Source organism: Bufo gargarizans, chromosome 4 (genome assembly GCF_014858855.1).
Source record: "Bufo gargarizans isolate SCDJY-AF-19 chromosome 4, ASM1485885v1, whole genome shotgun sequence".
Classification (NCBI taxonomy): Eukaryota; Metazoa; Chordata; class Amphibia; order Anura; family Bufonidae; genus Bufo; species Bufo gargarizans.
This window is the reverse complement of record NC_058083.1, coordinates 192,799,846-192,944,024: the sequence shown is the minus strand read 5'-3', so window position 1 is coordinate 192,944,024 and position 144,179 is coordinate 192,799,846. Positions and strand designations below refer to the sequence as shown.

The 144,179-nt window shown below is 43.5% G+C and overlaps 1 protein-coding gene across 1 annotated transcript; it reads left to right on the top strand.

The window, feature by feature from the left end:
* Nucleotides 1–92,392: 92,392 nt before the first annotated feature.
* On the top strand, nt 92,393–94,512 carry HES1 (hes family bHLH transcription factor 1). The gene is made up of 4 exons (XM_044290873.1): nt 92,393–92,656; nt 92,740–92,835; nt 93,492–93,579; nt 93,738–94,512. Exons 1-4 carry the CDS (start codon nt 92,549–92,551, stop codon nt 94,241–94,243), a joined length of 798 nt encoding a protein of 265 aa, XP_044146808.1. The 5' UTR covers nt 92,393–92,548; the 3' UTR covers nt 94,244–94,512.
* The last annotated feature ends 49,667 nt before the right edge of the window (nt 94,513–144,179 follow it).

Below are 144,179 nucleotides of genomic sequence, written 5' to 3'. Positions count from 1 at the left end.
CACCGCTGAACGGCAAATAAGACTTTTTGTTTTCCACTAATACACGCCAAAAAAGGCTGCAATTTTCTCACTTCACCACGCAATGGCTAATAAGCCCTTATTGTTTGCACTAATACACCCCAATAAGTCTTTAGAACATATAACTGCACCGCTGAATGGCAAATAAGCCCTTATTTTTTTCCACTTATACACACCAAAAAAGGCTTTAGAACATATAACTGCACCGCACAAGGGCTAATAAGACGTATAAATATTTCCTAGTAATACACGCTGTTAATGGCTATATCACACAGCACTTGCACCCCAATAACAAACAAGGTTCGCTGGCATTACAGAGGTATCATCTATTGCAAACCTGAAAGCAGCAGTATAATGGCAATTTGGATCCCCAGTCAGTGCAGCAAGGTGTAATAGGATTGTTCCTATTACCCAGACTGTACACTCCCCTATTGGACCCTGTTCTCCTTTTATAGTGTGAAATAATTCCTTCCTATCCTTTCCCTACATTTCTAATGATCTTTGGCAGAACTTCTATTCAGCAAAATAAAAGTTTTCAAGTCTTTCCTCACACTGAGTGATAGAAAACAGAGGGTGGTTATTAACGGTACACACTCAGATTGGGTCACTGTCACTAGTGGGGTATCTCAGGGGTCAGTATTGGGCCCTATTCTCTTCAATGTATTTATTAATGATCTTGTAGAAGGCTTGCATAGTAAAGTATCAATTTTCGCAGATGAAACTAAACTGCGTAAAGTAATTAACACTGAAGAGGACAGTATACTGCTACAGAGGGATCTTGATAGATTGGATGCTTGGGCAGATAAGTGCCAGATGAGGTTTAACACTGACAAATGTAAAGTTATGCACATGGGAAGGAATAATGCAAGTCACCCATACATACTAAATGGTAAAACACTCGGTAACACTGACATGGAAAAGGATCTAGGAAATTTAATAAACAGCAAACTAAGCTGCAAAAAACAGTGTCAGGCAGCTGCTGTCAAGGCCAATAAGATAATGGGTTGCATCAAAATGGGCATAGATGTCCGTGATAAGAACATAGTCCTACCACTTTACAAATCGCCAGACCACACATGGAGTACTGTGTACAGTTCTGGGCTCCTGTGAACAAGGCAGACATAGCAGAGCTGGAGATGGTCCAGTAAAGTAATAACTGGAATGGGGCAACTACAGTACCCTGAAAGACTATCAAAATTAGGTTATTTACTTTAGAAAAAAGACGACTGAGGGGAGATCTAATTACTATGTATAAATATATCAGGGGTCAGTACAGAGATCTATCCCATCATCTATTTATCCCCAGGACTGTGATGAGGGGACATCCTCTGCGCCTGGAGGAAAGAAGGTTTGTACACAAACATAGAAGAGGATTCTTTACGGTAAGAGCAGTGAGACTATGGAACTCTCTGCCTGAGGAGGTGGTGATGGTGAGTACAATAAAGGAATTCAAGAGGGGCCTGGATGTATTTCTGGAGTGTAATAATATTACAGGTTATAGCTACTAGAGAAGGGTCGTTGATCCAGGGAGTTATTCTGATTGCTTGATTGGAGTCGGGAAGGAATTTTTTATTCCCCTAAAGTGGGGAAAATTGGTTTCTTCTTGTTTGTTTTTTTTGCCTTCCTCTGGATCAACTTGTAGGATGACTGGCTGAACTGGATGGACAAATGTCTTTTTTCGACCTTATGTACTATGTTATGTTGTTATGTACTATGTTACTTTCCCTAACGCCCGCTATCGTCTCTCCCTGCACTAAGTACACTGGAAAATGGCTGAATCCAAGATGGCTGAGGCTATTTATAGGGCTGTGACATCACAGGGCTGGCTGCTGATTGGCTGCATGCATGGCATTGTTGGTGATCCCTTGTTCCCAGAGTTCTTTGCTCCATGTCCTAACATGTGCAGCAGCCATTTTAGGAAAAAATTTGATTCGTTACCATGAAGCGTCAGGAAATTCGGATTCAATGCAATTCGAATTTCTCCTGAAATTCGGATCGAATTCCACTTTGTCAACTTTAATTCGCTCATCTCTACTCACTACGCCGGAGACCAGCTGCGCTCATAGTAGGAATAGCAATTGGGGAAGTTTTTATTCCTGTTCTCAAGATAACCCGCTAGAGACAGTAATATTTCTGTGTACTAAATTCTTAAAGAACCTCTACTTTGAAACAGTGTCCTCCATGTTGCCCAGAGACCTTCTTTTCTGATACTTGCTTTCAATTTACCAAACAATGTTAGGACTCTACAGCAACTTTTGGCTGTGATCATAGATTTCTTGGACTGTTGCAAAACCTTAAAAGGGGTATTTCCATCACATACAATGGGGGCATATCGACAGGATTTTCCGGGGTCTGTCCACCACCAAGCGCTGCTCCCATAGAAGTGAATGGGAGCGCACCACGCACGAGTGGCCCCTGCTCCCATTCATTTCTATTAGGTAGATGTAAATAGCCGAGCCAGTGCCTGGCTATTTTCGGCGGCCACTAAGAAAAGAATGGAAGGTGGCTGCACACACTCCATTCATTTCCCCGTTCAGTTCTCATTGTAGGTGCACCTATCAGAACAATGGGGCCATATTCCCCATTGTCTGAGATGGCAAAACCCCTTTAATATTTTTCTGTATTTTTTGTGTTTTTCCACCAAAAACACAAATTGTGCCCTGTTTAACTTTTTAAATTGAAACTGACTCTGGTTTCAAGCTTTAGGATGTTCGCCAGGGAAATACCATACCAACAATGTGCTATTATATGCCAGTCATTTATTCAAATATACTGTTGACAATGTAATACATATAGCAGCTGTGGGTCCACAAGAGTGAGAGCAGCACTTTGTTAGCAGCTCTTCATTTTGGCATCCCAAGCAGGTGATCACCTATGCCCCAAAACAATACATAAAAAGATCTTTTTTCATGGACAGTAGTGACCCTCTCCATCTAGTGATTGAGTGGGCATTTGCTGGCATTACCTATGCATTCAGACCAAGAAGTAGAGACCAGCGTGGGAAACCCCTATTCACACACTGAAGAAAAAAACTGTGCAGTAAAGAAAGTGTCTTAACAGTATGATCTTGCTGCCACAATTGCTGATAGTATTGTAGAGTAATTGGCATTGTACATTGTATGCAATGAAATAAACAAATCAAACATGATTTTTAATACTTTGTTAATTTTTAGGTTGAAAAACCACTAGAGATGAGCAAATCAGTTCTGGACAATTCAAATTAATTATACATTTCCAAAAAGATTATAATTTCAGCTAATCCGAACCTTGTATGATTTGTCCTGCATGAATCGCTCAAAATGGCAGTCTCCATTTTAGAGATCAGAAGACAGAGAAGAAGGCATCTGCCACCAAAAAGGGATAATTTTTGGACCATTTTTTAATTTACAAAACTATCCAACAGTGGAGCACGTTATTAAACAGGCTAACTGTTACCACCAGTTCCCATCCGTAGAAAAGCTTGAAAGGGGTTGGATGCAATGCTAGGGGACTCATTCATGCTCCTCCCACTTCATTCATGAAGGAGGAGCAGGAGCGTGAATGAGTGAGCATCGCAAGGTTATGCTGCCGCCCTGCCGCTTTCATAGTAAGTTCTACTACTACAGAGGATTGCCCTAGTTTAAAGCAGAGACACTGCTTGAAGATTATAGACTTTACATATGAAAACTGCTTTATTACACTCTGCTTTCTTCTACAGTACTCACTATGAAAGCAGCGGTCCAGCCGGCGCGTGATGCTACTCATTAATGAAGCTGGCAGGAGCGTCACTGACTGAGTGAGTGACGTCACGTGCTGGCCGGACTTCTGCTTTTATAGTGAGTACTGTTATAGAAGAAACTAGAGCCATTAAAAGATTTTACATATAATGTCTACTGTGTGCCCTGTGGTGTAATGGTGGTCACTATTCGCACAGGGACAATATACTGTGGCACATATGATACTGTGACCAGCATAAGATCATCTTATGCTGGTCACAGTATATTGTCCCTGTGTGAATAGTGACCCCCATTACATAAGATGCTATATGTGTGTCATCCACACATCACCCTCATAACAGTGCGTCATCCACAGGTCCCCCCATAACAGTGTGTCATCCACAGACCACCATTAGTTCAAAACCCACCAAAAGCACACCTTTTAAATATTTTTTTTCTTATTTTCCTCCTCAAAAATCTAGGTGCGTCTTATAAAGCGAAAAATACGGTATATGGACAGTTTAGGTTTTGATTGTGGGAGGAAAGGGATGCAAATGAGCTCTTAACAAGCTCTGCCTCTAATACCACTAGATGTAAGGCAGCTATCCTATAAGTCAATGTTCTGCTCTTAAAATAAGCCTTGAGACATGACCTAAATAAGCCAACACCTCATCTGCAGACAGCTGTTTCAGGGTGATTGCCCCTCATCAGTGCAGAGCAGAGAGTACTGGCTTAACTGGGTGAGAGGCCTGTGTCCACGTCAGGGGGGAACTACTCTCCTTAGGGAGAGAGCACCTTAATCAGTGTGAGGAGAATTATAGGCCATACATGCTCCTCTGGAATTCTGGGAGGGAAGGGATGCAAATGAGCTCTTAACAAGCTCTGCCTCTGGTTCTGATTGTGACACACTTTCCCATACAGTTGGCAATATACAGTACATCTAGTATACAAAAAACATATAGATGTATACTGTAAGGCAGGCATGCTCAACCTGCGGCCCTCCAGCTGTTGCAAAACTACAACTCCCAGCATGCCTTAACAGCCTACAGCTATCAGCCTTCAGCAGGGCATGGTGGGAGTTGTAGTTTCACAACAGCTGGAGGGCTGCAGGTTGAGCATCCCTGCTGTAAGGAAACCATAGGCTTCTTTCTGGTGAAGGAATACCAAGTATTTCCTCTTGACATACAGTCGGGTCTATAAATATTGGGACATCGACACAATTCTAACATTTTTGGCTCTATACACCACCACAATGTATTTGAAATGAAACAAACTAGATGTGCTTTAACTGCAGACTGTCAGCATTAATTTGAGGGCATTTACATCAAAATCAGGTGAACTGTGTAGGAATTACAACAGTTTGCATATGTGCCTCCCACTTGATAAGGGACCAAAAGTAACAGGACATAATAATAATCATAAATCAAACTTTCACTTTTTAATACTTGGTTGCCAATACTTTGCAGTCAATTACAGCCTGAAGTCTGGAATGAATAGACATCACCAGACACTGGGTTTCATCCCTGGTAATGCTCTGCCAGACCTCTACTGCAACTGTCTTCATTTCCCTTCAGTTTTGTCTTCAGCAAGTGAAATGCATGCTCAATCGGATTCAGGTCAGGTGATTGACTTGGCCATTGCATAACATTCCACTTCTTTCCCTTAAAAAACTCTTTGGTTGCTTTTGCAGTATGCTTTGGGTCATTGTCCATCTGCACTGTGAAGCGCTGTCCAATGTGTTCTGAAGCATTTGGCTGAATATGAGTAGATAATACTGCCGAAATACTTCAGAATTCATCCTGCTGCTTTTGTCAGCAGTCACATCATCAATAAATACAAGAGAACCAGTTCCATTGGCAGCCATACATGGCCACGCCATGACACTACCAGCACCATGCTTCACTGATGAGGTTGTATGCTTAGGATCATGAGCAGTTCCTTTCCTTCTCCATACTCTTCTCTTCCCATCACTCTGGTACAAGTTGATCTTGGTCTCATCTGTCCATAGGATATTTTTCCAGAACTGTGAAGGCTTTTTTAGATGTCGTTTGGCAAACTCTAATCTGGCCTTCCTGTTTTTGAGGCTCACCAATGGTTTACATCTTGTGGTGAACCCTCTGTATTCACTCTGGTGAAGTCTTCTCTTGATTGTTGACTTTGACACACATACACCTACCTCCTGGAGAGTGTTCTTGATCTGGCCAATTGTTGTGAAGGGTGTTTTCTTCACCAGGGAAAGAATTCTTCTGTCATCCATCACAGTTCTTTTCCATGGTCTTCCGGGTCTTTTGGTGTTGCTGAGCTCACCAGTGCGTTCCTTCTTTTTAAGAATATTCCAAACAGTTGTTTTGCTAAGCCTAATGTTTTTGCTATCTCTCTGATGGGTTTGTTTTGTTTTTTTTTCAGCCTAATGATGGCTTGCTTTACTGACAGCTCTTTGGATCTCATCTTGAGAGTTGGCAGCAACACATTCCAAATGCAAATAGCACACTTGAAATGAACTCTGGTCCTTTTATCTGCTCATTGTAATTGGGATAATGAGGTAATAACACACACTTGGCCATGGAACAGCTGAGAAGCGAATTGTCCCATTACTTTTGGTCCCTTAACAAGTGGGAGGCACATATGCAAACTGTTGTAATTCCTACACCGTTCACCTGATTTGGATGTAAATACCCTAAAATTAAGGCCTCATGCACACGACCGTTGTGTGAATCCGCATCCGTTCCGTCATTTTTCACAGTTTAACGGAGGTCCCATTCATTTCTATGGAGCTGTGAAAAAAAACAGATAGTCCTCAGTTTTTTCTCTGCGTCCGTGATTCCAGTCCATCAAAAAAATATAACCTGTCCTATTCTTGTCAGTGGAAAAAGGAGGACGGACACATTCAAGTCAATGGGTCCGTCAAAAAAAATGGATGCACAACTGGTATGTCATCCGTGTACACGTTTTTTTCTACAAGACCTTGGTGCAATAAAATGACACTTTTTATTATCCTTCCTTTTTTTTTTCCCGTCAGTCAAAAAAAAAGGAAGACACAAGGAAACACAACTGAAGCAAAATCGGACACGGACCACTGAAGCCATATCACTGACAGTGAAAAAATACTGTTGTGTGCATGAGGCCTTAAGCTGATAGTCTGCAGTTAAAGCACATCTAGTTCGTTTCATTTCAAATCCATTGTGGTGGTGTATAGAGCCATAAATGTTAGAATTGTGTCGATGTCCCAATATGTATGGACCTGACTGTATAGGAGGGAAGGGATGCAAATGACATATACACACACACACACACATGGACAAAATTTCACACATTTATGACCAGATCCTACGAGCGTGTCACAACCGTGAAGCAAGAATCCCAATGCCCCATCCGGGGCCCTGTCAAGAACTTCAGCGATTGAATGGCGGGGAGAGGAAATGGTGATGAGCGTGCAGCATTCCTCCCCAGGGCCTAGACGAAAAAGGTATCTTTCATCTACAGAGGAGCCGGGAGAATGTGCAGCTCAGTGTGGTCCGTCGGGTGACCACGGAGCGGTAAGTAATAGCAATTGCTTCACTCCTGCTCCATGGTCACATGACACAAACTAATCCTCGATGCAAAAAATTTGCATCGAGGATTTTTTGTGTCGAATTACTTTATTCAATCGAGTAATCGGTTCAGCCCTACTCTCAACAGTGGTTTCCTTCCTGGTCAATTTCCATTAAGTCTACTTTGGCTAAGACGGCAACGGATGGCGCGATCTGAAACTGATGTACCTTGGCCTTGAAGTTGACCTCTAATCTCTTTGGTTACCATTCGTATTAACCGTCTCTTCAATTTGTCATCAATTTTCCTCTTGCAGCCACATCCAGGAAAGTTGGCTGTAATCCCGTAGACCTTAAACTTCCAAATAATATGTGCAACTGTAGTAACAGGAACATCAAGCTGTTTGGAGATTGTTTTATAGCCTTTACCTTTAACATGTTTGTCTATCATTTTCTTTCTAACCTCCTGAGACAACTCTCTCCTTAGCTTTCTTTGGTCCATGTTCAGTGTGGGACACAACTTTATACCAAACAGCACAGTGAATTACTTTTCACCCTTTAAATACTGATTACAAGTTTGAAGACACCTGTGATGCTAATTATAGGACACACTTTAGTTTAACATGTCCCTATAGCCAAATTATTTTCAATCTTTTCTAGGAGTACCATCATTGTTGTGCAGACCAGTTTCATTAGTTTGTTTTATAAATTATTCTGTTAAACGACAATTCAAAAAGCAATGTCTAATTTTCATTAGCTGATTTCCAGTAAATTTTTATTTATTATTACTTTTGTCAGTTTTTCAAGTTATTTCACTGACCATTGTGGGTTTTTCTTTCTTTAACAGAAGGGTACCAACAATTTTGTCCATGTGTATCGGGCAGGTTTACATTCATAAGCATAGACTGCTACACTTTTCCGAACACTACAAAAGAAATATACTCTTTTTTATAATAGAAGACATTGTCATATATCCAACATATGGGTTTGCACCGCTTGGATAAAAAAAATGTGTAACAAATGCTACGTGCAGTTTACATATCTACATATGAGATATATGCTTGCACAGTAAAGTTTTTGAACTATCTGAAGAAAAGAAAGGCAAAATAAATTTTCCCCTTCGGAAACAAAAAGATCTTTCAAATAATGCCAGCTGTGTGCAACTAAAAAGGTAAATGTCTGATAAAGGGCACAAATGTGGCATGAACCTAGCTTTATGGTTAACAATTATTGTCACTTTTCCTTCCACTTTTATCACTGAAAATCATGGAGGTGGAGGTGCTCTAAAAAAAACTCTAATCTTGTCTCAATAAAATGGACAACGTGCGGCTAACATGGCTGGGGTATAATCTTTTCTGTTTGCTGGCAGAGAAGCAACAAGGTTCAGGGGTTATCCCAACTGAGTCAAATTCCCACGGGAAAGTAGGTGAGTTTTGCTCTTTTTTTGTCAGGTGAGGCACGGATGTTTGCAGGTGTAATGGAGGGCACGCAAGGAGATAAAGCCTTTTTTTGGAGTTTGACTTTAATAATTTACATTGCAATGCTGTCTATTAAATTCCTAGGTCTCAGACGACCTGCGTTTATCTCTCGCTGCTTCACCCAGCACTTGTGCAGCTGATTTATGTGGTGTGAAAATATTATCTACGCAGATATTGCTCAGTGCAAATGATCAAACTATGGCTCGTCTCCTGACCAATATATGGCGTGTATATAAAATACCAATGAGCTCTTCATTGAAAGGTCAGCCCAATTTCACTCTTGGAAAGACACAATAATGGTGAATGCAGAAAATGCCTACGTGTTCACCAGAGTTTTGTCTCGGTTTCTATATCTAGATATATTGCTACAATAAACATTTCTATAGATCCTAACAGTTATATTTCCATTTATATAGATAGTATTGGAATGGCTTTATTCTAACTGCTTACTACACATATTGGAGCACATTTCTTATGCTTGCCTTTTTTTTAGGAGTAAAAAAAGACTAGCGTATTTGAAATGCCTGTGTTTAAATTGCCTCAAATTTATGATCTCTTAATAAATCATTGGTTTGCGCATGAAAAAAATTGCACGAATGACCAAAAAAAAGTTGCAACTGTCTTTTTGAATGAGAAAAATTGTGCAAGTTCCCTGTCAAAACAGGAAAAATAAGCCTGGTCAGGAGTGGAGAAGAAATAAGACTGTTTATGCGCCTAATTCAAGAGTGAAAAAAGCACACCAATACAAATTGGAAATAAGGTGCAAAACAAAAAAAAATTCAAAATTAGTCTCAAAATAAGAATTAGATGAACAAGGCGCAAATGTCTCCTTAAACAGTTGGTTAATGAGACCTATAAAATAAGGAGTAAAACAGCTTTTCTACTCCTGAAAACAGGTGCAGACACTATAGTAAATGTGCCCCTTCTCTTTCTTGCTTCATGTTGATGTGATGTGGGTGTGAGGCATTTAACCCCTTCACGACCCTTGACGTACTAGTATGTAATGCTGATTGGGCAGGCACCAGAGCTGTGCACGCCCTATCAGTGCAGGGGCCCGGCTATGACTGCCAGCCATGTCCCTGCTGTATCGGCATTGCTGTAAAATCCGATGCCGATGAATTAATCACTTATATACTGCAACATATATGAGGATCGTAGAGGGAGGGGGATCCCTCTGCCTCTCCCTCAGCCCCCCATGCTGCAGTGACAGGGGCGCAGGTGGCTGCTTTGGCAACCCTAGGCCTTGCAAAGGCCTTCGGGGTCCACCATGCACAGAAGCTGGGTCTCAAAGGCACACTGTCAATGTGAAACTGACAGTTTCAGTGTAGTACAATACAGCATGCATTGTACTACATTGAAACAGGGATCAGACCTTGAAATAATTAAGTCCCTGTACTAGGACAAAGATAAAAAGTGAAAGAAAATGCTTATAAAAATAAAAAAAATATATAAAACATTACAGTAAAAAAATGGTCCCTTTTCCTGCATCAAGCGATTGTTCACAAAAAAATCTAAACGTGTAAAAAAAATCTAAACATATAAAAATAGGCATATTAGAATTAGGCTCTATAAAGATATCACTTGATCTACCCCTTACGTAAAAAAAATAAAAAAAAATAAAAGCTGTGCCAAAACAACCATTTTTTGGTCACCTTGCCGCAAAAAAGTGCAAAACTGAATGATCAAAAAATCTTATGTACCCAAAAATGGTGCCAATAAAAACATCAATTCTTCCCACAAAAAATGAGCCATACCCAAGACGATTGGCATAAAAAAAAAATATGGCTTTTCAAAAAAGCTTTATTTTCTTTTCAAAAATGCTTTATTATATAAAACAAACAAAATAAAAAAATACACATGTTTGCTATTGTCGTATCTGTATCAACATGCTCTTTAAAAATAACACATTATCTGTCCTGTCAGATGAACAGCGTGAATTTTTTTTTTTTAAATAAAAACAATGCTAGAACAGCCATTTTTTGGTTACCATATCTCACAAAAAGCATAATATCAAGTGATCAAAAATGATATAAAACTGTCACCTTATCCAGTAGTTTCCAAAATGGTGTCACTTTTTGAAAGTCTCTATTTTAGAGGTGCCTCAGGGGTTTTTCAAATGCTACATGGCAACTTAAAATTATCCCAGAAAAATCTGCCCCTCACAATCCATATGTTGCTCCTTCCCTTCTGCTCCCTGCCGTTTGCCCATACAGTAGTTTATGACCACATATGGGATGTTTCTGTAAACTGCAGAATTAGAGTAATAAATATTGAGTTTCATTTTGCTGTTAACCCTTGCTGCCTTACAGGACAAAAAACTGATTAAAATGGAAAATCTGCAAAAAGAAGTGACATTTTGAAATTTCTCCTCTTTATTTGTTTGCTTTAGTTCTTGTGGAACACCTAAAGGTTAACACAGTTTGTAAAATCATTTTAAATAACTTGAGGGGTGTACTTTCTAAAATGGAGTCATTTATGAGTAGTTTCTATTATGTAAGCCCCACAAAGTAACTTCAAAACTGAATTTGTACTTTAACCACCTCCGGACCGCCTAACGCAGATGTGCGGTCCGGAGGTGGCGGCCCTGCGCAGAGTCACGCATATATGCGTCATCTCGCGAGGGCCGGGATTTCCTGTGAACGCGCGCACACAGGCGCGCGCGCTCACAGGAACGGAAGGTAAGCGAGTGGATCGCTCGCTGGCAGGCTGGAGATCCGAATTTTTTAACCCCTAACAGGTATATTAGACGCTGTTTTCATAACAGCGTCTAATATACCTCCTACCTGGTCCTCTGGTGGTCCCTTTTGTTAGGATCGACCACCAGAGGACTCAGGTAGGTCAGTACAGTCGCACCAAACACCACACTACACTACACCCCCCCCCCGTCACTTATTAACCCCTTATAAACCCCTGATCACCCATGATCACCCCATATAAACTCCCTGATCACCCCCCTGTCATTGATCACCGCCCTGTCATTGATCACCCCCCTGTCAGGCTCCGTTCAGACGTCCGTATGATTTTTACGGATCCACGGATACATGGATCGGATCCGCAAAACGCATACGGACGTCTAAATGGAGCCTTACAGGGGGGTGATCAATGACAGGTGGGGGATCACCCATATACACTCCCTGATCACCCCCTGTCATTGATCACCCCCCTGTCATTGATCACCCCCCTGTAAGGCTCCATTCAGACGTCCGCATGATTTTTACGGATCCATGGATACATGGATCGGATCCGCAAAACACATGCGGACGTCTGAATGGAGCCTTACAGGGGGTGATCAATGACAGGCGGGTGATCACCCATATACACTCCCTGATCACCCCCCTGTCATTGATCACCCCCCTGTAAGGCTCCATTCAGACGTCCGGATGTGTTTTGTGGATCCGATCCATGTATCCATGGATCCGTAAAAAATCATGCGGATGTCTGAATGGAGCCTTACAGGGGGGGTGATCAGTGACAGGGGGGTGATCACCCTGATCACCCTGATCACCCCCTGTCATTGATAACCCCCCTGTAAGGCTCCATTCAGACGTCCGCATGTGTTTTGTGGATCATATCCATGTATCCATGGATCTGTAAAAAATCATGCGGATGTCTGAATGGAGCCTTACAGGGGGGGTGATCAGTGACAGGGGGGTGATCACCCTGATCACCCCCTGTCATTGATAACCCCCCTGTAAGGCTCCATTCAGACGCCCGCATGTGTTTTGTGGATCCGATCCATGTATCCATGGATCCGAAAAAAATCATGCGGATGTCTGAATGGAGCCTTACAGGGGGGGGTGATCAGTGACAGGGGGGTGATCACCCTGATCACCCTGATCACCCCCTGTCATTGATAACCCCCCTGTAAGGCTCCATTCAGACGTCCGCATGTGTTTTGTGGATCATATCCATGTATCCATGGATCTGTAAAAAATCATGCGGATGTCTGAATGGAGCCTTACAGGGGGGGGTGATCAGTGACAGGGGGGTGATCACCCTGATCACCCCCTGTCATTGATAACCCCCCTGTAAGGCTCCATTCAGACGCCCGCATGTGTTTTGTGGATCCGATCCATGTATCCATGGATCCGAAAAAAATCATGCGGATGTCTGAATGGAGCCTTACAGGGGGGGGTGATCAGTGACAGGGGGGTGATCACCTTGATCACCCCCTGTCATTGATAACCCCCCTGTAAGGCTCCATTCAGACGTCCGCATGTGTTTTGTGGATCCGATCCATGTATCCATGGATCCGTAAAAAATCATGCGGATGTCTGAATGGAGCCTTACAGGGGGGGTGATCAGTGACAGGGGGGTGATCACCCTGATCACCCCCTGTCATTGATAACCCCCCTGTAAGGCTCCATTCAGACGTCCGAATGTGTTTTGTGGATCCGATCCATGTATCCATGGATCCGTAAAAAATCATGCGGATGTCTGAATGGAGCCTTACAGGGGGGGTGATCAGTGACAGGGGGGTGATCACCCTGATCACCCTGATCACCCCATGTCATTGATAACCCCCCTGTAAGGCTCCATTCAGACGTCCGCATGTGTTTTGCGGATCCGATCCATGGATCCGTAAAAATTATACGGACGTCTGAATGGAGCCTTACCAGGGGGGTGATCAATGACAGGGGGGTGATCCGGGAGTCTATATGGGTGATTACCCCCCTGTCATTGATCACCCCCCTGTCATTGATCACCCCCCTGTCATTGATCAACCCCCTGTCATTGATCACCCCCCCCCTGTAAGGCTCCATTCAGACATTTTTTTTGGCACAAGTTAGCGGAAATTTTTTGTTTGTTTTTGTTTTTGTTTTTTCTTACTAAGTCTCATATTCTACTAACTTGTGTCAAAAAATAAAATCTCCCATGAACTCACCATACCCCTCACGGAATCCAAATGCGTAAACATTTTTAGACATTTATATTCCAGACTTCTTCTCACGCTTTAGGGCCCCTAAAAAGCCAGGGCAGTATAAATACCCCACATGTGACCCCATTTCGGAAAGAAGACACCCCAAGGTATTCGCTGAGGGGCATATTGAGTCCATGAAAGATTGAAATTTTTGTCCTAAGTTAGCGGAAAGTGAGACTTTGTGAGAAAAAAAACCAAAAAAATCAATTTCCGCTAACTTATGCAAAAAATAAAAAATTTCTAGGAACTCGCCAGGCCCCTCATTGAATACCTTGGGGTGTCTTCTTTCCAAAGTGGGGTCACATGTGGGGTATTTATACTGCCCTGGCTTTTTAGGGGCCCGAAAGTGTGAGAAGAAGTCTGGGATCCAAATGTCTAAAAATGCCCTCCTAAAAGGAATTTGGGCCCCTTTGCGCATCTAGGCTGCAAAAAAGTGTCACACATCTGGTATCGCCGTACTCAGGAGAAGTTGGGGAATGTGTTTTGGGGTGTCATTTTACATATACCCATGCTGGGTGAGAAAAATATCTTGTCAAATGCCAACTTTGTATAAAAAAATGGGAAAAGTTTTGCCAAGATATTTCTCTCATCCAGCATGGGTATATGTAAAATGACACCCCAAAACACATTCCCCAACTTCTCCTGAGTACGGCGATACCAGATGTGTCACACTTTTTTGCTGCCAAGGTGGGCAAAGGGGCACATATTCCAAAGTGCACCTTTCGGATTTCACAGGCCATTTTTTACAGATTTTGATTGCAAGGTACTTCTTACACATTTGGGCCCCTAAATTGCCAGGGCAGTATAACTACGCCACAAGTGACCCCATTTTGGAAAGAAGACACCCCAAGGTATTCCGTGAGGGGCACAGCGAGTTCCTAGAATTTTTTATTTTTTGTCACAAGTTAGCGGAAAATGATGATTTTTCTTTTTTTTTCTTTTTTCCTTACAAAGTCTCATATTCCACTAACTTGCGACAAAAAATAAAAGATTCTAGGAACTCGCCATGCCCCTCACGGAATACCTTGGGGTGTCTTCTTTCCAAAATGGGGTCACTTGTGGCGTAGTTATACTGCCCTGGCAATTTAGGGGCCCAAATGTGTGAGAAGAACTTTGCAATCAAAATGTGTAAAAAATGACCGGTGAAATCCGAAAGGTGCACTTTGGAATATGTGCCCCTTTGCCCACCTTGGCAGCAAAAAAGTGTCACACATCTGGTATCGCCGTACTCAGGAGAAGTTGGGGAATGTGTTTTGGGGTGTCATTTTACATATACCCATGCTGGGTGAGAAAAATATCTTGGTCAAATGCCAACTTTGTATAAAAAAATGGGAAAAGTTGTCTTTTGCCAAGATATTTCTCTCACCCAGCATGGGTATATGTAAAATGACGTTACATTTTGATTAATAACAAAAAAAGTAAAAATGTCAGCAGCAATAAAATACCACCAAATGAAAGCTCCATTAGTGAGAAGAAAAGGAGGTAAAATTCATTTGGGTGGTAAGTTGCATGACCGAGCGATAAACGGTGAAAGGAGTGTAGTGCCGAAGTGTAAAAAGTGCTCTGGTCATGAAGGGGGTTTCACCTAGCGGGGCTGAAGTGGTTAAAAAGCGGGTTTTGGAAATCTTCTAATTTTTTAAAAAAATTGCATCTAAAATTGTATTCCATCTAACATTAAAAAAAAATAAAACAACATTTACAATATGATATCAACATAAAGTAGACATAAACATAAAGTAGACATATAGTAAATGTAAAGTAATAATTATTTTATGAGGTATCATATTTAATTAAAATGTAGAAAAATTTGAAAATTGCAAATTGTTCCACATTGTAGCAGAGCAAGCTACCCTGCTTCTGTAACTCTGGGAGTTACAGAGACAGCCTAACTTGCTGTGCTACACTATCTGCTGTTAGCTTCCATTCACTGCAATGGGAGTTATGGCAACAGTGAAGTGCCTGCCCACTTGCCAGTTTGGTAAGCCTGGTCACCTGGGGTAGATGCTAGGTTCCATCTTGCCATGGAAATGCAGCAAGCCCCTGATAAGCAAGTGCAGAGGATGAGGGTGGCAGTTGCCCTGATGAGATGTTGTTTCATGGTGTACTCCCTCAGGCCGTCACTCCCTGAGGTTTGGTGCAGTGTAAAGATGGTGTGAAGGCATCAGGCAGATGTAGAAGAGCAACAAACTTTTTTCTGTACTGAGTGCAAAGGAAGAGTTACAGTACATCCAGCTGTCATCTGTATAAGATGCAATGTCTCTATCACCAGATGAAGGGGTATGGAGGCAGACAAGATAGCAGACAATGGCACTCTAGAGTAGTACTTCTCTCTCTCCTGATTTTCCTTTGCTGCGGCTATAAACGCACCTGTGGCTGTAGGTATCCACTTGATAAACACAGGCTTTTGGGTTTGCCTGAGCTGTGCTATGGTGATGGGTCTTAACATGTTTTCCCTCATCTGCAGCAGGATCTGTGAAGCTATAGTTGACTGTATCTGCTGTAGCTGCAAAGAATATCCATGGTCTTGGACCTTCAGTCTCTCTGTGTTTCTCACAGTTGAGCTGATTCTATGGCCTTAACCACTTCAATATCCCTAGCTGAAACACCCTTAATGACCAGGCCACTTTTTACACTTCTGCACTACACTACTTTCACCGTTTATTGCTCGGTCATGCAACTTACCACCCAAATTAATTTTACCTCCTTTTCTTCTCACTAATAGAGCTTTCATTTGGTGGTATTTCATTGCTGCTGACATTTTTACTTTTTTTGTTATTAATCGAAATGTAACGATTTTTTTGCCAAAAAATGACATTTTTCACTTTCAGTTGTAAAATTTTGCAAAAAAAACCAACATCCATATATAAATTTTTCGCTAAATTTATTGTTCTACATGTCTTTGATAAAAAAAAATGTTTGGGTAAAAAAAAAAAAATGGTTTGGGTAAAAGTTATAGCGTTTACAAACTATGGTACAAAAATGTGAATTTCCGCTTTTTGAAGCAGCTCTGACTTTCTGAGCACCTGTCATGTTTCCTGAGGTTCTACAATGCCCAGACAGTACAAACACCCCACAAATGACCCCATTTCGGAAAGTAGACACCCTAAGGAATTCACTGATGGGCATAGTGAGTTCATAGAACTTTTTATTTTTTGTCATAAGTTAGCGGAAAATGATGATTTTTTATTTTTTTTCTTACAAAGTCTCATATTTCACTAACTTGTGACAAAAAATAAAAACTTCCATGAACTCACTATGCCCATCACAAAATACCTTGGGGTGTCTTCTTTCCAAAATGGGGTCACTTGTGGGGTAGTTATACTGCCCTGGCCTTTTAGGGGCCCAGATGCGTGAGAAGTAGTTTGAAATCAAAATCTGTAAAAAATGACCGGTGAAATCCGAAAGGTGCTCTTTGGAATGTGTGCCCCTTTGCCCACCTAGGCTGCAAAAAAGTGTCACACATCTGGTATCACCGTACTCAAGAGAAGTTGGGGAATGTGTTTTGGGGTGTCATTTTACATATACCCATGCTGGGTGAGAGAAATATCCTGGCAAAAGACAACTTTTCCCATTTTTTTATACAAAGTTGGCATTTGACCAAGATATTTATCTCACCCAGCATGGGTATATGTAAAATGACACCCCAAAACACATTGCCCAACTTCTCCTGAGTACGGCGATACCAGATATGTGACACTTTTTTGCAGCCTAGATGCGCAAAGCGGCCCAAATTCCTTTTAGGGGGGCATTTTTAGACATTTGGATCCCAGACTTCTTCTCACGCTTTCGGGCCCCTAAAATGCCAGGGCAGTATAAATACCCCACATGTGACCCCATTTTGGAAAGAAGACACCCCAAGGTATTCAATGAGGGGCATGGCGAGTTCATAGAATTTTTTTTTTTGGCACAAGTTAGCGGAAATTGATTTTTTTTTTGTATTTTCTCACAAAGTCTCCCTTTCCGCTAACTTGGGACAAAAATTTCAATCTTTCATGGACTCAATATGCCCCTCACGGAATACCTTGGGGTGTCTTCTTTCCGAAATGGGGTCACATGTGGGGTATTTATACTGCCCTGGCATTTTAGGGGCCCTAAAGCGTGAGAAAAAGTCTGGAATATAAATGTCTAAAAAATGTATGCATTTGGATTCCGTGAGGGGTATGGTGAGTACATGTGAGATTTTATTTTCTGACACAAGTTAGTGGAATATGAGACTTTGTAAGAAGAATAAAAATAAAATATCTATTTCCGCTAACTTATGCCCAAAAAAAATGTCTAAATGGAGCCTTACAGGGGGGTGATCAATGACAGGGGGGTGATCAATGACAGGGGGGTGATCAGGGAATCTATATGGGTGATCACCCCCCTGTCATTGATCAGCCCCCTGTAAGGCTCCATTCAGACGTCCGTATGTGTTTTGCGGATCCGATCCATGTATCCGTGGATCCGTAAAAATCATACGGACGTCTGAATGGAGCCTTACAGGGGGATGATCAGGGAATCTATATGGGTGATCACCCCCCTGTCATTGATCACCTCCCTGTAAGGCTCCATTCAGACGTCCGTATGTGTTTTGCGGATCCGATCCATGTATCCGTGGATCCGTGAAAATCATACGGACGTCTGAATGGAGCCTTACAGGGGGGTGATCAATGACAGGGAGGTGATCAATGACAGGGGGGTGGTCAGGGAATCTATATGGGTGATCACCCCCCTGTCATTGATCACCCCCCTGTAAGGCTCCATTCAGACGTCCGTATGTGTTTTGCGGATCCGATCCATGTATCCGTGGATCCATAAAAATCATACGGACGTCTGAATGGAGCCTTACAGGGGGGTGATCAATGACAGGGGGGTGATCAATGACAGGGGGTGATCAGGGAGTGTATATGAGGTGATCACCCCCCTGTCATTGATTACCCCCCTGTAAGGCTCCATTCAGATGTCCGTATGTGTTTTGCGGATCCGATCCATGTATCCGTGGATCCGTAAAAATCATACGGACGTCTGAATGGAGTCTTACAGGGGGGTGATCAATGACAGGGGGGTGATCAGGGAATCTATATGGGTGATCACCCGCCTGTCATTGATCATCCCCCTGTAAGGCTCCATTCAGACGTCCGTATGTGTTTTTTGCGGATCCGATCCATGTATCCGTGAATCCGTAAAAATCATACGGACGTCTGAACGGAGCCTGACAGGGGGGTGATCAGGGAGTCTATATGGGGTGATCAGGGGTTCATAAGGGGTTAATAAGTGACAGGGGGGGGGTGTAGTGTAGTGTAGTGGTGTTTTGTGGTACTTTACTGAGCTACCTGTGTCCTCTGGTGGTCGATCCAAACAAAAGGGACCACCAGAGGACCAGGTAGCAGGTATATTAGACGCTGTTATCAAAACGCTGGCAGGCTGGAGATCGCCGCTGGCAGGCTGGAGATCCTGTCTCTTACCTTCCGTTCCTGTGAACGCGTGCGCCTGTGTGCGCGCGTTCACAGGAAGTCACGGCTCTCGCGAGATGACGCGTATATGCGTCACCCTGCGCAGAGCTGCCGCCTCCGGACCGCAGATCTGCGTTAGGCGGTCCGGAGGCAGTTAAATACCCTTGGAGCAGTAGCAGATCTTTATACTTCCTCAATAGCACAGCTAGCTCTCTCCGGAACTCTCTACAGCTTACCCTCCTAGCAGGAAGTCAGACCAGCCCACTCCCACCAAGAGGGGAGGAATGGGATGGTAAGTCCAATTCCTAATGACAACCATAGCTTATCATGGCTGATGTACATAACATTACAATCTAATATATAAAGCCGAGTGTATTTATTTATATATCTATGTGTGTGTGTCCGCTAAAGGAATCCGCACCGTCGCATTTACAATCACAAAATTTTGCATAGCCGCCTCCTGTGACTGGGGGAACGTCTTAGACTATGTTTGGAGTGGAAATTTTTAACCTGCGCTTTCCAATTATTTGCCCAAAAATATGATTAGTAACCTAACCGCCAAACTACAGGAGCCATTGTCTGTTGGCTGTTGTGGCAGTTAGCCTGGATATTTATCAGCTTGCATATAGCAACTAATCACAGCTCAGCTTCTATTTTGCTACAGGTCATTAATATGAGCTCTGATTGGTTGCAATAAGCAATGAAGGACATTCTTAGTATAAGACAGCTTATGCGTGAGTTAATATAATTTTGATTGCGCAGCTTAGCCAATGTTGTTGTAGAGGCTGATGTAACTTACATGACCTTAAGTGTATACTAATTCTGTGCGGTTTTATATATTTAAAGACAATAAATATATTTTTATTGTCTTTTATATATTTAAAGTCAATTAAAGACAATAATGCCCCACTGTGGAGGTCTTTGTTAGGGGGGCGGGTGATGTGTTGTTGAGGTCACTGTTAAAGGAGTGGGATGCTGTGAAGTTCAAAGTAAAAGGGGTGGGCTGCTGTAGAGGTCACATTTTAAGGAGGCGGGGCACTGTGGATGGGTTAGTGTTAAGGGATGGGGGGCTGTGGAGGTCACTGTTAAGGGGGCGGGGTGATGTAGAGGTCACTGTTATGGGGGACACTGTCGATATCTTTTAACGACACACACACAAACATTAAAGAAATAGATGAAATATACCCATACGAAGTCAGGTCCTTCCGCTAGTATCAAATATAAATAACATTACATAGAACAATTGCAGATTCCCCAGGTCTGGGGTACTGCAGAAACAGCAAGATGGGACAATTCCTTTAAGTGATTCTTCTAAACTTTTGTGGATTACAAAATTTGATAACCATTTAGGCTGCTTCTGGTCCCTGTTTCAAGAAAAAATAAGTATGGAAATTTTATTCAGTTTATATATGTCTAAAGGCGATCCAAAAAATGCACAGCAAACTGCGTTTCGGGCAAGATTACAGCCTCATAATCCAGTAACAGATCCTATTACATAGTGATGAGTGAATCAGTGAAACTTCACTTAAGCTGGCCTTACACCTTCATTAACTGTTGGCCAAACTCTTACTCAGCCAACAGCTATTCCTCTCATCTCCTCCATACACATGCATGCTCAGTTTGGCAGTGTATGCACGTGTATTCCAATAGGGAGTGGGGAATACGGTAAGTCTTTGACTGTGGCAGCTTGTCTCCTGTGAGGACAAAGGATCGAGCATGCTGTAACTCAACATAACCAACCATTCATTCCCCGAATATTATCTGTCACCACACATACAAAGAAATGAAAACTGCAGTCTGGCCACATGTGCACTTAGCCGACCAAGTGGCTTATATGTCACTAGTAGATCCCAACAGACTGGGGATTGGGGACTAACCTTTTTTCTCAAGGATAGGACAATGTACTAGAAAGTGATTGGAACTGATTACATATTCCATTTATTTTCCTTTTTTTGAAGGCTACAGGAACGTAACTGTCTGCAAAAATTTAGTTAACCCTTGTATTTTCTTTAAAATGTGTCCCACCTTTTTACACAGACAAACAATGGTATACCATAAATCCAGGACTGACGCAGCATTCTGCAATGCAAACAAATATCAGCAAAGCATACTAATGCATCTGGTAAATCATTATAGGTGTACTTGTGCGTAAGTCACATTGTTAGCCTTCAGGTGCAGCTCGTAACCATTGTTTTTCCTGTACCCTATTGTGCAAGTGGACATTGTGTCCAGACAACATTTACCATCTCACATTGGAATAATGAGTCCAATAGCATACTCCAGTTCTGAAACATTCCCTGCTGTAGACACAAATAAAGAAACGCCATAGAAAGCCTGTTTAGTATTTTTTATAGGCGACTCAAAAATAAAAGAACATTTGAAGAAATGTATCAATGGTTTAGCAATTTAGGATTCCCAGGAAATGGAACAAATTATTCCAGATTAATCAAAATGTCACACATGGTATAATGTATTAAGACTCACTCACTAGTTATGTTAGACACACATATTTTCCTAGTGCCACCACATGTATGACATACAAGTGCTACCATATTCCATAACACTGTGCCATACCTCCCAACTTTTGAAAAGCACAAAGAGGGACAATATGTGCAGTTCGTGTAGCATGCCATGGCAATTTGTGCCCCCTTTACGGTAGTATGTCCAGATATTTGTCCCTTCACAGCAGTTATGCCCATATATGTGCCACTTCACAGTAGTTATGCCCAGATATGTGCCCACTTTGCAGTAGTTATGCCCGGATATGTGCCCGCTTTGCAGTAGTTATGCCTAGATTTGTTCCCCCTTCACAGGAAGGGAAAAAAAACTGTAAATACTCACCTAGTTCCTCCGATGATCATCACAACTCACCCTGCGCTCTCCAGAAGCACGCAGGATGCTATAACACATCACGCTGCTAGTCTGTGTAGGAGGGGTGCACAGGCTGATTCCTGGGCCTCCACTGCTCCTCCTACACAGCCCAGAAGAAGGATGTCTAGCTAACTAGCGCTGGCAATTGAGCTGAATGGTGAAGCGGAAAATGGAAGGCTCCCTACTTCAGCATTACAAGCAACTGTCTATGTGTCCTATGGATGCAGAGACAGCTGAGAGCAGGACATACCTCAGCCGCTCCAGGACTGTGGAACAGCCACCGAAATCCAGGACTGTCCCGCCAAGATCTCAATCAATATCAGTTGCTGTCCCTAATGGGGTTCACAGTCAAAATTTTCTATCCTTTTTATATGACAAAGGGAACTTGCCAACAGTATAAAACCAAGCAGAATGTCTGGTGGGGCTGCCTGTTATGACTACATTGGAACCTGTTTTCTTAGGATCCGTTGTGGCATTCTGGAGTAAAAATAGCCTTCTATAAATATGGGAATGAGGTCTAAAGTGCACCATGGGTTGGCCCGAGCCACTTAGTGCACCTCAACTTCCTATACTCTACTTTGCTAGTCACTCTCCCGCCTATTAATTGACAGGACCAGGCATTGTAATATTCATCTCAGCTGAAATCCTATTCCGTACTGTACATTACATCCTTGCAGTGGGGCCAGGACAGTAGGGTTTACTACGTCTGCACTGAATATATAATAAACAGCGCAGCCACAGGATTTCAGGAGCCAGGTGAGATGAAAGTTAGGATACCTGGCCTTGTCAATCAATAGAAGGTGGGAGAGGCTGGCAAAGCAAAGTGGAGGAGCCAGGGCGTACAGCCTGTGCCCAATCAATAAAGATAATTTGCTTTGACTAATACAGCTAATTGCATATTTTCACTAGGAAAGGCTCCTATCTATGACATATCCAATACATCAACCAACTCAAGAAACGATTTGTATTATCTAGTAATAGTGTTGAGCGCGAATATTTGAATATCAAATTTTATTTTCAAATACTGCTATATATTAATTTTTTTGAATATTCGTCATTTTTTTCCACCTGAAGTCATGATTTCTCCCTGCTTAAGTTGCTTGGGGGCCAATGACTCATTGGCCCACAAGCAAGAAGCAGGGAGGTATTATGTGTTCAGATGGGAAAAAATGACGAATATTCGAAAAACTAATATATAGCACTATATTCTATAATGCTATATATTCGTTTACAGACGTCTGTATTGAGCGCACAATATTCGCATATTACGCGATCATTACCTTGCAGATTTTCACGTAAAAAAAGAAGAATGTAGAATATGATTATACGAATTCGCAAATATATGACGAATATTCTATAAAATATTAGCAAAATATCTTGAATTTGAATATGACCCCTGCCGCTCATCACTATCTTGTAATAGTACTATATGTATGCATTTAATTGATATTTGTAGATTTATAATATATCACGTATGCTTGCATCATAGCAGCCAATCCCTATCATGTTCTATGTATAGATCACAGCTTGTGTTGCCTTATCATAAAATTAGTCCAGACCTTTTGACTTATTAACTCTGTGTAGATATTTCGATCCTTGATTGCACTGGGATCTTGCTATCTCCTACGTTCCCACGTACTTCAGCCTTCAAATTGTTTTATGGCTTTATGGAGTTTCAGATTTGACAGCCGCCAGTAAAGATAGTAGCCTGCCACGATGCTGCGCAAGCCTTAGATTATCCTCTATCAATTGTATACCAGCTGTCTCACCTTGGCAGTAGACGTGTTATAACTGCATTTAAAAATGTGCAATATAAGATTAGAAATTCGCCCCACATTTCTACAGCTCATAAATATTATATGAGAACACATATGTACAACTGTGTACAGTATATGGCACTGATTTATTGCATCTGATGGATGCTGGAGAAGCATGACCTGTTAACTGCTATCCATTGTAACAATGGGTAATTGGGAGAAACATGTACAGGCAAGTTCTAACTGTAGCCTCCCGACAAGAAGACTGCGAAAGTGTGGCTGTGTCATAGCTGCTACCGACACACCATGAAGAAAAACGTTTATATTTGCTTATGTTGCATAAAGATAAGGAATTTGGATCTACATTCAGCTGGGTTTATCAAATATATATATATATATACATATATACACTGACGGAGGGACAGTCCCTCTTTTTGACCCAAGTCCCTGTCCATAAATGTCCCCCTTTTTGATCTGAGGTATAGATTTTCATTACTTCATTTTTTATATTGATCCATAAAGTGTTTTTTCTGGTTCCTGTCTGTATATTAGAGCCCACCTTGTATAGTATTTCATTATTTGATGCAATTAGAATTTTAGACATTTCTATCTTCAGATATTTTTGGCACCATTCCGTAAGAGAAAACTTTTGAAGTTTATAAATATGCAAGAAAAATGGATCTTTCACACAATGAACTATACGTGTCCCTGTTTGAACGTTCAAAAAGTTGGGAGGTATGATCTATATATATATATATATATATATGGGTTTCCTGTTTTTTCCCCCCTTTAAATCCTACCCCCAGCCAGCGGGACCTGTGTATCGAAACATACTTACCGGTACCTGTTCCCGACTCCCAGGATCTGTGCTGCACTTCTGGTCCCCATCTGTCTATACCCACACAGACAGGATCATGTAAGCCACTGCAGCCAATAACTGGCCTTAGCTGTGATGAGTCGCATCATCACTGACACCAGTCATTGGCGGTGTACATAACCCCGTCCACATGGATGCTAGCAAAGACTAGAAGTTCAATGCAGACATCCTAAGATCCAGGGAGCTGGAATCAAGCAGTGGGGGCAGATAAGCATGTTTCTCTTCACAAGCCCTGCTGGCTAGGAGTGGGATTTAAAAAAAATCTTTGGCGACCCCTTTCTAATGTTATATTTCGTAAACAAGAAGTTATCTCCCATCCACTGGATAGGAGATATCTGTTAGATTAGTGGGGGCCATCTGCTGAGACCCCCATCAATCACTATAAATAGAGTGATGATTGAGCATGCACACCACTGCTCCAAGCTGCACTGCTCTCTTTCTGTTTTTTCATGCTTTTTGATATTTTAATTCTATTTCGCTTGTGAGTATTTGCATTTTTTTTATTCTTTATGGATGAATTATTTCAGATGCTGCTCAGCTGGATTCCAGTTCTATAATATTTTTTAATTGTGCCTACATTTCATACTGTATGAAGCTGAAACTGTGTTTCTTGTGATCCTGTTATTGTGAAAGTGCAGTATATTCTGCAGGCATCATGTTAAAGAGCAGGAGGAGCTGAGCAGACTGATATATAGTATTATAGGAATAGATTCAGTATAATTTGACCTTTACATTTAAACCGCTGCTCTTTCTGTGCTTAGGCGACACATGGGTGGTCCTATCAGTGATTGACTAAGTATGGCAAGTTGGCAGTCAATCCATAAGTAGAACCACCCACATGACTCCGAAGTATAGAAAGAGCAGACATTTAAATGAATAAATTACAAATGTTACTGAATCTTTTCCCTAAAACTATAGATCAATCTGCCCGGCTCCTCCTGCTCTCTAACACACTACCTACAGATTGCATTGTATTTTCATGGGGATAGGTTCCTTTTAAAGAGGTGCTCCAAGATAGAAGAAAATCTAGCCAATAGGGGATAAAATAAGAAAAAACATACAGTTATGGTCACCCTTCGATTTTGCAAGTTCTCCCACTTAGAAATCATGGAGGGGTCCAAATCCAATAGAACATCTTTGGAGGGAGATGAAACTCTGTGTTGCTCAGCGACAGCCCTGAAACCTGACAGATCTAGAGAAGATCTGTGTGGAGGAGTGGGACAAATCCATGTTGCAGTGTGTGCAAACCTGGTCAAGAACTACAGGAAACGTTTGACCTCTGTAATTGCAAAGGTGTTCAAATACTTATGTTCAGCAGTGCAAGACAAATACATTTTTTAAAAATCATACAATTTGATGTCCTGGATTTTTTTTTATTCTGTCTCTCAGAGTGGGAATGCACCTACAATGTGAATTTCAGACCCCTCCATGATTTCTAAGTGGGAGAACTTGCAAAATCGCAGGGTGTTCAAATACTTCTGTTCCTCACTGTAATACTATCTATAAAAATCCAACACTATTCTAGTGCTGATACCATCTTGCTCTGTGTTGGTCTTGGTTGCAGCAATGAAGGGCCCACCTACATATGTGACTGCGGCAGTCAATCATTGGCCTTAGCTGTGTATGGGTCAGGACTGCTTTGCCTCTTACTTTTTAAGTAAGCTGACTCTCTTACTTTTTAAGTGAGCTGACTCTCAAGACTCTCTGTTCATTCATATGAATTGATATCCACATAAGATATCGACATACCAAGTCCACTAGAGCAAGAGCTACTGCTTGTTAAGCCTCATAGAGGGCAATGCATTTTTAAGTGGAAAAAAATCAGGCTTTTCACATGGTAAAAATAGGAAACATGGAAAATCCTTCACAGATCTCATGTCTTGTTAGGGAACAGGTCTATGCTGGATGATGACTGTACAACACCAGCATGCGTGCCTGAGAATCTTGCAGAGGTTTGAGACAAAAAAAAAATCACAGTTGCACAGGATAGATACATAGATAGATATATGTAACCACTGCTTGAGAATAGTCCCACTGAGAGGACTGAAATGTTGCATGATACCGGGTGAATAAACGCACATTCACAGAAGTGCCACAAGAGTTTCTTAATTATTATTTTTTAGATAGATAGATATATAGATAGACAGATGGACGGATGGATGGAAGGACAAACAGACAGACAGCGATACAGATAGAAAGATAGATAGATAGACAGATGGATGGAAAGACGAACAGACAGAGACAGAAAGATAGATAGATATGTTTCGCGGTATAACCGGTTGTCAAAACGACGATGTGATGTGTGCAGATTTTTTTTATCTTTACTGCTAACTTTTTTTGTTTTTTGATAGAAACTGGATTCCAAATATAAATTATTAGATAATTGCTTATGAATTATAATAATTACTGTGATCATTTGTATAATCGTTTCACTAATACAATATTATTAAGAGAAATATCTAATGGATAGATGTGCTCAAATAATCCTGTAGTACTACAAGACGTTTTAACCACTGTCATTTTGGGCAGTCAGCAAAATGCAAGCAAGTATATTATTATTACATGAAAATAGTAAAAAAAAAAAAAAAAACATCTTGATAACAAAGTCAAGAAAGGGGTAAAATGAGTGTAAACATGATTGTGCTATTGGTTGAGACATTTTTTTCAAATGTCTTTCAATAAGGGAAATGCCCCAAGTATGTTTCTCTCAGAGTGAAGATCTTTTTTTAGTTACAAGAAAAAATGTCTGTGAGCAGTTTTCATTGTCCTCCAAACATAGCATTATGCATTTGAGCTAAAAAGTTCACTTTTTGTCTCATCTGTCCAGAGAACGCTTTGCCAGGAGCATTGTGGAACATCCATGTGGTCTCAGGGAAACTTTAGACAGGCCATAGTGCGTAGTGCTGTTTCTGGACAACATTGGTTTCCTATGTGGTGCCCTTCAATAAATGCCATTCTTGTTCAGGGTTTTTCTAATAGTGGACACATAAACAGAGGTTTTTGCTGTTTCTAGGGTCTTCTTTAGGTATTTTGCTGTTACTCTTGGGTCCTTTATCACCTTTTTGCTTTTTCAGGACTGTCTGTTGTGCTCTTGGATTGTGATCTTAACAGGGCACCAACTACTAGGGAAAGTAGCAAAAGTCCTGAGTTTTCTCCATTTCTAGATCATTTTTGATATAGTTTTGTAGCCTTTCCCAGCCCCTTATTTCTCTATAACATATCTCCTGAGTAGGGATGAGCGAACTCGAACTGTATAGTTCGGGTTCGTACCGAATTTTGGGGTGTCCGTGACACGGACCCGAACCCGGACATTTTCGTAAAAGTCCGGGTTCGGTGTTCGTCGCTTTCTTGGCGCTTTTGTGACGCTTTCTTGGCGCTTTTTGAAAGGCTGCAAAGCAGCCAATCAACAAGCGTCATACTACTTGCCCCAAGAGGCCGTCACAGCCATGCCTACTATTGGCATGGCTGTGATTGGCCAGAGCACCATGTGACCCAGCCTCTATTTAAGCTGGAGTCACATAGCGCCGCCCGTCACTCTGCTCTGATTAGCGTAGGGAGAGGTTGCGGATGCGACAGTAGGGCGAGATTAGGCAGATTAACTCCTCCAAAGGACTTCACTTGATTAATCGATCGATCTGCAGCTGTGCATCATTGAGCTGCTGAAATTCAAATGCTCACTCACTGTTTTTAGGCTGCCCAGACCGTTTGTCAGTCACTTTTTTCTGGGGTGATCGGCGGCTATTTTGTGTCTTGTGCGGTGCTGCGACCAAGTGCATCCAAGCTGCGACCAAGTGCATTTAACCCTCAATGGTGTGGTTGTTTTTTGGCTAAAGCCTACATCAGGGTGAAGCTGTCACACCAAGTGCATTTAACCAGCAATAGTCTGTTCATTTTTTGGCCATATACTAAATCAGGGGCAAGCTGCGCCTGTCACCAAGTGCATTTAACCCTCAATGGTGTGGTTGTTTTTTGGCTAAAGCCTACATCAGGGTGAAGCTGTCACACCAAGTGCATTTAACCAGCAATAGTCTGTTTATTTTTTGGCCATATACTACATCAGGGGCAAGCTGCGCCCGTCACCAAGTGCATTTAACCCTCAGTAGTGTGGTTGGTCAAGCTGTGACACCAAGTGCATTTAACCAGCAATAGTCTGTTCATTTTTTGGCCATATACTACATCAGGGGCAAGCTGCGCCCGTCACCAAGTGCATTTAACCAGCAATAGTGTGGTTATTTTTTGGCCATATCCCAGTCTAATTCTGTCACTAAATCCATACCGGTCACCCAGCGCCTAAATACTAGGCCTCAAATTTATATCCCGCTAAATCTCTCGTTACCGCTGTCCTGTTGTGGCTGGGAAAGTTATTTAGTGTCCGTCAAAGCACATTTTTTGTTCTGGGTTGAAGTACAATTCCCAATTTAGCAATTTCATAATTTAGTGGTTCCTGCTATATCAGAGCTATTTGAAATCTATCCCTAAAAGGGTATATAATATTCAAGGTGCACATAGGGTCATTCAGAATAACTTCACACACACCCGCTACTGTGCATTTCCAAGTCTAATTCTGTCACTAAACCCATACCTGTCACCCAGCGCCTAAATACTAGGCCTCAAATTTATATCCCGCTAAATCTCTCGTTACCGCTGTCCTGTTGTGGCTGGGAAAGTTATTTAGTGTCCGTCAAAGCACATTTTTTGTTCTGGGTTGAAATACAATTCCCAATTTAGCAATTTCATAATTTAGTGGTTTCTGCTATATCAGAGCTATTTGAAATCTATCCCTAAAAGGGTATATAATATTCAAGGTGCACATTGGGTCATTCAGAATAACTTCACACACACCCGCTACTGTGTATTTCCAAGTCTAATTCTGTCACTAAACCCATACCTGTCACCCAGAGCCTAAATACTAGGCCTCAAATTTATATCCTGCTAAATCTCTCGTTACCGCTGTCCTGTTGTGGCTGGGAAAGTTATTTAGTGTCCGTCAAAGCACATTTTTTGTTCTGGGTTGAAATACAATTCCCAATTTAGCAATTTCATAATTTAGTGGTTTCTGCTATATCAGAGCTATTTGAAATCTATCCCTAAAAGGGTATATAATATTCAAGGTGCACATTGGGTCATTCAGAATAACTTCACACACACCCGCTACTGTGTATTTCCAAGTCTAATTCTGTCACTAAACCCATACCTGTCACCCAGCGCCTAAATACTAGGCCTCAAATTTATATCCTGCTAAATCTCTCGTTACCGCTGTCCTGTTGTGGCTGGGAAAGTTATTTAGTGTCCGTCAAAGCACATTTTTTGTTCTGGGTTGAAATACAATTCCCAATTTAGCAATTTCATAATTTAGTGGTTTCTGCTATATCAGAGCTATTTGAAATCTATCCCTAAAAGGGTATATAATATTCAAGGTGCACATTGGGTCATTCAGAATAACTTCACACACACCCGCTACTGTGTATTTCCAAGTCTAATTCTGTCACTAAACCCATACCTGTCACCCAGCGCCTAAATACTAGGCCTTAAATTTATATCCTGCTAAATCTCTCGTTACCGCTGTCCTGTTGTGGCTGGGAAAGTTATTTAGTGTCCGTCAAAGCACATTTTTTGTTCTGGGTTGAAATACAATTCCCAATTTAGCAATTTCATAATTTAGTGGTTTCTGCTATATCAGAGCTATTTGAAATCTATCCCTAAAAGGGTATATAATATTCAAGGTGCACATTGGGTCATTCAGAATAACTTCACACACACCCGCTACTGTGTATTTCCAAGTCTAATTCTGTCACTAAACCCATACCTGTCACCCAGCGCCTAAATACTAGGCCTCAAATTTATATCCTGCTAAATCTCTCGTTACCGCTGTCCTGTTGTGGCTGGGAAAGTTATTTAGTGTCCGTCAAAGCACATTTTTTGTTCTGGGTTGAAATACAATTCCCAATTTAGCAATTTCATAATTTAGTGGTTTCTGCTATATCAGAGCTATTTGAAATCTATCCCTAAAAGGGTATATAATATTCAAGGTGCACATTGGGTCATTCAGAATAACTTCACACACACCTGCTACTGTGTATTTCCAAGTCTAATTCTGTCACTAAACCCATACCTGTCACCCAGCGCCTAAATACTAGGCCTCAAATTTATATCCTGCTAAATCTCTCGTTACCGCTGTCCTGTTGTGGCTGGGAAAGTTATTTAGTGTCCGTCAAAGCACATTTTTTGTTCTGGGTTGAAATACAATTCCCAATTTAGCAATTTCATAATTTAGTGGTTTCTGCTATATCAGAGCTATTTGAAATCTATCCCTAAAAGGGTATATAATATTCAAGGTGCACATTGGGTCATTCAGAATAACTTCACACACACCCGCTACTGTGTATTTCCAAGTCTAATTCTGTCACTAAACCCATACCTGTCACCCAGCGCCTAAATACTAGGCCTCAAATTTATATCCCGCTAAATCTCTCGTTACCGCTGTCCTGTTGTGGCTGGGAAAGTTATTTAGTGTCCGTCAAAGCACATTTTTTGTTCTGGGTTGAAATACAATTCCCAATTTAGCAATTTCATAATTTAGTGGTTTCTGCTATATCAGAGCTATTTGAAATCTATCCCTAAAAGGGTATATAATATTCAAGGTGCACATTGGGTCATTCAGAATAACTTCACACACACCCGCTACTGTGTATTTCCAAGTCTAATTCTGTCACTAAACCCATACCTGTCACCCAGAGCCTAAATACTAGGCCTCAAATTTATATCCTGCTAAATCTCTCGTTACCGCTGTCCTGTTGTGGCTGGGAAAGTTATTTAGTGTCCGTCAAAGCACTTTTTTTGTTCTGGGTTGAAATACAATTCCCAATTTAGCAATTTCATAATTTTGTGGTTTCTGCTATATCAGAGCTATTTGAAATCTATCCCTAAAAGGGTATATAATATTCAAGGTGCACATTGGGTCATTCAGAATAACTTCACACACACCCGCTACTGTGCATTTCCAAGTCTAATTCTGTCACTAAACCCATACCTGTCACCCAGCGCCTAAATACTAGGCCTCAAATTTATATCCCGCTAAATCTCTCGTTACCGCTGTCCTGTTGTGGCTGGGAAAGTTATTTAGTGTCCGTCAAAGCACATTTTTTGTTCTGGGTTGAAATACAATTCCCAATTTAGCAATTTCATAATTTAGTGGTTTCTGCTATATCAGAGCTATTTGAAATCTATCCCTAAAAGGGTATATAATATTCAAGGTGCACATTGGGTCATTCAGAATAACTTCACACACACCCGCTACTGTGTATTTCCAAGTCTAATTCTGTCACTAAACCCATACCTGTCACCCAGCGCCTAAATACTAGGCCTCAAATTTATATCCTGCTAAATCTCTCGTTACCGCTGTCCTGTTGTGGCTGGGAAAGTTATTTAGTGTCCGTCAAAGCACATTTTTTGTTCTGGGTTGAAATACAATTCCCAATTTAGCAATTTCATAATTTAGTGGTTTCTGCTATATCAGAGCTATTTGAAATCTATCCCTAAAAGGGTATATAATATTCAAGGTGCACATTGGGTCATTCAGAATAACTTCACACACACCCGCTACTGTGCATTTCCAAGTCTAATTCTGTCACTAAACCCATACTTGTCACCCAGCGCCTAAATACTAGGCCTCAAATTTATATCCCGCTAAATCTCTCGTTACCGCTGTCCTGTTGTGGCTGGGAAAGTTATTTAGTGTCCGTCAAAGCACATTTTTTGTTCTGGGTTGAAATACAATTCCCAATTTAGCAATTTAAAAATTTAGTGGTTTCTGCTGTATCAGAGCTATTTGAAATCTATCCCTAAAAGGGTATATAATATTCAAGGTGCACATAGGGTCATTCAGAATAACTTCACACACACGCTACTGTGCATTTCCAAGTCTAATTCTGTTAGTAAATCCATACCGGTCACCCAGCGCCTAAATACTAGGCCTCAAATTTATATCCCGCTGAATTTGAATACAATACATTGGGCCAAATAATATTTTTGTTGTTGTGGTGAACCATAACAATGAGAAAAACATCTAGTAAGGGACGCGGACGTGGACATGGTCGTGGTGGTGTTAGTGGACCCTCTGGTGCTGGGAGAGGACGTGGCCGTTCTGCCACATCCACACGTCCTAGTGTACCAACTACCTCAGGTCCCAGTAGCCGCCAGAATTTACAGCGATATATGGTGGGGCCCAATGCCGTTCTAAGGATGGTAAGGCCTGAGCAGGTACAGGCATTAGTCAATTGGGTGGCCGACAGTGGATCCAGCATGTTCACATTATCTCCCACCCAGTCTTCTGCAGAAAGCGCACAGATGGCACCTGAAAACCAACCCCATCAGTCTGTCACATCACCCCCATGCATACCAGGGAAACTGTCTCAGCCTCAAGTTATGCAGCAGTCTCTTATGCTGTTTGAAGACTCCGCTGGCAGGGTTTCCCAAGGGCATCCACCTAGCCCTTCCCCAGCGGTGAAAGATATAGAATGCACTGACGCACAACCACTTATGTTTCCTGATGATGAGGACATGGGAATACCACCTCAGCATGTCTCTGATGATGACGAAACACAGGTGCCAACTGCTGCGTCTTTCTGCAGTGTGCAGACTGAACAGGAGGTCAGGGATCAAGACTGGGTGGAAGACGATGCAGGGGATGATGAGGTCCTAGACCCCACATGGAATGAAGGTCGTGCCACTGACTTTCACAGTTCGGAGGAAGAGGCAGTGGTGAGACCGAGCCAACAGCGTAGCAAAAGAGGGAGCAGTGGGCAAAAGCAGAACACCCGCCGCCAAGAGACTCTGCCTGCTACTGCCCGCCGCCATCTGGGACCGAGCACCCCAAAGGCAGCTTCAAGGAGTTCCCTGGCATGGCACTTCTTCAAACAATGTGCTGACGACAAGACCCGAGTGGTTTGCACGCTGTGCCATCAGAGCCTTAAGCGAGGCATTAACGTTCTGAACCTGAGCACAACCTGCATGACCAGGCACCTGCATGCAAAGCATGAACTGCAGTGGAGTAAACACCTTAAAACCAAGGAAGTCACTCAGGCTCCCCCTGCTACCTCTTCTGCTGCTGCCGCCTCGGCCTCTTCTGCTGCTGCCGCCTCGGCCTCTTCCTCCGCCTCTGGAGGAACGTTGGCACCTGCCGCCCAGCAAACAGGGGATGTACCACCAACACCACCACCTCCGTCACCAAGCGTCTCAACCATGTCACACGGCAGCGTTCAGCTCTCCATCTCACAAACATTTGAGAGAAAGCGTAAATTCCCACCTAGCCACCCTCGATCCCTGGCCCTGAATGCCAGCATTTCTAAACTACTGGCCTATGAAATGCTGTCATTTAGGCTGGTGGACACAGACAGCTTCAAACAGCTCATGTCGCTTGCTGTCCCACAGTATGTTGTTCCCAGCCGCCACTACTTCTCCAAGAGAGCCGTGCCTTCCCTGCACAACCAAGTATCCGATTAAATCAAGTGTGCACTGCGCAACGCCATCTGTGGCAAGGTCCACCTAACCACAGATACGTGGACCAGTAAGCACGGCCAGGGACGCTATATCTCCCTAACTGCACACTGGGTAAATGTAGTGGCAGCTGGGCCCCAGGCGGAGAGCTGTTTGGCGCACGTCCTTCCGCCGCCAAGGATCGCAGGGCAACATTCTTTGCCTCCTGTTGCCACCTCCTCCTTCTCGGCTTCCTCCTCCTCTTCTTCCACCTGCTCATCCAGTCAGCCACACACCTTCACCACCAACTTCAGCACAGCCCGGGGTAAACGTCAGCAGGCCATTCTGAAACTCATATGTTTGGGGGACGGGCCCCACAAAGCACAGGAGTTGTGGCGGGGTATAGAACAACAGACCGACGAGTGGTTGCTGCCGGTGAGCCTCAAGCCCGGCCTGGTGGTGTGCGATAATGGGCGAAATCTCGTTGCAGCTCTGGGACTAGCCAATTTGACGCACATCCCTTGCTTGGCGCATGTGCTGAATTTGGTGGTGCAGAAGTTCATTCACAACTACCCCGACATGTCAGAGCTGCTGCATAAAGTGCGGGCCGTCTGTTCGCGCTTCCGGCGTTCACATCCTGCTGCTGCTCGCCTGTCTGCGCTACAGCGTAACTTCGGCCTTCCCGCTCACCGCCTCATATGCGACGTGCCCACCAGGTGGAACTCCACCTTGCATATGCTGGACAGACTGTGCGAGCAGCAGCAGGCCATAGTGGAGTTTCAGCTGCAGCACGCACGGGTCAGTCGCACTACAGAACAGCACCACTTCACCACCAATGACTGGGCCTCCATGTGAGACCTGTGTGCCCTGTTGCGCTGTTTCGAGTACTCCACCAACATGGCCAGTGGCGATGACGCCGTTATCAGCGTTACAATACCACTTCTATGTCTCCTTGAGAAAACACTTAGGGCGATGATGCAAGAGGAGGTGGCCCAGGAGGAGGAGGAGGAAGAGGGGTCATTTTTAGCACTTTCAGGCCAGTCTCTTCGAAGTGACTCAGAGGGAGGTTTTTGGCAACAGCAGAGGCCAGGTACAAATGTGGCCAGACAGGGCCCACTACTGGAGGACGAGGAGGACGAGGATGAGGAGGAGGTGGAGGAGGATGAGGATGAAGCATGGTCACAGCGGGGTGGCACCCAACGCAGCTCGGGTCCATCACTGGTGCGTGGCTGGGGGGAAAGGCAGGACGATGACGATACGCCTCCCACAGAGGACAGCTTGTCCTTACCCCTGGGCAGCCTGGCACACATGAGCGACTACATGCTGCAGTGCCTGCGCAACGACAGCAGAGTTGCCCACATTTTAACCTGTGCGGACTACTGGGTTGCCACCCTGCTGGATCCACGCTACAAAGACAATGTGCCCACCTTACTTCCTGCACTGGAGCGTGATAGGAAGATGCGCGAGTACAAGCGCACGTTGGTAGACGCGCTACTGAGAGCATTCCCAAATGTCACAGGGGAACAAGTGGAAGCCCAAGGCCAAGGCAGAGGAGGAGCAAGAGGTCGCCAAGGCAGCTGTGTCAATGCCAGCTCCTTTGAGGGCAGGGTTAGCATGGCAGAGATGTGGAAAACTTTTGTCAACACGCCACAGCTAACTGCACCACCACCTGATACGCAACGTGTTAGCAGGAGGCAACATTTCACTAACATGATGGAACAGTACGTGTGCACACCCCTCCACGTACTGACTGATGGTTCGGCCCCATTCAACTTCTGGGTCTCTAAATTGTCCACGTGGCCAGAGCTAGCCTTTTATGCCTTGGAGGTGCTGGCCTGCCCGGCGGCCAGCGTTTTGTCTGAACGTGTATTCAGCACGGCAGGGGGCGTCATTACAGACAAACGCAGCCGCCTGTCTACAGCCAATGTGGACAAGCTGACGTTCATAAAAATGAACCAGGCATGGATCCCACAGGATCTGTCCGTCCCTTGTCCAGATTAGACATTAACTACCTCCCCTTAACCATATATTATTGGACTCCAGGGCACTTCCTCATTCAATCCTATTTTTATTTTCATTTTACCATTATATTGCGAGGCTACCCAAAGTTGAATGAACCTCTCCTGTGTCTGGGTGCCGGGGCCTAAATATATGCCAATGGACTGTTCCAATGTTGGGTGACGTGAAGCCTGATTCTCTGCTATGACATGCAGAATGATTCTCTGCTGACATGAAGCCAGATTGTCTGTTACGGGACCTCTCTCCTCTGCCTGTGTGCTGGGCCTAAATATATGCCAATGGACTGTTGCAGTGGTGGCTGACGTGAAGCCTCATTCTCTGCTATGACATGCAGACTGATTCTCTGCTGACATGAAGCCAGATTCTCTGTTACGGGACCTCTCTCCTCTGCCTGTGTGTGTGCTGGGCCTAAATATATGCCAATGGACTGTTGCAGTGGTGGCTGACGTGAAGCCTCATTCTCTGCTATGACATGCAGACTGATTCTCTGCTGACATGAAGACAGATTCTCTGTTACGGGACCTCCCTCCTCTGCCTGGGTGCTGGGCCTAAATATATGCCAATGGACTGTTGCAGTGGTGGCTGACGTGAAGCCTCATTCTCTGCTATGACATGCAGACTGATTCTCTGCTGACATGAAGACAGATTCTCTGTTACGGGACCTCCCTCCTCTGCCTGGGTGCTGGGCCTAAATATATGCCAATGGACTGTTGCAGTGGTGGCTGACGTGAAGCCTCATTCTCTGCTATGACATGCAGACTCATTCTCTGCTGACATGAAGACAGATTCTCTGTTACGGGACCTCCCTCCTCTGCCTGGGTGCTGGGCCTAAATATATGCCAATGGACTGTTGCAGTGGTGGCTGACGTGAAGCCTCATTCTCTGCTATGACATGCAGACTGATTCTCTGCTGACATGAAGACAGATTCTCTGTTACGGGACCTCCCTCCTCTGCCTGGGTGCTGGGCCTAAATATATGCCAATGGACTGTTGCAGTGGTGGCTGACGTGAAGCCTCATTCTCTGCTATGACATGCAGACTGATTCTCTGCTGACATGAAGACAGATTCTCTGTTACGGGACCTCCCTCCTCTGCCTGGGTGCTGGGCCTAAATATATGCCAATGGACTGTTGCAGTGGTGGCTGACGTGAAGCCTCATTCTCTGCTATGACATGCAGACTGATTCTCTGCTGACATGAAGACAGATTCTCTGTTACGGGACCTCCCTCCTCTGCCTGGGTGCTGGGCCTAAATATATGCCAATGGACTGTTGCAGTGGTGGCTGACGTGAAGCCTCATTCTCTGCTATGACATGCAGACTAATTCTCTGCTGACATGAAGACAGATTCTCTGTTACGGGACCTCTCTCCTCTGCCTGTGTGTGTGCTGGGCCTAAATATATGCCAATGGACTGTTGCAGTGGTGGCTGACGTGAAGCCTCATTCTCTGCTATGACATGCAGACTGATTCTCTGCTGACATGAAGACAGATTCTCTGTTACGGGACCTCCCTCCTCTGCCTGGGTGATGGGCCTAAATATATGCCAATGGACTGTTGCAGTGGTGGCTGACGTGAAGCCTCATTCTCTGCTATGACATGCAGACTAATTCTCTGCTGACATGAAGACAGATTCTCTGTTACGGGACCTCTCTCCTCTGCCTGTGTGTGTGCTGGGCCTAAATATATGCCAATGGACTGTTGCAGTGGTGGCTGACGTGAAGCCTCATTCTCTGCTATGACATGCAGACTAATTCTCTGCTGACATGAAGACAGATTCTCTGTTACGGGACCTCTCTCCTCTGTCTGTGTGTGTGCTGGGCCTAAATATATGCCAATGGACTGTTGCAGTGGTGGCTGACGTGAAGCCTCATTCTCTGCTATGACATGCAGACTGATTCTCTGCTGACATGAAGACAGATTCTCTGTTACGGGACCTCCCTCCTCTGCCTGGGTGCTGGGCCTAAATATATGCCAATGGACTGTTGCAGTGGTGGCTGACGTGAAGCCTCATTCTCTGCTATGACATGCAGACTGATTCTCTGCTGACATGAAGACAGATTCTCTGTTACGGGACCTCCCTCCTCTGCCTGGGTGCTGGGCCTAAATATATGCCAATGGACTGTTGCAGTGGTGGCTGACGTGAAGCCTCATTCTCTGCTATGACATGCAGACTGATTCTCTGCTGACATGAAGACAGATTCTCTGTTACGGGACCTCCCTCCTCTGCCTGGGTGCTGGGCCTAAATATATGCCAATGGACTGTTGCAGTGGTGGCTGACGTGAAGCCTCATTCTCTGCTATGACATGCAGACTAATTCTCTGCTGACATGAAGACAGATTCTCGGTTACGGGACCTCTCTCCTCTGCCTGTGTGTGTGCTGGGCCTAAATATATGCCAATGGACTGTTGCAGTGGTGGCTGACGTGAAGCCTCATTCTCTGCTATGACATGCAGACTAATTCTCTGCTGACATGAAGACAGATTCTCTGTTACGGGACCTCCCTCCTCTGCCTGGGTGCTGGGCCTAAATATATGCCAATGGACTGTTGCAGTGGTGGCTGACGTGAAGCCTCATTCTCTGCTATGACATGCAGACTAATTCTCTGCTGACATGAAGACAGATTCTCTGTTACGGGACCTCTCTCCTCTGCCTGTGTGTGTGCTGGGCCTAAATATATGCCAATGGACTGTTGCAGTGGTGGCTGACGTGAAGCCTCATTCTCTGCTATGACATGCAGACTGATTCTCTGCTGACATGAAGACAGATTCTCTGTTACGGGACCTCCCTCCTCTGCCTGGGTGCTGGGCCTAAATATATGCCAATGGACTGTTGCAGTGGTGGCTGACGTGAAGCCTCATTCTCTGCTATGACATGCAGACTGATTCTCTGCTGACATGAAGCCAGATTGTCTGTTACAGGACCTCTCTCCTCTGCCTGTGTGTGTGCTGGGCCTAAATATATGCCAATGGACTGTTGCAGTGGTGGCTGACGTGAAGCCTCATTCTCTGCTATGACATGCAGACTGATTCTCTGCTGACATGAAGCCAGATTCTCTGTTACGGGACCTCTCTCCTCTGCCTGTGTGTGTGCTGGGCCTAAATTTATGCCAATGGACTGTTGCAGTGGTGGCTGACGTGAAGCCTCATTCTCTGCTATGACATGCAGACTGATTCTCTGCTGACATGAAGACAGATTCTCTGTTACGGGACCTCCCTCCTCTGCCTGGGTGCTGGGCCTAAATATATGACAATGGACTGTTGCAGTGGTGGCTGACGTGAAGCCTCATTCTCTGCTATGACATGCAGACTGATTCTCTGCTGACATGAAGCCAGATTCTCTGTTACGGGACCTCTCTCCTCTGCCTGTGTGTGTGCTGGGCCTAAATATATGCCAATGGACTGTTGCAGTGGTGGCTGACGTGAAGCCTCATTCTCTGCTATGACATGCAGACTGATTCTCTGCTGACATGAAGACAGATTCTCTGTTACGGGACCTCCCTCCTCTGCCTGGGTGCTGGGCCTAAATATATGCCAATGGACTGTTGCAGTGGTGGCTGACGTGAAGCCTCATTCTCTGCTATGGGACCTCTCTCCAATTGATTTTGGTTAATTTTTATTTATTTAATTTTTATTTTAATTCATTTCCCTATCCACATTTGTTTGCAGGGGATTTACCTACATGTTGCTGCCTTTTGCAGCCCTCTAGCTCTTTCCTGGGCTGTTTTACAGCCTTTTTAGTGCCGAAAAGTTCGGGTCCCCATTGACTTCAATGGGGTTCGGGTTCGGGACGAAGTTCGGATCGGGTTCGGATCCCGAACCCGAACATTTCCGGGATGTTCGGCCGAACTTCTCGAACCCGAACATCCAGGTGTTTGCTCAACTCTACTCCTGAGGTATTCTAAAAGTTGTTTACTTTTTAAATGGCTCAAACTAACCAATCTTTCTTGAGAACAGATTTGTCAGTAACTAGGAATTGTGTGCCTTTATGTAATGGGCAAAGCACGAGCAAAACCCATACTTCTAAGCTATTCTTCTCAACTGAACCACCTTTTGCCATCTAGCTCTTGGAGACATCATTAACAAACAGTTTTATTTATTCTTTTTGCAGTTATTTTATGTGCTTAATAAAATGCATGAATGATTTGATTTTTTCAGATCAGTTAAATTGTGATTGTTTATAATTGTGAAAGATAATAATCAGATTTCATTTGATAGTCTGTAACTGAGCAGAGAACATGAGATCTGTACAGAAAAAGGGATTATTTAAAGAGGTGTCACCTTGAAAATGCAGTGTAATCTACAGGCAGCATGTTGGAGGAAGTCAGAAGATATATATTTTTGCAGGAAAAGATTCTGTAAAACTTGTAATTTATTTATTTAAATTTTTGCTCTTACTGACTTCAGTTGTACACAGGGACCGTCTTAGCAGTGGTTGTGTAAGTATGTATACATAAATAGCTGTCAGTTACTTTTAGTGGTGCACAGGAGCAGTTCATAAAAAGCAAAGGTTTAAATCTATAAATTACAAGTTTATCTGTATATTTTCTCATAAAACTATATAACAGTTTTCTCAGCTCCTTCTGTTCTGTAACATGCTGATTGATGATTGCACATCATGGTGACATGGTTTTCTTTAATGAAAAATTAAAGATATTGCGTCACATTTGACACGCCCTATTAACTAAAATAATACATGCAAAGTATTGCCGACGTTGACACCAGATTAGTAATTTGTATGTCGATACTCAGCTCTGTTCCCCATTGTACATCTGCAAACTGGCCTGTGTAATGCATTGAGAGGACTAATAGAACTTCTCAGGAGTCCCTTTAATGCATTCCATGGTTGGCTTGCAGGTGCACAGTGGGGGAACGGGGGCATTAACTTACAATTTACTGATCTGGTGTATGTATTAATGTAGTAATAGGGCTTGTCTGACTCTTTTTCTCTTATTTTACCAGAAAGGGCAATGTGAAAGAAGCGCTACATGTAGATGTCAATTGCTTAAAAACATAGCTAGATTAAAGTAGGATGAAAGATAATCCCTACCTAATAATAACAGGCAGAATTGGACAGATTTTAACAAACCAGAAGGATCCCATCTAGGAGAAGTAGTGATAATGGCCATGGCTGCCATCATCAACAGTGAGAATTAGGGGTGAGCGAATCGAGCTTCAGATGCAAGATCCAAAGTCGGTTTGTTCAAAAACTTTGTTTTAATGCTGTACTCAGACCCTAAAATGTATGTTCTTCGTCGAAGCAAAATACATTAAGTCCGGAGTCATGCAAGACTTTGGTGAATAACTTCAGGCTTAAATTCTTTAGTATTGTGACTGTTGTAGGGGTTTTCATCTTTTTTTAAAATAAAGGTATTGTTTTATTGGGTAGGTTAGTTTTTCTCTACTTCAATTCTACGACTTTAAAAACATTTTAAAACAGTAATCGGAAGTCGGCTTCAGTACCGAGGTACCAGTCATAGAATCAAAGCCTGATGTTATTCATCAAAATCTCACATGACTTCGGACTTCTGCCTTGCCAAAGTACATACGTTTTAATGCTGTACAAATTTACTTTGGATCTTGGAGTATCAAGGAGTGTTACAATAAAAATTCACCATCAAACAGGAAGACAAAGATATTTCACAGGACAGTGCCCCTGCAACCAGGTACTGGAATGCTTGGCCAAACAGAAAATGTTTTTTAGACAAGTTAAAAGAAGTGTTTCACAGAAAATGAGCTATAGTTTAAATCAGAGTTTTATTTTAAACATATTTTTAGAATTTATAGTGAATTTTTGTTTAATTTTCCATGTCACTATATATATTTAAAAGATACAATCCCCACTAGCTCCTCTACATAACTATTCAGTCCTCTTCCCCCAAAACCACATTCTCTACGATTACAGATGAAAAACTTCCCAACATACTCGACAGATCACATCTCACCACCTGTGCTCTTGACCCAATCCTATCCCACCTCATCCTCATCCTACCATGGTATTTATTCCAGCCCTAATTCTTCAGCCTATCACTAACTACTGGAATCTTCCTCTGCTCTTTTAAACACACAACCATCACAATCATTGACCCGTCCTCCTTGTTTAGCTATATCACTTCTCCCGTTTGCTTCAAAACTCCATGAACATATCTGTCTTGACGTGTCCTCCCAACTCTCATGCTACTCCCCTTTTGACCAGCTACAATATGGCTTCCAACCCAATCATTCAACTGAAATCACCCTAACCATAGTCACTAACAATCTGCTAACTGCCAAAGCCAAACAACATTACTCTGTCCTCTTTCTACATCTGCCCTCTGCCTTTGACACAGTTGACCACTCCTTCTTACAAACTCTCTCATCCCTTGGCCCTCTCCTGGATCACCTCATACCTCTCCTGGACATAGTACTCGTGCATCACCTCCACATCTTTCCCTTTCTCTGTTTGTATCCATCAGGGCACTGTCCTAGGACCCTTAAGACCCCTATACCTATCAATATACACCTTTATCCTGAGACAGCTATGAGAATCTCATGATTTTCTGTACCACTTTTATGCTGATGAAATTTACCTCTCTGGCTCAGATGTCACCTCCCTACTCTCCAGAATCCCATTATGTGTATCTGCTATATTTTCTTTCTTCTCCTTTCACTTTCTAAAACTTATACAGAAAACAGAATATATTATTTTTCCCCCATCTCATTGACACCTATCTATCACAGTCAATGGTTCCACGCTTTCCCTGGTCCCACCAGTCCTCTGCCTCGGGGTAACTTTTAATTTTGCCCTGTCCTTTGAACCATTCATCCAAGCCCTTTCCACAACCTGCCTCCTTCAGCTCAAAAATATCCACACAATCCTCTACCATGAGTCTGAATAAATGCTTCTACATGCCCTCATCATCTTCCACCTAGACCACTGCAACATCCTTCTCTGTGGCCTCCCATCTAACACCCTGGTGCCCCTCCAGTCTATCCTGAACTCTGCTGCTAGGCTAATCCACCTCTCCCCCGTCACTCCTTTTCTTCTGTGTTCTGCCAATTTATTCACTGGTTACTAGTGTTGAGCGCGAATATTCGAATCGTTAATTTTAATCGCGAATATCGCCACTTCGAGAATTTGAGAATATTTACAATATAGTGCTACATATTCGTATTCACGAATAGTCTTGAATATTCTAATTGCGAATTTATGGCGAATATATTACATTGCCGATTTTTCGCAATCAATTAAACAATGACTGGAGATCACAAATTCTAATGAATATTATGCCAAAAATTAGCAAAATATCGCAAATTTGAATACTGCCTATGCCGCTCATCGCTACTGGTTACACACTGCCCAGAGAATCTTACACAAACTATGATATACAAGATTGTCCACAACCTGTCCTCTCCATACATCCGTGACCTGTTCTGCAAGCACCCCACACAGAATCTACGATCATCACAAGACCTTCTTCTGCCCGATCAGCTGCAGGGAACCGGCTGTTCCCATTATCCGTACCCCTGTTCTATGCGCAGGCATCAGTGAAAACACTGATGCCGGCGCATTAACCCTCACTATGCCGTGGTCAGCGCTGACTGCGACATGTGCAGGGTGTGTGGAAGGGGCTCCCTCCCCGTCCCCATCGGGTCCCCATGCTGCTGTGACGGGGACCCAATGGCTGGGACAGCAGCCCGATGCCTTCCTTAGGCATCATACTGCCTTTCCTGTTAGCCTTTGTAAAAAAATAGGAAAAAAAAGCATACATGTTAGGTATTTCCGCGTCCGTATCGACCGGCTCTATAAAAATATCACATGATCCACCCTGTCAGGTGAATGCAGTAAAAAAGACGTATGTACCTTAAAATGGTACCAATCAAACAAAACATCATCTCATCCCTCAAAAAATGAGACCCTACCTAAGACAATCGTCCCAAAAAAAAATAGAAAATAGGGCAGTCAGAAAATGGCAACACAAAAACAGGATATAATTCTGTTCAAAAATGCATTTACTGTGTAAAACTTAACAAAAATAAAAATAATACACATATTGGGTATCGTCGCATCTGTAACAACCTGATCTATAAAAATATTACATTATATGCCCCCTCAGGTGAATGCTGTAAAAACAATAAAAAATTTAAAAAAATATGCCAAAACAGTACAATGTGTCACGAGAATGGCCTGGATAAGTAAAAGTGTTCCAAAGTTATTACTACATAAAGTGACACATGTCAGATTTGCAAAAAATGGCCTGGGCAGGAAGGTGAAAACTGCCCTGGGGTAGAAAGGGTAAATTGGCACAAAATAATAAGTCTTTGTAAATGTGTGCCTTAGGGTCCATTCACAAGTCCGTTTTTTCTTTCCTGATCTGTTCCGTTTTTTGCGGAACAGATCAGGACCAGATCTGGACCCATTCATTTTCAATGGGTCCTGGAAAAAATCGGACAGCACAATGTGTGCTGTCCGTTTCCGTTGTTCCGTTCCGCATGTCCGTTTAAATATAAAACATGTCCTATTCTTTTCCGCAAAATTCGGATCCTGGTACAATACAAAGTCAATGGATCCGCAAAAAACGGAAGACATTCGGGTGTCATTCCGTATGTCTTCCGTTTTTTGCGGAATCCGTTCCTGGAAACACATAGCAAATTTATTTTTATTTATTTTTTTCAAAGAAATCCAAACAACTTTATTTGATTATTGAAATGTATACATGTTTCCGTTTTTTGCGGATCCGCAAAAAACAGATGACATACGGATGACATACGGAAACATTTTCAGGAACAACGGATCCGCAAAAAACGGACCGAAATTCGGATTATAGAAAAATACTGACGTGTGAATGTAGCCTAAGTGTCAGACATGTGTGAGGTCGGGTGATGTGTGAGGTCATAATCAAGTCATCTCAAAACTGTTTAAAGGGATTGAAGTCAGGTCTCTGTGTAGGTCATTTCCCAACATCAAGCTCTTCAAACCATGTCTTTATGGACCTCACTTTTGCACAGGAGCACGGTCATGCTAGAACATCAAAGCCCCTTCCCCAAACTAAGCAAATGTCTAAAATGTCTTTGTATGCTGTATAGAATGAAAAGTATCATTGAATGGAAATAAGAGACCTAGCCTGAACCCTGAGGAACAGCACTGTTACCCTCCTGCACCAAATTTTTTCAATAGGCACTATGCATCCCTGCAGATAATGTTCTCTGAGAATATCTGCCAAAGCTGGATTTGCCCTTCAGACTTCCGGATAGTGAAATGAAATTCCTCAAACCAGAGAACACATTTCCACTGCTCCACGGTGTAGTGGCAGATTACTCCCAATGTTTGGCAATGAACTTGATGATCATGTAAATGTGTTCAGCTGCTTGACCATGGAAGCTGTAATGAGGCTCCCAATGCACAGTTTTTGTGCTTCTGTCAATTGTAGAGGCAGTTTGGTAGTGAGTCATCCACTCGAGGATGAGATTTTTACACTCCACACACTTCAACACACAACATCCACATTCTATGACTTTGCATGGTCTAGAATGTCTTGGTTGAACTGCGAATTCTAGAGTCTTCCACTTTACAATAATAACACTTACAGTTGACAGGGGAAGATATATCAGATCAAAATTTCACACACTGACTTGTAGTCATCCTATGACAGGACCAAGTTTAGTCACTGAACTTGTTAGCACAACCCAGACTGTGTGCTTGATTTTATACACCTACAGTATGTTCAAAGGGTATAGGTAAAAACACCTGAATTCAATAATTATGAATCTGCCTATTTTTCTTCTCATATTGAATGTATATTGAGTATAATTTGTGATGTAGTTGCCTAATAACAGCAACTTATGGCATGTCTATATAGGATATTAAGAGAAAGGAGGTTCTCAACCCCCATTCAGTAAGCCAATTAGTCCAGTGGCACTGCCTTAGAGGAGGATCCCAGATAGATGACTAAAGTTCTTGTTTCTGTAATTCTCATAGGTAAATTTTCAGATACACCATACATTTCTGAAATGGGAAAACATTTTAAAATGTTATTTCTTATTGGTTCAAAATTCCTTAAAGGGGTTCGCCACTTTCCGGTTACTGTTCACCAATGTATTTGTAAGATAATAATATGGTACTTACTAATATAGTCTTTGTTGAAATTCTGCACCATTTTCTATATAAGATATGCTTCCTTGCTTGCAAAGTCTTTTGTGCGGTCCACACAGAGGTCCTGTCCATAAAATGGCTGCTGATGGCGGGTCATGTGACCAGGCAAATCCCTCAGTCTCCTCCATGCAAATACACTGCACCTGCCATCTGTACTTCTGTTGGGCGTTTAGAGCAGGTGCAGTTTGTTTGAATGGAGGAGACATCACATGAAGTTGATTTGCCTGATCACGTGACCCTCCATCAGCGGCCATCTTATGGGCAAGACCTCTGTCTGTACTACACAAAAGATTTGTAAACAAGGGAGTATGTCTAAAATGGTTCTGAATTTCAACAAAGACTATATTAGTAAGTGCAATTTTATCATCTCACAAATACATTGGTTAACAGTAACCTGACAATGGCCAACCCTTTTAAGGGTTTGGATTTACTGATTCAGACAGGCTTTTCCAGGAGAATAATTAAAATAATAAGGGTTAGAATGGGTTAAAAATATTAAATAATTGTTGCTTGCCTCACTGTCACTCGCCACTACTGCGGTCCCAACTGCTCTCCACTTAGTTTTTCCCAGGCTCGACACAGGAAATGGCTTGGCCTGTCCTCTCAGCCAATCGCTGGCCAAAATATTACCTTTACTTTGAGCCCAGGAACAGAACGTTCCTGGACTGGAGCGCAGCGGTGACTAGAAAACTTCAACGGCAAGTATCAGTGAGGTGAATTATTATAATTTGTTATTTTTAATCCATTCTGCCACATTTTTTTTATATTCCCCTGGAAACCCCTTGCCCTGTCCTGTTTTCATTGTAATCTGGCCTTGTCAAGTACACATTTAGAGTCTCATAAAGAATGCTTGTTTTGGCAGGCCCTGTTGGTTAAAATTCTGCAGTATTGCAATGTTGTACTACTATCTCATTGGTCAACTTGGTAACACAATTAGGAGTACACCAGTTTTGCACTGGAGGTAGACGTGACAGATATTCTCAGTTCAGTACATTCTTCACAAGTGTGTATGTGTGACATTTTCTTCTAGACTACAGATAATGTTTGTCTGCTCAGGTCACATACGGCAGTCCTCAGAAGGAATGGAACTGCACCTTTAAAGTACATACGAGCGCTTGCCACGTTTTCTGATAAGCACTGGCCCACTGATATGGAACAATTTGCCTGCCTTGCACAGTATTAGTATCAACTTGCCCATTATTTTGAAATTCTACCTTATCTAGTTTCAGTTTATCTCTCTTCACACCCATGTGACAATGCAAGAACTGATTTATGCCCAATTCTGAAATATGAACTGCTGTTGACAAGACCAATCTTAAAATGAGCCTTATTAGTGTGCATGATGAAGAATGGAGAGGTCAGTGATGCCTCCTTGTTTAATCATCCATTGGAGTAAGTAGGCACGTAGGAGATTTTATATAGGCTGTATTTGGCAAGCTTTACTTCAGAAAGATTGCCAGGGATCAATGATCCCTGGGAGTCCAATTGACTAGCAGATTTTGCTAGACTGTTTTTTTTGACACCATGTCCCATTTGAAGCCCCCCTGATGCACCCCTAGAGTAGAAACTCCAAAAAAGTGACGCCATTTTAGAAACTACGGGATAGGGTGGAAGTTTTGTTGGTACTAGTTTAGGGTACATATGATTTTTGGTTGCTCTATATTACACTTTTTCTGAGGCAAGGTAACAAGAAATAGCTTTTTTGGCACCGTATTTTTTTATTTTTATTTACAACATTCATCTGACAGGTTAGATCATGTGGTATTTTTATAGAGCAGGTTGTCACAGATGCGGCGATACCTAATATGCATTCAATTTTTTTTATTTATGTAAGTTTTACACAATGATTTCATTTTTGAAACAAAAAATCATGTTTTAGTGTCTCCATAGTCTGAGAGCCATAGTTTTTTCAGTTTTTGAGCGATTATCTTAGGTAGGGTCTCATTTTTTGCGGGATGAGATGATGGTTTGATCAGTACTATTTTGGGGTGCATATGACTTTTTTATCGCTTGCTATTACACTTTTTGTGATGTAAGATGACAAAAAATAGTTTTTTTTGCACAGTTTTTATTTTTAATTTTTTACGGTGTTCATCTGAGGGGTTAGGTCATGTGATATTTTTATAGAGCCGGTCGATACAGATGCAGCAATACCTAATATGCATACTTTTTTTTATTTTTGTAAGTTTTACACAATAATATTTTTGAAACAAAAAAAAATCATGTTTTAGTGTCTCCATATCCTGAGAGCCATAGTTTTTTCAGTTTTTGGACGATTATCTTAGCTAGGGTCTCATTTTTTGCGGGATGAGATGGCGGTTTGATTGGCACTATTTTGGGGTGAATATGACTGTTTTATCGCTTGCTATTACACTTTTCTGTGATGTAAGGTGACAAAAAATGGTTTATTTAGCACAGTTTTTATTTTTTACGGTGTTCACCTGAGGGGTTAGGTCATGTGATATTTTTATAGAGCCGGTCGATACGGACGCGGTGATACCTAATATGTATACTTTTTTTATTTATGTAAGTTTTACACAATAACAGCTTTTTTAAAACAAAAAAAATTATGTTTTAGTGTCTCCATATTCTGAGACATAGTTTTTTATTTTTTAGGCGATTGTCTCAATTAGGGGCTCATTTTTTCCGGGATGAGGTGACGGTTAGATTAGTACTATTTTGATGGGCGTACGCCTTTTTGATCGCTTGCTGTTGTACTTTTTGTGATGTAAGGTGACAAAAAAACTGTTTATTTAGCACCGTTTTTTTTTTTTACGGTGTTCATAGAGCTGATATGTTTATAGAGCTAGTCGATATGGACGCCAAGATACCTAATATGTCTATGTCTTTTCCCTATTTTTTTTTTCTTGAAACTTTTAATTTTTTTTGTAAAACTTTAATTTTATTGACTTTTTTTTTCACTTTATTTTTTGTCCCACTATGGGACTTCAACATTACAGGGTCTGATCCTTGTTTCAATACAGCACAATACATCTGTATTGAACTGTTAGTGTCTTACACTGTTGCCAATGTCTTGGGGCTGCCATGGCAACGATTGAGTCCCCGCCACAGCACAGCAGGGACCCGATCATCAGGTGAGGGAGCGCAAACCTCCCATATGCCGCGGTCAGCACTGACCGCGGCATATGAGGGGTTAATCCACCGGCATCGGCGTTATCACCGATTCTGGTGGATGCAGCAGGGATCCGGCGGTCAGTAACCGCCGGATCTCTGCTGCTGACCGGGGGGACCGCACGCGGGGGGAGGAACGACTCCAGGACGAGAGCGCTCGTCTTTGAGCGCTAAGTGCCGGCGTTTGAGGACGAGCCATCTCGTCCTGGGGCGTTAAGGTGTTAACCAATGCAGTCTATGACATTTTTGGTATATTGATGTATACCACATATGCACAATTAAGTCAGTGTTTTGGTCAGTGATTGTGAACCAAAACCAGAAGTGGAGCCTCCACAGACATAAGGTATAAGGGAAAGATCTGCTCCTGTTCTGTGTTTTGGCTCCCAATTACTGATGGAAATCACTGACCGAACACTGACGTGTGAATGAGGCTTAATAGTGATTTATTTATACCAAAGTTAGAAAGCCACCACCAGCATTGTACTGGAAATACTGTCTATAGTCCACATTTTTGCTATATGTAACAATTATCAACTATACAATTATTTCTAGTGTAGTTGAAATGTTACATATCCATCTATAGTAAATATGGCCTGCTATTTTCTTTTACGTTATTGTATTACTTTTAACCAGTATTCTTCTATAGTGTCTTTGGAAGTTGTGTTAATAAATACAATTATCATATGTACTCATTGTCTCTGGATAATTCCAAGTGAAGAGTGCCTGTCTTTAATAATATATCATACAACTTTCTTTCTTTGCTACCATTGCAGCACTTGTGGACAGGGCCCCCATCAGTGCAGTACTGGCAGTGCTGCCGTCAGGGGCTAAGTCTGCAGAGCCCGGCACAGGCACTGTACTACATCATGCCGGGCCCCAGTCATCAGCCGTCATGTTTGGCATGTATAAAATCTGTTCAATACAGGCCCTAGCAATGGCACCACCTCACTAAACTATTGGGCAATAGAAATGTATATACAGGTCCTTCTCAAAAAATTAGCATATTGTGATAAAGTTCATTATTTTCTGTAATGTACTGATAAACATTAGACTTTCATATATTTTAGATTCATTACACACCAACTGAAGTAGTTCAAGCCTTTTATTGTTTTAATATTGATGATTTTGGCATACAGCTCATGAAAACCCAAAATTCCTATCTCAAAAAATTAGCATATCATGAAAAGGTTCTCTAAACGAGCTATTAACCTAATCATCTGAATCAACTAATTAACTCTAAACACCTGCAAAAGATTCCTGAGGCTTTTAAAAACTCCCTGGTTCATTACTCAAAACCGCAATCATGGGTAAGACTGCCGACCTGACTGCTGTCCAGAAGGCCATCATTGACACCCTCAAGCAAGAGGGTAAGACACAGAAAGAAATTTCTGAACGAATAGGCTGTTCCCAGAGTGCTGTATCAAGGCACCTCAGTGGGAAGTCTGTGGGAAGGAAAAAGTGTGGCAGAAAACGCTGCACAACGAGAAGAGGTGACCGGACCCTGAGGAAGATTGTGAAGAAGGACCGATTCCAGACCTTGGGGGACCTGCGGAAGCAGTGGACTGAGTCTGGAGTAGAAACATCCAGAGCCACCGTGTACAGGCGTGTGCAGGAAATGGGCTACAGGTGCCGCATTCCCCAGGTCAAGCCACTTTTGAACCAGAAACAGCGGCAGAAGCGCCTGACCTGGGCTACAGAGAAGCAGCACTGGACTGTTGCATGTCATTCGGAAATCAAGGTGCCAGAGTCTGGAGGAAGACTGGGGAGAGGGAAATGCCAAAATGCCTGAAGTCCAGTGTCAAGTACCCACAGTCAGTGATGGTCTGGGGTGCCATGTCAGCTGCTGGTGTTGGTCCACTGTGTTTTATCAAGGGCAGGGTCAATGCAGCTAGCTATCAGGAGATTTTGGAGCACTTCATGCTTCCATCTGCTGAAAAGCTTTATGGAGATGAAGATTTCATTTTTCAGCACGACCTGGCACCTGCTCACAGTGCCAAAACCACTGGTAAATGGTTTACTGACCATGGTATTACTGTGCTCAATTGGCCTGCCAACTCTCCTGACCTGAACCCCATAGAGAATCTGGGGGATATTGGGAAGAGAAAGTTGAGAGACGCAAGACCCAACACTCTGGATGAGCTTAAGGCCGCTATCGAAGCATCCTGGGCCTCCATAACGCCTCAGCAGTGCCACAGGCTGATTGCCTCCATGCCACGCCGCATTGAAGCAGTCATTACTGCAAAATGATTCCCGACCAAGTATTGAGTGCATAACTGAACATAATTATTTGAAGGTTGACTTTTTTTGTATTAAAAACACTTTTCTTTTATTGGTCGGATGAAATATGCTAATTTTCTGAGATAGGAAATTTGGGTTTTCATGAGCTGTATGCCAAAATCATCAATATTAAAACAATAAAAGGCTTAAACTACTTCAGTTGGTGTATAATGAATCTAAAATATATGAAAGTCTAATGTTTATCAGTACATTACAGAAAATAATGAACTTTATCACAATATGCTAATTTTTTGAGAAGGACCTGTATATGCCTAGTAGTTCCCTTTATTCTGATGATGATGTTGCGCCAGCGCAGGCACATTAGTCATCAGAGGACGCCGAGTCAACGCCACATGGGATATCTAGTGGAGGGTGAGCTACTCACTGCACTTTATTACCTTCATTACTTTATTTCTAATTAGCACTTTTACATTATTTTTACATATACTTATTTACCGGTTTGGTTTCCATCGATCATGAATAATTTCACCATTTTTTAACACTGGGTATTGGAAGATGATTATACTTGGATGTTGAATATATACACATATAATCATGTTTATTGATTGACTCATTTTGTAATCCTGGTCACCTATTTATGGACTTCAGACACTGCTTGACAACGGCTCCAATGAGATGAGATCAAACGTTGCACTGAGTGTATTAAAGAGATCCACATTTCTTCACTAATACCAGAGTGCTGCCTCTTCATACTTTCTGCTTAAAGCCTCATTCACACGTCCGTGTCCATGCTCAAATACGTGAGCAGGTGGTCAGTGATGCATCCATGAAGATGTCCGTGTGTCCGTTTTTTGCTGTCCGTGTTGCATCCGTGTTTCACTGACACTGAACAGTTGAAAAATAATTTTCAAAGAATCTCTTCTTAATGATCCGTGAAACACGGATGCAACACGGATGGCATTCGTGGTTTTCACGGACCCATAGACTATAATGGGTGTGATGGATCCGTGAACACGGACAAAATAGAGCATGCATCTGGGCTAAAAACACGGACCCACAGACCGTGGTAAAACACTGACGTGTGAATAAGGCTTTACGTGGAGGATTTTTGTCCAGAATTCCTTGAGGATTTTAGCACCTAGGAGCTGGGAGTGCTGCTATTGCAATTTCTAAATAGATAGATAGATAGATAGATAGATAGATATCGTTTTTTTTAGATAGATAGATATATTTTTTTTAGATAGATATTAGATAGATAGTTTTTATAGATAGATAGATACAGACAGGCAGCGCTTTTATATAGATGAATAGTGTAGTATACCTTGCTATAATATGTTATTCTATACTGGTCATTTAAAGATGGTAAATATATGCGGCCTTGTATGACAGACTTTAAACATTTGCTGCACTTTTGTCACCTTGACAAATGCCGTTGTCCTTTAGACTCTAACACATTCAGCTGATGTGATGCAAACTAAAAATCATAAAGATAGAGCTTATTTTGTTTGTTTCACAAAAATGGTTTCAACAAAACCCACTTAATCTTAAAATAACAAAGGTGTGAGGACATACCTGCTACTCGCAACAAATATACATTTCATTTAACCCCTTAATTCCCGCCGTTTTCTTTCTGCTGTCTTCTTCTATGGATGCCATCAATTGTAGAAAGAAACATAATACTCGGGCCCCCAGGGTTATAACTTACAGCACAACTGTACAGCACAGGGATGGCATGAGCTGTAACTCTGATCCTTTCCATTTAAAGGGGTTGTCCGGGTTCAGAGCTGAACCCGGACATATCCATATTTTCACCCTGACATCTCCAATAAGATGATATTCTCCAATGCTCTCCTTTGCCCAGCGCTGAATCACGCAGGGCAAAGGCCTTTTCAGGAGATCCGGTGATGTACCGGGCTCTCCATGTGCAGGGCAAGGGCTTTTTTGGGGCTTCCGCCCAGCAGTGTATTCGGTGACGTCACTGGCACTGATGGGCAGGCTTTAGCGCTGCCACAGCTAGGACAGGGCTAAAGCCGGCCCATCAGAGCCGCTGATGTCACCGAATACACTGCTGGGCGGAAGCCCCCAAAAAAGCCTTTGCCCTGCACATAATGGAGCATGACTGATCACAACACATGTGTCAGATGACTTATAACAGATTCTGATAGATGATAACTAGAGATGAGCGAATCACTAAAAATTTGTTTCGGATTCGATTCGACTGAATCATGAGAAAGTGCTCTGATCGCCTGGAAAAGTCTCTCTCGCACTCTCTCCTCTCCTCGATTATCCCAAATAAAATCACACAAAATCCAAATTTGGTATAATCAGAATCAGCAATTTTTTGAAAAATTGGATTTTTAGAATTGATTCACTTATCTCTGATCATAACAGATTCATCTAGGAAGGATCTTGTAGGCCATGATGGAAGCCAGTGTGGATGCCATGTTAGAGGTCTGCGCACTCATAAAAGGAATGAATAACTGATTTTTCTTGGTCCTAGATGGACCTACTATCCTGATGGTAGGCACAGTCATACCTGTGAGTAAGGGGTTATCACGTTTTACCTGACTAGAGCCCTGGGGGTCATTTATCATTTGAGCTTATTTTTGTGTCAGTTTTAAGCCTGGCTTTGCTTTGACTACCTGCAACCAAATTTATGAACTGGTGCAGCTTAATAATATATGCGGTATGAGTGCAATGTGGTTTATACCTTTAAGGCCTCTTTCACACGACCGTATGGCTTTTTCAGTGTTTTACGGGCCGTTTTTTCCGGATCCGTTTTTTGTTTCCGTTGTGTTTATGTTTCGGTTCCGTTTCTCCGTTCCGTTTTTCCGTATGGCATATACAGTATACAGTAATTACATAGAAAAAATTGGGATGGGCATAACATTTTCAATAGATGGTTCTGCAAAAAACGGATACGGAAGACATACGGATGCATTTCCGTATGTGTTCCTTTTTTTTTGCGGACCCATTGACTTGAATAGAGCCACGGAACGTGATTTGTAGGCAATAATAGGACATGTTCTATCTTTTTACGGAACAGAAAAACGGAAATACGGAAACGGAATACATACGGAGTACATTCCTTTTTTTGCGGAATCATTGAAAAGAATGGTTCCCTATACAGAACATATACAGAACGCAAAAAACGGCCCGTAAACGGAAAAAAAAAATGTAGTGTGAAAGAGGTGTTGTAGAAATATTAATAGTTGTAATCAGCTCAACAGAGGCCTAAGTGTAAAATTACACCAGGGAGTTGCCTGGCGTAGGTTGCAACTTTTTTGCTACTTTTGCAAAAAACGTACATAGTAAATGTGACATAATCCAGGTCTCATCTCACTTTTAGCTCTTAAACATAGACCACTTTGAAAAGTTGGAAAGATCACAAAATGTCGCAAATGTACCCAAATGTCGCAGTTGCCATGACTTGAGACTTTTTTAGACCACAAAACTCTGATTTGCTAAATGCCCCTTTGTATCTAATAGTGATTGTGACTCTGTAGGGAGTGTGGAAGTTGTCATGCATGTTGACCATTACCTAGCAACAATCTCAAGACGTTCGCTGTTTGCACAAGTAACATTCACTATCAGTGAGTTCAGCAAGGTACGGGAGTCTGCCGGAGAATTGGTTAAACAGGAAGACTAAGGTTTCTGTTCTCTCATCCCTTGTGGTTTGGAAAAGCAGAATTTGCTTCTTTTTGCGGTGCTGATGGATGAGGACACACGTGGCTATAGATAGAATGTCTTTGTGTTTTCTAAACACACCAAAGTTCCTTTTCCCTGACTTTCTTTTTTCTCACGGTCTCTGAAAAGGTGATACGTGTGGGACTGCCTGTGTACAGGTGCAGATCAGATACTGAGGAAGAAGGAAAACCATTTCTTTCTTTCTTCCCTTTTGTATTGTTAGGACTAAAAAAGAAAAGTTTTTTTCTTTTTCAAAAGAGTTTGGAGTGTTTCTTAGTCAAATGACTCAAGGTTTGCTGGCAGTTGGTGAGAACTAGAGTGTGAGAAAGTTAGTCAAGCAAAGAACGAGGAAAATGATAAATCCGTAAAAACAAAGCTGGATTTTATGGTCTGTATACATCCTGAATGAAACACTTTACTTAAAGGGGTTTTCTCATCTGAGACAATGGGGGCATAACGCTAGGATATGCCCCCATTGTCTTATAGGTGCGGGTCCCACCGCTGGGATCCGCACCTATATCGAGAACGGAGCCCCGAAAGTGAAGGAGAGCACATTGCGCATGCGCAGCCGCCCTCCATTTATTTCTATGGGGCCGCTGGCTCAGCTATTGCCATCTGCCCTATAGAAATGAATGGGAGCATGGGCCGCGCATGCGCGGTGCGCTCCCATTCACTTCTATAGGAGCAGGGGGGAGCAGTGCTTGGTGGTGGACGGACCCAGGAAAAACCTGAGGTCCTCCAGCCACAGATCTCCCCGCTCCATTCTTATTGTAGGTGCGGGTCCCAGACATGGGACCTGCACCTATCAGACAATGGGGGCATATCCTAGCGATATGCCCCCATTGTCTAAGATGGGAATACCCCTTTAAGGAGATGGCTATAAACATAATAAGCAAACATGTAGAATCTCGCACTGACAATGCAGTGAGTATATTAGAAAATACAGGGTGGTAAGTGTGGCTGCATTAGGCATTATTTGCCACATGTTTGGCCATGCAGGTTTCAGTTAAAAATAATAGATGTTAGAACAAAAAAAATGTCCAGCTGCTACAACTCAGTTCTGGTTTTAACCTCAAGAGCCTCAAGGCACATATTTTCTATCATGTTAAAGGTGTTGTTCATCCATTCGCCCAGACCCTCCATCAAGGCCAGGCCTACAGAGGGGAGTATACTTAGCTGCTTCCTGTGGTTGCGTTTCATGGTTGTGTCATGTTCTGGTGTAGTGGACCATGACACTTTTGCCGTGGATGCTTGTTTCAGGTGGCAACATGTTGTTTTACATGTTTTGACACTTCCCCTTTAAGTATTGTGTTCCTTCCCATCCTGGTGTGTTCGGGGTTAAGTGGTGTGAGCTTGGTGGAGCTGGGTGTGGTCTCTTGTCTCTTTATATATCGTTGCTGTGAGACTGAGATCATTTGGATGCCTGTCTTTGTTGGAGTAGGAGCTTGCTCCTATCTCTATGTTATCTTAGGACCATCCTAGTTGTCATACTGTTACGATAGGGAGTGCGGGAAAACCCCCACTGTACAATGTCTAGGATAAATTAGGAGGTGTCCCATTCCCTTATCCATGGTTTCTGGCCTAGTGGCATCCTAATTTATCCTAGACATTGTATGGTGGTGGTCCCCATCGTGACACTGAGTTCTAGGAACTTCGATTCAACGCTGTCGCTGTCACTCACCGGTCTCCCTGTGTCAATATGACTGGCTGCAGCGCTAATGTGTCCCTCATGTATCACATGACCATGGAAATGATGAATAGGGGACATGTCACTGCTCACGGTGATACATGTCAAAAGGTATGTTCACACAAAGAGACTGGTGAGCGGCAGTGGTGGAGCAAAGTTGCTGGAACCCAGCAACAGAGAGCAAGTTAGTCTCCCTCATCATATACAGTCATGATGGGGGTTCTTCCTGAAAGGGATCCCCAGGTGTGAAAAGCACTTTAAGCTCCGCTCATCAAGTTGGCCTTAAAATTTTTTACTCCTTTTACAAAATAACGCAAAACATTTTGGTGCTTGCTTGCATTTAGCATCTTCATATGAAACCCAAGACAAAGCAGGATCTCATGGACTTCTAAGGGCAAGGCTTTGTACATCTGGAGCTTAATATGTTTGTATGAGTCCAGAACTTTAATCTTTGCCTTACCGAGAGCAAATCTTAAATTGTTTTTGAACTGCTAAATGATTCTTTGTTGTTTGAGAAGGAAAAAGTGTTTACTTATTTTATTCTTTTCTGTAACCACAGCCTTTGTATTCTTCTAGTTTAGCTGGATTCCCATCATTCTACTTGTAGCTAAAGTGTTCTTTTAATGCCAGAATCACACTTTTTAGAAAGGAATATCACAAAGCTATGGCTCTAATGAATAGCAAATATCAAGCCAAGAACAAAACCTTAGGTGGTCATTGGCAAATGCTTCACAGATCATGAGTTCTCCATGATGGGATTCTCAGGTGCATTTTAGTAGCCTGCAGCTTTTACCACTGAAGTATACGACAAACATCGGCAAGAGAAAATAGGACTTGTCCTGCAAATAACAAGGACTCATACAGATGCATCTATCTAAAAATAAAAGTTTTATGACCAGACAAATAGAACGAGGCATAATCTAAATATTCTTCTGATTATTAATGCCAAATTGCTGATTGGTTAACAGTTTAGAATACTCTGATTTGAGTTATTTATTGTAATTTCCCCTCTTTGAAATCATGTTATTCAAACATTGAGGGCCATAAATAGCTGTAAAGGCAGCCAAACACAGACCAGTCATGCTGTGCTCCGGGCAAATGGATAATCCTTAAATTTGGCCAGACACATGGGTGGCCAAATTGGATGCTATCCCACTCCTCTGCAACTGTGGTTGAATCTCTCTCAGTTTCTTTTCAGCCTGTTTGTTGCTGTTCATTTTCCAAATAGTTTCCTAGTTTTAATTATCCAGCCTCGAGGTCATTTTAAACCACACACACACTGCAGGAGTGACCCAGTCAATAAAACCGCACCTTCATAAATGTATGACACAGGTTAAGGCAACGCTCCTGCAATCAAGCAAGGACAGGTTGGATGTCCAACTGTCAGTTTTCAACTAGTGGCAACTTTTTTTATGTTTTTATTTTATTAGTTGCTTTTGTGTTTTTTTAGCTAAACATATGGAATTTTAGGCATAATTATGAGATAAATAAAATTTGTGTTTTCATTTATATAATGGTTAAATACACCACGAAAAGAACATTAGCTTGATCAACAGATACAGATTTAAAAATATACACAGCTCTGGAAAAAATTAAAAGACCACTGCAAAATTAACAGTTTCTTTAGTTTTACAATGTATGGCTACAAGTTTGACTAGAATGAGCAGTTTTGTTTTATTCTATAAACTACTGTCAACATTTCTCCCAAATTCCAGATTAAATATTGTATTTTAGAGCAACTGGACAAATTAACAGTAATATAATTAAAACAGTTACAGTAATATCAGACTTGAAATAATGCTTAGAAGACAAGTTCACATTAACTTTTAACCAACACAGTACTAATATTTCATCTTAGGTAGAGTCCAGAAATCAGTATTTTGTGGAATAATCCTGATGCTTAATCACAGCTTTCATTCATCTTGGCACGCTTTCCACCAGTCTTTCACATTGCTGTTGGGTAACTTTATGCCACTCCTGGCACATAAATTCAAGCAGTTTTGTTGTGAGGCTTGTGACCATCTATCTACCTCTTGATCACATTCTAGAGGTTTTCAAAGGGGTTCAGATCTGGAGATTGGGCTGGCCATGACAGAATCTTGATCCAGTGGTTCTTCATCCACACCTTGATTGACCTGGCTGTGTGATATGTAGCATTGTCCTGCTGGAAAAAAAATCTGCCCTATTCCAGCCTTGCTGAAACATCTGCACATCATCACTGATCCTGCAGAAAATTTCACAGTGGATGCTAAACACGGTGGCTTGTAGGCCTTTGCAGGTCTCCTTCTAACCATTACACAAAGCTGGACTCATCAGAGGGGATGGCCTTACTCCAGTTCTCTACAGTCCAATCCTTAGGGTCTTTTGCAAAATTCAGACTGGGTCTTCTTTGCTTTTCATTGATGAAGGGCTTTATTCTAGTGTAGCGTTACTTCAGTCCTGACTCTAGAAGCTTATTTCGAACTATCCTCGCTGTGCATTTTACCCCAACACCCGCTTTCCATTCTTTTTGTAGATCACTTGATCTGATCCTACGGTTGTTGAGATTTGAATATAGTGGCATCCATCACGGTCAGTGGAGAGTCATTTACGCACTCTGTCAGTTCTGTAATTTTGTCGTTCCCAAGGTTTGCTGCTTGATCTTGTTATTATGAAATTTTTTATTTTATTTTTTTAAGGAATGAAGCAACCTGAAGCTCACTGCACCCCTCTGCCAGTAAAGCTAAAAAATGAACCCTTCTCTTCACTCATATCTTTTCTTTTCAATTAATTTTGCATGCTCTGTAGTTATTTTTAAAAGGGGGCAGACTGGGAACTTAAAGTGGCCCTGGAAAAAAAAACTAACAGTGGGCTCATGTTGTGGGCCCATCGAAATTGACAGAATTCAAGGCCAATACAAGGTGGGGCCAGTAAAGCCATATTGCAGCACAAAATACTGCCCCAGTATAGCCAAATACTACATTTCAGCACAATACACTTCCCAGCAGAGTTGATTTGAACTGGGAGGGGTCTGGTTCTTCTGGCCTTACTAAGGATGCTAAAATGTACCCACATTGCAACGGTTTAAATGTGGCCTTACAAACATATTTACTAGTGCCAAAGATCCTAAGTAAATCGGTGGGGTCAATTAGTTGAATTGACCCAGTAATTTTGTCCTCATGTTCATGAGCTCATGTCTCTCCCCACTTCCCCCTGTGTTTGTGATCTAATATTGGAAGAAATCTGGCAATGACCAGTGGGGGTGCAGACACCTGGTAGCTGGAGTTCATGAAGTGCACAGCGTGGAGTCCAGCAGTCCGCTAGCACTGGAGCTGCTCAGTACTGATTTTACTAAAAGAATTGGGCTAATTCATGCAAATGAGCCAGCTTTTTCATCAAGATCTCTGTCACCAGTTTATGCTGCTCTCAGATACAACACCATAAAACTGCTGGCAGGATTATCTTTATTTATGACCAGAGGCATATACAAGTAGGTGGTTATGGGATTTTTTATTTTTAAATGTTTTTTTATTTCAGTGCATTGGATACAAGTGTAAAACATTATGGCAGCATCAAAAGTGTTTATTGCATTTAGTATTGTTCAAAAATATGTGACTGTGAAGTGGTTAAGATTTAATTGAATATTCAGAAACCAGTTCCCAGACATGTTGCCAAAAATTCTAAGAATTTTCATTGAATCCAATTCTACCAATACCACAGATTATGTTAAGGGTTCAATTTTTTGTCTTAAAGGGTTTCTGTCACCAGAATTAACCCTATTAAAGTAGCTGACATTAGTGATGTGCTGATGTCAGCTGAACCTTCCTAGCCTATTCCAACTTTTATCTATGCCTCCCGTTACTCCAGAAATACCGTAAAACTTTTATAATATGCTAATTAGCCGCGTTGCCCCTGCTCCTAGAGGCTCCGTTCTCTCACCTCTGGCCGCGTCCTGCTACACTAGATTGACAGGGCCAGGCAGCCTTCACCTCCAACTGCTGGCCCTGTGCGCTGGAGAGATCTTGCGCTGGCTCAGTAAGGAAGCTGGCAGCCTCACTGAGCCGTATACTGAACGGGACGGCGCAAGTGCGAGATTTACACTGCAGACAAGGCCGGAGATAGGAGACCAACGCTGCCTGGCCATGTCAATCTAGTGTAGCAGAGCGTAGCCTAGGTGGGAGAACGGAGCCTCTAGGAGAAGGGCCAACGCCCCCTTTGCACCTAGAGGCTAATTAGCATATTATAAAAGTTATATTTCTGGAGTAACAGGGGCATAGATAAAAGTAAGAATAGACTAGTTAGGTTCAGCTGAAATTGGCACATCGCTAATGTCAGCTAGTTTAATATGGTTAATTCTGGTGACAGAAACCCTTTAATGGACACAAAAAATAAAGTTATAGTGGTAAAACCTGCAGGAACTGAAAATGCTAAACTGGGAATGTATCAGAGTAAAGAAGTGGCTCAAAAGTGCCAGAGAAAAAAATGCGCCAAGCACAATTACATGTATTTATAATGCACTGCTAGTTTCACAGCGTAGATACCGAGTTTTAGGGCATAACCATGCATTCAGGCTTTGTAATTCAGGTTTAGAAGCCAAAATCAGTAGTGGATCATAAAATGAGAGAAAGTATAAAGGACAGGTACAACTTCTCCTCTATTTTAATTCCCTCCTGGCTTTGGCTTCCAAAACAGCATCGAGAAACCTGACCATGTGGCCGTGCCCTAAAATGTCTATGCCAAGAGCTGTCAGGTTACATCAGGTGTACCTTGTAGAAGGGCTTTTCTAATGGAGCAATATTTGTGCAGCATCTCAGGCCTCCATGAGCACAATCCAACATATAGTACCAGATTCCCAAACATATGTGCCATTCAAAACAGGCAATCATTTGTAACAATATACAAGATATCAGCTAAAATACATAGAAATGAGTGTTGTTCCTTTGTGAATTGTAGCGTGTAAATTATAATTTTACAACATTTAGCTTCAATTGCTGTAATAGTTTAATCTAACATTCAAATAAATCATTCAGAGTAAATTAGCCAATAGGGGACAAGCTCTTTTTGGTGCTTAAGGTAAACTTGACAAAATGTCCCTCACTGCACCCCATATTTTCACACTTTCTCATAAAGGCCATGTTCAGACAGCGGATTTTAAACGTGGATTTTACCACGTTCTCCACACCAAAACCTGTATAGCTCTCAATCTGCCTCCTATTGTTTTTAATGGGAAATCCACACTGTCGTTTATACAGAGGGGGAGATTTATCAACGCTAGTGCAAAGCAAAACTGGCTTAGTTGCCCATAGCAACCAATCAGGTTCCACGTTTCAATTTTCAGAGCTCCTTTGGAAAATGAAAGGTGGAATCTGATTGGTTATAATGTGCACAAAGCCAGTTTTCCTTTGCCCCAGTTTTGATGCATCTCTTTGCGTGTGGGTTGAAAATCCATGTTCATTCTTAATGCAGATTTCCCATAGAAATTCACACAGAAATCAATAGGAGGCCTAAAACCTACATACAAATCTGGCAAACCACATAAAAACTGTGTGAAAATGTGGGATTTTGTTGCCGATTCTGCAAGATAATTTTCAGCATGCAAATTAAAATGTCTGAACATTCCCTTGGAGCTCAATCCACAGTACAGTGCACCCCTACATATGTTAGTGAATGCCAAAGTGCACCCTTAACAGAGCCATGCCAAAGTTCTCCCATACCAATTAACTCCAGCAATACAGTTTCCCAGAGTGTGAGCCAGTGTACCAACCAATGCCAACCACACTGTACCTATCCCTGCCAGGTACAGTGCCCACCCCTCATAAGTTGCTGCCATCGCAATAATAACCTACTCCTTACACCCGTACAGCTCATTGCCCCTCACATAGGCAAACCCTTGAGCACAATAGGAAATGATTGGACGAATTTGGACAATCATACCATACACATTTGAAGGAGGGGCCTGTAGTTAGTGTGTCCACCTGCTTTCAAGTGGAGGCGCTATATATATCTAACCCCCTCCTCAGTATGTGTGTGTCATGAGTAAGGATCACTATTGTCTCTGATCCGAAACATGTAGACTGGATTGTAACTGGCTTTTATCTGCACTGAAAAATAAAGGTAACATTTTAACCGAGCTGGACCTTTTTCTCTTTTTACTCAGTGATTTTCACGGACCCGTAGACTTCAATGGGTGTGCTTGGCCCGCATCAAAGTAGTGCATGTCCCCGTGATTTTTTTAATGACCTGAAATGTGAACAGACACATTTAAATCAATGGGTACGTGTGCTGCCGGCAGAAAATGCTGACAGCACACGACAGTGAAAAATGCAACTGTGAACGAGGCCTTAGGGTAACTTCACAAAAGTCAGATTTGCAGCCGGAAACAACAATCTGCAGGGAAATCCGTAAGACAAATCCACACCAAATCATGTGGATTTTATGCTGCAAATTTTCCTGCAGATTGTGTAGGAAAAAAATAAAATAAAAATCAGATTTTGCTGCAGGTCAGATTTTGTGCATTTAATTGCAGATCTTGACTTCTCCATTAAAGTCAAGGTGGAAAATCTGTAATAAATCATCAAACATTTCATGACAGAGACTGACACACTGCAGATTATTATCCATATGGAGAATATATGCAGCATGTCGGGCATTAGCTACATGTGGATACACCTTTCTTCAAAATCGTAAAAAAAAATATTTGCATAAAATCTACAACAAACAGAGCGATCTGAAAAGTCTGAAAGGGCTTTCAAAAATATCCATTGACCTGAATAGGAAGTATTTTCAAAACTTCTCTACTCATTCCTCATGTGTGAACGTAGTCAGAAACAGACTGATGGCCGTGCACCAATACATTCTAGGCCAGAATGCCTGAGAAGACAAACAGATGACAACGTTCATTGCATTAGGACAAGGACTAAATATCACACCCACTAGGAAGCCGGGACACACTTCTCACTTTGATGCCACCAGACTTGAGGACTTTTCACACCTTGCAGAGGTCATTTGATTCCATTTGAAACAACCTTTGCATTTTATTGCACTAGATAAGACAATTGATGTGCCATCTCACACAATTCCCCTCTGCTACATGTAAATCTATTGTGTACTTTTCTGCAGGTGTTGTTTGCCAGACAAAAGGCTCCATTGTTCCAGACCAATCATAGTTAATACCTTTGTCTTCTAGCACACAAATAACATAGAAACTGATACAGACTGACCTGACTCACCTTAGGCTACTTTGCGGCAGAGTGATTCGGCAAGCAGTTCCGTAGCCGGAACTGCCTGCCAGATCCGGCAAAACGTATGCCAACTGATGGCATTTGTAAGACTGATCAGGATCCTGATCAGTCCTAAAAATGCCTGATCAGTCAAAAAAAAAAAAAAATGCATTGAAATGCGGGATCTGTCTTTCCGGAAGACGGAAGGACGGATCTGGCCTTCCGGTATTTTGAATGCCGGATGGGGCACTAATACATTCCTATGGGGAAAAAGGCCGGATCCGGCATTCAGGCAAGTCTTCAGTTTTTTGGGCTGGAGATAAAACCGTAGCATGCTGCGGTTTTATCTTTTGCCTGATCAGTCAAAACAACTGAACTGAAGACATCCTGATGCATCCTGAACGAATTACTCTCCATTCAGAATGCATAGGGATATTATTGATCAGTTCTTTTCTGGCTTGAGCCCTTTTGACAGAACTTAGTGGTGGAAAAACAAAACGCTACTGTGAAAGAAAGTACCCGTAGTCCTTCAAGTGGATTGCTGCTACAGCCCGATTTTACCAGCAATTGTCAGGAGGGAAGCATTCGCTAGCAGAGGAGAGCACTGTTTTTACATGCAGCAATCTCCGTCACAGCATAGGGAGGAGCGATCATTATACCATCTCTCGTCCCCCAGCTGTGTAGTTGTTTGGCAATCCAAATCTTTTGACAGGTTTAAAAATTGTTTGCCGGCAGCAGATCGTGGTGTCTAATGATGATCTGCTGCCGGCAAACAATTTTTAAACCTGTCAAAAGATTTGGATTGCCTGATGAATGAGGTAATCGGCGGCAGTATTACACTGCCAGATCATCACTAATGAGCGTTCATACAAATGCCCGTTAGCGATAATTGGCCCGACAATCGCCTGGTGTAATACAGGCTTAAGAATAGGTTGACCATCCACTGCATGCACAGGATAGAAAGCCTCAATCTAAATATCTTTTATATATTTTATGTATATTATACATTTTAGGATGTACTGCAGAATCTCATGTCAACATGCCCTATCCAGACATACTGTATTTTTGGATAGCACCCATTCAATTTAGGGCTCATGCACAAGAGATCCGTGCTGCAATGCACGGGCACAGGTCGTGGAGCATGTGTATCGCGGACACATTCACTTGAATGGGGTCTGCGATCCGCATCCGATGGTCCGCACAGCAAAAAAGTAGTGCATGCGCTACTTTTTTGCGGTGCAGAGGCATGGCCAGAAACACCACGGAAGCACTCCGAAGCGCTTCCTTGGGGTTCCAATCCGTGCCTCTGTTACGCATCTCTGTGATTGCGGACCCATTCGAGTGAATGGGTCCGCTATGTGTAATGCGGAATGCACACGGGCACCGGCCGTGTGCATGAGCCCTTAATGCAGAGCTGGCCAACCTGTGGCTCTCCAGCTGTTGTAAAACTACAACTCCCACCATGCCCTGCTGTAGGCTGATAGCTGTTAGCAGTCTAGGCATGCTGGGAGTTGTAGTTTTGCAACAGCTGGAGAGCCGCAGGTTGGCCATCCCTGCCTTAATGGAATAAACCCAAGTGATCGGAAGCTGAGTTGTAGTATGTCAGCACTGGAAACTACACAGTGGGCAAAACCTTCTATCCACTGTATAGTTTCCGGTACTGACTGCAGCCCAAAACAGCTGCTGGGTGTCAGACCCAACAGATCCTATCCCTAGTATAGATCATCAATATCTAAGTCCCAAAAATGGAATTAAAAACTCTTTATATAGTAAATGTGTGTTTAAAAGGGTTTACTGGGACTAAGATAATAGGTCATCAATATGAAATTATGGGGTCTGACACCCAGCACCCCCAACAATCGGCTGTTACCTATCGCCATGGCTCCAGGAGGTAAACTACGGAGCCACAACACCACAGCTCTATGCACTGTGTAGTGGCCATTCTCTGTTCTCGGATAGGTCAGTAATATCCCTGTTAATTAAAGAGAATGTGTCGCTTTGAGAGCCAATTGTAAGTTAGTGCATCCAACAAATATCCTCAGAAAAAGAAACTAGTGCTTCCTGAACTTCCTCTTGGGGGCGATGCATGAAAGTACACACTCTATACAAACTGAGCGCCTCTTACCAATTGCTAAGTAACTATTTGGTAGAGGTGCAAAGCATGAAGACGTGCTCCTGATGTTGTGCTCATTCGTAAAAAAACGTCTGTGGACAGCCATTTTCAGGTTTCCCATCCTCTGCTCCCAGAAGACAACTTTCTGCCTAAATGTGGTCACTATTAAAGTCTATAGAAGTTATAGAAAAAGACACAATATATTCACCACACTACATGAAAAGAAAAAAGATGGTCGGCACCACACAGAACACCCTCAGAGTCCAGATTAGCGAGAGCAGAAACAATGGTGATGCTCAGTGGAGGAAGAAAATACATGAAAAAGTCCATAACAAGCATAGATGAATTTCACGGCACTCACCCCAATTTTTAGAAAGTTCACCTGAGGAAGCGTCAGACTACGCGATATGGCCGTGGGCCGTACTACTGCTCCCTGCATTTTGCACGTAGTTCAATAAAGTGAACTTTCTACAAATTGGGGGGGGGGGGGGTGCCGTGAAATACATCGATCTATACTTGTTGTGTTTTCATCTTCCTCATATTCTCCACTAAAGATGACCACAAACCTCTGGGGTGAGTTTCAGCACAGACTGCACATAGCATTATGGGCTCATCTAGGTCTATTTACCTTTACAAGTACTGGTGTACCATGCCATTAACACCTTTGTCTGCTTGACATGCCACCTCTTCCTGCTGCTAAGTGTAGACTGTGGGTTTCCATACAGACAGGTTGTTAGTTGTGATTCCTTTAAGCACTGCTGAGGCAGAGATGCATATCACAAGTACTCGCTAGTGATAACACGGGAGTCACAGGCTCTTGTCACTATTTACACTAGTGTGACAATGGCAGGTGAGCTCTTCATTATCTTCATTTATTTTAATCACTTATATGGCTCTGACATATTCTGCAACACTTAACAGATATTATCATCAGTGGAGGATTATTATATTATATTATTATTATAGGGTCATTCGGGTTGGTATCCCCGGGCCCGACATCCCTGGGGGGCCCAACGCCGACCCGAACGCCCACATACTGCGGCGGGGCACGGGAGCGAATAGTTCCCTGCCCCGCCGCCGATCACCACCATAGTCTTCAGGCCTAGTAGGCCTGAGGCCTATGCGGTAGTGAAATCCCCGCCGCGTCTGTGCCAGGAGGGATGCAGGACAATGAAGAATGAGCGCCTGCCTCACCATGCCAGACACAGGTAAGTATTAGCTTTAGATTTTTTGCTTTGTTTCTGTGTGTGTGCCAACTTTGGGGAGGGCAGAGGAGGACATGGGGCAGTGTGGTAGCAAATATTATTAATTGGGGGCAAATTACTTCATGGGGGGCAGTGTGGGGGCAAATTCTTCATGGTGGGCAGTGTGGGGCCAAATTACTTCAGGGGGTGCAGTGTGGGGGCAAATTACTTCATGGGGCAGCACCCTTTTTGGGCAAAAAAAACTAATTTTACAGCCCTTGCTGCATCTGTACATGTGAAATTCAAGCGTTATATACTGCTGTCATATTCTGTTATTCAAAGAACACCCATTTTGGGCAAAATACTTAAATTGCGGCCTTGTCTGCATCTGTACATGTGAAATTCAAGCGTTATATACTGCTGTCATATTCTGTTATTCTAAAACACCCTTTTTGGGCAAAATATTTAATTTGCGGCTTTGTCTGCATATGTACGCATGAGATACACTCTTTAGATACTGCTGTGCTATTCTGGTATAAAAAAAAAACACCCATTTTGGGCAAAAATCTTAATTTTGCAGCCTTTGCTGCATCTGTCATTGTGAGATACACCCTTTAGATACTGTTGTTCTATTCTGCTATTAAAAAAACACCTATTTAGGGCAAAATACTTAATTTGCGGCTTTGTCAGCATCTGTCAGTGTGAGATACACGTTTTAGATACTGCTGTGCTATTCGGGTATTTAAAAAAAACACCCTTTTTGGGCAAAATACTTAATTTGCGGCCTTGTCTGCATCTGTACGTGTGAGATACACGCTTTAGATACTGCTGTGCTATTCTGGTATTAAAAAAAACACCCATTTTGGGCATAAATCTTAATTTTGCAGCCTTTGCTGCATCTGTCATTGTGAGATACACCCTTTAGATACTGTTTTTCTAGTCTGCTATAAAAAAAAGACCTATTTAGGGAAAAAAAAGACATTTTGCAGCCTTTGCTGCATCTGTCATTCTGAGATACTAGGTATTTGGTCGGGCCTAATGCGGCTCTAGGAATGGTGAGGCCAGAACAAGTACAGGCAATAGTAGATTGGGTTGCTGACAGTGCCTCTAGTTCCTTTACATTGTCTCCCACCCAGGCTCCTGCTGAAAGATCAGAGTTGGCACCTGCAGCCGATGTCCATCAATCTTTCACCTCACCCCCTCGCAAATCAGCCAAGCAGTCTGAGCCCCAAGTCATGCAGCAGTCTCTTCTGCTTTTTGATGACACTGTTAGCAGGGTTTCCCAGGGCCATCCACCTAGCCGTGCCCCGGAAGAGATTGAGTGCACCGATGCCCAACCACTTATGTTTCAAGATGACTACATGGGAGGACCACCGCAGCACATCTCGGATGACGACGAAACACAGGTGCCAACTGCTGTGGCTTTCGAAAGTGTGCAGACCGACAAGGAGGGCAGGGGTGAAGACTGGGTGGAAGATGATGTGGAGGACGATGAGGTCCTCGAACGCACATGGAATCAAGGTCATGCGAGTAACCTGTGTAGTTCGGAGGAAGAGGCCGTTGTCGCACAGAGCCACCAGCACAGCAGAAGAGGGAGCAGGGTGCAAAAGCGGAGCGGCCGTCCCCTAAACAGTACGCCTGCTACTGCCCACCGCAGCAAGGGACCGAGCACACCAAAGCCAGCTCCAAGGAGCTCCCTGGTGTGGAAGTTCTTCAGACAATGTGCTGACGACAAGACACGAGTGGTTTGCACATTATGCAATCAAAGCCTGAAGCAAGGCATAAACGTTCTCAACCTGAGCACAACCTGCATGACCAGGCATTCAAGTGCAAAGCACGAGATGCAGTGGAGTAGGCACTCTGGCTCCTCCTGCTTCCTGTCACGGCTGAGGATGGGGAAAACCCTCAGCCGTGCGATGACAGAAGATGGTGGTCGCTGCTCGACCAGGATGACAGAATTAGGGAGCAGGTCACCTCCTAATCACATCCCTAATCTGACCCTGACTCCTAGCTGTATGAGCCGACCCTGATGGTAGGAGGGGTCATACTCTGGAACCTTGAAGTCCCTGCTAGCCCTCAGGGTGGCCCTAAACTAGGAACAGGGTAAGACGACCTGTTCCTTCTGGATACGGAGGAACAGGAGTCTCACTGGCCAAGCTGCAAGGAAGGGGAAACATATACAACTTATGGCAATGGCAGGTACATGCCACAAACACAACATTCACCTGCCAAGGACACTAAGCCTGGAACCCATGTGCAGGTGCTGCTATCCACTACAAGGGACACAGCACACAACACACATCACACAGGAACCCAGGACCATAAGGTGCAATAAACAAGCATAACACAAACACATCTTCATAACATCGTGTATCACATTTTATGACCACAAGGGTGGCCCTCACTGGCAGATGGTATTAGAGACCAGGAGGGTGCCTCCAGCTTACTACAAGGCTGGAGTACCCTTCAGACATCAGGTCTCAACTGAGGTTAAATAGCCCCTGTAGCCAAACCCACACACAGACACACCCAGTGTTCACACAAAGAGGGAGTTAACCCTTCCTACACCAGGCAAGGGATGGAAGCCACTTAAAGGGGAAAGTGCACACATAACTAAAACCCTGTGCACACCAGACATACAAAATAGACACCTAACAAAGACAGGTTGCCAGGTGCAACCGCATGCACTTTGCAGCAAGCTGCCTAGCACCAGCTCAGGCTGCTATGCTGCGACATACAAAATAACAACTTGTTGCCCGCGGCAACCACAAGTGAGGGAACATAGTAGCGGCCCTCACTTGTGGTTGAACAATCAAACCAAACCGCAGGCAACAGCCTGCGGTTCAGGAGTCACGACCATGACCATGGTTATGACACTTCCTCTTCTGCTGCAGTCTCGGCCTCTTCATCCACCTCTGGAGTGACAGTGCCACCTGCCACCCCGCAAACATAGGATCTGCCAGCAACACCACCACCTGGGTCACCAAGCATCTCCACAATGTCCCATGGAAGCGGCGGTGGATGTTCCACAGTACGTCGTGCCCAGCCGCCACTACTTTTCCTGGCGTGCTATTCCTTCCCTGCACAACCAAATGGGGGACAAAATCAAGTGTGCACTGCGCAACGCCATCTGTGGCAAGGTCCACCTAACTACGGATACGTGGACCAGTAAGCACGGACAGGTTCGTTATATCTCTATAATAGCACACTGGATAAATGCAGTGGCGGCTGGGCCTGAGGCGGATAGCAGTTTGGCGCATGTCCTTCCACCACCGAGGATTGCAGGGTGCTTCAGTTTGCCTCCTGTTGCTTCCTCCTCCTACTCCGCTTCCTCATCCGGTTAGCGTAACACCTTCAACACCAACTTCAGCACAGCCAGGGGTAAACGACAGCAGGCAGTTTTAAAATTTATCTTCTTGTGGGACAAATCCCACACCGTGCAGGAGCTGTGGACGGGCCTTGAACAACAGACCGATGAGTGGTTGGTGCCAGTGAGACTCAAGCCCGGCCTGGTGGTGTGCGATAACAGGTGAAATTCACCAATTTTTGGGTGTGATATACCCCTGCTCTACCTAGTAGACAGGTAACATTTCACTAATTTGCCTGTTACATTTTCGGGTGAAATTCACTATTTTTGGGCTGTGATATACCACTGCTATACCTAGTAGACAGGTAAAAAAAAAATCATTAATTTGTCTGTAACAGACAAATTACAGAATTTCACCGGAATATGTAACATATTCGGGTGAAATTCACCAATTTTTTGGTGTGATATACCCCTGCTCTACCTAGTAGACAGGTAACATTTCACTAATTTGTCTGTTACACTTTCGGGTGAAACTCACAAATTTTTGGCTGTGATATACCACTGCTATATCTAGTAGACAGGTAAAAAAAAAAAATCATTAATTTGTCAGTTACATATTCGGGTGAAATTCACCAATTTTTGGGTGTGATACACCCCGTCTGTACCTAGTAGACAGGTAAAAACATTTCACTAATTTGTCTGTTACATTTTCGGGTGAAATTCATCAATTTTTGGGTGTGATATACCTCTACTCTACCTAGTAGACAGGTAACATTTCACTAATTTGTCTGTTATATATTTGGGTGAAATTCACCAATTGTTGGGTGTGATATACCCCTGCTCTACCTAGTAGACAGGTAACATTTCACTAATTTGTCTGTTATATATTTGGGTGAAATTCACCAATTGTTGGGTGTGATATACCCCGGCTGTACCTAGTAGACAGGTAAAAACATTTCACTAATTTTTCTGTTACATTTTCGGGTGAAATTCACTCATTTTTGGCTGTGATATACCCCTGCTCTACCTAGTAGACAGGTAACATTTCACTAATTTTTCTGTTACATTTTCAGGTGAAATTCACAAATTTTTGGCTGTGATATACCCCTGCTCTACCTAGTAGACAGGTTAATAAATTTCACAAATTTTTCTATTACATTCTGGGGTGACATTTTACCATTTTTCCCATGAATAATCTCCTGCTCTCATAGGTAACAGGGACCAATTTTTTTTTTTAAATCATCTGTTCCATTGGTGGGTGACATTAACCCATTTCTGGCAATGAAAAACCCCTGCTCTGCATAGGTGACAGGGAATTAAATTTGTTAAATTCGTCTTTAATTGGCCCTTTCATTCGATCCTTCTGCTTTAATAACTTGTCCCACATTTCAGCTCGATCACATTGCAGCCATTGACCTCCATTGGATGTGGTATCCCTTTCTCACGCTCCCTCTCTGGCGTGGAATCCTGATTCACCGATAACCGTGATCAGCATGGTAGGCTCAGAAAAGAACATCGAAAGTCGATAGAGAAGATATCCAAATGGATCGTGGATGTCATGGCAGAAGTTATCTAGAGTCAACAAAGCGGCAGCTGGGCCTCTCCTGTCTAACGTTTCCAAATCCAAAATACCCCAGTTACATTCCCTATAATTTTTTATTAATCATTCCAATAACAGGGCATCTTAAGAGTTCTGTATAGGTATTTATCGTCACTACCTCCCCGAGTTGGGAGTGGGTAATTGCGCCCCCTCCTTTCCTTCAATTCTTCTGCTTTAATAATCTGTCACACATTTCCGCTCGATCACAATTAAATTTCATCCATTGATCTCCCTTGGATGTGGTCTCTCTTTCTCAAGCTCCTGATTCGCTGCTAACCATGATCAACATGGTAGGCGCAGAAAAGAACATCGAAAGTTGATAGAGCAGATATCCAATTGGATCGTGGACATCACGTGGACGTACGACATGGTGGGGCAGTATGTTTGCACACGCCTACACGAACTGACTGACAGGGGTCAGCCCCCTGCAACTTCTGAGTCTCCAAATTGGGCACATGGCCTGGGCTTGCCCTTTACGCCTTGGAGGTGCTGGCCTGCCCTGCAGCCAATGTATTGTCTGAACATGTGTTTAGCACTACTGGAGGGCGGTATCACAGGTTATATTTCCCAATGTTTTGGGGTGTACCCTAATTTGAAAAAAATAAATAAATAAAAAACAAAAAACAAAAAGCAGTGTAGGCTACCTCTTCCTCCTCCACCACCGCCGCTTCCACCTACACTGCCACATCCACCGCCTCCTCAACCTTCTACTCCATATGGACCTCATCCTCCTATATCAAGATTATTTTTTTTTATTGTTACGTATTTTATGTTATTTAAAGTCATTTCCCTATCCACAATTGTTTGCAGAGCACTTGCCATGCTCTTAACCACATTTTGATGCTATTTGCAGCCCTCTAGCCCTTTCCATTACATTTTTACAGCCATTGTAGTGCTCAAAAGTTCGGGTCCCAATTGACTTCAATGGGGTTCGGGGTCAAGTACGGGTCCCCAACTCGAACTTTTTAGTGAAGTTCGGCCGAACCCGAACATCCAGGTGTCCGCTCAACTCTAGTGCTGATCACTGAACCAAAATCCTCTCTGGTCTCCAAGATCTGTTGATGTAATATTGCTTTCCAATAAAGTGTTAATGTAAGACCAGACTGTCTGGAAGCACCAAGAGGGATTTTCAGATTGTTTTTAGAACCATCACTAATAGGTTGTGTTACCAGATAAAATCCAATTATGACAGGATGGTGGTCTGACATTGGGAGATCAGTCATTCTCATGTAGTAGATGGCTGCAGAAGTACTGCACAATGTTTTGTTAATGAGGAGAATTCTCTGTATATTGAAATAGTAGGTCTATGGAGGAGGCTCAGTACTGTTATAGCAGCCCTGTACGAACTGGAGCTGTTCTCCACCCTTTGCAAGGCAGAGAATGCAATCTTCAGCAAATCAAAATCTTCTTGGGCAGACTATGCAGAATGATGGTTGTGAATTACACAGGGTACAGCCTGGGAATACACGGCACACTACAATATGCAGAATGGTGTTGGTGAATTACACACCCAAAGCCTGAGAATACACTGCACACTACACTATGCAGAATGGTGGTGGTGAATTACACCAGGTATAGCCTGAGAATACACTGCACACTACACTATGCAGAATGGTGGTGGTGAATTACACCACCCACAGCCTGAGAATACACTGCACACTACACTATACAGAATACTGGTAGTGAATTACACCAAGTACAACCAGAGAATACACTGCACACTACACTAAACAGAATGATGGTCGTGAAGTACACCAGGTATAGCCTGAAAATACAATGCATACTACACTAGGCAGAATTATAGGTGGTGAATTACACCAGGTACAGCCTAAGAATACACTGCACATTACACTATACAGAGTGGTGGTGGTGGCTTACACCACCTGCAGACTGAGAATACACTGCACACTACCCTATACAGAATGGTGATGGTGAATTACACAAGGTACAGCCTGAGAATACACTGCACACTACACTATACAGAATGGTGGTGGTGAATTACACAGGGTGCATACTGAGACTACACTGCACACTACACTATACAGAATGATGGTGGTGAATTACACAGGGTACAGCCTGAGAATACACTGCACAGTACACTATACAGAATGGTGGTGGTGAATTACACATGGTACATACTGAGAATACACTGCACACTACACTATACAGAATGGTGGTGGTGAATTGCACAGGGTACATACTGAGACTACACTGCACTATACAGAATGGTGGTGGTGAATTACACAGGGTACATACTGAGAAGACACTGCACACTACACTATACAGAATGGTGGTGGTGAATTACACAGGGTACAGCCCGAGAATACACTACACACTACAATAGACAGAATGGTGGTGGTGAATTACACATGGTACATACTGAGAAGACACTGCACACTACACTATACAGAATGGTGGTGGTGAATTACACAAGGTACAGCCCGAGAATACACTACACACTACACTATACAGAATGGTGATGGTGAATTACACAAGGTACAGCCTGAGAATACAATGCACACTACACTATACAGAATGGTGGTGGTGAATTACACAGGGTACATACTGAGACTACACTGCACACTACACTATACAGAATGGTGGTAGTTAATTACACAGGGTACATACTGAGACTACACTGCACACCACACTATACAGAATGGTGGTGTTGAATTACACAGGGTGCATACTGAGAAGACACTGAACACTACACTATACAGAATGGTGGTGGTGAATTACACAGGGTACATACTGAGACTACACTGCACACTACACTATGCAGAATGGTGGTGTTGAATTACACAGGGTACATACTGAGAAGACACTGAACACTACACTATACAGAATGGTGGTGGTGAATTACACAGGGTACATACTGAGACTACACTGCACACTACACTATACAGAATGGTGGTGGTGAATTACACCAGGTACATACTGAGACTACACTGCACACTACACTATACAGAATGGTGGTGGTGAATTACACAGGGTACAGCCTGAGAATACACTGCACACTACACTATACAGAATGGTGGTGTTGAATTACACAGGGTACATACTGAGAAGACACTGCACACTACACTATACAGAATGGTGGTGGTGAATTACACAGGGTACATACTGAGAATACACTGCACACTACACTATACAGAATGGTGGTGGTGAATTACACAGGGTACATACTGAGACTACACTGCACACTACACTATACAGAATGGTGGTGTTGAATTACACAGGGTACAGCCCGAGAAGACACTGCACACTACACTATACAGAATGGTGGTGTTGAATTACACAGGGTACATACTGAGAAGATACTGAACACTACACTATACAGAATGGTGGTGGTGAATTACACAGGGTACATACTGAGACTACACTACACTATACAGAATGGTGGTGTTGAATTACACAGGGTACAGCCCGAGAAGACACTGCACACTACACTATACAGAATGGTGGTGTTGAATTACACAGGGTACATACTGAGAAGACACTGAACACTACACTATACAGAATGGTGGTGGTGAATTACACAGGGTACATACTGAGACTACACTGCACACTACACTATACAGAATGGTGGTGTTGAATTACACAGGGTACATACTGAGACTACACTGCACACTACACTATACAGAATGGTGGTGGTGAATTACACCAGGTACATACTGAGACTACACTGCACACTACACTATACAGAATGGTGGTGGTGAATTACACAGGGTACAGACTGAGAATACACTGCACACTACACTATACAGAATGGTGGTGTTGAATTACACAGGGTACATACTGAGAAGACACTGCACACTACACTATACAGAATGGTGGTGTTGAATTACACAGGGTACAGCCCGAGAAGACACTGCACACTACACTATACAGAATGGTGGTGTTGAATTACACAGGGTACATACTGAGAAGATACTGAACACTACACTATACAGAATGGTGGTGGTGAATTACACAGGGTACATACTAAGACTACACTACACTATACAGAATGGTGGTGTTGAATTACACAGGGTACAGCCCGAGAAGACACTGCACACTACACTATACAGAATGGTGGTGTTGAATTACACAGGGTACATACTGAGAAGACACTGAACACTACACTATACAGAATGGTGGTGGTGAATTACACAGGGTACATACTGAGACTACACTGCACACTACACTACACAGAATGGTGATGGTGAATTACACAGGGTACATACTGAGAATACACTGCACACTAGACTATACAGAATGGTGGTGTTGAATTACACAGGGTACAGCCCGAGAAGACACTGCACACTACACTATACAGAATGGTGGTGTTGAATTACGCAGGGTACATACTGAGAAGGCACTGAACACTACACTATACAGAATGGTGGTGTTGAATTACACAGGGTACATACTGAGAAGACACTGCACACTACACTATACAGAATGGTGGTGTTGAATTACACAGGGTACATACTGAGAAGACACTGAACACTACACTATACAGAATGGTGGTGGTGAATTACACAGGGTACATACTGAGACTACACTGCACACTACACTATACAGAATGGTGGTGTTGAATTACACAGGGTACATACTGAGACTACACTGCACACTACACTATACAGAATGGTGGTGGTGAATTACACAGGGTACATACTGAGAATACACTGCACACTACACTATACAGAATGGTGGTGGTGAATTACACAGGGTACATACTGAGACTACACTGCACACTACACTATACAGAATGGTGGTGGTGAATTACACCAGGTACATACTGAGACTACACTGCACACTACACTATACAGAATGGTGGTGGTGAATTACACAGGGTACAGACTGAGAATACACTGCACACTACACTATACAGAATGGTGGTGTTGAATTACACAGGGTACATACTGAGAAGACACTGCACACTACACTATACAGAATGGTGGTGTTGAATTACACAGGGTACAGCCCGAGAAGACACTGCACACTACACTATACAGAATGGTGGTGTTGAATTACACAGGGTACATACTGAGAAGATACTGAACACTACACTATACAGAATGGTGGTGGTGAATTACACAGGGTACATACTAAGACTACACTACACTATACAGAATGGTGGTGTTGAATTACACAGGGTACAGCCCGAGAAGACACTGCACACTACACTATACAGAATGGTGGTGTTGAATTACACAGGGTACATACTGAGAAGACACTGAACACTACACTATACAGAATGGTGGTGGTGAATTACACAGGGTACATACTGAGACTACACTGCACACTACACTACACAGAATGGTGATGGTGAATTACACAGGGTACATACTGAGAATACACTGCACACTAGACTATACAGAATGGTGGTGTTGAATTACACAGGGTACAGCCCGAGAAGACACTGCACACTACACTATACAGAATGGTGGTGTTGAATTACGCAGGGTACATACTGAGAAGGCACTGAACACTACACTATACAGAATGGTGGTGTTGAATTACACAGGGTACATACTGAGAAGACACTGAACACTACACTATACAGAATGGTGGTGTTGAATTACACAGGGTACATACTGAGAAGACACTGAACACTACACTATACAGAATGGTGGTGGTGAATTACACAGGGTACAGCCCGAGAATACACTGCACACTACACTATACAGAATGGTGATGGTGAATTACACAGGCTACATACTGAGACTACACTTCACACTACACTATACAGAATGGTGGTGGTGAATTACACAGTGTACAGCCCGAGAATACACTGCACACTACACTATACAGAATGGTGATGGTGAATTACACAGGGTACATACTGAGACTACACTTCACACTACACTATACAGAATGGTGGTGTTGAATTACACAGGGTACATACTGAGACTACACTGCACACTACACTATACAGAATGGTGGTGGTGAATTACACAAGGTACATACTGAGAATACACTGCACACTACACTATACAGAATGGTGGTGGTGAATTACACAGGGTACAGCCTGAGAATACACTGCACACTACACTATACAGAATGGTGATGGTGAATTACACAGGGTACATACTGAGACTACACTTCACACTACACTATACAGAATGGTGGTGGTGAATTACACAGGGTACATACTGAGAATACACTGCACACTACACTATACAGAATGGTGGTGGTGAATTACACAGGGTACATACTGAGACTACACTGCACACTACACTATACAGAATGGTGGTGGTGAATTACACAGGGTACATACCGAGAATACACTGCACACTACACTATACAGAATGGTGGTGGTGAATTACACAGGGTACAGCCTGAGAATACACTGCACACTACACTATACAGAATGGTGGTGGTGAATTACACAGGGTACAGCCCGAGAAGACACTGCACACTACACTATACAGAATGGTGGTGGTGAATTACACAGGGTACAGCCTGAGAATACACTGCACACTACACTATACAGAATGGTGGTGGTGAATTACACATGGTACATACTGAGAAGACACTGAACACTACACTATACAGAATGGTGGTGGTGAATTACACAGGGTACATACTGAGACTACACTGCACACTACACTATACAGAATGGTGGTGGTGAATTACACAGGGTACATACTGAGACTACACTGCACACTACACTATACAGAATGGTGGTGGTGAATTACACAGGGTACAGCCTGAGAATACACTGCACACTACACTATACAGAATGGTGGTGGTGAATTACACAGGGAACAGCCTGAGAATACACTACACACTACACTATACAGAATGGTGGTGGTGAATTACACAGGGTACAGCCTGAGAATACACTGCACACTACACTATACAGAATGGTGGTGGTGAATTACACAGGGTACATACTGAGAATACACTGCACACTACACTATACAGAATGGTGGTGGTGAATTACACAGGGTACAGCCTGAGAATACACTGCACACTACACTATACAGAATGGTGGTGGTGAATTACACAGGGTGCATACTGAGAATACACTGCACACTACACTATACAGAATGGTGGTGGTGAATTACACAGGGTACATACTGAGAATACACTGCACACTACACTATACAGAATGGTGGTGGTGAATTACACAGTGTGCATACTGAGAATACACTGCACACTACACTATACAGAATGGTGGTGTTGAATTACACAGGGTACATACTGAGAAGACACTGCACACTACACTATACAGAATGGTGGTGGTGAATTACACAGGGTACAGCCCGAGAAGACACTGCACACTACACTATACAGAATGGTGGTGGTGAATTACACAGGGTACAGCCTGAGAATACACTGCACACTACACTATACAGAATGGTGGTGGTGAATTACACATGGTACATACTGAGAAGACACTGAACACTACACTATACAGAATGGTGGTGGTGAATTACACAGGGTACATACTGAGACTACACTGCACACTACACTATACAGAATGGTGGTGGTGAATTACACAGGGTACATACTGAGACTACACTGCACACTACACTATACAGAATGGTGGTGGTGAATTACACAGGGTACAGCCTGAGAATACACTGCACACTACACTATACAGAATGGTGGTGGTGAATTACACAGGGTACAGCCTGAGAATACACTGCACACTACACTATACAGAATGGTGGTGTTGAATTACACAGGGTACATACTGAGAAGACACTGAACACTACACTATACAGAATGGTGGTGGTGAATTACACAGGGTACAGCCCGAGAATACACTGCACACTACACTATACAGAATGGTGATGGTGAATTACACAGGCTACATACTGAGACTACACTTCACACTACACTATACAGAATGGTGGTGGTGAATTACACAGGGTACAGCCCGAGAATACACTGCACACTACACTATACAGAATGGTGATGGTGAATTACACAGGGTACATACTGAGACTACACTTCACACTACACTATACAGAATGGTGGTGTTGAATTACACAGGGTACATACTGAGACTACACTGCACACTACACTATACAGAATGGTGGTGGTGAATTACACAGGGTACATACTGAGAATACACTGCACAATACACTATACAGAATGGTGGTGGTGAATTACACAGGGTACATACTGAGACTACACTGCACACTACACTATACAGAATGGTGGTGGTGAATTACACCAGGTACATACTGAGACTACACTGCACACTACACTATACAGAATGGTGGTGGTGAATTACACAGGGTACAGCCTGAGAATACACTGCACACTACACTATACAGAATGGTGGTGTTGAATTACACAGGGTACATACTGAGAAGACACTGCACACTACACTATACAGAATGGTGGTGGTGAATTACACAGGGTACATACTGAGAATACACTGCACACTACACTATACAGAATGGTGGTGGTGAATTACACAGGGTACATACTGAGACTACACTGCACACTACACTATACAGAATGGTGGTGTTGAATTACACAGGGTACAGCCCGAGAAGACACTGCACACTACACTATACAGAATGGTGGTGTTGAATTACACAGGGTACATACTGAGAAGATACTGAACACTACACTATACAGAATGGTGGTGGTGAATTACACAGGGTACATACTGAGACTACACTATACAGAATGGTGGTGTTGAATTACACAGGGTACAGCCCGAGAAGACACTGCACACTACACTATACAGAATGGTGGTGTTGAATTACACAGGGTACATACTAAGAAGACACTGAACACTACACTATACAGAATGGTGGTGGTGAATTACACAGGGTACATACTAAGACTACACTGCACACTACACTATACAGAATGGTGATGGTGAATTACACAGGGTACATACTGAGAATACACTGCACACTAGACTATACAGAATGGTGGTGTTGAATTACACAGGGTACAGCCCGAGAAGACACTGCACACTACACTATACAGAATGGTGGTGTTGAATTACACAGGGTACATACTGAGAAGACACTGAACACTACACTATACAGAATGGTGGTGTTGAATTACACAATGTACATACTGAGAAGACACTGAACACTACACTATACAGAATGGTGGTGTTGAATTACACAGGGTACATTCTGAGAAGACACTGAACACTACACTATACAGAATGGTGGTGGTGAATTACACAGGGTACAGCCCGAGAATACACTGCACACTACACTATACAGAATGGTGATGGTGAATTACACAGGCTACATACTGAGACTACACTTCACACTACACTATACAGAATGGTGGTGGTGAATTACACAGGGTACAGCCCGAGAATACACTGCACACTACACTATACAGAATGGTGATGGTGAATTACACAGGGTACATACTGAGACTACACTTCACACTACACTATACAGAATGGTGGTGTTGAATTACACAGGGTACATACTGAGACTACACTGCACACTACACTATACAGAATGGTGGTGGTGAATTACACAGGGTACATACTGAGAATACACTGCACACTACACTATACAGAATGGTGGTGGTGAATTACACAGGGTACAGCCTGAGAATACACTGCACACTACACTATACAGAATGGTGATGGTGAATTACACAGGGTACATACTGAGACTACACTTCACACTACACTATACAGAATGGTGGTGTTGAATTACACAGGGTACATACTGAGAATACACTGCACACTACACTATACAGAATGGTGGTGGTGAATTACACAGGGTACATACTGAGACTACACTGCACACTACACTATACAGAATGGTGGTGGTGAATTACACAGGGTACATACCGAGAATACACTGCACACTATACTATACAGAATGGTGGTGGTGAATTACACAGGGTACAGCCTGAGAATACACTGCACACTACACTATACAGAATGGTGGTGGTGAATTACACAGGGTACAGCCCGAGAAGACACTGCACACTACACTATACAGAATGGTGGTGGTGAATTACACAGGGTACAGCCTGAGAATACACTGCACACTACACTATACAGAATGGTGGTGGTGAATTACACATGGTACATACTGAGAAGACACTGAACACTACACTATACAGAATGGTGGTGGTGAATTACACAGGGTACATACTGAGACTACACTGCACACTACACTATACAGAATGGTGGTGGTGAATTACACAGGGTACATACTGAGACTACACTGCACACTACACTATACAGAATGGTGGTGGTGAATTACACAGGGTACAGCCTGAGAATACACTGCACACTACACTATACAGAATGGTGGTGGTGAATTACACAGGGTACAGCCTGAGAATACACTGCACACTACACTATACAGAATGGTGGTGGTGAATTACACAGGGTACAGCCTGAGAATACACTGCACACTACACTATACAGAATGGTGGTGGTGAATTACACAGGGTACATACTGAGAATACACTGCACACTACTCTATACAGAATGGTGGTGGTGAATTACACAGGGTACAGCCTGAGAATACACTGCACACTACACTATACAGAATGGTGGTGGTGAATTACACAGGGTGCATACTGAGAATACACTGCACACTACACTATACAGAATGGTGGTGGTGAATTACACAGGGTACATACTGAGAATACACTGCACACTACACTATACAGAATGGTGGTGGTGAATTACACAGTGTGCATACTGAGAATACACTGCACACTACACTATACAGAATGGTGGTGTTGAATTACACAGGGTACATACTGAGAAGACACTGCACACTACACTATACAGAATGGTGGTGGTGAATTACACAGGGTACAGCCCGAGAAGACACTGCACACTACACTATACAGAATGGTGGTGGTGAATTACACAGGGTACAGCCTGAGAATACACTGCACACTACACTATACAGAATGGTGGTGGTGAATTACACATGGTACATACTGAGAAGACACTGAACACTACACTATACAGAATGGTGGTGGTGAATTACACAGGGTACATACTGAGACTACACTGCACACTACACTATACAGAATGGTGGTGGTGAATTACACAGGGTACATACTGAGACTACACTGCACACTACACTATACAGAATGGTGGTGGTGAATTACACAGGGTACATACTGAGACTACACTGCACACTACACTATACAGAATGGTGGTGGTGAATTACACAGGGTACAGCCTGAGAATACACTGCACACTACACTATACAGAATGGTGGTGGTGAATTACACAGGATACAGCCTGAGAATACACTGCACACTACACTATACAGAAGGTGGTGGTGAATTACACAGGGTACAGCCTGAGAATACACTGCACACTACACTATACAGAATGGTGGTGGTGAATTACACAGGGTACATACTGAGAATACACTGCACACTACACTATACAGAATGGTGGTGGTGAATTACACAGGGTACAGCCTGAGAATACACTGCACACTACACTATACAGAATGGTGGTGGTGAATTACACAGGGTGCATACTGAGAATACACTGCACACTACACTATACAGAATGGTGGTGGTGAATTACACAGGGTACATACTGAGAATACACTGCACACTACACTATACAGAATGGTGGTGGTGAATTACACAGGGTACAGCCTGAGAATACACTGCACACTACACTATACAGAATGGTGGTGGTGAATTACACAGGGTGCATACTGAGAATACACTGCACACTACACTATACAGAATGGTGATGGTGAATTACACATGGTACATACTGAGACTACACTGCACACTACACTATACAGAATGGTGGTGGTGAATTATACAGGGTACATACTGAGAATACACTGCACACTACACTATACAGAATGGTGGTGGTGAATTACACAGGGTACATACTGAGAAGACACTGCACACTACACTATACAGAATGGTGGTGTTAAATTACACAGGGTACATACTGAGAAGACACTGCACACTACACTATACAGAATGGTGGTGGTGAATTACACAGGGTACAGCCTGAGAATACACTGCACACTACACTATACAGAATGGTGGTGGTGAATTACACAGGGTACAGCCCGAGAATACACTGCACACTACACTATACAGAATGGTGATGGTGAATTACACAGGCTACATACTGAGACTACACTTCACACTACACTATACAGAATGGTGGTGGTGAATTACACAGGGTACAGCCCGAGAATACACTGCACACTACACTATACAGAATGGTGATGGTGAATTACACAGGGTACATACTGAGACTACACTTCACACTACACTATACAGAATGGTGGTGTTGAATTACACAGGGTACATACTGAGACTACACTTCACACTACACTATACAGAATGGTGGTGTTGAATTACACAGGGTACATACTGAGACTACACTGCACACTACACTATACAGAATGGTGGTGGTGAATTACACAGGGTACATACTGAGAATACACTGCACACTACACTATACAGAATGGTGGTGGTGAATTACACAGGGTACAGCCTGAGAATACACTGCACACTACACTATACAGAATGGTGATGGTGAATTACACAGGGTACATACATAGACTACACTTCACACTACACTATACAGAATGGTGGTGTTGAATTACACAGGGTACATACTGAGAATACACTGCACACTACAGTATACAGAATGGTGGTGGTGAATTACACAGGGTACATACTGAGACTACACTGCACACTACACTATACAGAATGGTGGTGGTGAATTACACAGGGTACATACCGAGAATACACTGCACACTACACTATACAGAATGGTGGTGGTGAATTACACAGGGTACAGCCTGAGAATACACTGCACACTACACTATACAGATTGGTGGTGGTGAATTACACAGGGTACAGCCCGAGAAGACACTGCACACTACACTATACAGAATGGTGGTGGTGAATTACACAGGGTACAGCCTGAGAATACACTGCACACTACACTATACAGAATGGTGGTGGTGAATTACACATGGTACATACTGAGAAGACACTGAACACTACACTATACAGAATGGTGGTGGTGAATTACACAGGGTACATACTGAGACTACACTGCACACTACACTATACAGAATGGTGGTGGTGAATTACACAGGGTACATACTGAGACTACACTGCACACTACACTATACAGAATGGTGGTGGTGAATTACACAGGGTACATACTGAGACTACACTGCACACTACACTATACAGAATGGTGGTGGTGAATTACACAGGGTACAGCCTGAGAATACACTGCACACTACACTATACAGAATGGTGGTGGTGAATTACACAGGATACAGCCTGAGAATACACTGCACACTACACTATACAGAATGGTGGTGGTGAATTACACAGGGTACAGCCTGAGAATACACTGCACACTACACTATACAGAATGGTGGTGGTGAATTACACAGGGTGCATACTGAGAATACACTGCACACTACACTATACAGAATGGTGGTGGTGAATTACACAGGGTACATACTGAGAATACACTGCACACTACACTATACAGAATGGTGGTGGTGAATTACACAGGGTACAGCCTGAGAATACACTGCACACTACACTATACAGAATGGTGGTGGTGAATTACACAGGGTGCATACTGAAAATACACTGCACACTACACTATACAGAATGGTGATGGTGAATTACACATGGTACATACTGAGACTACACTGCACACTACACTATACAGAATGGTGGTGGTGAATTATACAGGGTACATACTGAGAATACACTGCACACTACACTATACAGAATGGTGGTGGTGAATTACACAGGGTACATACTGAGAAGACACTGCACACTACACTATACAGAATGGTGGTGTTGAATTACACAGGGTACATACTGAGAAGACACTGCACACTACACTATACAGAATGGTGGTGGTGAATTACACAGGGTACAGCCTGAGAATACACTGCACACTACACTATACAGAATGGTGGTGGTGAATTACACAGGGTGCAGCCTGAGAATACACTGCACACTACACTATACAGAATGGTGGTGGTGAATTACACAGGGTACAGCCCGAGAATACACTGCACACTACACTATACAGAATGGTGATGGTGAATTACACAGGCTACATACTGAGACTACACTTCACACTACACTATACAGAATGGTGGTGGTGAATTACACAGGGTACAGCCCGAGAATACACTGCACACTACACTATACAGAATGGTGATGGTGAATTACACAGGGTACATACTGAGACTACACTTCACACTACACTATACAGAATGGTGGTGTTGAATTACACAGGGTACATACTGAGACTACACTGCACACTACACTATACAGAATGGTGGTGGTGAATTACACAGGGTACATACTGAGAATACACTGCACACTACAGTATACAGAATGGTGGTGGTGAATTACACAGGGTACAGCCTGAGAATACACTGCACACTACACTATACAGAATGGTGATGGTGAATTACACAGGGTACAGCCTGAGAAGACACTGAACACTACACTATACAGAATGGTGGTGTTAAATTACACAGGGTACATACTGAGAAGACACTGCACACTACACTATACAGAATGGTGGTGGTGAATTACACAGGGTACAGCCTGAGAATACACTGCACACTACACTATACAGAATGGTGGTGGTGAATTACACATGGTACATACTGAGAAGACACTGAACACTACACTATACAGAATGGTGGTGGTGAATTACACAGGGTACATACATAGACTACACTTCACACTACACTATACAGAATGGTGGTGTTGAATTACACAGGGTACATACTGAGAATACACTGCACACTACAGTATACAGAATGGTGGTGGTGAATTACACTGGGTACATACTGAGACTACACTGCACACTACACTATACAGAATGGTGGTGGTGAATTACACAGGGTACATACCGAGAATACACTGCACACTACACTATACAGAATGGTGGTGGTGAATTACACAGGGTACAGCCTGAGAATACACTGCACACTACACTATACAGAGTGGTGGTGAATTACACAGGGTACAGCCCGAGAAGACACTGCACACTACACTATACAGAATGGTGGTGGTGAATTACACAGGGTACAGCCTGAGAATACACTGCACACTACACTATACAGAATGGTGGTGGTGAATTACACATGGTACATACTGAGAAGACACTGAACACTACACTATACAGAATGGTGGTGGTGAATTACACAGGGTACATACTGAGACTACACTGCACACTACACTATACAGAATGGTGGTGGTGAATTACACAGGGTACATACTGAGACTACACTGCACACTACACTATACAGAATGGTGGTGGTGAATTACACAGGGTACATACTGAGACTACACTGCACACTACACTATACAGAATGGTGGTGGTGAATTACACAGGGTACAGCCTGAGAATACACTGCACACTACACGATACAGAATGGTGGTGGTGAATTACACAGGATACAGCCTGAGAATACACTGCACACTACACGATACAGAATGGTGGTGGTGAATTACACAGGATACAGCCTGAGAATACACTGCACACTACACTATACAGAATGGTGGTGGTGAATTACACAGGGTACAGCCTGAGAATACACTGCACACTACACTATACAGAATGGTGATGGTGAATTACACAGGGTACAGCCTGAGAATACACTGCACACTACACGATACAGAATGGTGCTGGTGAATTACACAGGGTACAGCCTGAGAATACACTGCACACTACACGATACAGAATGGTGGTGGTGAATTACACAGGATACAGCCTGAGAATACACTGCACACTACACTATACAGAATGGTGGTGGTGAATTACACAGGGTACAGCCTGAGAATACACTGCACACTACACTATACAGAATGGTGGTGGTGAATTACACAGGGTACAGCCTGAGAATACACTGCACACTACACTATACAGAATGGTGGTGGTGAATTACACAGGGTGCATACTGAGAATACACTGCACACTACACTATACAGAATGGTGATGGTGAATTACACATGGTACATACTGAGACTACACTGCACACTACACTATACAGAATGGTGGTGGTGAATTATACAGGGTACATACTGAGAATACACTGCACACTACACTATACAGAATGGTGGTGGTGAATTACACAGGGTGCATACTGAGAAGATACTGAACACTACACTATACAGAATGGTGGTGGTGAATTATACAGGGTACATACTGAGAATACACTGCACACTACACTATACAGAATGGTGGTGGTGAATTACACAGGGTACATACTGAGAAGACACTGCACACTACACTATACAGAATGGTGGTGGTGAATTACACAGGGTACATACTGAGAAGACACTGCACACTACACTGATGATTTTGGCTCAGTTGCACACACATGGAGCGGCCATACATCCTGCAAGGAAATTTTCCAGTGTGACGTTGTCCAGGGGGCCGCCTGTGCCCTTCTCACGGCTGTCACCCAGGTAAGGCTACTTTCACACTTGCGTTCGGAGCGGATCCGTCTGGTATCTGCACAGACGGATCTGCTCCTATAATGCAGACGTGGAATCCGTTTAGAACGGATCCGTCTGCATTATATTTTAGAAAAAATTCTAAGTCTGATTGTCAGTCAGACGGATCCGTCCAGACTTTACATTGAAAGTCAATGGGGGACGAATCCGTTTAAAATTGCACCATATTGTGTCAACGTCAAACGGATCAGTCCCCATTGACTTACATTGTAAGTCTGGACGGATCCGTTTGGCTCCGCACGACCAGGCGGACACCTGAACGCTGCAAGCTGCGTTCGGGTGTCCGTCTGCTGAGCGGAGGACAAACGGTGCCAGACTGAGGCATTCTGAGCGGATCCGCATCCAGTCAGAATGCATTAGGGCAGTACGGATGCGTTCGGGGCCGCTTCTGAGAGCCTTCAAATGGAACTTACAAGCGGAGCCCCGAACGCTAGTGTGAAAGTAGCCTAAGTACTGATAGGACGTCCCCCCTGAAATCATCCTGAGGAAACTAGACTGGGAGGACAGAATGTGGCAGCCAGCAGCTGGTCAATTTGGACCCGACTACATAACGGGCCACTTTTAGATTTTTCCAGGGCCACTTTACCTTCCCAGCCCGTGGCCGCACATACAGAAGTTATAGTAATTCCCTCGTACAGGACTGGTCATTCCTAGATACAGTAGTATTGGCTGGGTGCTGCATTCTGGCCTGAGTGACCTGCCGCCTTCTACTCTGGAACCTGTGACACACATTCAGTATGAGACTTGGTGCAGAAATGCCTGTGACTGCTCCATTCACTACAGCTCCATTCACAGGAACGGAGCAGATTTCCAGTCACAGATAAGCCCGCACTAATCTGCCCCTGTGTGAATTCTCCGCTTGGGATGACTTTTGGAAAAGCTCCTGAGCGCCACCTACCGTGAGAAGCGGAGACCAGCCTCTGCTCCCCCAATGAGCCTGATCCATCGCGTAAGGGGAGTGGTTTTCCCAGGCTTCAGGGCAGCAGCTGCTATTTGCCTTCACCCGGCATAATCTAAACCATGTCCCCCCCCCTCCTCCCCACACACATCCAGCCGCCCAGCCTCAGCCACCGCGGCAATGAAACATTCTGGCACGTGCTCCAGCCCTGGCCTGCCCCCCCCTCTCCCCCGCGTGACTGCTGCAGGCCGGCTTAAAGGGATAGGGGCCGCCTGTGCCTGTGCGCCGGAGTGATGCCTGGCACGTCTGCCCAGGCTGTGCACGGGGACTAGGTGCGCCCTGCCACATAGACCAGGGTGATGGGCGGCTACAGTCATCTCCACACACAATGTCATTACCACCAATCGTCCGACATAATCGCCACCGATCACGGCGCCCCACAATACACATCAATCAACCATGAAGAATCGACCGATTTCTCCCCTGTCATCAGTTATATCTACAGAACATGTCACTGCAGTAACCGCCGAGTATAAATACACCTAGAAAATGTACATGTCATACGGAAAGATATAGAGTGAGTGTATACGTGTGTAATAATGGTATATAGATGTATATGTCATACTGTAATACAGATAGAGTGAGTGTATACGTGTAATAACGGTATATAGATGTATATGTCATACTGTAATACAGATAGAGTGAGTGTATACGTGTAATAACGGTATATAGATGTATATGTCATACTGTAATACAGATAGAGTGAGTGTATACGTGTAATAACGGTATATAGATGTATATGTCATACTGTAATACAGATAGAGTGAGTGTATACGTGTAATAACGGTATATAGATGTATATGTCATACTGTAATACAGATAGAGTGAGTGTATACGTGTAATAACGGTATATAGATGTATATGTCATACTGTAATACAGATATAGTGTGTGTATACGTGTAATAACGGTATATAGATGTATATGTCATACTGTAATACAGATATAGTGTGTGTATACGTGTAATAACGGTATATAGATGTATATGTCATGCTGTAATACAGATATAGTGTGTGTATACGTGTAATAACGGTATATAGATGTATATGTCATACTATAATACAGATATAGTGTGTGTATACGTGTAATACTGTAATAAAGATGTATATGTCATGCTGTAATACAGATATAGTGTGTGTATACGTGTGTAATAACGGTATATAGATGTATATGTCATGCTGTAATACAGATATAGTGTGTGTATACGTGTAATAACGGTATATAGATGTATATGTCATGCTGTAATACAGATATAGTGTGTGTATACGTGTGTAATAACGGTATATAGATGTATATGTCATGCTGTAATACAGATATAGTGTGTGTATACGTGTGTAATAATATGTAGTAAATATATATAAAGAGTTAATACATGGAGAAGGAACAAGAGATTAAATAAAAGTATCAATATTTCCTATAGATAGATAATTGGTATTTAGATAAATGGAATAGATAGATAGATAGCCATGAGATATATAGATAAGAGATAGATAGATAGATAGATAGATAGATAGATAGATAGGTAGATAGATAGATATTAGACCACTATTAGATAGATAATAGAATAAATAGACAGATAGATAATTAGATAGAACTGGGATGGATAAATAGATAGAAGATAGATAGATAGATAGATAGATAGATATAATAGATATTAGATGGTTTTTAGATAGATCGATAATAGATTAGATTATAGATAGTAGTTAATAGATAGGATAAATAGATATGAGATAGATATAGACATGAGATAGATATTAGATAACTATTAGATAGATAGATAGATAGATAGATAGATAGATAGATAGATAGATAATAGAATAAATAGATAGATAATTAGATAGAACAGGGATGGATAAATAGATAGATATTAGATAGATCGATAATAGATTAGATTATAGATAGTAGATACTAGATAGAATACATAGATATGAGATAGATAATTAGATAGATAATATATATAGACATGAGATAGATAGATAGATGATAGATATTAGATAGATCGATAATTAGATAGATAATAGAACTGGGATGGATAGATAAATAGATAGAAGATAGATAGATATTAGCTCAATAATAGATTAGATTATAGATAGATAATAGATCGATATATATATAGATAGATGGATATTAGATAGCTCGATAATAGATTAGATTATAGATAGATATTAGATAGAAGAACGACCAGACAGAGCTATAGATAGATCGATACTAGATTAGATTATAGATAGTAGATAATAGATAATAGATAGAAGGCAGACAGATAATTAGATAGAACGGGGATGGATGGATAAATAGATAGAAGACAGACCGTTATCCCCCGCCCTCCCCCCAATATCTGGGGCACACAGCTGGGGGTCTCTTCAGGGTACACACCGGTGCCGCATCCTTCAGGGTTAACAGCGGTGCCGCTGATTGACAGGCGCTCTCATGACCACGCCCCTTACACTTCTCTTCACTCCTCATTGGTCGCTGGCGCTCACGCCCTGCAGCCAATGGCCTGGCGCAGCCCACGCGTGCGCCCCGCTGCCATTGGCTGAAAGTTACTGTGGGAAAGAAAGTTTGGGAAGTTTCACACGAGCCGTTCGCGTGCAGTCAGCGCTATATAAAGCGGGAGCCAAGGAGAGGGCAGTCACAGGCGCACAGGGCAGCAGGCCAGGCGGAGCGGCACCCCAGCACCCCGCGCGACACACTGCCTGCACGCTCTGGATTGCCGCGCACTGGGACACACTGCTGGAGGACAATAAATCATTGCCTGGGAGCAGAAGATGCCAGCTGATATGATGGAGAAAAACTCCTCTTCTCCTGTGGCTGCTACCCCGGCCAGCATGAGCAGTACCCCGGATAAACCCAAAACTGCCTCCGAGCACAGGAAGGTAAATGGTGCTTAGTAACTGCCGCCTAGTGGATCATGTCGGTGGCCGTGGCCTGCAGGCACTCACTGTGTGTCTCTTTACAGTCCTCCAAACCCATAATGGAGAAGAGAAGGAGAGCACGGATCAACGAGAGCCTGAGCCAGCTCAAGACCCTCATCCTGGACGCCTTGAAGAAAGATGTAAGTGTCCTCTATATCTAGCAATATAACTGTCCTGTGTCCTCTATATATACTGTAATATAGCTGTCCTGTTTCCTCTATATCTAGCAATATAGCTGTCCTGTGTCCTCTCTATATACTGTAATATAGCTGTCCTGTGTCCTCTCTATATACTGTAATATAGCTGTCCTGTGTCCTCTCTATATACTGTAATATAGCTGTCCTGTGTCCTCTCTATATACTGTAATATAGCTGTCTAGCTGTCCTGTGTCCTCTCTATATACTGTAATATAGCTGTCCTGTGTCCTCTCTATATACTGTAATATAGCTGTCCTGTGTCCTCTCTATATACTGTAATATAGCTGTCCTGTGTCCTCTCTATATACTGTAATATAGCTGTCCTGTGTCCTCTCTATATAGTTGTCCTGTGTCCTATCTATCTATATATATATATATATATATATATATATATATATATATATATATATACTGTAATATAGCTGTTATATATGTACTGCTGTTATCTGGCTGTCCTCTATATATAATACAGAACATATTACATTGTGTGCATATATTAGTATAGCTGGTATGCCCTGTGTTTATACATATACTACGTATATCCCTCCTGCACATGTGATGTGTATGCGATGTCTTCTGACCAGCCATTGTCCTTGCAGAGCTCCCGGCACTCTAAGCTGGAGAAGGCTGACATCCTGGAGATGACGGTGAAGCACCTCCGGAACCTGCAGAGGGTGCAGATGACTGGTAAGTGCCCCCTGTCGGGCTACGGTGTGAATGGCGCTCTGCGTCTTTCCCACGGTCTGGGCTTATTTATAGTTCTTCCTGTTGCTGTGTTGGGAGGGGGGAGGGGGCTGTCTGCCCTTAGATCTGTCTAGTAACCAAGTGTTTGCTCTTTTCTGCAGCCGCCCTCAGCACGGACCCCACGGTTCTCGGGAAATACAGGGCTGGATTCAGCGAGTGCATGAACGAAGTCACCCGCTTCCTGTCCACGTGTGAAGGGGTTAACACGGATGTGCGAACCCGGCTCCTGGGCCATCTGGCCAATTGCATGAACCAGATCAATGCCATGAACTACCCCGCTCAGCCTCAGCTCCCTGCAGCTGCCACCCCGCACCCAGCTTTTGGACAGCCATTGGTTCAGCTTCCGGCCAGTGCACCACAAGGAAACCCAGCTCCCACGGGTGGGGTTCCCTGCAAGATGGGTGGCCCACAAGTGGAGGCTGCCAAGGTCTACGGTGGCTTTCAGCTGGTGCCAGCATCCGATGGACAATTTGCTTTCCTGATCACTAACCCAGCCTTCCCACACAATGGATCTGTCATCCCAGTCTACACCAACTCCAGTGTGGCCGCAGTGTCCCCATCAGTCCTGCCATCAGGCATGGCAGACTCGGTGTGGAGACCCTGGTGAGGGACTGGCATGGACTGAAGGCGCTTTCTTCTAGAAAGATTAGTTACCACTAGTAATCCCTTCTTTTTGTAGCGAGAATGCACTATGGTTGTAAATAGGAAATGTTCATATTGAATGTGCCTTGTATTATAAGATGGCGATTTATATTTCGTTTCTACACGAAAGTCTTTTTTTTATATTGAGATGCCAAAGACATTGACTATGCTCTTATTCTTCCTATTATGGAAGCCTTATTAATAATAAAACTGCACAGTGGATTATTGTGATGAGCTCCAGTGCTGGATATCTGCCCTCTGGGGTGATGACTACCACCTATAGGACACATATATAGTAAATAGGGGCAACCCTCACACAAGAGAGAGATGTAACCTGCACACTGCGGGATATGGACTGGAGATGTCTACAGGTGTGGGAGATAAGGAACTGGCACAATATGACAAACCTATAGGACACATATATAGTAAATAGGCGCAGCCCTCACACAAGGAAGAGATGTAACATGCACACTGCGGGATATGGACTGGAGATGTCTACAGGTGTGGGAGATAAGGAACTGGCACAATGTGACAAGAATGTGTGGATATATATATAGCACCTTATAGTTTACTATTTAGAGTTACCATCTAGGTGGAGGGTTGGAGAAAACATTCTGATGGTCAAAAAAGGTTCCTGTTAGAGCTTAGTCTCCATGTCACAGGTCTGTGCAAATATCACATGAGCATCATAGGGCTTCAAGTTATAATATATATATATATATATACACACAGTATAGCAGTGGCTTACTATGGGCTACCAGCTATTATTCACACAGCAAAGATCTATCTAATCTCATATCTATCTATCATTCGTTCTATTTGATCTGCCTATCTAATCTATTATTTGATCTATATAATCTACCTATCAGTTCATCTGATATCTACCATTATCTGTTATTTGATCTATCATCACTAATTAGTTCTATCTAATGTATTTGCTCTATTTATCTATATAATAGAATTATTAATAGCATGTTGGATTAATTAATATTAGAATGCCTGTTACATTTCACATTAGGAGTTAATAGAATATTCACTCTTTGTCCTATATAGTCTCTCTCTGTCCATCCTAGGGCTGTCTGTCTGTTACATTTACACTAGGAGGTAATAGACTCTGCTCTATTTCTGATGCTCTGTAGCCCCTGCTGTGGAGCTGCTCCCAGTAAGCCCCAGCTATGTGATCATAAACCACTTCTCGGATTTTGGAACAAGCCTGAACTAAACGGGACAATTCCAGGGATGTGCAGGGAATTCCTGGTGACATCCCACGGTCCGGACATGTCGCGATCTGTCGGCTCGGCCAGGTGGCTGACAAATCCAGGTGTTTAGGAAGTAAAAGCCGCAATGAAAACCTACGAGACAGGACAGATCCGAGCGGAGCCCCGGGCTGTGCTGTCTGCATCCTGCTGAGTAGTGCAGGGACTAGCAGCAGCCAACCCAAATCATCATACCCCCTAAGCCGCAGCCCCAGTCTTCCGAGCAGTCTGCACTGCCCCCTAGAGGTGAAAAATACTCCAAAGAGTACAAAGTTGTGGCACTGTCCCTACACTACCTGGTACCTATTATCAACTGCTAAAATTACTGTATTGAACCAGTGCCATGACTACCTATTTGCCTGGGCAGGGCACATACACTACAGTTATTACAAGACAGGCTGGCCTGATGGTGAGATTACTTTTCATGTAAAATGTCCTGTACAGTAAAAAGTGACTGGACCTCACATGGGCTGTAATATAAGGAAGATGTGGTCCATACATGTCATGCTAGGTGAGAGCCCTCTCCATACAATCCTTTCACATTACAATGTAACAACTGACAATAAACACAACTAAATGTAGCAAAATACAACAACACGTCCATCATGTGCAGACAATCACCAAGAAGATCAGGGGCCCTGCGACTGGGGTGGGATGGCGGCAGATCAGTCACTTCATGCATAAAGTACATATAGGGAGCTGACAGACCTGCGATTGATTATCATTTATTGGGGTCATTTATCATGACTCCTTATGGCAGTTTTTAGCATAAAAAAGTCACATAGCTCAATATTTCAACTTTTTTGAGCTTCAAATTTAGGCGCACATTTTACGCCACCCTGGACACTAGGGGGTAACTGGGATGGGGCCATCAGCCCACTACCATTTATGCTAGGAAACTGGCGTAAGTTCTGATTGACATCTATTCCTGTCAGGGGTTGGAGTAGATTTCCTTGTAAGAGAACGGACTAGCGGAGGATGCAGTGACCTGCGCCTCGTCATAACTGAAGTGCATCCTCCAGCAGCACAGGGGCTATCAAAGACCAGCGTAAAATGCCAGTCTTTGATAAAGGACCCCCTTCTCTGTTGTCTTCTCCAGAAGCCTGTGGTTCTGCTGTAGAATAGTTCCAAGAGGGAATTCAGAAATGATGGATTTTTAGGGGCCAAAGTGATAAGTAACGACAAGAATTTACAACCTCACAAATTTGGCACAAAATGGTTTATGGTCTATCTTTCCCAATAAATTGCGCCCCTTTCTGTTAAGCCCCTGCCCCTTGGTGGACTAGGCACAGTGGATGATTCTAAAACTAACACCAAAAAAGGCACCACATTTTGGCACAATTTACAATAAGGTCTAGGTGCTCTCGCATTAGTGACTGTAGGCCGTTTTTATCTCACAGAGTCCATATGAATCCAGAAAGAAATTCTCAGTGTAAGATCATAGGTACAGTACGGGGGCGCCGTATAAAAGATCCGCATAGCAGGTGGGTGCAGACAAAAAGTGGGGCAGTTTCCCATAACAACCTGCTAGGGTCCAGCTATCAGTTCTTCAGAGAAGGCCTCATGCACACCACCATATGTATTTTGATGTCTGCAAATTGCCGATTCACAAACTATACATACAGTCCATCAGTGGCGTACATAGAGAAGTAAGGGCCACATAGCAAGGATCAAACCAGCCCCCACAAAACACAAGGGTTTCTGTCTAAACCCCTTTCAGTGACCCTTTGGACATTTGTCCCCTGCCTCAGTTACTAAAAGTTGTTCCTTTAGAGGGTAGAGTCCTGACCAAGTTTTCACCTCCAGTAGAAGAGGAGATAATCCCAACTAAGACTGGGCCCCCTCTTGCCCTGGGCCCCATAGCAGTCGCATGGTCTGCCGCTATGGTAGTTACGCCCCTACAGTCCATGTTGCATCTGCATTTTTTAGGGACCCATTGACTTCAATGAGTCCATGGTCTGCATTTTGCAGTAAAGTATAGGACATGTTTCTATCTATTTGCGGAACAAACAGATGCTCATGGATCATCCCCAAAAAAAGGCACACAGACGGCATCCGTACTTTGTGGATCTGCAGTTTGCGCATGGTCGTGTGCATCTGGCCTAAGTGCTAATGCAAACGACCATATGTAATTTGCGGTCCGCAAAAAACGGATTTGCAAAAAATACGGATGAGGTGCGTGTGCATTCCGTATTTTGCGGAACGGAACAGCTGGCCCCTAAGTGAACAGTCCTATCCTTGTCCGTAATGTGGACAATAATAGGACATGTTCTATTTTTTTGCAGAATGGAAATACGGACATACGGTAACGGAATGCAAACGGAGTAATTTAGTTTTTTCTTTGCGAACCCATTGAAATGAATGGTTCCGCATATGGTCGGCGAAAAAAACTGAAGGGATACAGAAAGAAAATACGTTAGTGTGCATGAGGCCTAAGGCCTAGTTCACACGACCGTATGGCTTTTATTGTTTTTTGCGGTCCGTTTATTACGGATCCGTTGTTCCGTTTTTGAGTTCCGTTGTGTTTCCGTTTTCTTTCCGTTATTCCGTTCCGTTTTTCCGTATGCCATGTACAGTATACAGTAATTACATAGAAAAAATTGGGCTGGCCATAACATTTTCAATAGATGGTTCAGAAAAAACGGAACGGAAACGGAACACATACGGATGCATTTCCGTATGTGTTCCGTTTTTTTTGCGGACCCATTGACTTGAATGGAGCCACGACCCGTGATTTACGGCCAAATATAGGACAAGCTCTATCTTTCAACGGAACGGAAAAACGGAAATACGGAAACGGAATGCATACGGAACACATTCCGTTTTTTTTGCGGAACCATTGAAATGAATGGTTCCGTATACGGACCGTATACTGAACACAAAAAAACGGCCCGTACACCCGCAAAAAAAACGTTCGTGTGAACTAGGCCTAAGGGTACAGATTAGACGTGATTTGATTGCTAGGTGTAACTCTTCATTTCTTTGTGTTTCCTTCTGCTTCACATTCAGAGCAGAATTTGGATTCCTTACATGCCCTAGTAATACTATAGGATGGGACACCTCTCTGCTTATGGGACAGGCAATGTCACAGCAATCCGTTTTCTTAAGACTGAATGTCATTTTGCAATGATGATTTTCTAATCTCTTGCATATATTATTATATGTGATCATTTTGCTCTATGTAAAGGGTGCAATCAGTTCCCCGGTCACATCTTCTGCAAAGGGTGATCATTATGGAAACTGGCATTACAAGGCAGGCCTTTAGTGATGAGCAGCATAGGCAATATTCGTTTTCATGATATTCTGCAAATTCTTGGCCATAAATTCACAAATTCTAGAATTCGTGATCTCCAGTCATTATTTTCTTGATTGCGAAAATCGGCAATGTAATATGTGCGTATTGCGCGCGCAATACAGGCGTGGCTCACTTTTGCTACATTTTTTAAGCTGCTAGAAGTTTCCAGAGACTGGAGAAAATGCACAGTACAGTAATTCCTATCACACTACCTAACACCCTGCACTGGAACCTATCAGCTACACTATATCAGGATATAACCTACACTGACTATCTCCCACTATCTGTATTATATATATACCGTATGAGCTATCTAACTGACTATCTAATGTAATGACACACAGAGCACGGCAATGTCACTACTCTCTCTCTCAGAACTGCAAAATACTGCAGAAAATGGCTGCTGGGCAGTTTCTTATATAGTAAGGGGTAGGCCGCTTTCCTATTGGTTGCTAGGGATGTTGCTAAGCTCAGACAAAGACATTGCAGCCTTCTCATTGGCCCACAAGCAAGAATGGAGGTTACTGATGAAAACAAAATCTAGAATATTCACAACTATGAAGATATAGCACTATATTTTACACTCTCGAAGTGACGATATTCGCGATAAAAATCAACACTACAGGCCTTTCATGTGTGAGTAATGACATGGGCCGGCGTCCCTTCCCACTGTCCCAGGAGATTAGCTGTCAGCACACGCATCCATCTCCAGTAATAATCGGACACGCAGAGCTGTAATCCTCCCCATACAGGTCAGAATAATGGAGTGAAAAAGTCCCAAACACTAAAACTGCGCACAAATTTGCGACTTTTTTCTGCTCTGCACTATGCTCGCCAGTTTTCTGAAAGTGGGCGTGTTTTCTTATGTAAATGAATCTCTAGACAGATTTACTATTGCGACTATTTAAAAAGTCGCAATTTCACTCCAGCGAGGACCATGCTTATCTTATGAGACTTTTTAATAGAACATGCAACTTTTTCATAAAAACGTGCGACTTTTGTACAGCTGCTTACTGACGGATAAACTGCTACCGTCAAACCACATTTATTACAGTCTGAAAGGGCCGATCATAAATCTGACTTGGCTAAAACTGACTTTAGCCATATGTGAAAGTGGAGTGAGCTGTCAGAGTAATGATAAATCTGACCCATATAGTTTTGTATTCACAAAAGGTCTAAAAAGAAAAAAAATGACGTGCTCAGCATTTTTGCTGACTTTTTTATAGGCATGTTTGAGTGTGTTTCACCAATCACCACCTGGCATATTTAATGGTGTTTGTGTATTGCCTTGCAAAATATCACTTCCTCTGTAGAGCAGTAAAATTGGTACAAAAATGGCATAAAAAATACATTGACTCAAAAAATGGACCTTGAGTAAAAAAAAAAAAAAACTCTTGTGTGTGCTTTCAACTGCCTGCCGGATCCGGCAATCTGCATGCAAACGTTGTGCGGACGTTCCGTGCATTTTGGACCGCAATTTGCAATTTGTCCGCGCCGCGGCTGGGACAGATCGAGACCCATTCAACTTGAACACGTTCTATTTTTTTGCGGTGCATTCCGTGCTTCCGTTCCACACCGCACAGCATCTCCCGGATTGGGGACCCATTCAAGTGAATGGGTTCGCATCCGCTGTTTGCGGGTCGTAATACGGTCACAGCCAGGCAACGGCCGTGTGCATGAGCCCTTACAGTAGTAATCACTGGGATTTGATCTGGATTCTAGTCTTCTGATTTAAGTAAAAATATTTCCATTCAGGGCTTGTTCATGCGACCGTGCCCTTTTTTGCGGTCCGTAAATTGCGGATCTGCAAAAAACAGATGCTGCCCGTGTGCCTTCCGCAATTTGCGGAACGGAACAGGAGGCCCATTATAGAAATGCCTATTCTTGTCCGCAAAACAGACAAGAATAGGACAGGACAGAATTTTTGTAGGGCCACGGAACAGAGCAACGGATGAGGACAGCATCTTTTGCGGATCCATTGAAATGAATGGTTCCGTATACGGACCGCATGCGCAACGCAGAAAACAGCCCGTATACGGAACGCAAAATACGTTTGTGTAAACAAGCCCTCACTCATAGGAATCGTAGATCTTGAAAACAAATGTGAAAAAAGTTTTTAAAAAGCCCCCAAAAATGCTTTTTTATGTAAAAAATTAAAGCAACAAAAAAACTTACAAATAATTGGTGCTATCGCTTTTGTAATGACCAAAGCTGTAAAATTATCCAGTTATTTAACCCTCAGTGTCAACAGCATTAATTAATAAAATAAAAAACAACAACAAAATTCGTATGGATTTCAGAATGAAAACATCATCTAATCCAACAAAACTTTATATCAGGGCTTGATTGTATGGCCGCTTTCAGGCGAGCGTATTTGCAATGCGTATATAGTCTGGATTCAATGTGATGGAATCTGCTAATAGAGCTTTGTTTCCAAATACGCACATTACGGTATATGGGAGTGCATAACAAAGGCAGGTAGTGCGGAATACGCATGGAAATCCTGATGAAATCCTGAAGCCATACTGATGCTATATCATCAGGATCCTGAGCCAGAATGCTGACGGATTTCAAGACGCTCGTCTGAAAGCGGCCTTTAAGAGAAAAACACTATATAAATAGGGTATTGCCGCAATCGTACTGGCCAGCAGTACCACATAGTGAACACTGTAAAAACAAAATTTGCCTCCCCCCCCCCCCCAAAAAAAAAAAAACACACACTTCTTCAAGCTTCTCCAGTGATTATATGTATCCCAAAACTGTGGCGTTAAAGAAATACAGCTTGTCCTGCAAAAAACCAACCCTCTTATGGCTTGCAAATATAAGATGAAGAAAAAGTAGGCAGCACTCACCAATGGTTCATTTGACCCTCTTATGGCTGTATCAACAGGAAAATTAAAAAGTTATGGCTCTCAGAATGCAAGGATGAAAACAATGCTAAAAATGACTTGGTCACTAAGGCCGCAAATTGCGGATCCCCAAAACACAGAAGTCGCCGGTGTGCCTTCCGCAATTTGCGGAATGGGCGGCCCATTGTAGAAATGCCTATTCTTGTCCTCAAAATGGTCAAGAATAGGACATGTTCTAGTTTTTTTGCTGGGGGCCACGGAACGGAGCAACGGATGCGGACAGCACACGGAGTGCTGTCCGCATCTTTTGCGGCCCCACTGAAGTAAATGGGTCCGCACCCGAGCCGCAAAAACTCCGGCTCGGATGCGGACCCGAACAACGGCCGTGTGCATGAGGCCTTAGGCTCAAACAGACCTGGTTGTCTAGCCTTTACTAAGTAATGGCCTATCCTCAGTATAGGCCATCAGTAGCTGATCAGTAGGAGTCCAGCACTTTGCATCCCCACAGATCAGCTGTTCGGGTGTAGCTTTGTGGAAGTTGGCACTACCCAGCTCCGTCAACTGAGCTCCCTCCACTACAAGGCCGACGAAGCTACACCTGACCAGCCGATCAGTGGGGGTGATGGACGCCTGACGGATAGACCATCGCTTAGTAAAGGCTGGACAACCCCTTTAAGGGCTAGTGACAAGAATACTAAATCATCAAAAAGTTATTAGATCTGCTAGAATGGAGCTAAGACTGCACACCGACAGGCCTGGTCATAGACCTTTTATGACGTGTCATAGTTTCAGAGCCAGAAAGCCCCTGGCAAAATAACTGTCATCTTACAAGGTTGTACATAATAAAAGACACAAGACCTACAGACTACAGCTCACTGCTCCTCTACAATTACCACACACACAGGCGCAAATCTCTGAAGCATGTTTCATAATAATCCAGAGCATTACTCCAAAAATTACTCATATGTTTAAAGGGGTTTTCTGGGAGTACAATATTTATGGTCTATCCCCAGAAAAGGTCATTTATATTTGATTGGTAAGGACCAACTCCCAGCACCCCTTGCTGATCAACCGTTTGAAGATAGCACGAATCTGAATTGGGCTTCCATGCCCCATCCACTCCCGCTACCCATTCCTAGTACCTCTCACTAACCACCTCTGGCCCCTCCCATTCCCTGCCCATGAACTGTGCCTGCTGCTGCTGTTATAATACAGTATGCCATACCCCCCATGAACTGTGCCTGCTGCTGCTGTTATAATACAGTATGCCATACCCCCCATGAACTGTGCCTGCTGCTGCCTGTAGTATGCCAATGGCAGTGCAGACTTTATTTACTTGTGCTGGCAGAGCATGGGGGACAGATATTCACAAAAAACTTCCAAAAAAAATGTATCTGTGGGCAAAATAGACAAATCCACATCAGGAAACATAAACGGATGTCATAGCACATGTCATACTGATTTCACAGCAACTGTTCGTTCATCAGACTGTGGTGAGGGCATCATAACCTATAAGCACAGTGTACTGGGCGCTCTACTAAACCTCTGGCTCTAGTGGGTGCATGGGACCTAACATGTATCAGGATTATTGAAAACCACAGGGTCAAGGAAAACTAATTTGACAGAGTACAGACAGAAATGATGTAGGAAATGTCCCTTAGTATCAGACATGGAAATCCTTGACCAGTGCAGAAGGGTGTACAGCTGTTAAGCTGGTTCCAATGTTCTTCTCTTCTTTTCAGAGATGGTGGAGTGTCAGCTCATAGACCCATATTTCTATGACATGTCGAAGGTTGTCTAATGTAGAATAAAGGCATGAAAGAGTGTGAGTCCAAAAGACACATGGGATGGAATTTTTCTAATGCTGATATATGTCTAGGAATATCTAACTAAGGGCTCGTTCACATGACTGTGTGTAGCCCGTACCCGTACTGCTGTCCGCAATGCACGGGCACCGTTCGTGGGGTTGTCGCATGGGGATCGCAGACCCATTCACTTGAATGGGTCCGCGATCCTTCCGTTCCGCAAAGAGATAGAGCAAGTTCTATCTTTTTGCGGTGCTGAAGCACGGAACGGAACCCCAGAAAGCACTCCGTAGTGCTTCCGTAGTGTTCCCTTCTTCCGTTCCGCACCATTCACGGATGCTGACCCATTCATTTCAATGGGTCCGCAAATCCGGAGATGCGGAATGCCCGCGGAAAGATGCCCGTGTATTGCGAATCAGCAAATGCGGTCCGCAATATGGCAACGGGCATCACACGTTCGTGTGAACGAGCCCTAATGTAGTAAAAGTGCCTTCTGTACCTGTAAAAAGAGTAAGGGGAGGCAAGTGAATAGAAATGAGGACATGGAGGCTTAAAGAGGAGCTGTCCCCTCTCCGGACATGTCTGTTTTAATAACTACTTGCATTCCCCATGTAATAATAATTCTAGAGTATATTTTCATATACCTCTATATTGTGTCATCCCTGTATTATTCCTTCTAGAAGTTATGAAGGAATTGCTAACAGTCTGCAATGAAGGTCCAGATGGGTGTTACCAGTTGGACATGCACCTAGCAGCACTGATTGGATAATGTTAGACTGTGCAGAGACACCGGTAATGGTCTGATGGACCATTCATAGCTTCTAGAAGGAATAATAGAGGAATAACACAACATACACTTATAAGTCATAATAGATGTTCCACAATTGCTATTACATGGAGAATACAAGTAGTTACTAAAACAGACATGTCAGCAGTGGTTACAGGTCCTCTTTCCGTCATGATTAGCTGACAATAGTAGATAACAACAGCAGGGAGGGTGCGGGAACGGGTAGGTGAATACCTGGGGGAGGTGACTTGTTTGCATTACACTTTCAGATGTATTTTCTAGGGGAAGAAGCTGTAATTGAATCTTTTATGCCCTGTTTACACTATAAATATGGTCTCTTTTCCTCCAACAGTTCTGCTGTTATCCCGGATGCACTTACCTGTTTGGTTTGGAATTGGCCTCTTGCACACGACCATATGGCTTTTTCAGTATTTTGCAGTCCGTTTTTTAATGGATCCGTTGTTCAGTTTTTTGTTTCTGTTGTGTTTCCGTTTCCTTTCCGTAGTTCCGCAAAAAATCTCCGTATGGTTTCCGTATGCGATCCGTTGTTTGCGGATCGCAGACAGAAACATAACATTTTTAATCATTAATGTAATGTACAGTAATGTGTTTTAACAGTATACACATCGGCAAAGTGCGCATGGATCCACAAAAAACGGATGACATACGGATGTTTTTCATATACATTCCATATTTTTTGCGGACCCATTGACTTGAATGGAGCCACGGATCGTTATTTGCGGGCAATAATAGTACAAGTACTATCTTTCAGCTGAACGAATATACGGCAATACGGAAACAGAATGCATACGGAGTACATTCCGTTTTTTTTGCGGAACCATTGACATGAATAGTTCCGCATACAGACCGCAAAAACGGAACAAAAAATGTTTGTGTGCAAGAGTCCTTTCACATTACTAGGCTTCCAGCAGTTAGCATTCTTTTTTTTTGTTTGTTCAGAAGTAAAGTGAGACAGGAGACATCTAAGGGTCCATTCACACGTCCGTCTGTGTTTTGCGGACCGCACATCGCCGGCAATTGCGGACAAGAATAGAACATGTTCTATTTTTTGGGGGAACGGAATTGCGGACCCGGAAGAGCGGAGCCGCAATTCCAGATCCGGGCAACACATCGTGCTGCCCCATAGAAATGAATGGGTCCCCATGTAATAACCTTTCTGGAGCATCTATTCTTATGAGTCTATGGTGTACCATTCATTTGCCAGACTGTGCAGGGATACACTCCCAACTGGTAACACCCAGCTGGACATTCATTGCAGACTCCTAGCAATTTGTTTATAACGTCTAGTAGGAATAATTGAGGGATGACAAAACATAGAATCATAAGAACAGATTATTTAGAGTTGTATATTGCATGAGGGAGGCAAGTAGTTGCTCATACAGACATGTCAGGAGTAATGTTGGGCACGAATTTTCGAATCGCGAATTTTCGAATCGCGAATTTTAATCGCGAATATCGGCACTTCGAGAATTCGCAGAGATTTAGAATAGTGCTATATATTTGTATATAATAGAATATATATGGAAACTAGCAGTGTATAATATGATGGAAACATGAATCCAGTCAGCAAAGGAGGCAATATGGACAATCACAATACATTAGTAAGTGCCTTGTATTAACTTCCTCTACATGATAAATGCCACTTACTGAAGTGACACAACCCCTTTAGGTCTCTATTTGACTTTCTTTTGCTTCTAGGGGTGGATGGGTTACTATACCAGAAAATGCTTAGGGCTGAACACAGGGGGAGATTTTTTTAAACTGGTGTAAAGTAGAACTGGCTTAGATCAGATTCCAGCTTTCATTTTTGACAGCTTCTTTGGAAAATGAAAGGTGGAATCTGATTGGTTGCTATGGGCAACTAAGCCAGTTCTACTTTACACCAGTTTGATAAATCTCCCCCACAGTCCTTGTATTGGCTGCATTTCCTGGACCGACCCCGGCACCCCTGACCTGAACTGACTGTATCATAGTGGTTTATGACGCAGTCAGGTCCTACCTAATCGCAGTCGATTCAGGGTCAGGGACCCCGCTGTCAGTCCGGGACATGTGGCCGACACATGGTGGACCGTGTTTCCTGACTCGATCACGGTCATGTAAATCAGCCCTTAGTAAATCCTTCCCCCTGTACCAAGACCTCAACCATCAACCTCAGCAACTGAAACCCCACAAGCGGTTAATGCCAGCAGCACCAGCAGGTGCGTGCATGTGTTTGTACAGGAGGACTGGGCGCTTTGTGCACTTCAAAGGACACAAACTACTTCACGTTTTCTTACTTCAGGTCATTTTACCCCCTTCATCTGTGTGACCACGGTACTCCACGTCCTGCAGGTGTGCAATATACGATGTTCAGTATGAACACAGACCCTCATGCTGCAGTGACCCTAAACCCTGCCTGGCCATCATGGTCCTTATGGTTGGCAATGCAGGTCGGCAGTATATGTACAGACGCATGTATCTCTACCGCAGCCCAAATTATATAACCGGGTAGCCATTCATTTCTTAAGAGAGTTACCATAATAATAATATCACTTTTGGTCTGTTTTTCACTACGGCCTGTAGGCAGCGACCCACGGTGTCATGTCATACTGTCACACTGTGATCCTTGTAGCTGCACAAATGCTGCGGGTTTTCTGCAGCATTACTAGTGGCAGCAAAGTGAATGAGGTTTTCAAAAATCCCAACTACACACTGCGGACAGAGAAAATCTGCACATTTCTTGACATGCCTCACGGGTTTTACATTTTCATCACAGATTCTACCATATTTGTCTGTAGCGCAGTGTGCAGCATTGCCTGGTAAATGCTGGGCACTACCAGGATGCTGCTCTTAAGTGCTCAGGCACACGACCGTATGTATTTTACAGTCCTCAAAACACAGATCCGCAAAACAAAACAAATTACGTTTGTGTGACGTCCATGCTGCATCCGTTTTTTTTTTTTTTTTTGCTGATCCATTGTAACAAAACGGTCAAGAATAGGACATGTTCTATGTTTTTTTGATGGAACGGACATGCGGACATATGGACACAGAATGCACACAGAGTAATTTACCTTTTTTTTTTTCAAGACCCATTAAAATGAATGGGGACATGTAAAAAAACGGAATGAAGTTTGTGTGCATAAGCCCTAAGGGAGCATAGATTGCACAATATCTGCACAACTAACTGACTAAATGCTATCACCACAGTAATGACTGAGAAAAATGAGAACCAAGGGGGTCATTTATCAAACTGGTGTAACGTAGAACTGGCTTAGTTTCCCATAGCCACCAATCAGATCCCACCTTTCATTTTTCACAGCTCCTTTGGAAAATGATAAGTGGAATCTGATTGGTGGCTATGCGCAACTAAGCCATTTCTACTTTACACCAGTTTGATATATGACCCCCCCTCCCAAGTCCTCAATGGGAAGACATTTCCATCAACCAGAACTGATTGTTAGAGCAACACAAACGTTAGGATCGTAAGTAACAATTATCTTCTCGATTGTGTCATTAACAATTTTCATTGTCTGTATGTACATCATAAGGGCTCATGCACGCGACCGTATGTATTTTGCGGTCCACAAAAGATATGACAGATGACATCCGTGTGCATTCCGTGTTATGTGGAACGGAAAAGCTGGCCCCTAATAGAACAGTACTATCGTTGTCCATAATACGGACAATAATAGGACATGTTCTATTTTTTCGAAGAACGGAAATACGGACATACGAAAACAGAATGCACACGGAATAACTTCAGTTTTTTTTTTGCGGACCCATTGAAATAAATGGTTTCGCGTACGATCCGCAAAAAAAAAAATGGAACAGACACGGAAAGAAAATACGTTAGTGTGCATGAGCCCTAAGTCTATGTATTCTCTAGGAAATGGAGGGAACTTTTGTCCTGACAGTTTGCCCCGGGCAGTCATTACAACTCCGCTCAGACTGAAAGCAAAGCAACCAAGAGGAGGGAAAGAGAGGAAAGTAACTGTCCTACTCCAGGTTATATGTTATCAGCGGCCAACCCCAACAAGAACCCCCCGCCTAACCTGCTACCTCCAGGGCAGACATTACAGTGTCATTTATCCTTCAAATCTCCCGACACAGTGGTCATGTTCCCATATAGGACACACTTTCCTATATATCCTTACTTGCTGAATGTCTGACGTCTCCATATCAGATATGAGGTAAAACACAGTGTAGTTTATTTCTCACAAAGTATTGGAATTCTTTTATCAGTTTCAAAATTCTACCTATACCAGCCATGCACGCCCGCACTTTCACGTCCTGGACTATTGTAAAAATGCCTATTCTTAAACCACAAAACGGACGACATTAGGACATGTTCTATCTCGTTTGCAGGCTGGCAGAACAGACATACAGATGTGGACAACACACGGTGTGCTGTCTGCATAGAAATGAATGGGTCCGGACCCGTTCCGCGGAACGGATGCGGACTCATTCATACGGTTGTGTGACTGTAGCCTTAAGCTGCAAATAACCCCCCCCCCCCCCCCCATGAGGATCTATGGGAGGAAAACTCCAGGCAAAGAGGGGAAAAAGGGAAAAAACTCCATTGACCCAAAAAATACACATCGAGGGTGAAAAAAAGCCTTTCATATTATCCAGACCTCCATGCAACATCTAGAACTGGCATTCTTTTGCCAAAATACTGTAAATCGCCTGCAAAAAAAGAAAAAAAAAATCTTCAAAACTCCTCAAAATGCCTTAAAAAAGTTACACCAGTCTGAAAGGGGTATTATATGTTCTTATTTATAGGAGCGTGCCCCTAATTTATTATGTTTTTGACACTTTTCACTCCTCTCAGCAGTTTTCAAAGGAGTCTAGAGTGCTTCCGTGGTGTTTCTGTCCGTGCCTCCGCACTGCAAAAAAATACAACTTTTTTGTGGTACGGACAGATCACGGACACATTCAAGTTGAATGGGTCTCGATCCGGTCGCCGCACTGATGTTGCTCTTGCATTGGGGACCGCACGGAACGGATGCACAACGTTTGTGTGCAAGAGGCCTTGTCCTGTCTAGCTGTAGGACACTGTTACCAGATCTGCCCTCTATTCTAATGGCTCCTATTGAGTCTTCCTATCGGTTAGGTCTCATAGAACCTGAAATCTTTCCTTCCCTCATTTAAAGTATAGTATTACAGTCTTTGCCAATGAGATCTGCTCACATGTATCCGTGGCGTGACTATCTCTGGCCAGAATGTAGAACTTCCTACTAACATGTCAAAGGACACACAACAATAAGCCCTACTAAGCGCCGTTGGGGAGTGAGTTCTGTTACTAACGCGTTCGTTTCCAAGTGCTCTGTGTATTTAAATTGTGAATTGTGTATCCAGGTTGCACGTTTGAGTCGGGTCTTTCATCACTACAGTAGCAAACTGCCTGTGGCACCCTGCAGCGTGGGGGGTGGAGGTGATTTGCAGGAATTAGCTGCTGGAAATCACAATGGATTGGGATGGAGGGAAAATAAACAAAGAAAAAGAGGGAAGAAAATGCAAATGATGTCCAACAAAGGGAAGGCTAATAAATAATAGGGGAAGGTACACACAGCTGATCCTAAAGTCAACTGTAGAGAAAAGCCTGCTTTGCTATTCTTAATGTTTCACTTCAGAAATCTCTGTGCTTGGAGAGGCCGGTGCACCGCCACAGCTACAAACTATACAGCGAGGAGGCATTGTACCGGGCCCGACCATTGTCCAGCTCTCACATACACAAAAACCTCTCAGATCAGGGTCATTTAATTACAAGTAAGGACCGTTCTGGAAAAAGTCACTGCCGTTCTCTGCAGTGCCATGCCCAGCATTGGACTCATTAGGGCACATTTACTAAGACCGGCTTTTTAGGCCACTGTTTGTTTCCCCTCTCAGTCCCGTAGCATTCGTCTAATTTATGTCGAGGCATGAGCCATGTCATAAATTAGGCGCATCTGTGGCAGTCCTTGCGTCTGGCGTAGTTTTTAGCTAACATTTATGCCTTCTTCCAGGCTTGCCGGGGCTGAAGTCCCGCCCTGGCACGGCCGCCCACATTCCGCCCTTGCCCAACTGACAAAGACAGTGTAAAACCAGCTGTGTGACTAAATATTGTGGCACGACTGGTTACTAAAGAGGACTTCTGACTATTTTATGCCTAAAATAGTTGCAAGTCCCTTAATAAATGTAACTAAGGCTAGGGCTACACTGTGTTGCGCGACATTGATATTGCACCAATGTCGCGTGACAATTGTTATAATGATAGTCTATGGTGTTGCACTGCGACATGCTGCGACATGCTGCGACTGCGACGTGACAGTTGCAGAAAAATCCATTTTGGATGGGTTTTTTTTGCGACTGTCATATCGCAGTCACAGCATGTTGCATGTCGCCTTGCGACACCATAGACTATCATTATAAAAATTGTCGCACAACATTTGTAGCCCTAGTCTAATACTACTAAAGCAACACATTGGCCAGCATGGGACTCAGTGTACTGCATCTAATACTATTACAGCGACGCTGACACCATGCGTGTGAAATGTGTTTAGCATGTGCGCTGGGAAAGCGCCAGATGTACTTGGTAAACATGTCCATAACATAGGGCTAAGGTTATATTAGCCAGAAGGAGACTACAAGAGTATGTCCTTTTGGCCTTTGCGTGGCCAGAATATGTCAGCATACCACAAAAAAGGTCATGAAATAATGTAATAGACAAGGCTATTCCACAGTAAAAAAAAAATATATAAAGCATATTGGGTGGTATTGTTTTTTTTTTTTTTTTTTTTTTTACAATAGGACCCTATGAGTTTTGGATGATAAGCTATACATCATGGGTTGCTGATTAATGCATGCGTCCCATAAATATGACTTTGGCCTCATGCACACGACCGCAATTTGCGGAACGGAATGGGCGCCGGCAATATAATGCCTATTCTTGTCCGCAAAGCGTGGACAAGAGTAGGACATGTTATATTTTTTTAACGGGGCCGCGGAACGGAGCCACGGATGTGCTGTCCGCATCTTTTGCGGCCCCATTGAAGTGAATGGGTCTGCATCCGAGCCGCCAAAAGGGTGGCTCGGATGCGGATCCAAACAACGGTCGTGTGCATTAAACAGAGCTTTATCTAGTTTGTGAGATTGCCTGTTACTGCAGGTCATTTCACAATACTAAAAGGGTTATCCTACAAATTTAAATGTTTTTTACTCACAAATAAAGAGGACTTTCCTCCCTTTCAGAGAGTAGGCAGTAGCTCATCAAGTACCTACATTTTCCAGTATACATTGATACTAGCTCTTGTTGATGCAGTCCACCCCTGCATAGAAAATAGTCCCTCACATATATTCCTAGAAATAAATATGGTATGTAATGGTCACAGTTTCCTTCTCCACTGTCTACAGATTGATATAGCTATATACTGTATTTCTCTGAATTTAGAAGTATGGATGAATGAACCACAGACGCCAGGAGACCCTCTGCCACTGTGACACAGGACCACTGTATGCAGTGCCTCATCCACTTACTGTGTCACACATCTATGATTGTGTATTTTTACTTTGCTGCTTTGCCAGTTAACTCCACCAGCATTCCCGTATACCACTGTATACAGCGCCTAATTCATGTATAGGTGACTGTGATTTTCGTTTACTGCTGTCCACCTCGTGATTGATATATCAGGGGGCTCCTGTACAACAGTATCATCTGACCTTTACCTAGTGGACACGCAAGTAGCTGATTGTTTTATATTTTATTTTGAATAGCTCCCCGTCATCGGGAGAATATACCATGTTAGGGCTCTTTCACACCTGCGTTATTGTCTTCCGGCATAGAGTTCCGTCGTCGGGGCTCTATGCCGGAAGAATCCTGATCAGTTTTATCCTAATGCATTCTGAATGGAGTGAAATCCGTTCAGGATGCATCAGGATGTCTTCAGTTCCGGAACGGAACGTTTTTTGGCCAGAGAAAATACCGCAGCATGCTGCGCTTTTTGCTCCGGCCAAAAATCCTGAAGACTTGCCGCAAGGCCGGATCCGGAATTAATGCCCATTAAAAGGCATTGATCCGGATCCGGCCTTAAGCTAAACGTCGTCGTTTAGCTTTTTCTGAATGGTTACCATGGCTGCCGGGACGCTAAAGTCCCGGCAGCCATGGTAAAGTGTAGTGGGGAGCGGGGGAGCAGCATACTTACCATCCGTGCGGCTCCCGGGGCGCTCCAGAGTGACGTCAGGGCGCCCCAAGCGCATGGATCACGTGATCCCATGGCACGTCATCCATGCGCATGGGGCACTCTGACGTCACTCTGGAGCGCCCCGGGAGCCGCACGGATGGTAAGTATACCGGTCCCCCGCTCTCCGCTCCTACTATGGCAACCAGGACTTTAATAACGTCCTGGCTGCCATAGTAACACTGAAAGCATTTTGAAGACGGATCCGTCTTCAAATGCTTTCAGTACACGGCGTGTAATTCCGGCAAGTGGAGTACACGCCGGATCCGGACAACGCAAGTGTGAAAGAGCCCTTCGTGAGCTGTTATTGACTTCTGCTATATTTACTCTTTTGAGACTTACCATTTCCAGTTTTGTTCTATAAACTGGAAATATCCTACTGGTTTACTTTAAGTGTTTTAAGATCTAAGTCTTGACCTTATCCTGGTCAGGTATCTACCCAACGGGTCCCCTGATGAGCCCAACTATGTATGGGCGAAACGCGTCGGGAGATGACGTGATAAACTAACACAGCATGTTTTTGCTATAATATAAATTTTACAGCTATCTATAATCAGGATCGGTTTGCGATAGTGATATGCAGCAAGAGTTGCAAAAAATCCATCAGTGTTGGATTTTTTGTGACCTGCGGTGAGATCCCATTCATTTGTATGGGAACACTGCTACTCTGCAATGCTGGCCATGGCAGCTGTCGCGCGACTAGTGTCGCAATGTAGCCCTGGCCTTATGATAAATTACATTATAGAAAGTGTAACTGGTCATATTAAGTCTGCCTAATAGTCTTTGGTAGAACACAATACGACTTTCTTATTTGTTTCCATTGAGCTAGTTTCTATCACCCACCCTTTTATGCCCCTGTGAGTTTCGGGTTGTCACAGAACAGCAGGGAACTGCCTAAAAAAAGGATCTCTACCAGTCCATAGGGGGAAGAAGGGAGGGAGGGAAAGCAATGGGAAAAGTCACAATTACACAACAAGTAGCCTATACCTGCATTGTCAGCTGGATGATGCTTTACATCCGTCACATTCAGGTGTAGATGTGTGTGTATATATATATATATATATATATATATATCATTAATATTCCATTTTTTCTGTGGTTCTCTCTGGACATGAAAATGAGACAACCAAGGACCATAACACACAATGCACTAATGTCTTTAAACTCTGCTGCTGGCAACTAACACCTTAAAGAACATACAGATGGATCTCTGACCCAATAAAACGTAACCTTCCACAAATGCCACCGTGAGAAGCTTCAATTCATTGTGATAGACTATGCTCATGAAAGATGGAGCAAAACTAGAATCTCAAGGGATACAATCACTGGAATAATAAAAAGAATTCCATTAGGAAGCCGTAGGATAGGGCTACATGGTCAGATCTCCTGATGCTGTTGTGGAAGCTAAAATCAGAAATGAATCAGAAAAGGAGACAAAATATAAAAGACAGATATGAAACCTGACCGTGTGGTCGTACCGAAAAGACTCAGAAGACCTCCTGAAGTAACAAAGGTCATCCTCCGTACAGCCATCAGAATTCAAAACTGAATGAGAGCATACAATCATGTGAGCCGAGTAATATGAAGAAACCGCTCCTCAAAGATATTTTATACTAAGACATAAGCAGACTTGGAAAACATTTCTTAGGCGACATGCAGAAGACCGCATTTTGCATCCGTGTGCTTCCTGCAGTTGTCACCGACCCATTCATTTCTATGGGCCATATTATGCACACATTCATATTATTTGAAGATCTGTGGGGCTGTACGGCAATTTATAGAACATGTCCTATTCTGGTCCGCACTGCAGAAAAGAATAGTCCTTTCTATTGATGGGAGTGAGAAGGGCGTGGAGTGCAAACAGAAGGTATCTGAATTTTGTGGATCTGTTGTTTGCAGAACAAAATACGGACATGGCAGTGTGCATGAAGTGTTAGGGTATTTGCACACTGCAGTGTAGTTTATGTGGGTTTTAACCACCTCCCGACCGCTGTACGCGTATATGCGTCCGGGAGGTGGTTGCTTTACTCCTCCTGGACGCATATACGCGTCTTCTCGCGAGACGCGAGATTTCCTGTGAACACGCGCGCACAGGCGCGCCGCTCACAGGAACGGAAGGTAAGCGAGTGGATCTCCAGCCTGCCAGCGGCGATCGCTCGCTGGCAGGCTGGAGATCCGAATTTTTTAACCCCTAACAGGTATATTAGACGCTGTTTTCATAACAGCGTCTAATATACCTCCTACCTGGTCCTCTGGTGGTCCCTTTTGTTAGGATCGACCACCAGAGGACTCAGGTAGGTCAGTACAGTCCCACCAAACACCACACTACACTACACTACACCCCCCCCCCCCCCGTCACCTATTAACCCCTTATAAACCCCTGATCACCCATGATCACCCCATATAAACTCCCTGATCACCCCCCTGTCATTGATCACCGCCCTGTCATTGATCACCCCCCTGTCAGGCTCCGTTCATACGTCCGTATGATTTTTACGGATCCACGGATACATGGATCGGATCCGCAAAAAGCATACGGACGTCTGAATGGAGCCTTACAGGGGGGTGATCAATGACAGGCGGGTGATCACCCATATACACTCCCTGATCACCCCCTGTCATTGATCACCCCCCTGTGATTGATCACCCCCCTGTAAGGCTCCATTTAGACGTCCGCATGATTTTTACGGATCCGATCCATGTATCCATGGATCCGTAAAAATCATGCGGACGTCTGAATGGAGCCTTACAGGGGGGGTGATCAGTGACAGGGGGGTGATCACCCTGATTACCCTGATCACCCCCTGTCATTGATAACCCCCCTGTAAGGCTCCATTCAGACGTCCGCATGCGTTCTGTGGATCCGATCCATGTATCCATGGATCCGTAAAAATCATGCGGACGTCTGAATGGAGCCTTACAGGGGGGGTGATCAGTGACAGGGGGGTGATCACCCTGATTACCCTGATCACCCCCTGTCATTGATAACCCCCCTGTAAGGCTCCATTCAGACGTCCGCATGCGTTCTGTGGATCCGATCCATGTATCCATGGATCCGTAAAAAATCATGCGGATGTCTGAATGGAGCCTTACAGGGGGGGTGATCAGTGACAGGGGGGTGATCACCCTGATTACCCTGATCACCCCCTGTCATTGATAACCCCCCTGTAAGGCTCCATTCAGACGTCCGCATGCGTTTTGTGGATCCGATCCATGTATCCATGGATCCGTAAAAAATCATGCGGATGTCTGAATGGAGCCTTACAGGGGGGGTGATCAGTGACAGGGGGGTGATCACCCTGATCACCCCCTGTCATTGATAACCCCCCTGTAAGGCTCCATTCAGACGTCCGCATGCGTTCTGTGGATCCGATCCATGTATCCATGGATCCGTAAAAAATCATGCGGACGTCTGAATGGAGCCTTACAGGGGGGGGGGTGATCAGTGACAGGGGGGTGATCACCCTGATTACCCTGATCACCCCCTGTCATTGATAACCCCCCTGTAAGGCTCCATTCAGACGTCCGCATGCGTTCTGTGGATCCGATCCATGTATCCATGGATCCGTAAAAAATCATGCGGATGTCTGAATGGAGCCTTACAGGGGGGGTGATCAGTGACAGGGGGGTGATCACCCTGATTACCCTGATCACCCCCTGTCATTGATAACCCCCCTGTAAGGCTCCATTCAGACGTCCGCATGCGTTTTGTGGATCCGATCCATGTATCCATGGATCCGTAAAAAATCATGCGGATGTCTGAATGGAGCCTTACAGGGGGGGTGATCAGTGACAGGGGGGTGATCACCCTGATCACCCCCTGTCATTGATAACCCCCCTGTAAGGCTCCATTCAGACGTCCGCATGCGTTCTGTGGATCCGATCCATGTATCCATGTATCCGTAAAAAATCATGCGGACGTCTGAATGGAGCCTTACAGGGGGGATGGTGATCAGTGACAGGGGGGTGATCACCCTGATTACCCTGATCACCCCCTGTCATTGATAACCCCCCTGTAAGGCTCCATTCAGACGTCCGCATGCGTTCTGTGGATCCAATCCATGTATCCATGGATCCGTAAGAAATCATGCGGATGTCTGAATGGAGCCTTACAGGGGGGGTGATCAATGACAGGGGGGTGATCAGGGAGTCTATATGGGTGATCACCCCCCCGTCATTGATCACCCCCCTGTCATTGATCACCCCCCCCCCTGGTAAGGCTCCATTCAGACATTTTTTTTGGCACAAGTTAGCGGAAATTTTTTGTTTGTTTTTGTTTTTGTTTTTTCTTACAAAGTCTCATATTCCACTAACTTGTGTCAAAAAATAAAATCTCACATGGACGCACCATACCCCTCACGGAATCCAAATGCGTAAACATTTTTAGACATTTATATTCCAGACTTCTTCTCACGCTTTAGGGCCCCTAAAAAGCCAGGGCAGTATAAATACCCCACATGTGACCCCATTTCGGAAAGAAGACACCCCAAGGTATTCCGTGAGGGGCATATTGAGTCCATGAAAGATTGAAATTTTTGTCCTAAGTTAGCGGAAAGTGAGACTTTGTGAGAAAAAAACAAAAAAAAATCAATATCCGCTAACTTATGCAAAAAAAAAAAATTTCTAGGAACTCGCCAGGCCCCTCATTGAATACCTTGGGGTGTCTTCTTTCCAAAGTGGGGTCACATGTGGGGTATTTGTACTGCCCTGGCTTTTTAGGGGCCCGAAAGCGTGAGAAGAAGTCTGGGATCCAAATGTCTAAAAATGCCCTCCTAAAAGGAATTTGGGCCCCTTTGCGCATCTAGGCTGCAAAAAAGTGTCACACATGTGGTATCGCCGTACTCAGGAGAAGTTGGGCAATGTGTTTTGGGGTGTCATTTTACATATACCCATGCTGGGTGAGAGAAATATCTTGGTCAAATGCCAACTTTGTATAAAAAAATGGGAAAAGTTGTCTTTTGCCAAGATATTTCTCTCACCCAGCATGGGTATATGTAAAATGACCCCCCAAAACACATTGCCCAACTTCTCCTGAGTACGGCGATACCACATGTGTGACACTTTTTTGCAGCCAAGGTGGGCAAAGGGGCACCTTTCGGATTTCGCAGGCCATTTTTTACACATTTTGATTGCAAGGTACTTCTCACACATTTGGGCCCCTAAATTGCCAGGGCAGTATAACTACGCCACAAGTGACCCCATTTTGGAAAGAAGACACCCCAAGGTATTCTGTGGGGGGCACGGCGAGTTCCTAGAATTTTTTATTTTTTGTCACAATTTAGCGGAAAATGATGATTTTTCTTTTTTTTTCTTTTTTCCTTACAAAGTCTCATATTCCACTAACTTGCGACAAAAAATAAAAAATTCTAGGAACTCGCCATGCCCCTCACGGAATACCTTGGGGTGTCTTCTTTCCAAAATGGGGTCACTTGTGGCGTAGTTATACTGCCCTGGCAATTTAGGGGCCCAAATGTGTGAGAAGTACCTTGCAATCAAAATGTGTAAAAAATGCCCTGCAAAATCTGAAAGGTGCACTTTGGAATATGTGCCCCTTTGCCCACCTTGGCTGCAAAAAAGTGTGACACATCTGGTATCGCCGTACTCAGGAGAAGTTGGGGAATGTGTTTTGGGGTGTCATTTTACATATACCCATGCTGGATGAGAGAAATATCTGGGCAAAAGACAACTTTTCCCATTTTTTTATACAAAGTTGGCATTTGACCAAGATATTTTTCTCACCCAGCATGGGTATATGTAAAATGACACCCCAAAACACATTCCCAACTTCTCCTGAGTACGGCGATACCAGATGTGTCACACTTTTTTGCTGCCAAGGTGGGCAAAGGGGCGCATATTCCAAAGTGCACCTTTTGGATTTCACCGGTCATTTTTTACACATTTTGATTGCAAAGTTCTTCTCACACATTTGGGCCCCTAAATTGCCAGGGCAGTATAACTACGCCACAAGTGACCCCATTTTGGAAAGAAGACACCCCAAGGTATTCTGTGAGGGGCATGGTGAGTTCCTAGAATTTTTTATTTTTTGTCGCAAGTTAGTGGAATATGAGACTTTGTAAGAAAAAATAAAAAAAATAAAATCATCATCATTTTCCGCTAACTTGTGACAAAAAATAAAAAGTTCTATGAACTCACTATGCCCATCAGCGAATACCTTAGGGTGTCTACTTTCCGAAATGGGGTCATTTGTGGGGGTTTTCTACTGTTTGGGCATTGTAGAACCTCAGGAAACATGACAGGTGCTCAGAAAGTCAGAGCTGTTTCAAAAAGCGGAAATTCACATTTTTGTACCATAGTTTGTAAATGCTATAACTTTTACCCAAACCATTTTTTTTTTTTGCCCAAACATTTTTTTTTAATCAAAGACATGTAGAACAATAAATTTGGCCAAAAATTTATATATGGATGTCGTTTTTTTTGCAAAATTTTACAGCTGAAAGTGAAAAATGTCATGTCGTTACATTTTGATTAATAACAAAAAAAGTAAAAATGCCAGCAGCAATGAAATACCACCAAATGAAAGCTCCATTAGTGAGAAGAAAAGGAGGTAAAATTCATTTGGGTGGTAAGTTGCATGACCGAGCGATAAACGGTGAAAGTAGTGTAGTGCCGAAGTGTAAAAAGTGCTCTGGTCATGAAGGGGGTTTCACCTAGCGGGGCTGAAGTGGTTAAGCATGGATTTTCATGCAGTTTAGGCCTCTTGCACACGACAGTATGGATTTTTCAGTATTTTGCGGTCCGAAAAAAACGGATTCACAAAAAATACGGATGACGTCTGTGTGCATTAAGTTTTTTTGCGGAACGGAACATCTGGCCCCTAATAGAACAGTCCTATCCTTGTCAGTTATGCGGACAATAATACCACATGTTCTGTCTTTTAACGGAACGGAAAATTTTTTAAAAAATCCAATATCCACATGTGTTGCTTGTGTATTTTCTCACAGATTTTGATGCGTATTTGCACCAGATCTGTACTGAAAATCCAAACAGTTAACTTGCTGCGGATTTCAAAGTCCGTACTAAAGGTCTATTTCCACGCGACAAATTTTTGTATTTTGTACATGAAATTTTAAAAGTCTCATCTACCTAACTGCTACTGTGTTACATGGCAGATTTTCTGCGCAAAAAAAACACATGGAAAAATTGTGCATAATACTGACAGTGTGCATGTACCCTTAGCCTCTGATTTACCAATAGGGGACAAATTAAAGTTTGTCCTCACATTTGTCTATTGGTGTAAAGGTAACAGTCAGTGCACCACAGTTAGGAAAGTGGTGCACGGCACATGTTAAATTCGAAACAGGCAAATTCTCACATTCTGACTTATTTTCACCTTCCACAGTTACGGTAGGACCTTAGTGTGCTTCTTTCTCCTTTACACGTCTCACGTTCATAAACTAGCACCACCCAGTGGTTACATGGTGAAATGGAGGAATAGTTCCTAGACCAAATAATCTGTTGACTTTCTTCAAGAACCAAGATTAATACCATCGGTCGTGACAGGCAAGGCTTAGATATCACATAACAGTAGGCTACTGCAATTATATAGGCTCTGTGCTAGAGGAAATGCCCAAATCCCAATGTTCTCATTTAGGTGTGAAAATAAACTGTGAGGTAGAAGCCAAATTCCTTCCCGACTCCAATTAGGCAATCAGAATAACTCCCTGGATCAATGACCCCTCTCTAGTAGCTATAGCCTGTAATATTATTACACTCCAGAAATACATCCAGGCCCCTCTTGAATTCCTTTATTGTACTCACCATCACCACCTCCTCAGGCAGAGAGTTCCATAGTCTTACTGCTCTTACCGTAAAAAATCCTTTTCTATGTTTGTATACAAACCTTCTTTCCTCCAGACGCAGAGGATGTCCCCTCGTCACAGTCACAGTGCTGGGGATATGCCCCCATTGTATGTGATGGTAAAACCCCTTTAATTAGCTCTGACATACGCACTTTTGCAACCCCAGCACTCTCCTGCCCTACAGGTGGCACCCTTTCTTCTGCCATCTGGTTTTCCTCCTTTTCCAAATCATTTAATGTTGATGAGACTATGTCACCAGGAACATCCAGCTCCTGCTCTGTCTGCATTTTGCTGATTTTTCTAGGACATGGTGTCACGTTCGGGTGTGGGAGGGAAACACCACACCAAACATAGAAGGGAAAGGGGTGAGGGAATAAGGCCTGGAAACTAGGGAAAGGAGATGGACACCTCCTAGTAAAACCCTAATCAAAGTCCTGACAGACTACCAGTATGAACAGACCCCAGAGGTAGGTGAGTTCATATACAGGAATACCTAATGTCCTAACTCACCCCATAGGACCCTGGTACCAATGTCAGGACTGAGACAACCTGTTCCTCCAAAAGGAAGAATGAACAAGAGTCTCCCTCAGGCCTTAATACAAATGACAGGGAAATGCAGCACACAAAATAGCCCAAACAAAATACAAGTGGCCATGGCAGCTCCGGGAACTCAGACGATATCCAAACACAAGCTATCCACAACTAAAACAGAAGCTATAAACCGCATAGCATAGTAGCATAGTAGCATAGTGGGAGAAACAACAATAAATAGAGATGGTTAAATGACCATAATAGCCACAACTGGGGAAAGAAGGTGTGGCAAGCACCAGAAACAACACAGTCGTCATTTGATTCAAATGGGAAACATGTCAGATCAAACCACATGTCTCACCGATCTTCTGCCACTTGTCGCGGGAACGTTCATGACACATGGAGACCTTGAAGGATAATTTGGAAGAAGTAAAGCCAGCAAAATATGAGGATGGTGATCATTAAGACCTGGCCCCACTAACGGGGTGCAGACTGGATAGCATTGGTTGGCACGCTGGCACAAGAATAATAAAGGCTTTCATCTGATTGGTATTGAATTACATATCTTAGTTTATGGCTGACCTAGGAATAAGTAAATGTAGGACTAAATAAATAAAACTGATGCAGAATAAGTGTCCCTGCACTCTCCCTGCAGTGTCCCTGCACTCTCCCCGCACTCTCCCTGCACTCTCTCTCTCTAATATTCTTCTATTAATTATTTTCAGCAAACCTGTCCCTAGCAAATGAGCGCTTGTCACATCTCTCCCTATGCTCAGCTCACAGGACAATGGCGGAGACCATGCTTGATGAAAGTTTTATAGGGCTGTGACATCACAGGGGATGGCTATCTGCGGATTGGCTGGCTGCATGGCATTATGGGTGATCGGGTGATGGCGTTCCTGGGCTTCTTACTTTCACTTTGTTACATGTGCAGCTGCCATTTTAGGAAAACCTGATTCCTTACCATGAAGCACTTGAGAATTCTGATTAGTTTAGAATCAAAGTTTTCCTAAATTTCAGACCAAATTCTGCTTCCAATGTTTCGCTTCCCTCAACACTAGTTACCAGACTTGTGAAGGAAATGTCTCTGAGTAGCCATCTCCAACTTTAAATTAGCACTTACCACAACAAAAGCCATTGAAAGTCAACCTAAACTTTGCTGCAACTGTGTACTTAATGTGTTAATTGTCACTTGAAACTATGCCACCTATGGAACAGTGACCTTCTAAAGTATTAAGACTCCGTCATGAAAAATGATTCCACTTCTGAGGCATTACAAGTGCATTGCTGGGAAAATTATTGTATCCAACTATGAAACAATATCTTCAGTGGTAGACTTCCGATTACACAGCAATTTCCTAATGTCAATGTACTAGCATTATTACTGAATTTAGCTTTATTCATGGTCCAATAAATGGTATGCTTATCTGTCAGGAATTGCAAATGGGATTCAGAGACCATGACAAATGGTGTCTCCCTTAAAGAAGCATTTTTATACAACCATCACTATTGATGTAATCTTCCAATTATTAAGCATTATCCTTGCAATAATGGTACAGTATATACAGTCGTGGCCAAAAGTTTTGAGAATTACATAAATATTGGAAATTGGAAAAGTTGCTGCTTAAGTTTTTATAATAGCAATTTGCATATACTCCAGAATGTTATGAAGAGTGATCAGATGAATTGCATAGTCCTTCTTTGCCATGAAAATTAACTTAATCCCCCCCAAAAACTTTCCACTGCATTTCATTGCTGTCATTAAAGGACCTGCTGAGATCATTTCAGTAATCGTCTTGTTAACTCATGTGAGAATGTTGATGAGCACAAGGCTGGAGATCATTATGTCAGGCTGATTGGGTTAAAATGGCAGACTTGACCTGTTAAAAGGAGGGTGATGCTTGAAATCATTGTTCTTCTATTGTTAACCATTGTGACCTGCAAAGAAACACGTGCAGCCATCATTGCGTTGCATATAAATGGCATCACAGGCAAGGATATTGTGGCTACTAAGATTGCACCTCAATCAACAATTTATAGGATCATCAAGAACTTCAAGGAAAGAGGTTCAATTCTTGTTAAGAAGGCTTCAGGGCGTCCAAGAAAGTCCGGCAAGCGCCAGGATCATCTCCTAAAGAGGATTCAGCTGCGGGACCGGAGTGCCACCAGTGCAGAGCTTGCTCAGGAATGGCAGCAGGCAGGTGTGAGTGCATCTGCACGCACAGTGAGGCGAAGACTTTTGGAAGATGGCCTAGTGTCAAGAAGGGCAGCAAAGAAGCCACTTCCCTCAAAAAAAAATATCAGGGACAGATTGATCTTCTGCAGAAAATATGGTGAATGGACTGCTGAGGGCTGGGGCAAAGTCATATTCTCCGATGAAGCCTCTTTCCGATTGTTTGGGGCATCAGGAAAAAGGCTTGTACGGAGAAGAAAAGGTGAGCCCAACATCATTCCTGTGTCATGCCAATAGTAAAGCATCCTGAGACCATTCATGTGTGGGGGTGCTTCTCATCCAAGGGAGTGGGCTCACTCACAATTTGCCCAAAAACACAGCCATGAATAAAGAAAGGTACCAAAACACCCTCCAACAGCAACTTCTTCCAACAATCCAACAACAGTTTGGTGAAGAACAATGTATTTTCCAGCACGATGGAGCACCGTGCCATAACGCAAAAGTGGTAACTAAGTGGCTCGGGGACTAAAACGTTGACATTTTGGGTCCATGGCCTGGAAACTCCCCAGATCTTAATCCCATTGAGAGCTTGTGGTCAATCCTCAAGAGGCGGGTGGACAAACAAAAACCCACTAATTCTGACAAACTCCAAGAAGTGATTATGAAAGAATGGGTTGCTATCAATCAGGAATTGGCCCAGAAGTTGATTGAGAGCATGCCCAGTCGAATTTCAGAGGTCCTGAAAAAGAAGGGTCAACACTGCAAATACTGACTCTTTGCATAAATGTCATGTAATTGTCGATAAAAGCCTTTGAAACGTATGAAGTGCGTGTAATTATATTTCACTACATCACAGAAACAACTGAAACAAAGATCTAAAAGCAGTTTAGCAGAAAACTTTGTGAAAACTAATATTTGTGTCATTCTCAAAACTTTTGGCCACGACTGTAGAAAGGATTGCTTTTCCTGTAATTCCTTGTGGTCCCAGTAGGTGGCAGCACTGTCTAAACAAATAATATGGCTATTTGATTAGTAAATTTTTAGTCTAATAAATGACTCTGCAGATCACATACACAGACTGTAGGCACTCGTATCAGTTCCTGTCCCCAGTGAGGTTCATAATTTAACGTGTAGACATTCAGTAAGTGTTTGGCAATTGGCCGTTCACATTCATTACTACAAAATACTCCACTATTCCTACACTGTACTTTTTGTACTTACATTGCTACCCCTGATGCTTCCTATTAGTTATTTATTATTAACTCTTTAAAAAGCAAATCATTTCCTTTTTGTTACTGCAGAGGGACATTAAACCCCCAATCTTCTAGTCTCTAGTACACACTGTATTTCATATTGTGGGACCCTCATTATAACGTCCTATGATTGTGTTAACACGGGTCGGTGTTGCTTCATAGAGCGCTGTGAAGATTCACTGTTCATTATTATGAATTATTATTATGCAAGTTAGTAAATGCGTCGGTAGTCTATTCATGCTGATTTATATTCAGAATAATTCTCTTTATTTATTATGAGCTAAGGGGGTTTATGACCAATATCGAACAATTTGCAATTTTGTTTGTTGTAATCAGGACGATCCCAGAGGTTTATCGCCGATTTGCTAGCCTACTGACCAATGCCTCTTGTGGATGGCGCCATAAGCGGTATTTACGTTTACAGATCAAGAGCCAAAATCAGCACATTTTGCAGCATGGCAATCGATGAAGATCAGTGGTAAGGCTCCATTCACACGTCCGCAATGTGTTTTGCGGATGCACGGAGACACGGATCCGCAAAATACGGAAAGCGGCAATGTGCGTTCCGCATTTTGCGGACCGCACATTGCCGACATAATAGCATATGCCTGTTCTTGTCCGCAATTGCGGACAAGAATAGGACATGTTCTATTTTTTTGCGGAAACGGAAGCACGGATGCGGAAGTGCGGATCCGCAAATGTGGATGCGGACAGCACATTCCGTCCCCATAGAGAATGAATGGGTCCGCACCCCTTCCGCAAAATTGCGGAAAGGATGCGGACCCATTTTGCGGACGTGTGAATGGAGCCTAAGGCCTCTTTCACACTACAGTATGTCCATTTCAGTGTTTTGCGGTCCGTTTTTCACGGATCCGTTGTTCAGTTTTTTTTGCTTCCGTTGTGGTTCCGTTTCCGTTCCGTTGTTCCGTTCCGTTGTTCCGTTCCGTTTTTCCGTATGGCATATACAGTATACAGTAATTACATAGAAAAAATTGGGCTGGGCATAACATTTTCAATAGATGGTTCAGAAAAAACGGAATGGAAACGGAAGACATACGGATGCATTTCCGTATGTGTTCCGTTTTTTTTGCGGACCCATTGACTTGAATGGAGCCACGGACCGTGATTTGCGGGCAATAATAGGACATGTTCTATCTTTCAACGGAACGGAAAAACGGAAATACGGAAACGGAATGCATACGGAACACATTCCGTTTTTTTTGCGGAACCATTGAAATGAATGGTTCCGTATACGGACCGTATACGGAACGCAAAAAACGGACCGCAAAACGGAAAAAAAAAACGGTAGTGTGAAAGAGGCCTTAATCTCAGTTTTTGTCATTTATTGTTGATTTTCTCCTTCATCGATACTGGTCAGATATTGCTATTCCAGTGGAGACCAGTCAATAGAAGCATGTATGGCATGTATAATGTGTTCTTAACCCCTTCATTTTCCTCTGAAATTCAAAAGCCATAACTATTTTATTTATAGATTTTTTGTATGTGGCTATTTATGTGGGAGAAATGTTATTATTTTTTGGAATTATTTGAGAGTACATATAAATAAGATGTAATTTCTATACATTTTCTTGGTGTGTAAATATAAAAAAGCGATTTTTTTTAACGCCATTCATGTTTTACATGAAATAACCTGATAATTAAATTATTTTGGTTATTACTAGGGTTGAGCGAATTGGGTTCGGATTGCAGTATCAATATGAAGCTGAACTCATTAATGAGGTATGAAGCCGGGTATGGCTCAGTATTTTGATATAGTAATGAATGCAAATAAATGAATTGACACGTGATAGAGGCGAGATGAAGTAAAGACCTGTGTTGAGGCAATACATTTTACAGTAGTATGGAGCCGATATTCTTAAAAAAGTTTTTAAAAGAATCCGGTTCGGATTAAGCAATCTGAACCTGATTTATTCATCCCTAGTTATTACGATCATGTAGATACGTAAAGAGGACCTTTCACCGATCCTGACATTGTGAACTAAGTATACAGACATGGAGAGCGGCACCCGTGGATCTCACTGTACTTACTATTATCCCTGGGCGCCGCTCCGTTCTCCCGTTATGTCCTCCAGTATCTTTGGTCACTAAGTTATGGTAGGCGGAGTCTGCCCTTGTTCTGCTGTAGCGCTGGCCAATCACATCGCAGAGCTCACAGCCTGGGAGAAAATAACCTTCCAGGCCGTGAGCTCTGCGCTGCCATTGGCCAGTGCTACAGCAGAACAAGGGCAGACTCCGCCTACCATAACTTAGTGACCGAAATCTCTGCCTACTATAACTTAGTGACTGAAGATACCGGAGGGCATAGCGGGAGAACGGAGCGGCGCCCAGGGATAATAGTAAGTGCAGTGAGATCCCCGGGCGCCGCCCATGTCTGTATACTTAGTTCACAATGTCAGGATCGGTGAAAGGTCCTCTTTAACATGTGTATTGGGACCCCAAGAGGCATGGCACTGCTGAGTCTTGTGCTGCTCGGGGACACTTTACCCCTGAGGCCAGCCATTAGCTGCAGCGGTGCCTATGATGACCCCATCCGTGCGGATGTTGATTTTTGGTGGGACCGGCCAACAGCCTAACATGGTTGGGGAGATGCCAACTCTCCAAACACCGATGATGAAGAGAAAGATCAGGTGCTTTAAATTTCATCGCCCGATTTGGTTCTCCTTGGGGCTAAGCCGCTTCCAGCAGCTTTCTCCTCTTTCCCCATTGACTAGACATACAGAGTCAGCTGAACCAAGTCTGTGTAACTGTGTATGAGCAAATCAGGAGAGATAGTGTCACAGTGTAGTTCATTGTGCCATGGGTTGCCATATGCATACCTCCCAACTTTTGAAAATCGCAAAGAGGGACAATATGTGCAGCACAGATCACGGAAGTATTTTTCTTACTAGGCCACACTTCTAACTCCGCCCCAAAGCATCATTACTGACACAACTGCAGAAGCTGTGGATCGGTTTGGTAAGTGTAAGTTCCTTTATTTTTTTACAGCATGTGGAGCCCCTGAGACTATTTTTTTCTTGCGCTTCAATATCCATTTAAATATTAGCACGTAAATCATCAGATTATAGAGATTTTAAGGTCCAAATTGCACCAAATAATGAGTTCTGGTCTAATATACAGGTAGAAACCAGACAGACACTTTAGTAAGGAGCAATTTAGTAAATTTATTAAGGGGCAATTATGGATTAATTGCCCAGGTCAAAAAGGGACACTTGGGAGGCATGCATATGTACTCGCTTTAGTAGCTCTCTTGCATACTGGCCTTGGTGGATTCTGTGTAGGCTGGTTGCCAGGCAGCCTGTGTGTGAACTGCTTGTGTATGCATGCTCCCCTACCTGTGTGTCTGCTAGGTGGTCAGATGACCTTGTTACCCTGGTTTTTTATATATCTGTGAGCTGTGGGTTTGGGAGTTAGTCTGTCTTCAGCTTTGCTGGGTGCAGGAGCTATGCATCTGACCTGTCTGTGTGGTCACCTAGTGAGAAATCAAGGTCACTTAGTCCGGTTCTGTGACTTGTGGTGCAGCTGTCTGTTCACCCATGGACTAACTCCGCATAGGGAAGAGGCATCTGCTAGTCCGAGTCTATGCCTTCGGTGAGAGGGCTTCTGGGTTCTCCGGACGGAGGACATCTAGTCTATGTGTGCAGCTCTGCCTGTGACCTCCATGTGTCATTGCACATGGGGTCCAGGCATCTGCTGGTGTTCTGGTTCCCATTCATCTTGTCTGAATTGTGTCCTGTGCGGTTGTTTGGGTTACAGTTTGTGTGCCTGGGTTCCAGTCCTTATGTTTGTGTGGACCGCTGGTGCTTGCACTGTCAGTCTCAGCAGGTAAGTGGCCAGGTGCACAGGGACCATCCTGGAGGTGCGACCAGTGAGCCCTCTGCTAAGTTCATTCCCACCATCAGGAGCTCTGTGAAGAATAGGGCTCACTGAGTTTCTGCCCTCTAGGTTTAGCCCCGTCAAACCAGTGCACTTGGTCCAGTGGTATTACCTGCCACTGGTCCCTTACCTGCTGATCCAATTTCCTGTCATGTCTAGATCTCTGTGAATATAGAATATATATAAGAAAAGAAAAAGAGCAGCACACATTAAACACGGGTGCAAGTCCTCCTGGGGGCCTGAGACCAAGGTCCCAAATGCATATAGAAGAAAAAAGGCAGCACTCCAAATTGTGATGAAAAAAAGTGGACGGTTTATTCACCCATCTAGCAGCAACGCTTCAGCTCTCTCATTGGAGCCTTTGTCCAGCTGACAAAGGCTCCAATGAGAGAGCTGAAACGTTGCTGCTAGATGGGTGAATAAACTGTCAACTTTTTTTCATCACAATTTGGAGTGTTGCCTTTTTTCTTCGATATATACTGTATATATACTGTATATATATATATATATATATATATATATATACACACACATATATATATATATATAGCAAAGAAAGGTTCGCAGCACTCCTTGAAAGATAAAATGTGCTCTTTTATTCACACATATCAAGTGACAACGTTTCGATTCTGACTAGAGAAAGGTTCTGTGAGAGAACCGAAACGTTGTCACTTGATGTGTGAATAAAAGAGCACATTTTATCTTTCAAGGAGTGCTGTGAACCTTTCTTTGCTGTTTTGCTGTCCTGAGTCGAGGGACTATCGCGGGCACCCTACATCCTATACAAGTTTTCAAGGGAGTGCTGCCACAGCTTTATTATGGATATATATATATATATATATATATATATATTTATAACATACAAAAATTCCACAGCACTCCTGAGGATATAGTGAAAAAAGTGTCCTTTATTCACACATGTCACAGTGACGTTTCTGTCCCCTCCCGAGACTTTTCCTAAGCCAAGAAAATTTGAAAGTGCAAGTGCATAAATACCCATACAAACATGATTCACTCATTAATTAATCAATGCATAATTAGTGAAAAATATCAAAATCCATGGATATACTGTACTTCATATCTCAAAAGTGAACATTATATTTCATATACGACATGTAGGAAAAAAGTGTATATAAAGTGCTTTAGTGCATTAGTGCAGTTAAAAACATATTGCTGCTTGATTAATAAATAATCATTTCCATCTGGGCTGGGGAGGAGTTTATGGTACATAGATAAATTAACTGGCAAACGTCTCCAAATATATTCAAAAGAATCACAGTCAATAAAGTACAGTGCTTCCAGCATGGCGCCATATTCACAGCGTTCCCCCAGCTCCACTGTACATGTTCAAGTTAGGATGATGTCACTCACGCTGCCACACTATCCATTCTCAGCCCCAGCCTCATAAGTACCCGCCTCCGGTAGGAAGGACATAAACAATGAAAAGTATCCGGCACTCGCGATAGTAAGCAACAACAACACCATCTTTATGAAGGGAAAACTTGTGGGCACCAATGTACATGTATATATACACTCTAGGGAATTAAACATTTAGCCCAAAACAGGTCCTGACATGGAAACCATCCTTAAAAGTCAATCTCCTGATCCAATCAACTGCGTTTTTCATTGCGCAATTGGTTGGAGCGCACCAAAGTCGGGACCTGTTACATCAGGCACAAAGGCACAGTAATAGTCCCTCACCGCTGGAATAAAAGTCGCAAAACTTTTCACCCGAGCTGAGCAGGATTATCTTTCTTGTTTTCAAAACAATGTCACATACAGTGAAGAACAGAAGTATTTGAACACCCTGCAAGTTTTCCCAGAAATCATGGAGGATCTGAAATTCACATTGTAGGTGCATTTCCACTCTGAGAGACAGAATAAAAAAAAAAAAATCTGGAAATCACATTGCATGATTTGTAAAGAATGTATTTGTCTTGCACTGCTGAACATAAGTATTTAAACACCTGAGAAAATCAGTGTTAATATTTGGTACAGAAGCCTTTGTTTGCAATTACAGAGGTCAAACGTTTCCTGTAGTTCTTGACCAGGTTTGCACACACTGCAACAGGGATTTTGGCCCACTCCTCCACACAGATCTCCTTAGTTATCCTGGCTGTGTGCTTTGGGTCGTTGTCATGTTGGAAGATCCAGCCATGACCCATCTTCAATGCTCTGACTCAGGGAAGGAGGTTGTTGCTCAAAATCTCACAATAAATGGCTCCATTCATCCTCTCCTAAATACAATGCAGTCATCCTGTCCTCTTTGCAGAAAAGCACCCCCAAAGCATGATGTTACCACCCCCATGCTTCACAGTAGGGATGGTGTTCTTGGGATGCAACTCATCCTTCTTTTTTCTCCAAACACGACGAGTAAAGTTTAGACCAAAAAGTTCTACTTTGGTCTCATCTGACCACATGACTTTCTCCCATGCCTCCTCTGGATCATCCAGATGGTCATTGGCAAACTTCAGACGGGCCTGGACATGTGATGACTTGAGCAGGGGAACCTTCCGTGCAATGCATGATTTTAAACTACGACGGTGTAGTGTTCTACCAACAGTGACCTTGGTCCCTGTGGTCCCAGCTCTCTTAATGTAATTGACCAGCTCCTCCCTTGTAGTTCTGGGCTTATTCCTCACCTTTCTTATCATCAGTGATATCACATGAGGTGAGATCTTTCATGGAGCCCCAGTCCGAGGGAGACTGACAGTCGTCTTTAGCCTCTTCCATTTTCTAACAATTGCTCCAACAGTTGATGTATTTTCACCAAGCTGCTTGGCAATTGCCTCATAGCCCTTTCCAGCCATGTGGAGGTCCACAATTTTGTCTCTGGTGTCTTTTAACAGCTCTTTGGTCTTGCCCATAGTAGTAGTTGGCGTCTGACTGACTGTGGGGTGGACAGCTGTCTTTAAAGAGCTCAGACAGGTGCTACTAAGTTAGATTAATGAGTGGAGTAGAGGTAGACTTTTTAAAGGCACAGTAACAGGTCTTTGAGAGCCAGAATTCTTGTTGTTTTTCAGGTGTTTAAATACTTATGTTCAGCAGTGCAAGACAAAAAAAAAATCTTTATGGATTTTTATTTTTTTATTCTGTCTGGAATGCACCACAATGTGAATTTCAGACCCCTCCATGATTTCTAACTGGGAGAACTTGCAAGTACACTGTAAGTATATATTTCTTATAGATTAGTACTCTTCAGTATAGGGCAGGGTTGTCAGACAAGCGGATTGTGGTGGGTCATTCTCCTCTTCATTCTTTATTTCTGCATAACTTGTACAAGTCAATCATTATTCCTCCTCCCCATGATGTTTTCTTTATGAAACTATGAGGTAAGATAAACAAAAAGCTAAACAAAGATATGGTAAGTACATGGTAAGTATAAATACATTGTATGTTCAACAGCATCAATATCTCAATTGCACGAATAACTTCAATTCATCATACCTGCTCTAACTCTAAAATCTACATTTAATCTTTTAGGTTTCAATGTATTGAGGTGGAATATCCACCTCAATTCCAGTTTTGGGAGTATAGATAATCTGCCACCGCCTCTATTGGGCATTTTCACTTGATCCGGGATCATAAATCTGAAATCCTGTTCCTTATGACCTTTATCAGAAAAATGCTTAGATACTGGTAGATTTCACTTTGTATGGTCTGTCTATGATTATTCAACCTGGTTTTAATATCACAGGTGGTCTCCTCTACAAACGGTACCTTGTAGGGGCACCATACCACCCATGATGAATCACATGTCAAACAGTGGTCAATATAACATATCTCATGTGTCTCAGGATGCACAAAAGAAGAATCCTTCTGCATTAGTTTGCAATGAAACATCCCATGCATCTGGATTTAAGAAATGTCTGTGTCACGGGTTCCTGTCTAGATACCTCAGCCTTCACTATTCTATCCCGAATACTCCTAGATCTTTTCAAGATATTAATGGGGCATCTTTAAATGCTGCTATCTGTGGGTGTTCCACAATGTTCCCCAGTGAGTACATATAATTTTTTTAATGGATGGACTCAATTCATTAAAGATGGAAACAAATGGTATTCTATCACTTTTTGTTTAGTTTTTGAATGTGGTCCTGGGGATGTGTTCAGCATTGTTCAGATGTCTCTAAACCAGATTTTTTGGGGAACCTCTAGAAATAAATAAAAGTCCCATATTGTCTAATGTATGTTCTATCTACATTCTTCTCTACGTCCAGAATTGTTCTTACTCTTAACATTTGGCTAAACGGTAAAGAGTTGACCATCCGAAGAAGCAACGGAGCGGGGCGCAGCCGTAGTGAAGTGCGGCTTGACTTGGGGGGAAGACAAAAGGGCATAAAAGGGTTAAGTATTCTGTGTGTCTGGGGAGGTCAGGTTCAGGGCAGGGGGTGTGTGTCTGGGGCATTTTCCCGGGCAGTATAAGATGCAGGGTTTTAGTGGGAGGTCCATCTGACCAGTCAGTAGCCTGAGGGAAGTTGGCGGTTGTGGTTTGTGGACGCTGGATTGTGAGGTTATGGCCTCCCTGGAGGATATGCTGGCCGCGGTTCGCGCTGCTGCTGAACATCGGGGCATGGAGTGGCTGCAGCAGAATCTTATGGGATCGTTGGGGGTCCCTGCCGCTAGCCCGGAGGATCCCCCTGCGCGGCCTCGGGCTCGCAGGTCTGCCCCACCTGAACGTTGGAGCCCTGATGTTACCCCCAGGGCTCGTCGGCGCCTAAGGAGCCCCTCCGGGGACCCTCCGCTGCGGTCGGCGGTGCAGGCGCTGCCTGCCTCACCCCGCCGCAGCGGGAGGAATCTTGCACGGCGCGGCGGGCCTGCGGGAGAAGGCGGGTCCCAAGCCCGGCCTGTTTCCCGGCATCGGCGAGGGGGTGCTTCTGTTGGTGCGGCGTCCTCCCCCCGAGATGTCCCGCGGGGCGAGCGAGCCCGGCGCGTCCTACCTGTCCGCGATGTGGAGCCAGAGGAGTCGGTGGGGCGTCCGGCTGCAGGTGCGTGCGGTGCGGGCCTTCTTCCTGTTGCTGTTGGAGCGGCGGCGGTGCGGCCGCGGCCTGGTGGTACAGGCCGGCGGCTCCAGGATCGCGATGTCCGGCGTGTGGAGGAGCGGCGCAGGGTTGCTGGTGCAGCTGGTGGACGATCCGGGCGGCGGGCGGCTGTGGCTGTGCGGAGCAGTGTCTGCGCTGGCTCCGGGCCTGGTGTGTCCTCCTGCGCCCCTGCTGGTGAGATGCGGTACTGCACTCCGGCTGGAGCTGGGAGTTCTTCTCTTTCCTCTGGCCTGGTGGTACAGGAGCAGTGCCACCAGGTGGCGCACTCGTCCTGTGTTTTTCCCGGGACTGCTGATGAGGTGCCTGTGGAGCTGGCCCTGGAAGAGGGTGAAGTGGATCCGGGTTCTGGACTTGAGGATGACGGGTGCCCGCGGCCGGCGGTGGAGCCGGCTTCATCTTCGGCTGGATCGTCGAGGGCGGCTTCCGGTGGATCTGCGGCTGCTGGGCGGACCGCCCAGGGACGGCCAGGTATGGAGACGACTGGGGCTTTATGTGTTCCGGGGGTGGGGGGTGGGGTTTGTTTGCCGGGTTTGGGGTCTCAGACTTTTGCTAGGGAAATGCTGGCGAGTATATTGTCCTTATTGGCGGGGGCGGGTTCTGGGACTGGGGCGTCCCCGGCGGCGGTCTGGTCGCCCTCGGTTTCTGCGCCTTGTTCGCCGCAGGCGGCGGGGGGATTGGGTTTGCCGGGTGTGGCGGTAGCAGTGCCCACAGGGGCGGTTGGTGGTGGCGCAGCGGGCGTTGATAAGGGGGCGGTCGGTGAGGATGTGAGGCTGGCGGATTTGGCGAGAGGGGAGATTTATGTCTGTTTTGAGGGGCCTTTGGGGGCCCATTTAAAAATGGAGGTGAGGGAGAAAATCTGGAGGGGCGAGTATGTGGAGATTTTTTCCTTGCTGCCTTTGGAGAAGTTTAATCTGGATAGGGGTAGAGTGGATGAGAGCAAGAAGGAGGACGAGGAGAAGCGGCGATACAGGTTGATTCCTCGTACTTTATGAACTGGTTGCAGGCGTTTGCTATTTTGGCGGGTGTTGTTGGGGAGAAGGCGCCGGAGCATTGTTCGGCCCTGTTTTGCTACATGGACGCGATTGGGGAGGCGTACAGGGTTTATGGCGGGTCGGCGTGGCTCCGCTATGATGAGCAATTTAGGCAGAGGAAGGCGGTCCGGCCTAACATTCGGTGGGATCACAAGGACATTAGTCTGTGGATGCGGCTGATGTCGGCGCCAAAGGTGGGGCAGCAGCCCTTTCGGGGAGCGGCCGGGGGCTCCTCGGCCTCGGACTCCCAGGGTGGCAGTAGGAGGGGTTGTTGCTGGCAATATAATGAGGGACACTGCAAGTTCTTCACGGACTGCCGGTATAAGCACGAGTGCTCGGGCTGCGGCGGCGCCCACAGTTTGTCGCGATGTTTTAAACGTGGTAGAGGGAAGAGTTCTGAGACTGGGCAGAAGAGGGGTGACGCCGGTGAAGGTGGGCGAGATGGCCCCCTTTCTAAGTGAGTACCCGGATAGGGAGGCGGCGGCCTTGCTGTTCTCCGGTTTTACGGATGGGTTCAGGATCCCATGCACTGCGGTGGGGCCTGTGGTGGCATCCCGTAATTTGAGGTCGGCCTTGCGATGTCCGGCTGTGGTTAGTGAGAAGATCGCTAAGGAGGTGGCAGCGGGCCGTGTTGTTGGGCCTTTTGTTGAGTGTCCTTTGCCGGGTTTATGGGTGTCTCCTTTGGGGCTTGTTCCTAAAAAGGAGCCCAATAAATTCAGGCTTATTCATCACCTCTCTTATCCGCATGGGGGGTCGGTGAATGACGGCATTGATGAGGGCTTATGTTCGGTTTCTTATACTTCTTTTGATGCGGCAGTTCGGTGGGTGCGTTTGATGGGGCAAGGGGCTTTGATGGCCAAGACGGATATCGAAGCGGCTTTCCGTTTGCTTCCCATTCACCCGGACAGTTTTCATTTGCTTGGTTTTAAGTGGGAAGATCGTTTTTATGTTGATTGTTGTTTGCCAATGGGTTGCTCCATTTCTTGTTCGTTGTTTGAGACGTTTAGCACCTTTTTGGAATGGGTGGTGAAGCAGGAGGCGGGGTGGAATTCGGTGTTGCACTACCTGGACGATTTTTTGTTTTTGGGTCCAGGGGGGTCGCGGGTTTGTTCTGTTTTGTTACGGACTATGGAGCGGGTTGCGGCTCGGTTCGGGGTTCCCTTGGCCCCTGAAAAGACGGAGGGCCCTTCCACGTTGATTCGATTTTTGGGCATTGAGATTGATAGCATGGCAATGGAGTGTCGGCTTCCTGCTGACAAGGTGGAGGATTTGCGTACTGAGGTGGCTTTGTTGGGGCAGTTGAAGAAGGTGCAGCTTCAGCGTGTGCAATCTGTTTTGGGCAAGTTGAATTTTGCCTGCCGCATATTGCCCATGGGGCGGGTTTTTTGTCGGCGTCTGGCTATGGCGACGGCGGGTGTCACGGTTCCGACTCACTATGTTCGGTTGACGGCTGAAGTCCGTGCGGACTTGGCTGTTTGGAGGGGTTTTCTTACTGGTTTTAACGGTAAATCGGTGTGGATGGAGGAACCGGTTACTAGTGTGGATTTGGAGCTTTGGTCGGATGCGTCGGGTTCCTGCGGTTATGGGGTCTTTTGTCAAGGGCAGTGGAGTGCTGGGTCTTGGCCGGAGGAGTGGGGGTCGGCCGGTTGGTTGGGTAACTTGGTATTGTTGGAGTTGTTCCCTATTGTTTTGGCGACTGAGTTGTGGGGTGATGTGTTGCGTAATAAGCGGGTGAGGTTTTATTGCGATAACTTGGGTGTGGTTCAGGTGATCAACAAACAGACGGCTAGTTCTCCCCCAGTTTTGCGGTTGCTGCGGCATTTTGTGCTTAGGGGTTTGGAGTTGAATGCTTGTTTTGTGGCGGTTCATGTGCCGGGGGTGGATAATTCAATTGCGGACTCCCTTTCTCGTTTCCAGTGGGATCGTTTTCGGCAGCTGGTTCCGGGAGCGGAGGTTCGTGGGTTGCCTTGTCCCCAGTGGCTCTGGCGCGTGGCCTTGGGTTGTCCTCGGGATTGATCCAGCGGTCTGTGAGTGCCAGCACGTGGTCTGCTTATTCAGCGGTATGGGTCTTGTGGGAGCGGTTGCTGGATCAGGTTGGTGGGAGTGATTTGTGTGGTGATTTTCAGACATTGTTGGTTTATTGGTTGGGTGAGTCTTTTTCTTCCCAGGTGTCTTTCTCGGTAGTGTCAAAACGTGTGGCGGCTGTGGGGTTTTGGTTGCGACTCCGGGGGTTGCCAGATGTGTCCAGGAGTTTCTTGGTGCGGCAGGCGTTAAAGGGTTATCGCCGCGGGGCTGTGCGTCGTGATACGCGGCGCCCGGTTTCATTTCAGGTACTGCGGAAGTTGTGGGATGGGGCTGCGTTGGTGTGTTGTTCTGTTTTTGAGGTCTGCTTGTTCCGTGCTGCCTTTTCGCTGGCGTTTTTTGGGGCCTTTCGGATCTCCGAATTGGTGGCTCGCAGCAAGGCTTCGGGCGGAGGTTTGCTGCGGGAGGATGTGTGCGTGAGTGAGGATGGTTTGTGTTGTTTGATACGCCGGTCTAAGACTGATCAACTGGGTAAGGGTGTTCGTGTGTGGTTGCGCCCGTTGATGGGGTCGGTGCTTTGCCCTGTGCGTTGTTTGGAGGAATTTTTGCAGTTGCGGCCGGAGGTCGGGGGATCTCTGCTGGTTCACCAGGATGGGTCGGTGCTGTCGAGGTTTCAGTTTGTGGCGGTTTTTAGGAAGTGCTTGACGGCGGTGGGTTTGCCGGCTCTGGATTATGCGGCCCATTCGTTTCGCATTGGCGCTGCGACAGAGGCTGCCAGGTGGGGTTTGGGTGAGGATGCTATTAAGCGGATTGGTCGCTGGGAGTCGTCTTGCTTCCGGTCCTATATCCGTCCTCATCTTGTGTAAGTTGTTATTGTGGCATGGGGTCTTAGTGGGTCTGTTAATGTGTTTTTTCTTTTGTTCTGTTTTCTTATAGGGTCTGACGGTTGTCTGGCTTGGATATTCGGTCATTCATACGTGTATTGGGGGGCTTGTCGGGCGGATGTGCGGCGGAATGGAAGACAGTTGGGTTTTGATCCGGCCGTGTTGCAGGTTAGGTGGATTGGTTTGCGGGGTCTGATGTGGGGGCGGGTTTTGCCCGAGTTGCGGGCTAATGTGGCGTTGGATAGACCTCCTGACATTTTGGTGCTGCATGTTGGTGGCAACGACTTAGGGGTTCGGTGTTCGCGAGATGTAATTCGCGATATTAAATTGGACCTGTTGCGGTTATTGTCTGATTTCCCGGGTTTGTTGCTGGTGTGGTCCGATGTGGTGGCCAGACGGAGTTGGCGGCTTGCGAGGTCTGTGGATAGGGTGAATAAGGCCCGCGCTAAGCTAAATAAGGAGGTGGGGCGTTTTGTGAAGCGCTTGGGTGGTTTTGTGGTGCGTCATCGAGATCTGGAGGCGGCTTCGCCTCAGTTCCTGCGGTCTGATGGTGTTCACCTCAATGATGTGGGGGCTGATTTGTGGGCATTGGGTGTTCAGGAGGGTTTGGAGACAGCCCTGAGAGTTTGGCGAGACGCCCATAGGTGAGGTGTCACCTCTGGTCATCTGTGGCAGGCAGGGGGAAGGATCCTGGAAGGTAATTCAAGGGTGAAAATGGTGCACTGCATGTGAAAATGTGCAACGCATGTGTTTTTTAAGCTGTACGCTGGGGCCCCTGTTTGGCAAACTGGGCCTACAGGGTTATTTACTGGAACTAAGAAATGGTGCCCTTGGGTCGGTGAGCGCGGCCAGGGGTAATGTGGTGATACCAGTAAAAGTGATGAGTAAGAGTACAGCTTGATTGGTTGCCTTCCGGGGTCCTTCTACAATGCAAGGGGTTGCAGTGTCGGGTTGGTTGGCCGTGGTCATGTTATGTTGGGTAGATATATATATGTTATATATATGTTATTATGGAAATGCATAATTGTTTGATTAAAAGAAACATGTGAACATGTTGGGTTAATAAAGTTAGGCCACGGCCCGTTTTACCACAGAAGGTCTCCGTGTCATTTGTGGGTCTGGGGGTTTAGGGACAGGTTTTAGTGACGGTTAGCCCGTAATAGTTCTTACATCCCTTTAAGTCATCCTCTGGTGGCAACTTCTAAAATGTAACTAAGTATTTTTAGCGGTTTTCTTTATATTTAGATTAGTATGTAAATTATCATCCTTGATATACACGTATATATACGTTTAGTAAAAGCAGTAAAAGTGGTTATCCTATGACTAATGTAAAAAATGAAAATCAGACATCATATAGCACATGACAATCTCTTTCTAATAAAGTTATGACGAGCCTTGTACCTCACATGGATCCAAAGATCTCCATATTCATTGCTCTGCTAGATTTATATCAAGGTGACAGCTCAAGTGGAGTGTGTTTTCTGCTGCAGCTCAGGGGGCGTGTCCATGCTCTCCCTATCACAGCTCAGGGGGCGTGTCCATGCTCTCCCTATCACAGCTCAGGAGGCAGTTAAAGGATGAAACTGAGCATGTGCGGCCTTCTCAGTGAGTAGGTCAAAGAAATTAGAAAAAAAAGCAAATACATTTTATTGAATAACTACATTTTTAATTAGTTAGCCAGCGAAGTATCAGTGTGGAGGGAGGAGGCGGGGACACTCATGGCGGGGCCTGGTGCAGTGACTCTACTCTGTATTAACACCGGGCCCCGCAACTGTTAAACATTCAATCTGATCTATATCTACCGTAATTGTATATGCTCTGTACGGTACTTCCTGTAGTACCGTAAGTATAGCATTAAGCGGGAGCTGCGGCAGGCGGCGCATGACCGAGGGAGATGCCAGTCTGTGCCGTCTGAATGTTATACTTACGGTACTACAGTAAGTACCGTACAGAGCATATACAATTACGGTATAAATATAGATCAGATTGAATGTTTAACAGTTGCGGGCCTGGTGTATTAGAGTAGAGTCACTGCACCGGGCCCCGCCATGAGTGTCCCCGCCTCCTCCCTCTACACTGATGCATCTGATGGGGGATCTGTAGATGACACTTATGGGGATCTGCGGATGACATAAGTGTCATCCACAGAGCCCCATAAGTGTCATCCACAGATCCCCCCTCAGTGTTATGCACAGATCCCCCCTCAGTGTCATGCACAGATCGCCCCTCAGTGTCATGCACAGATCCCCCCTCAGTGTCATTCACAGATCCCCATCAGTGTCACCCACAGATCCCCCCTCAGTGTCATGCACAGATCCCCCCTCAGTGTCATTCACAGATCCCCCCTCAGTGTCATCCACAGATCCCCCCATAACAGTGCCTCATCCACAGATCCCCCCATAACAGTGCCTCATCCACAGATCCCCCCATAACATGCCCACAATTTTGAAGATGTTTGTTGTTGTTTTTTTATTGTGAAGCAAACAACAAATAGGACAAAATAACAGAAAATGTCAATGTGCATAACTATTCACCCCCCTAAGTTAATACTTTGTAGAGCCACCTTTTGCGGCGATCACAGCTCCAAGTCGCTTTGGATAAGTCTCTATGAGCTTGCCACATCTTACCACTGGTATTTTTGCCCATTCCTCCTTGCAAAACTGCTCCAGCTCCTTAAAGTTGGATGGTTTGCACTTGTGAACAGCAATCTTTAAGTCTGACCACAGATTTTCTATTGGATTAAGATATGTGCTTTGACTAGGCCATTCCAACAAATTTACATGTTTCCGCTTAAACCACTCAAGTGTTGCTTTAGCAGTGTGTTTGGGGTCATTGTCCTGCTGGAAGGAGAACCTCCGTCCTAGCCTCAAATCACGCACAGAGTGGTACAGGTTTTGCTCAAGAATATCCCTGTATTTAGCACCATCCATCTTTCCCTCAACTCTGACCAGTTTCCCAGTCCCGGCTGCTGAAAAACATCCCCACAGCATGATGCTGCCACCACCATGTTTCACTGTGGGGATGGTGTTCTTTTGGTGATGTGATGTGTTGGGTTTGGGTCAGACAGCGCTTTCTTTGATGGCTGAAAATTTCCATTTTAGTCTCATCAGACCAGAGCACCTTCCTCCATACATTTTGGGAGTCTCCCACATGCCTTTTTGCAAACTCACAACATGCCTTTTGCTTTTTAGCTGAAAGTAAAGGCTTTCTTCTGGCCACTCTGCCATAAAGCCCAACTCTATGGAGCGTACGACTTATTGTTGTCCTATGTACAGATACTCCAGTCTCTGCTGTGGAACTCTGCAGCTCCTCCAGGGTTACCTTAGGTCTCTGTGCTGCCTCTCAGATCAATGCCCTTCTTGCCCGGTCCGTGAGTTTTAGTGGCCAGCCGTCTCCTGGCAGGTTTGCTGTTGTGCCATGTTCTTTCCATTTGGTTATGATAGATTTCATGGTGCTCCTGGGGATCATCAAAGATTTGGATATTTTTTTTATAACCTAACCCTGACTTGTACTTCTCAACAACATTGTCCCTTACTTGTTTGGAGGGTTCCATGGCAGTGTTTGGTTAGTGATGCCTCTTGCTTAGGTGTTGCAGCCTCTGGGGCCTTTCAAAAAAAGGTGTGTATATGTAATGACAGATCATGTGACACTTAGATTGTACACAGGTAGGCATCATTTCACTAATCATGTGACTTCTGAAGGTAATTGGTTGCACCAGAGCTTTTTATGGGCTTCCTAACAAAGGGGGTGAATACATATGCCAATTTTCTGTTTTCTATTTCTAAACAATAGTTTTATTTATATATTTTTCTCATTTCACTTTACCGACAGACTATGGTGTTCTGATCGATCACATAACATTCAGATTAACAAAACATTAAACTTAAGGCTGTAATGTACCAAAATACGAAAAAAGTCAAGGTAGTGAATACTTTTGCAAGGCACTGTGTGTGTGTATATATATATATATATATATATATATATAGTTGTTTTTTTGTTTAGCTTGTTAAAAGGCACCATGAGATTCATGTGTTTTATTACAAGTTTTTTTGGGGTTCCGCTTTTTAGTCACACAATATTTTACTTGCATTTTTTTCATATTTTTTCTAATATAGAAAAGTCTACTTGGAAATGCCTGGAAAAAAACAAAAACAGCACAATACTTTATTAAAAACTGCTGCAAAAAAACCTCAGGTTTGTGGGACATTTTATAATTACCTATTACCCAACATGTAACATTTGGCCGCAGAGTTATTTGCACACAAAAAAAAGCTGCATTTAAAAAAAACAAAAGGGTAAAACTACGGTAAATGTGTGGATGAATATAGTAACATTGAGAGTCCTCAGTCATTGATACCTTTTAATGACTAACTGAATAGATGATAACAAAAAGGAGGCTTTTGAGGTCTCTTCATTATGGCTGATGAAGAGACCTAAGTAGTCTGGAAAGCTTGTTTTTTCTTATCTATTCAGTTACATTGTAAAAGGTATCAACGACTGAGGACTCTCAATTATAATCTTCTCTATCTACTGGCTAACACAGTACTAAGATTTTCTTTCCTGTAACTTTATATAAAATACTTTTTCACCTGTACGGGTGGTGCATCATGATCAATTTGACTTCTTTTAATAATTAGCCAAAGGCCGGTAGAATACATTGTGAAACATAAGTCAAGTTTTTGTTAATTTGCCACTACCATGTATACCATGACCTGGATGAGAGAAAACATATAGATATGTATTCGAGCACTGCTTATCAAAGGATCGAGGTTCTAATTGAATATTTGGAAGATAATGGAATTAAAGAGGACCTGTCATTAGAAATAAGCAAATCAATTCTAAACAAATTGGATTCAAAGCGAATTTTGTGAAATCAACTAGAGTAATCAATGTTTTTATTTTATTTCTTACAAGTGACAGGAAAGAAAAACCCCATTTGATACAATAAAAGCTAAAATTCTATGTCTCCTGAATTCTAACTTCCTGTCGACTTCTTTTAAGCTCCACAATGCCACTACTTTGGTTCTAAGCCTTCCATAATACATATTATTTTAATTGAAAAAAAAAAAAGACAAGAATAGCTGAATGCTATAAGACCCTGTTTGTGACCTAATTTAAAACATAACTTTTATATATATTTTTAAGAGGAGAAAATGTGTGACCCAAAAAAAAGGATTAAAATGACATATCATCTCAGTTGTACTCAATGCTTTTCCGTGGGTTTACCAAAGGGACTGACTATGTATATATCATGGATATATGATCCTCATACGCCCAGGGTAGCCTATGTCAGTGATGGTCACTTTGTAGGCACTGAATTGAAGCTTGGCTATCTTAAATTAAAGTCGCCCCCACTGTAGGAGAAACATTGTATCTACACTCAGCTATAAATAAACAGGTATCAGATCCACCAGTAGGCTTGTATTTGTATCTAGCAGATAGCACCTTTCATTGAGCTATACTATCATGCGGAACTTTGAACTTGTGTCACAGCAGATATCAAGCCAGTCCCTAATTAACCCTACATTTTTTTCAACAAAATAGGAGAATCTTGAGCAATATATCAAGGCAGTGTGTCTGCAGTACGCACTGCCTGTTATTGCAGACCGAGAGATACAAATTAAAACCAGAGAAAGTGTAGTTCCCTCAACATGTTTCGCCGTGGAACTGGCATCATCAGAGGTCTGGAGCTAGTAGCAAAGTGTTTACTACTAGCTCAAAACCCCTGATGACTCACGTTCCACGGCAAAACATGTTGGGTCTGCACTAATAGGTAGTGCGTACTGCAGACACGCTGCCTTAATATATTGCTACAGATTCTCCTATCTTGTTGAAAAAATTTAGGGTTAATCAGGGATGGGCTTGGTATCTGTGTGACACAGGTTCACAGTTCCACATGACAATATAGCTGAATGAAATAACTGCTGTCTGCTCGATACAAATACAAGTCTACCGGAGGATCTGATAGCTGTTTATTTATTGCTAAGTGTAGATACATTGTTTCAGTTTACTGGCAATACCGTTAATAATATGTTGCTACTTGCTCTTAGCTAGAGAGTCTGATTGTACAACTAGATACCATTAATTTCAGTCCTGAGTCCTCTTGTAATTTAAAGACATACTAAAATTATTCCAGTCGGAGACTAGTATTGCAATCCCTCCTACAGTGGGGTGACTTTAATTTAAGATAGCCAAGCTTCGATTCAGGGCCAACAAAGTGACCCTCACTGGCACAGGCTACCCTGGATGTATGAGGATCATACAGTGCAGACCAAAAGTTTGGACACACCTTCTCATTCAAAGAGTTTTCTTTATTTTCATAACTATGAAAATTGTAGATTCACACTGAAGGCATCAAAACTATGAATTAACACATGTGGAATTATATACATAACAAAAAAGTGTGAAACAACTGAAAATATGTCATATTCTAGGTTCTTCAAAGTAGCAACCTTTTGCTTTGATTACTGCTTTGCACACTCTTGGCATTCTCTTGATGAGCTTCAAGAGGTAGTCACCTGAAATTGTCTTCCAACAGCCTTGAAGGAGTTCCCAGAGATGCTTAGCACTTGTTGGCACTTTTTCCTTCACTCTGCAGTCCAGCTTACCCCAAACCATCTCGATTGGGTTCAGGTCCGGTGACTGTGGAAGCCAGGTCATCTGGCGCAGCACCCCATCACTCTCTTCATGGTCAAATAGCCCTTACACAGCCTGGCGGTGTGTTTGGGGTCATTGTCCTGTTGAAAAATAAATGATGGTCCAACTAAACGCAAACCAGATGGAATAGCATGCCGCTGCAAGATGCTGTGGTAGCCATGCTGGTTCAGTATGCCTTCAATTTTGAATAAATCCCCAACAGTGTCACCAGTAAAGCACCCCCACACCATCACACCTCCTCCTCAATGCTTCACGGTGGGAACCAGGCATGTAGAGTCCATCCGTTCACCTTTTCTGCGTCTCACAAAGACACGGTGGTTGGAACCAAAGATCTCAAATTTGGACTCATCAGACCAAAGCACAGATTTCCACTGGTCTAATGTC

Coding starts and splice junctions, on each gene's coding strand:
- HES1 (XM_044290873.1), top strand. CDS start 92,549: ATGCCAGCTGATATGATGGAGAAAAACTCCTCTTCTCCTGTGGCTGCT. Junction 92,657..92,739: donor CTGCCTCCGAGCACAGGAAG/GTAAATGGTGCT, acceptor GTCTCTTTACAG/TCCTCCAAACCCATAATGGA. Junction 92,836..93,491: donor TGGACGCCTTGAAGAAAGAT/GTAAGTGTCCTC, acceptor TTGTCCTTGCAG/AGCTCCCGGCACTCTAAGCT.